Consider the following 115,046-nt stretch of genomic DNA (forward strand, 5'->3'; position numbering starts at 1 on the left):
ATTGGAATTACTGATGAGAGCACTGTTCTTTCACAGAGCCTTACCTTATTTAACTGCTGCAGTTGCAGGAAAGCTTCAGTGCTGCTGCAGATCCCAGAGTCCAGAAGACAAAAGCTACATTCATAAAGCAAAAATATTTGGAGTAGGGGGACTTGTACCACCGTCCTTGGAGAATCTCTGTTTAGTCAAACAAAGCCTATTTGCGATACGGGAAAGGGATAAGGCATTCTTGGAAAGTTCAGTAGTCATTAATTTAATTGCAATAGGTAATAAAATGAATAGATTCAGTGATTGTTACATTCTGTACTTCAAAAGCAAGCACTGATTTGGGTAAGTGTACTGGCACTGAGCAAAATGATGAAAGATAGTCTGAAAAATGGGTAGACTTCCATCATCCATATCAAGCAAAACTGGCAACGGAATTCAGCCCAACCACTCTGTTCTTGCAGCAGAAGAGAACTTGGCAAAGAACACAAAATGCATGCTAACCTTATTATTTCAGAAGCAGAAAAATCTTTGTGAATACTATATAAGGTGCATAGGGCTTCTCATAGGCTGTATGGCAACGCAGGCTGTTGTCTAAGTGGCCCTAAGAGCTTTAGGGACTGAAGATACAAAATGGTTAAATGACACAGCTGGGCATAAAGTTGTGAGAGAAACAATAAGAATCACCAGTCCTCAGGTCCCATGGTGTGTGGGTCTAGTTACGTGTACTCCCTGCTGTGCCGGTCTTGGACAGGAAAGCACTGCATGGAAAACCTAGAAGAGCAGACTGGTTCTAATGGTACATTAAACCACAACCTGAGCAGGCTAAATGATACAGCGATTCCGAGACGGACCTGCATATTGTATTTCCTTACTCACCAGAGCAGAAGGAACTATGAGAAATTCATGAAGATCATGGGAAGAGCAGAAGGGAGGAAGTTTCTTTACAGAAATGAGTTGCAAAAAGCCAAGCTAATGAAATCAAAGTGTGAGCATTCAGGACCCCTATCTACCTTGCTGTTCAGTTGCCACTAAGAATGAAAGAACTTGCAGCAAAGGTCTACACTTCTTGTATCTCTAAAAATTCATGTCCTTTGAACAAGAGGGTGGGGCGAGTCTTCCAATTCACAAAAAAAGAACTTTCTTGTGACTTCTGGGATTCTGTTAACACTAAACATCCCAAATCTCAAACCACTTGTCAGCAAATATCCCGATTCTGCAAAACCCTTTTGTGTGAACACCTGTTAGAAAAAAAAAGTGCTTTAAAACTCATGTTTCCAAGCAACAAACCAAAACATACATAAAGTGAAACATCTCTCAAGCCGCTACCCAAGGGAACTGACAGAGACAGTTGCCTAGTTAGTAAAGTCTGATTTTCAGAGGCAGAGCAATACTATTCCAAGAGTTCAGAGGAGATTTTAAGCTACACGAACACATGATATGCAGGAGTTTTACCCCATCTTAAATAGCCAGAATTTCACTGTGCATGCTTGAATGCTTCAGCTGGTTATAAAAAAAAAAAATTACAAGAGCAAATATCATTGTAAACAGAGGTGAGCATACACTCCAGCCTTACTTCCCATGAGCTGGGCAACTTCAATTACTTAACACTGGATAAAAAGGAACATGCATAGTTTCTCATAAATTTATTTTAAAAATTCATAAAGCAGTAACATAGCTTTCTCATTTCATTCCACCTTTTCCCCAATATCCACAAACTGGCTCGATACAAAATTCTGTGTTGAAATCCATAAAATGTACTTTTGGTTTTTTAGGTGCTGGTTTGTATTTCTTAGGGACATAACTCCCACTGACAACAGTGGAAATAAGACATGGGCTGTATTGTTTTTATATACAATATAGAATTTTCCATACTGTGCATTTCAAATACCATATCTTAGCATCTCCTTGGTGCTAAGAATTGTTTATGAATGTTGTCATTTACTTTAAAGGAAATCTAATTTCAGTTTTCTTCTTATCCATGCTTCCTCTATCTTTATAACTCTTCAGCTCCCTCCAGGGGTGTCAATACATGGCTTGCTATCTTAGTTTGTTATCTTGTTTCAAGAAAAATCCATTTACCGTGTATCCTGCCTGCAGAACAGTCTTGTCGATAGTTCCCCCATATAGCACAAAAGAAATGGGTTATGGCTGCTTCAAGAAGATAGGCTTGAAATTCCAGAGCGGGACTCTATATTTTGAGTTTTATTCTCGGCTTAGCTGTGGAGGCTGATTTTGAATGAATTATTTAGCTCCTTTGCTTTATATGCACCAATAGGGAATGGACACAGTAGTGCACAATGGTATTGCAAAACTTAACCAGTAACGCTTTCAAAGAGATTCTTGCATTGGAAGAGATGAAGAAATTGTAACTATTGTTGCTGCTGTTACCGAATTCTGTTTCGCAGTTCTGGAAATAGATTCAAAATTCATTGGCAGGGATATGGGATGAGAAAAGTTACAATCCTGCTCCTGTATTTTGCAGGATTTGCATGTGGAAATATCTGTGTGTGTTTGAGCCAGTAGGAAGTTTCTCTCTTGGGAAGAATTAACGTTTTAGTAAATAAACAGCAAGCAAAACTGAGTTTTTATACAAAGACAATTACACATAATGGAAAAAAATAAGCCCGTCTACATGTATATTTTTGCTTAGTCAAGCCAAAATATTTATTGAAGAAATAATTTTGATAGGAAATATTTTCATAAACCTTAAAACACAAGCAGATTTAGACTAAGAAGTTCTAAAGGGTCAAGGAACACATTCAAAAAACAGATAGTCAAAGTGACATAAACCACCTACTTTCTGCAATGGTAACAGGTCTCCATGAACAAACACAAAACTAGGAGGAAAACCCATAAAGAAACAGTGTTCTCCAAAACCCTTTAACTTTTAATTAACCAAACAAACTAGTTTCAGAGCTAATAATAAATTCTATTCATAGGTGATTATTGCGTGTTGAGTTTTGATGCTTGATTAAAGACATTTGTACTTGAGAACTGTAACAGCTGGAAACCAGGTTTTATATTATACTGTGAGCAACATGCTGACACATTTCTTACCTACAAAAGCTCAGCAACAGAGCTATAGTATTGCCTATGTGTATTTAGGCTGAGTTAGGCTGTTATAGAATCATTGAGGTTGGAAAAGGCATTCAAGATCAAGTCCAACTGTTAACCTGACACTGCCAAGTCCACCGCTAAACCATGTCCCTAAGCCCCAGATCTACACTTTTAAATACCTCCAGGGATGGTGACTCAACCACCTCTCTGGGCAGCCTGTTCCAATGCTTGACAACCCTTTGGGTGAAGAAATTTTACCTAATTTCCAACCTAAACCTCCCCTGGCGCAGCTCGAGCCCATTTCCTCTCGTCCTATCGCTAACTACGTGGGAGAAGAGACCAACACCCCACTCACTACCCCCTCCTGTCAGGGAGTTGTAGAGAGCGATAAGGTCTCCCCTCAGCCTCCTCTTCTCCAGACTGAACACCCCCAGTTCCCTGAGCTGCTCCCCACCAGCCCTGTGCTCCAGACCCTTCACCACCTTCGTTGCCCTTCTCTGGACACACCCCAGCACCTCAGTGTCTTTCTTGTATTGAGGGGCCCAGAACTGAACACAGCATTTGAGGTGGGGCCTCACCAGCGCTGAGTACAGGGGCACAATCACTTCCCTGCTCCTGCTGGCCACACTATTTCTGATACAAGCCAGGATGCCCTGTATTACTGATGTGTATGATGCTAATCCAATAAAACATAAAGACCATTGTATCTTTTGTGACTTCTACCACACTGGTAGCAGTAGGGACTTGCCTTGGTAATATAACACCAGCAGAACAATCTAGAGAATTGTTGATGCGTCCTATTTTGAGGTTATGGATCCTAGCCTGCAAGTAAGTAAAATTCCCCACTAACTTCAGTGACTCCTGAAAGCTTTAGAACATCCTAGAAAAGATTCATCATTATGAAAGACTGACATATCAATATGCTCTTCAGCACTTAATTAAAAAAAAATACAAAAAAATATGGTGACAATTTCAAATAAGTGAACTTACTGCAGTATTTTGAACAGCTTAGATTATAGTACTTTAAAGAATAGTTTTGTTTCCTTTGAATTTAATATTTAAAAAAAAATAATCAAATGGTTTCATTTCTCCACGATCCTACCTTTTATTTAATTTTTTAGTCCTATGGATTATGGGCTACTGTCATAATGTACCTTGAGATAATTTAGCTTGCAAGGGATTTAAGAAGAACACCTTACAGAAAAAAAACAAACCTTGAAAAACAATTCCTATCATTAACACCTTACAGTATTAGAAATATAAGAAGTGAACGTACTTCTCACTATTTAAAACATGAGTTTCCATTTTGAGTTTCATTTATTTTTACGATCAGATTAGTCAATTTCAATTTTTGTATCTCCCCATAGTTCTATATTGGGATTTAAATCCTCGTAACAAATGTAATACAAATGAAGACGAATGACATTTTCAGTACTTTTAATAAAACCTCTTTCCTATGCCAGAATTAATGTTGGAATCTAAGCTAAAAGCACTATGTGGTTTACTAATATGCACTAGTCAGCAGATATGCATCCAGATACAGCATTACCCTTTGGCATTTGTTATTGACGGTACTGCTATTTATCATTTATTAATCTCTGTTACTTTGAGCATCTGAACATGACTGAAACTCAATGATTCTATTTGTATTCTTTTTTCTTGTACGAATAAGTGGGTGACATGGTATGGATTTTAAACACTCACCACTCACTTCCCAAGGCAAGCAATTGCATTTGGCACTGAGGTAACTCCCCTTTTTATGCTTTCACATTTTGACTTTCAGCCAGCCTTGTGGTAGGCTGCATGTTAATGACACGTGTCTCAAAGTTGTCAGATGTGATTCAAGGGCAGTGTTCTGCTCTATCTGTATGGACTGCGTTAGTTCATTTTCAATGCTGCACTTGCTCAACCTGTGCTACAGCTAAAACCAGACCTGTGTACTAACTTCTGCCAGCATGTGTGGCAGTCAGAGAAGCGAGGGAAGATCTTAGGAACAGAAAGATTCAATCCAGGGCAGGGGGGAAAGGTGGTGCATGGAAGAACTATAGCTCTCTGCTTCTCCTCCTCCTAGTATAACTACTCAGAATAGTCTGCATTCTGGATGGCACGACGAGCGATTAGCTGTTCGGGCCTCTCTCCCCCCGTTCACATTGCAGCTGTACGGATGTCTAATCTAGCTGTGCTGGTGAAAAGGTACTGAAGCAGGTGCTGCTACTGTTCTTTTGCCCAGTATAGCATGTTCTGTTCTGGAGATAGGTTGGTGATGGAATAAACTACGCTTGGTAGAGCTTAGTCATCCACGCTCTGCAAATACAGCATGCTGGTTTTGTTATACCAAGAGAGCATTCTTGTAGAGAATATATACACCGTACACTGAAGCACTAATAGCATAGCCACACGTCCCAGAGGCAGCTCAACAGGCAAACTCCAGAACTGAAAGCATCATAAGCTACATCAGTGTATTGCCATACTTCAATTTAGCCCTGGTGTACAGTGCTTCGTTACCAAGGCTATATTGCTTCTGTGATCCTAGTGAGGATCTTTGCACATATACATATGTACCACAGAGTAGTGCCAGTTCCCACAGACCTAGCCCAGAGGTCTTTAACATTGTGTCACACTCTAAACATTGTCATTTTCCTAGCATAATTAACATGCACTTCCAGAGCTTAGTTATAATGTAGTTTGCATTTTTTTTCTACCTATTCCAGTTTGAGGCTCCAACTAGGCAACTGGACTGGCCCTCAGCCTGGAGTCTAGCAAGTTGTTTTTAAAGGACACTGAAGCCTAGATAAAAAATTAGGAAGTGAAATTAGCCTATGAAAATTAGCAATAGCTTAGGCGTTGTTGACTTGATCCAGGCTTGTTTTTCCATAGTTTTTCTTACTCTGCAGTTGTAGCAAGTTTACATTATGGCTAAATTCCCCACTGTCATCAATAAGAGTTTTGCCTAATTCACTGTGGAAGTGGGACTGAATGTCAGTAAGTCACCTTCATGACCCATTTTGATCATATTTGCTTTAGGGACTAAGCACAGCTTTGTGTGCAGTTACAAAATGCAACTCAACAGTTCAGGGTATTTTTGCGATTCAGTCTTGTCGTTAAGAACCACTGTCTTCTGTGCTGCCCGTCTTGAACACTTCAGCTGAAGGTATTGGGTGTAAATGCAAACTGCTCTACACCCAGCACAGGCAAGGCTTAAATATGTTCCCTGCTATTCTGCATATAAGGAGGTGGAGGAAGGAAATCTGGAGAGGAAGCTGAACTTCCTGTGCCAGAGATTTTATAGGGGAGCCTTCCCTGAATTTGAGACAATGTAGCAACAGCTTAACATATGAATCACTAGAACCGCAGACATGCAGGATTTGAAGAAAGACCCTTCTGCATCCACACCTGTGATGGGGGATTCACGTGTTTCTGTAAATTCATAAAGAACAATATGGCTTATTTTTGGACATAGCAGTTGCCTCTTCCATCCCCCACCCTATCTCCAGACTGATAAGAAACTCCCTCTTTTTTTAGTTTCATTTCTCTGAATGTTGTTTCAGACTTGTGAAGTAACCGATTTGGGCATCTGAATTAATCACGGGTACATGGGTAAATGACTGCGCAAACCGAGATGCAAAAGAAACAGACACCAAATGGCTATCTTAAAGGACTAGGTCTAAGCAGACAAACAAGGGAGGTGAGAAGTAAGAAGGGCTGTATGTAACAGAACTGTCAACTGATTAGACACATGTACACACTTGCAGTTTTATGCTTTATAGTTATAAATGGATGAAGTCACCAAACTAATCCCACAGATGCTCAAGTCATCCTCATTTTTTTTTTCCTGTTGTTTAACTATGTTAATGTGTTACCTAGCATCTTGCACATAGATTAAAGCTTAGAGATTTTGGGGTGTAAGTTTTGTGCCTACAATAGTGGGATATGTTGTGAAATAAAGAGGTAGAAATTGATCAGAAACTTTGATTTTTCTTTATTATTGTGGCATAGCACTGTGCAGTGGGTTTACAGTATCACTAGCTACAATTCACATAAGAAAACAAAGGCAAATACTTTTTGTCAATAACCGATCATTTTGATTGAAACCTGTGGGAGCAAGGGCATGCTCTGATGAAATATGGTTTTCTTTTTGGTGACAATGAGATAAACTAGAGAAAGGAAAGGAAATCTCTTCCTTTTCCGGCCTGGAAGAGCATTCTTCCTTATGTTCTTTTTTTAATCCAGGCAATTTCCTATACTTCTAAAGCATGACCTCTCACAGGAGGGGTATTTACATACCATCTTCCACCCAAAAGCGCCATGCAAACCAGTAGGAAGATTGCATTTATTTTTCCTGCTTTCAAGCAGCTTATCCATTTCCGATTAAACAGTCCATATAGATGCATCTCCTCTGCTCTTTGTCTGATTTCATCTCGCCAATTTTCCTACCATTGGGACACAAATCAGCAGCGTACTGAGCTGACCGCTGTAATCACAAGCTTGTGTTGAACTCTCACTGTATGAGATGATGCAATGTCAGTCTAAGTAGTGCAATAAAAAACCACTGCATAGGTAGCATCAGCAAGGCCTACAGCCTGCCACCACAGTATAAGGAGGTAAAGAGGTATTAGGCATCTGGTTCACGTGGTATTTCCCATGGACTGCTTTATGCAACTGTTTACTCTAGGCCAACATTCAGTAGAAATATACTAAATATCACACTTAAGTTCAGGTGAAATTCCTGAACAATTTAGACAAGTTGGATAACAGATGAGATTCAATATTTTGATGATTAAGGGATTGAAACATCTGACATGAAAAGAGAACAAGCAAGCTGGGATTCCTTGGCCTCAGGAAGAGATGGTGCAGGAGGGATCTTGTCAATGTGTCTAAATACCTAATGAGAACACATAAAGAAGACAGAGACAGTTTTCTCAACAGACACCAACTGACAGGGTGAGAAGCAGTGCCAACAACCCAAAATACAGGAAATTCCACTCAAACATTCAAAATGACTACTTTTACTCTAAGAGTGGTCAGGCACTAGAACAGGTTGCCCAGAGAGGCAGTGGCATCTCCATCCCTGGAGAACTCGAAGCAGAGTGGACAGGGCCCTGAGCAAGCTGCTCTAGCTGACCCCTAGTGAGCAGGAGGGCTGGACCAGGTGACGTCCAAAGGTCCCTTCCAACCTCTGCGGTTCTGTCATTGTTTACTGATGGAAAGTAGAGGCAAAGACATTGGAAGTGGTATGTGTACAGATGCCCAGGATATCTGTGGTAGAGCTGGAGTCTGCCACACTCCAGGATGCTTCTTCATTGAAAGATAGCCCTTCCCGTTATCACAGACTTCTTCTCGAATATTACAGTGAATATAACAACATATGCTTTTTTACTTCCCATATGGCCCAAGTCAGTTGAATTCCAGTATTTTACAGCAGGTGTGGGGGACCTTCTATCAAGATGAAAGGGTCTACGCTATATGTGCAATTTTAAAGGAATAAAAGTGTATAACGTTTTTTTCCTTCAAATAATCTTCCCACAAAATTCAATTGACTTCGTATCGGGTGCCTTCCAGCACCGTGTCTGAAAACCGACGGTCACATAGGCCACTTCGGCTCGCTGATGCCATCTCGTGGAAGAAGGCAGTTCAGCCGGAATGACAGAAGTGGAGGGACAAGTTCCACAAACCCACACTGTGCATTTAGCTAGCTAACTAGGCGGCCACAAAAATAGTCACAATTCTATTGCCTTTAAAAAGAGCTGAAGTGACCTTATGTGCGGTGCAGAACAGCTTCCTTCTACCCTCTTCACAGAACACTGGTGTCCCTGCCTTTTGAGAGGAGATGCAGCCACTTGGCAGGAGCTGTTCAGGGGTAAGAAGGATAGCATTTCTCGCCCCACAGAGCCCGAAGCTTCTTGCCTCGTCTCAGCTGATAAGCGTGGGGAGGGTGGAAAGCAGACTACAGAGACTTCTGAACTAGACCAGAAGATTACAGAACAAAGGCTGAGTTTCAGCAAGGGAGAAATCAGTTATAAAAATTAAGTGCTTGTACAAACTGACAAAGTAGCAGCATTTTTTCGTGTTTACATCTGAGGTGGTATCTCTCAGAACATTTGATCCCTAACAGGTCAGCAATCTTGCAAGATAAGCTGCTCTCACAAGGCTCCTGCCATCAGGCATCCACGAATACACAGGGTGTATTTAGCTAGCTAACTGGCATCTTGCACTGATCCTGGGCCTGTCTTTTAAATTTCTCTCCCCTCTGCCTCTTTCTCTAGTTATGAATGTTGTAATGATGACTGGATTAGGCAACTGAAGTCCAGAGGCTATTTCTAAGTCTCACACTGTTTGTTTTGCCCGAGTTTCTTCTCTAGATTCCCCCCCTTAAGAGGGGGAGGGAGCAGGGAGGTTTTTCTCCTGAGCTTCATGTCCCACACACAGTTCATCATGCTCTGACTGTGCATCTGTATTTCATTATGACAGGGCAGCCCACACTCAATGTATTCATCCTCAAAATTCTTTGCAAGATAAGATAATGCTGTAGTCCCTGTTTTACAGGCCAGGAACAGCGGCCAGCAGAGACTCAGTGACTTTCCCAGTGTCATATGGGAAGTCTGTGGCAGAACAAGTCGCTGAGCTGGGTTTCCCAGGTCAATACTTCGACCTCAGGACTATACTTCCTTACTTGTGGGAAGGAACTGGCTTATGCTGTAAACTGTAAGCATGGAAAGAGAAAAAACAACATCAGGCTTTTATTTTTTGTTTCTTTTTGAGCTACTTGGGAAAGCAGGGTAAAAAAAGTGAGTAGAAATTAAGCACTTTAATGCAGATTCAGGCATTTCTAGATTTGAAACAGAAACTGATTGTCTCCTTTCTCCAAGTGCCCAAAGTGAGCTTTCTTATTCTAAAAAGATGTGAAATATCTTTGAAAATGTGTGTTCTTTTCTACAGCCCCTTTTTTTCCCCCAGTAAGATAAAAAGAGCTCTGGCATTTTATATTCTAAATTTTGACTGACTAGAACAAAACGTTTTCCCAGTGATGTGGTTTTGCACCTAAGCTTTTTTTGTGCATTGAATTTAACCTTAGGATGTAATATTTCATAAAACATTTATTGTCTTCTCCATTTTTATAGAGCACAATTCCCCTATGATACTTTGTTTTCATAGTCTGCTCTGAATATGATTCAAAGGCTTCTCTCACAGTTTCAGTTTTAGTTGTGGGTAAAGGAAAGAACCTCTGCTCTTTGCAGCAAAATTAGTAAATGTCTCCCTAAGCAAAAATAGTTCCAACAGGTAAAGATGATTAGAATCAGAGCCAGGAGACAGCTAAGAGCAAGAACCTGGAAAGTGATTTTGTGAGAGCTATTTTATTCCGCAAGTGCTGAGCATGTGTCTAAGTGTCCCACTCATCAATACCGGCAACAGCAGTGATTCTTTTCCCTCAAAAACTGCATCTGATGAAGTTGAAATGCAGTTAGAAAACAAACAAAACAAACCTAAGCTATTTAGGGGCAGCAAGGCAGACAAAGGCAACTGCAAGGCAGAAAAAGAAATGTTTTTTCTCTGACTCTTACTGTACCCAGACCCTATTGATGCTTCACTCTGGATGCTGCAGGTTTACCACTTAATACTCTCCAAAGATTATAATGCATCGATTATAAAAACCATTATAGATGTACCACTTCACTTATATTGTTAACGAGCTTGGCTATAAAGGGATTTGCGACCTGAATTTCATGACAGAGCCAAGGTATAGTTTGCTCTGGGCTATAAAGCCTATGAATTATTGAGGCAATTTACTTCCAAGTCTGCATTTTCTTTCTGAGCACAAGTGCCCATGAGTGCATGTGTGTGTGAGAGGAGAGAGACAGGACTGCAAGCTGCTGACAGAGATGTAAGCACCAACTTCTCTAGCAGTACATCTCCCCATCATAGGCTCTTTCACACAGCCAGCAAATAAGAGAAAATAACTGGCAAAACAATCATTTTGAACAAATGAGAGAAGAAAAATTGCATGCTGAACAATGCCAAATGAGCATCAAATTCAAGTCACAATTAAAAATGCACTTTGGGTAATTACAGAGAGGGGCTTTTCCCTTAGAAATGTCACAAAGCTTGTGTGGATATAATCAGACTTGAGTGGACCTAGTTATGGCAAAAAATACTAGGCTGACAAATCAGAATTCTTAGATCCTCCATCCAGATGAGCATATAACATGCTGTGGGACCAAGCCTCCCACTTGATGTTCTTTTTAAACCTGGTTTCTTATGGAAGTGAGGCTTTGTAATCACATTGTCAAATCTGTGTCCTGCCTCCCCATCTCCCACTCTCCATGCCCACCTAATAATTTCTGAATCCACTGACCAATTTCAAGCAAGATGATAGAGAGCTGGAGGTTTCAAAGACATGAAGCTTCTAAACATTTCATGAAGGCTGGAGCTGGGTAGAGAAGAAGTGTCTTTTAATACCCCCATTGCAGGAAAGACTCCAGCATGAGCTCACCCTTACTAGGCACTGGAGAATGCACACAAGACAGATCTTATGCACGTCCTAACTATAAGGAAAGCTTCTACCGAAGGTTACATATTCTTAAATGTTAGGGAACTTTGTCATAAGGTTTAGAAATCTAGAAAGCCAGGCTCTGTTACTTCCACTGCTCAAGGTTTTGGGGGGGTCGTCTGTGGTTTTTTCCCCCCTACAACTGTTGGTATTATTTGAATACAGAGAAGATCCTCTATGACCAGATTCCCACTATGGTAGGCGCTGTGGGAGAATTTCCTGCACCAGAGAACATGCATCTTAAACACCAGACTGACAGGCTGGGAAAATAAACAGAGACATAAGAGAGGAAGTGACACAATGGAGGTCACCCAACAGACCTCTCAACAGAGCACATCTCAATAGCACATGCACAGGCAGCTGCAAGCAGATTTCCTCAGCCAGGGAGTAGAAGCCTTCAGCATTATAAAGGGGAATCGCTTCAATAGCAATGTTGACAGGAGTTCACACTTTTCAGTGCCTTCCTACAACAGCTGAGAGCAACCTAATAAAACCAATAGCAAAACGCAAGCACTTGCATCAATATGCTGTCAATGTAGCTTTAGGTAAGAAAGATGCTGCATTTAAAAATCACCAAGTTAACTGTGGTCATCAGCAACCTGTCTAGATTACAGCTTCCAATACTGCTAGGACCATTGGAGCTGATCCAGTGTAAGCAATCCTGAGAAGAGTTTGTAGATTTCTTCAGCATAGACCAGACCAATCTTTGGTATGTTGTTGCAATAGGCCTTTCCTTACCCCTGCAAGCGGTAAAAGTATTTTTTATGCCGGCTGAGTACCCAGGGACAATCAGTATCATCAATGGATTATTTCTTACTACTCAAAAGGATAGAGGAAAGGAAACATCCATAACATTTTCTCTTAATCTTCTTTTCTGAAATTCCAAGCAAGTGCATCTATACTACTTATCTTTTATAATACTTATCTTCTCAAATATGTGGTCTAGGAAGCTGCATCTTTTGGAGATATTAGACACACAGCTTGGCTGTGAGCTCCTGTCTCAAGCAGCTAGTCAGAAGCAAGTCTTCCAAAAATAGGGCTCTTCGTCTCAAGCTCCTGAAGCCATAAAAGGTGTTCAAGAAACCCTGTCCCTAGATGACTAACCGCCTAGCCCTCTTCTGCAATGCGAAAGGGCGAGTTCATTTTCCATTTGGGACCAGCACTTAGCAGTAGATTAGGGAACTTCTAGCTGAGCAGTCTTCAAAGACACTGAGAACATGGCAAGTATATTGCGTTTCTTTGCTGTACCACACTGTAACACCTGCAGCTTCTTTATTTGCCTGTAATATTCTATCTTTTACACATATGGCATGAGACTTGTAAGAGAAGTGTGGTGTGATACACACCTGTCAAAAACAAATGATTTCAGAGGAACCCTGAGCAGATCTAACAGTGAGTGGAGCAGATCTAACAGTGAGTGGAGTCCTGTTTGGTTAATTGCCTAATTTAAAATTATTTAGGCATTCATTTGAAATTATTTAAACATGCCTGAATGACTACCTTATTAGAAAGTAATTGATTTTTTTTTTTTTTTAATCTATCCATTTAAGTTTCACTTCTCTGTTCTGGAAAACTTTTTTTTTAAAGCCTATTTAATTATTAAAGCATTTTTGAGGTGGAAAAATATATAGATTAATTCTTTATGAGTGGAAATATGCTGATCCTGGACCTTCCAGAGAGGCTATTCTATACTACCACCAGGGATAGCACATTCCTTATGAAAGGCTTCTGGTTTAGACATTCACATTTTAGATGACCACAGCACTAATAAATAGTATCAAGTTATAGTGTCTTGTTTTGAAACTTCAGAGTACTTTAAAAACTGGCTATAAGAAATACATCTGTAGAGATCAGTTCATTTCTCACTGATAGATACCCACCTCTGGATGCTATTTGTTGGCTCTTAAAGAGCCTACAGCAACACCATACAAGATTTCTAACAAGAAGTTGAGGCATGTCATACCTGTTTGGAAATACGAGAGGGAAGGTGTATGTGGCTAAGAGGAATAAAACTGAATGTAAGCTGGGCTCTTTTTCTGGAGCAGACTCTCATTTTATTTCCTCTGACTTTAATAGTGCAGAACCCAAATCTAAAGGCAAACTAACTGTTTACATTCCAAATACTTTTACTGGAAAAACCAGGGACCCAGTCATCATACCCAGAAAGAACAAGTAAAGTTTAAGAATAGTCCTGTCCCTCCTTTCCCCTTTAGACACTCAGAAGAATAAACACAGAGGAACACCATGTCTATCTAGGTTGGGAGCCTCATTAAGAGCATCAACAACAAAACAAAGTTTTCTAGGATTATAAAATCAGATCCCACACTGAGAGGTGAACAGAGCTTTTCAGAACACAAAGTAAAAGTCGAAAGAGAAACTTCTATGGAAAAGAGCAGTAGAAACAAAGAGCATTAATCTCCATTCCACATTTTGGATTTGGTTAGGGAGTTTTAAAACACCAGTTAAAACAAAGAAGCTCATTTTAACTTACCATGCAGTAGGGTTAGGAGCTGATAGTATCCTCTTCCGAGTCACACTGCAAAAATGCACACTGAGTGGAAGCTGCCTACTAAACCTATTTTTATAGACATTAACAACAAGAAAGTCTGTCTTTCTCTGACTCGCCCAATTAAATAGAAAAGACCCAGGTGATCCATAGACACTCTTTTCCATTCTACTTCCTGCTATTTAGCATTATGTAAGGCATGTGGGAGCAGTATTTTCAAGCTGTTGCTTGTGTAGACCAGGATTCAGGAGACCGCCCTTTTAATTCTTTTTTCTGACATTAGGTCGTTAAGGGGTCATTTTCTCTCACTGTGTTCCCACATGCTACAGTGATTCTAATTGATGAACTGGACTTTCCACACAAACATAAACTGTTCTCAAGATAGGAAGAGAGCTCTTTGTTTGCTGCAGGAATTTAAACGGCATTTGTAAATTCCCTAGTCGTGATCTTTCTGACTGGAGGGATATAACTTCTGCAATGCTGTTGACCTGCAGAAACCTGTTAAGTGGAGATGTAAATAGTGAACAGTCGTGGGGGTAATCTGTCTCCTCAAAGACAGAGGGCCAGGGACAGCTTGGATTATCAGTTTTCTGTGAGGAGTCAGATGATTTTGATAAAGGGCTGAGACATCACTATTGAAATTGTGAAAAGCAAACTGAGCTGCCTTTGATGTGCAAAGAAAATTCTGTGTTCCTGCAGGCTGATTAGGTCAGTGGTTTATGTTAACAAATAGTCTATGTTTGAATTAATGAACTATGTTTTAAGGCAAGAGCCTGGGCAAAACACAAGACTTTTCCTTAGGTGTTGGAAAGAAAACACCAGATTACGCCCTTCTTCCTAGGAAGTCAGGGAAAAAAACTAAGTGCTTTATTCACTATGCTGTGTCAAACGACACTTGCTTCCTACATACACACCCAGAAACTCAGTTCCTGCAGCGTTACTCACTCTTTGCCTACTCTGTACTTTCGTAAAAAGGCAAGTCCAGTGGTTTTCTTTTAGTCTGGATAATGACTTGTGGATGTATGCAATTAAGTGACAGGTTGCTGCAGGGCAGTTCTAACTAGGCTAGATTGGCAACCGAGTGAGGCAGGTTTTTCTGTTAATCCAGGTGGTAACAGAGTCAGATCTGATTTTTAAGCACTCTGAAGGCATTTAGGGTTTTGATTGGGGTCTTGCAGTTAGAACTATCATCCCCCATAATGAAATGGAAACAAATCTCCTTGCGGTTTGGTAGACAGTCTGTCAGGTACTGCTGAAAACTCACAAGACACAAGCGTTGTGCAAGCAGAAGCATGAAGGGAAGGGAAGTCAAACTGTTGTGATTATTCCCCCGTTCTCCTCAAGCAAGCTCAGTCCTTGCACTGCAGAGTAATCTCTGAAGAACTGAGCAAAACCGAAACTTAGAAGCGCCCTCGCCTCTTTGCAACACCACGAGCTCGTCTCTTAAAAAGCTGTTCGCAGTGGGGATATAATGCAACACGCTGAGAAGTGAAGGACTGCCCTCTTGTGTCAGTCACTATTTTTTCATTTCATTCCTGTTTCTATTAGTGAGTGAGCACTCAGCCATTTCCCTCCAACAGATATTTCTTCTTTGGAAAGGCATAGTATTTGTTTCTGAGTACTATCCTGATGGAAAAGCTTGATAAATAAAAATACAGCTGCTGTATTTGTGACTCGGAGACACCCAGGACTGGGCATATATTGCTTTTCCAGCTAGAGACGTCCAAATAGCTACACTGGGTTATGCCTAGTCTCCATCTTGACACAGAAAAAGAAGGCAGAGGAGAGAATAAAACAGGAGAAGTATAATTAAGAAGGACAGAGAAGAGACAGAAAAGAAGCAGATTTATTAAACCAATCTTTCCCTGCAACGCTCATAGTAAGCTATATGCAAGTTAAATATAGAACCAACACTTCTCTAGGGAGCCAGACTCATGAACAGCTCACACACTATGAATGTGTAGCAGAGATTCTGGTCTCAGTCCTGTTGGCTGGCAGAGAGATCTTCATTTTTAAATCATTAGTGCTCATTTCCAGGGTAGTTCTTGCAGTAATAGTTGTCAGACAGTAGTCTTCTAAAAGCTGTGCAAGATTTTGTGCCCACCACTTCTACCGCTTTTATTTACACCTAAATATTTGCAGAAGGTGGCCCCTTTTCACAGCTACCAAAGCAACTTCAGCAAAAATTAAGACCATCAGTCATATTCTTGTAATTAGAAGGTCTGTCAACGTTAACTCTGATCTAGCACTCCACACTTTATGTTACATTCGTTAATAGCACCTAGTGCTCATGCTTTCATTTCTGCTCTTATCCGGTTGATAATCCCATAGCAGTGAACAATCCTGCAGATTGCTCATGCTCTTAAAGGTAGCCAAATTAGCACCCTGCTAAAATGGATTCAAAGAAAATCACTACTCGGGAGTGGACAAAATTCATACTATTTGGAATATGGGAGGGGCAAGAAAGGGAAAGAGCTGTCATTTAAAAAAAAGGCCTCTCATAGCCCGTATTTTTGTTTGGGCTGAGACCACTGTAATCAACTCCAAGCTCCCAATTTTAAAATGATGCACAGCAGTTATCCTTGCTATCAGTACTTCATGAAGAATCATCCCTAAAGAGTAATTTCTATGGACTATTGCCCAGCCTGTACTATGGTATTTTGTATTTATAACTTATTCTAGATGGCACGGCTAGAGCATGCTTTGTTTCATCCTGCACATTACTGAGCTCATCTACATACTAAACTGGCAAAAGCTGCCAGGAATCGTTGATTTTTTTCTTTTCTGTACTGACTGAGACCCTGACACCTGAGCAGATAACAAAGTATAAAGGCATCTTGGAAATTTTTGATGAATATTTGCAACACATTAGTAGTACTTAACCATGTGTGCAAGTGTGCAAGTGTCTCTTTGAGACTAATTTGTACTTTAACTGGCAAAAATAAGTAGTTAAAGGATCCCACCCACAAATCAGCTCATCTTGAAAACAGAAGTTTAAAGATTTAAAAAACCTCAAAACCAATCTCTTCAGGTCTCAAGACCAACAACAACAACAACGAAGTATCTTTTCTTATCTGTCTCATTCCTTGTCTCTAGTTGTGAAACATAACATAATGCATTTCCCTCCACATACTTTTCCTGTCCTTGCTTGCCATCTTCCTGCAGTTTAAGGAACATGGGCCATTATGTAGCAATCTGCACTCTGGCAATTTGCTGGACAGTTAAGGTTCTCAAAAGAAGAGAAACTACAGGCGCTATTCAGTGTGACCTGCTAGGGTTCCCCTTTCAGCTCCAGTTTGGGAAGCTTCTGTTCCAGAACAACTTGCTGTTGGTAGTGTTCTGACTCTTCATGTGTGTTCCCAGGACGGCGAAAGTTCCCCTAACCTTTTTTATTGCCATATGCTGGACACAAGGAATATTTTTTTTTAATCAGATGAACAAGCATTCATGTCCCACTTTTACAGGCATTTTTAAACTGCTGCCCTTTTACTTCATTTCACATCCTTGAAGAAGCTTTACCAGGGTATTACAGCAGTCACGGAAAACATTTCTTCTAACTGACAGGTCATTACAAGGGCATGAGAGGAAAAATCTTTCCATCATAACTTGCCTACAAAACCAAACTCTTCATGTCTCTTGAACTCTTACAGTCCTTCCCTTCCTTTACTCCCCATCTGAAATGAGTCAGAGCTGTGGCCGTTCTTGTGTTGCATCTTCTGAATTTTCTGAATTTGCCTGTGTTGCTGGATCTCTGTTGGTTGTATCAGGTGAATACTGGGTGGGACTCAGCCCACCTGGTGTCATCTGTCCAGGGATGTCATTGAGTTTCTGGCTTATCTGTGCTACTTCAATGTATTGTTTACCCATTTGGACAGCTTCATCATACGAAGGTGGCAAATCCATTGCACACTGACTGTAGGCTGGAGGGGAAATAATGTTCTTATCCATATCCACAAATATCAAATGAATAGGGACACTTAGAGGGTACTGCAATGAGCTATATGCTGTGAAGAAAAGGAATTTAAAAAAAAAAAATTAAACACTCGCATGGAACAGCGATATATAAAGGGCTAATCCTGCTTTTCTCCAAGAAATGATGGACTCATTTTTGTGGTGTCAGAACATACGCACTACAGACTAAAAGCTATCAGTATAGAATTACCCGTGATAGAATCTATACATTCTCCAAAAGAAAGCAGTCAGAAGAGAAAACGTCTCTGCGTATCACCATCCAGTAATTAATGTGAAATATCTGACATAGTACATGTATGTCGTAACAGAGGTAGTTTCAGTCGGGTTCGTACATGAACAGCTGTGAACAATTCCTCACATTAGAGATAACTTTGTCTGGAATAGCTGGACAGTGAGGTGGGCAGAAAAGTTAAAAAAATAAGGGAATGGCGATAAGAACAGATATGGGAGACGACATGTAAGAGGTTAACCCACCATGGACTTTATTTTAACCTCTACAGCATTAAATCCTACTTGTCTTCTGCACTCACTTACTGTGTTGCCCTGATGACCTTCCCTTACCTCTCTGGCCCACCCTATGGGGCTGAAAGCTGTTCTGGGAGAACGTCAGAAAGTCCCCGTTATTGCAAGGGCTAGACCCAGAATTCTAGGCACACGTTCAATAGCAAAGCACCGTTGAATAGTTGACCCCCAGAGGATACTTACAGGTCACTGTGCTATGGGCAGTGCTGTCACTGTCAACAGCAGTAACTGTCACATCACAAGGGTGCCTAGAGAAGGTCTCAACTGGAGGCCTCTTCTTCCGGCAGCAGAATTTGATGCAGCTTGCTGTGATCCCACAGAGCAGGAGCAGGAACACAGTCAGCAAGATTAACCTTAGAGAAGGAGGGAGAATACCATTATTTCATTGCTTATGTTTTACTTCTTCCAGAGCTGAATATAACTTCACTCTAAATGGGTGAAGACAGGCGAAACCTCATAGGTTTAGTTCTGAATGGGTGCTGGATCCTGAATTAGAAAGTTGGATCACAAACACTTAATCGCAAGCTGAAATACTGCTGACCATGGGTACAATCCCTTCTGGCTCACAGACACCGTAATGTTAATGATCTTTGGTTGTATTTTCAGCTTTTATGCAGTGAGAATGGCTCCATTTTCAACAGTAAGAGCAGGTATATACTTGGAGGGAAATACAAGTACAAACTTTCACAAGTCTAGGACCTATATTTATAAATGAGCACAGAAATTATATTTTGCAGTGTGTCTTGAAAATGCAATTGCATCTCTAGCTATTGTTTACAAAGTGATTGTTTAACAATGCGTAGTGAACCTAGGTCGACATGCTAGTGTTTCAGGTTCCTCTCTCAGTTGAAACTCTCCCTTCCAATTTCTCAAATGAATCCACTCTTCTCATGAGCTAGGTGAGCAGTAAGACACGTCATGAGAAGATGAGGTAATAAGAAATGCTTGAAACTCCTGTAAAGAAGTCGGTCCAAGGACAAAGTTGAAGTACTTAGTGGTTTGACAGGACTTACTGTGTGACAGATCATGCTCCTGAATTTCTCATTAGGATTGGATTCCACCCTAAACATGTATAAAAAAGGCCTCAGTAGCATTCTATTCTTTTTTTCCAAACCAAAGGTGGTACTTGCCCGTAAGAATCATGATTCCAAAATAAGCATTTCTTTAATAACTGTTTTATGTATTTTTAACAAGAGTATATTTCTGTTAGTATCAGTGTCAGATACACACAAAGACTACACTCGGTATAACGGTTGGATTTGAGGGCCTCAAACTTCCATAAATCTCATGCATTTTCTGGCAAATTATTGTTTTAGAAAAACGCTTTCAGGCAACTTAAAACCACATGTGAGAAGAACATGCTGCCCTGCTGGGACTTTGCAGTGACACATGCCTCCAGTGTGAGGAGCATGACCTCATCGCTGGCCAGTGGCTATTTCCTGACACTCCAGGAGCGGCACGCTAGTGTGTTCCGTGAAATCATCGCGCCTTCGTGCGCTGCAGCCCTCTGAGGAAGGCAGAAATCACCTAGGGAAAGGCTTCTCGGCGGTATAAATCTCAGCACTAGCTCATTAGCTTTCATGATTTCAACGCTGCCTAATTACAGAAGCCTTCTTAAAATATTTTATGTAACTATGTATTTTTAAACGGTTCTGTGTATCAGCATGTTCTAAGAAAGCAAAGAATATCAACCAACGTTAGTCCAGACTGAACAACAGCTAAAAGTAACCAACTCACTCTGCGCGCTACCATCAGAGTAGACAGAATGCAAACTATAAAAATAACGTCAGGATACCTATAATGCATGTGTCAGGCAAAAACCGAATCCCCCTGCGCCAAGAGCTTACCCTTTGACTTATCGCTATTTCCCCCCTTTCGGTCACTCGCACAGCCAGTGAACAGGCTTGCAGTCCACTTGAGTTCAGAATGAAAGCGCAACGCTCTGAGCTGACAAGCTCCTGTCCCATGGAAGGGCGAGAGCCGAGGGCTGTGCGTGAGGCAACGCAGTGCCGAGCCCAGCACGTCCATGCTGCGTAGCTGTGCTCCCAGAGTTGTGTGTTCAGGAGGAGCCAACAAGGCCTACGGTCAAACTGCAGCGTACTCGGAAAGGAAAGATGACATATCCCTAGACGAATGCTGTACCCTGCCAGACACCTTATCTCCCCGTGGTCTCATCTCTAATGCGCTCCACTGGCAGCTTTCATAAAAGCAGGAGAAACCCTTTCCTCCATCCTCAGAGGAGAGCGTTTCCATGACCTTACTACAATTACTGCTCATAATCACTTTCAAATTATTCTGGGTTAGTAAGGTTAACAGTAAACTTACCAGACATACCACAGGCTTGTCCAATCAGACATGTTCTAAGGGCATCTGTGAAGGAAGGCAGATGATTCACTGATTTAAATATCTACAGTCAAACAGCGCATGTATGACAGGGAAGAAATTTCACACGACTTCTGAGGTGAAAAAGGGAAAGCAATCGGTAAGAGTACGGAGCAAAACCCCTTTAGATTTCGTTTCAGAGGACTGTTCTTCATAGCTGTAAAATTACTCCAGCTGAGAACATGCAAATAATCCCACTGTGCAAGTCTGGCTTCCAAGTCAATAAATGTTTTTACAAAATGCTACTTTACTGTTGCTTAGGAGAGAGAACTACACGTGCTGGATTCTCGAGAAACGTATCAAAGATTTATTTAAAGTTAACTGAGATGAGGTACCTAATACCATAGGCCTGTCTGAAAATGCCAGCCTAAGACAACTGCCTACTTCCCTCAGTTATTCTTCAATTACTTTTCCACAGCTCCAATACAACCAGAAATGTTTTTTTCAGGTCTACTTACAGAACAAAGAACAAACAGCTTCTATTACATTTCAAGAGTGCAGCTGCAGTATCGTACGTAGCGAACTGCATGCAATGGATTTCACGTAATGAGAACAGAGCTTTTGGCCAGAGAAGGGAATGTGCAAACTGACTTTTCAGAAGATGACGCTTCAGAGTCATTTTGAGAGAAAGGATCATCCACCTCAGCCTACAGAGCAAGGGCAGCCAAGTCAGATTTGTAAGCCGGGAACGATCTTAGAGCTAAATAAAGCAGCAGTAACGGAGGGCCGTCAGTAGGTCACCGTTCTGGTCTGCCAATGTCTCTCGGTCACGCTGGCAGCAGGCTCGCTAACAGACATTTCAAGATTGCTCGTTACTCACCGCTCAGGCTCCTTGCAGGTATTCTCGGGAGAAGAGCGGTGCCTCGGGAAGGCGGAGGGAGCGACTCGGAGAAGCGGGCGGCCGAAAGAGCGGCTGCTCCTCCGCCTCCCGCGCGGGCCGCGCCGCTGCCGGGGCTGCAGCTGTGCCGGGGCGGCCCAGCCGGCGGGAGCGGATCCTGCGCGGCCAGCGGAGAGCGGCCAGCGGCCAGCGGAGAGCGGCGAGCGCGGCCGAGCCTCTGCCCGGGGACAGCGGGGCCCGCGGCCGGCCCCGGCGGAGGCCGCTGAATAAATAACCGCGGTTATCAGGCGGGGCCGTCACCAGGCCAGCGGGGCCGTCGCCCAGCAGCGGCGACGGAGGGAGAGGCGCGCCCGGGCGGGGGCGAGTGACAGGCAGGGCCGCCCCGGGGCCCTGCGCTCGGCTCGGCTCGGCCCGGCCCGGTTCGGCTGGACTCGGCCCTGCTCGGCTGCGCTCCGCTGGGCTGGGCTCGGCTGGGCTCCGCTCGGCTCGGCCCGGCTCCTCCAGCGGTCGTCCCGCCGCTCGGGGGGCCAAGCCGCCATGGCCGTGCGGCACGGCCGGCATCGCCCGGCGCGGGGTGCGGGGCCGGGGGTGCGGGGCCGGGGCGGGGGGTGCCGGCAGTGCCCCCCGCGCCAGGCGCTGCCCCGCCCGCCGGGCAGGGGGCGGGGGGAGGCGGAAGGCAGAGGATTCCCCAGCGGAGAGCTCCTGTGGCACTGCCGCTCCGCGCTCTTCGGGGAGGATAAGCCCATCCTCCGGGTGCCTAGGCAGCGCCAGAGAGATTCTGGAGGAGAAATGACAAGAATGAGAAACTGGGTATGAAAAATATTAGAAGGAAACAGAGGCTTGTTAAAGCAGATCGATTCCCTTTTTAAAAATAGTCTTGCTAAAACACGTGCAACATGACTGAAAAGGTATTGACTGCTCTTGGAAGATCGGTTTGCTCCAAAATGTCCAACACTTCAAATGTAGAAATTCAATTAAAATATTTGCGTGTTGTTTTATGGTTATCGTGCACATCATTATCCTAAACCCCTACTGTTGATGCTCTTTGGTGGAAATTTCACGGAGAAATGTTTCATTGCTGCGATTACGCTGATCATTACAGCGATTTGGCCCACCTATAACGACAGCTTTCCTGCAATTCTCTTCAGGGTGCAGCCTAGCTATTTTCATAGGGTTGGATGTCATCCATAGCATTAAAAAGGTCCCCAAACCCCTTTCGTAGTTTGGACTTGCTACAGGTTACAGAAGTCTTACCATCACCAGGGAAGAACAAAACACGTGCCGAAGGTCAACCGTATCCACCATATGAATGAGCAAGGATTACTTCTGCTTCAAAGTAGAAGGTGACTTAAAGATTGGACACTTTTGAAGCAGTAATACAGCAGAGGTCAGTTACACGGCAAAAAAAGTTGTTAGTTAATATGAGAGATGATCAGAATCAAGGTGATCATGAGACATGGCAGGGTAAGCAACAAAAGGAAAGGCATTTAGAGCTGAAAAGCAGGGGAGCTAATCAATGGATTATAAAGATTTCAGCTGGAGAAGAAAGGGGAAGATCAACTAAAAGAGTGACATTTTGACATATCTGTTGAGGTCCCTGATGTCCTCAGAGGTGTGTGTCTGGGTGCACATATAAAAGATCCTCCAGTAATGAGAATGGGACAAAATACAAGGATTTTTTTTTTTTTTTCTTGGTTTTAACGCAACAGGAGGAGCATATATTTGGACTTGGGTTGCCAGAGGTTGCTTCTATAAGCAGCACGGATAAGCTCCAGTACACTGGGGGCAGTCATGCCATTCGGAGCAACAACGGACACAATAGCTTGGAAGTGCCAGGTTCGACAGACCGTTCTCCAGATGACATTCGCTACTTTTGCTCCATAAGGCTCAAACCCGGTGTTTGAAGGCTCAGTAATAGCATATGGCATACTGACTAAAGTATTTTCCTGCAGGACTGCTCAGGGTCATGGGACCATTGCTCATTTAGGAAAAGCTGCATTTGCAAGTGTGAAGCAACCTCTGAAGTCACTGGCTAAGCAGAACATGTATTAATAAGATGTGTATGACACTAATACTTATTCTGTCACTTCCTTTCTGTTTTATAAATGAGCTAAATGTAGCTTTTAAGGATTATGAAGATCATACACGGATGTGAATTGCTTTCTTATTAAACCAGAACTGCATCAGAGCCAAGAAGTATGCGTTTGCATTCACATTCAAACCTGAAAGCACAAGAGTTTGTGTCCGGTGACCCAAGAGTGTTCACAGTTGCAAAACTGAGTCTGAAAGCATAATGTTCAGAACTGTAGTTACAGGAGCAGAAAACTTAAGCTTCTGGGAAACTTAGATATGTTTCTGACATTATATTTTCTGTATCATGCTCACAATAAGAGCTCCATCCCTATTGGAGTCGTATAATATGGAAACACAAACGTCAGAGTACATGTTTAGAAGCTCCTGGCAATTTTAATACCAAATGTGCTATGATTGCTGATAACCTGCTTTGGAAGCACAGTATTGAACAGGATTTTTTGCTTCTTCAAGAGATTAACTTGCATGAAGGATGGAGCTGCTGTGTTGAGCTGCTTCTGGTAGTTGTGAACTTGGCGTTAAGCCATGCAAGTAGAATGCAACAGCTCTCTCAGCTATGTCCTCAAGGAATTACCTGCAAACCCACTATTTCTAGTTCAGCTTGGTGTGTCTAAATTAGCAGGAGCATTGTTTCCAGTAGTCATCTCAGTCAGTTTTCTGTTTCCTGTATTGGAGAAAGATCAAGAAGCTACTTTCATATACATAAGAATTGTTTAGGTAGGAGCATCCCCGTAGAATTCATAAATTTGTAGTAGACTGACAGCGTGCATCTCAAATCATTGCAAATTTGCATTGTGAAGATTCTAAAGAGGTTCAGCACCAATTAAAAATGTAGCAAAAGTAACTATGTGAATCTAAATTAAGTTCTTTTAGTTATTTCTGGTTTACAAGTCGGTTTTAGTTTTAGATTCTATTACTGAATCCTTGGCTCGCTTGCTCAATATCCTCGCACATCAGCAAGAGGTTTTAGGCGAGTGAAGAGTCCCAGTCATGAAAGAGCATACAGCTGTCACAGGGCTTCAGCACTGACTCTTCCACTTCAGGCAGCTTAGTCAAAGAAACGAGCTCTGTCAGATGTCTAGTAAGGGAAACCTATTTACTCCACTCTTCTGGGGATTGGTAAACTTCATTTAAATGCCAAATCAAGCCCAAGAATTGCAGCAAATATGTCAGAGGATGAGTTGTTTCTTTCTGGAAAGGATCCCACTGTTCTCTGTCCCTCGGTGAAATGTGGTAATTCTCATTTGAATGACAGCGGAACATCCACGGGCTACCTTTTGCAGAAACAGTAACTGCTTTTACTTTTTAAGTTTTAGTAGTGTTCCAGATGAAGCAGCATAGTCTGCATGCCTGTGTTAAGTTTTACAATGGATCTGCTTTCCCTCAGGAGACAATTTGTTTTTCCCTTTGACATCAGCCTGTCTCTCTCACTGCTCCGGTATTGCTTCACGCGAGAGCCGGGCACATTGAACTACGTACGCCAAAAGAATCCCCTAAAACCAATCCCCTAAGAAAGGAAGACTCAGTCCTGCAAGGATCAGCCATTATGCCTCCAAGAAATCAATTATGATTACTTTTGAGGCTCGAGATAAAGTAAGAGGCTTTTCTCTCACGGAAGAAAATAAAAACCGTCCAGATTTCCATAGGTGCTTTACAGAATGTCAGCTGGTGTATCGCAAGCATAGTTTTCCTTATTTCCAGTACTCCAGAAATAGCAACCTATTCTTATTACCACGATTCAACACTCCCCCTGGAGAGAATGAACACGCATTTAGCTTTGACCAGTGAAACCCCGAACCTTATGCTCACTTCAAGTCTGTGAAAATATTCATGTAAGTTTTCAAGATCAGGCCCAAAGAATGCAGTTAAAAATGCCTTACACCCTTTGCTTACCTTTTAAGCTATTCGGTACAGACAAGGACTTAAGCCACCTTCTTATTTTTCAACATTGTTGCAGTCTTTACATGTGTTCTTTAAACATTTTACTTTTTTTTTATTCTATTGGATGCTTTTTCACAGCACCTGTCTTCTATAAAGTGGAAGATTCCTCGGACAGGGGTGCTGTTTCCCAGTAGATAATTTTACAGTTATTTTCAGCACATTATATGGTTATGAGAGGCTGGAGACTAACTTATTCTCAGCCATTACTTTTCCGTTTCCAAGAGTGAAATCCAAAGGATCCTCACATAATGGATGCCCACAAACTAACCGCCTGAAGCAAACCTTCCACCCCGCCACGCTGCGCGCCTTCTGGAAACCGCCCTATGGCTAGGTGCTGTCAGCTGTGCCGTACCGTCTGCAACAGTTTCATTTCATGTAGCGGCATTTCATCTCCCTTTTCGGGCCGCAAGGACGATAAGAGAATCCGCACACAAACTTCATTGTCCTCAACTTCAACCCGACCGCCGCAGCTGTGCCAGCAGAAATACTCAGTGCCTCTCCTCCGAGGGCAGAGCTGTCTCTGGCTGGCACTGCCACCCCCCTCCCAGCTCCTGCCTCCCCCGCGGTCGCTGGCTCTTGCTTCAGCATCCGCGCTGCTTTCCTCTGAAGAGCTAAGTAACTTCGCGGCCACTTGATCCAGTATGAAATGAGAACAGATCTGAATGGATGAAACATACTGTCTTTGGAAAAACAAGGATCCCTCTTCATCAGTTATACAAGCTTCCTCTATAAAAGGAGGAAACTAGTTAAAATATCTCTCGTGACAATTGCTTTACTGCTTTTTCCTGCAGTCCAACTAGCTTGGCACATTTTACCTTAGGGATATTTACAAATAGTTTCTATTTTCTTACTGTCTAATCTAAATAAACAATTTTAACAGCTGCCCAGGGCCAAATGGCAATACGCCTTTGAGGTGGTGGTGAGGGAATTTTGTCACAGACTTACTGTGATTCAAGAAAGAGTGTGACACGATTTAAAAGATGATGTTTCTGGATTTCTGCTAACTTCCCGGTCCCTTCGTTCTCTGTAGTGTAGTGCCTCTGTACTTTTCTCTTCCCTGAACTGGCTACTGCTTCCTGACAGAAATTATACCTGCAGGGCACTCCAGCTTCCCCAGTAACAGGCAGAAATCTACTTGTAGTCAGAATTTAGAGGAAAGCAAATGTAGGAATACAAAGTTCCCGGACAGCCATGATGTAGGGCAAGTGTCTAACCACATCCAGTGATCCAGTGAACAGCTTGGTCACTATTTCTTCCTTGACCACGTGTTGTCAGGAAGGTTTCACAGTGTACTGTAAAAATGACTGCCCGAACGATTTGGAGAAGACTTGAATAAGAAGCTTTATTCTGGTCTTAAGAGGGGAAAAAGCCAAGGATTTTCCAAATCCATTAAAATGCATCTGAGATTGGAAAGAGATACATTGTTTGAAACTCACCCATGTAGATTTAAAAAAGATGCTCTTCCTGAGGGGAACGCCACCTTTGGAAGACACCGTTATTAACAGCAGATGTATCTCCTTGGGCCCCGCCTTAATCCTTTCTTCTACCACAAGATTAGTGTGACAGAGCCAGCTTGAAAATGAAACTGTGAAACCGGAGTTTACATAGAAATTTGGGGGGAAAAAGGCAGAAATATTACATGTCACCTCCCTTCCTGCTTCCCTGCTCCCCTCACATATTTGCAACAAACACAAAATCTCTCCACGTTTCAACCGAGATCCACCGATTTCCCAGTAATATAAGCCTCCATCTTCCTTTCCATTTAGCTTGGGTCCCTCACTTCGCCGGAGCATATGCAGACACAACTTTTGCCATGAAGAGAATTCGGTAAGATTCCTTAATGTCCCCTTTTAAGGTCAGGAGGGCTGTCACAAGCAGAGGGTCATCAGCCTACAAAAAGATCCACACATAAAACCAACCTATTTTTTTTTTTTTTTACATAGAACAGATTAGTTGATCAAGTTCTAAACTATGTATTTTACATCTCAGTTGTAAGATGTACCAGTTATAGCTGTAGGTTACCTCTCTTCCCACTGTGTTGGCCCTTTTGTATTTTCACGCAATGCTCATACTGCAGTAAGTGTGACTAAGCATTCTACCTCCAGAGTGCCACAGATATCGTCACCACGTTACAGCCATGACAACTGGGCACAGCAGCCACAGAGTACGCTGCAGTGAGGGTTGGGAAAGAAATGGATCCTGTTAGCTATCGGTGAGTGTTAAACCTTGTGTAACAACCAGTGGTTACCAAGAGGCACGATGTCAACCTGATACATCATGCCAGGAACTCTCCTGCCTTCTTCCTGCACATGACAGCAGCAATCTTTTAATTTTGGAACAAGCTACTCATTCTGCCATCCCACACACAGCTCACAACAAAAAGCAGAGGAGTAAATTCTTTCAGTTTCCATGAATGCCCAGGAAGATGAATCAGGAAGGACAATCACAGCCCTGTAGAGATGTTTGGACCTCATACCTAGACAGCAATGCAAAAAGGCAGAAACAGCCAGGGAAACAGGGTTCAGGAAGCAGTTCGTAAAGTGGAAAATCAAGAAGTCAGCCCCACTGACTTCCAGGAATATACTAAAGGAAAGGCAGCCCACAGCCAAAAGAAATGTGAACGCTGTAGCAGAATGATCCATGTAAACTTGGCCCTGTGTCAGCAGGACCGCAGGCTTTCTTGCACAGGGGGCACTGAAAAGCTCACTTCAGTCTGATCAAAGCTGTCTTTTAGTTAACAGCAGCCGCATTTTGGCCTTTTGGTGCTGTATAATGCAGTGACCTGTAAGAAGTTATTCTAAGTTCTGTAAGATGCAAGCAACTACTGCTTGTTCTTTTCACCACACAGAGGAACGGTGGGTGGTGAGGTAGCAAGCCTCCAGATCACACATATTGCTCCTGGCTTTTATTCTCGTACCAGTGTTTATACCAGCCTACACTCCTCTTCGGTAACTACACGCGTTCCATCACCCTAATGTGTCAAAGCAGCTTGTAGCGCTGACATCTTCAAGATCAGCTTTTGTATTGCTCCTACAAGTCGGTGAAAGCTGCCGCACACCTCCCGGCTGAGCGGCGCCAGTTCACTTACACGCGAGTCAGCAGGTGGCACCCAAGAAACGCCGATGCATTTCACTTGACCAGGCTCAATCGTTCCCTTCACAGATTCAAGAGTGAATCCCTTCTGCTGCAGGAGGGGCAGGCTGTCAAAACTGAACTCCATGTTCTGCGAGAGACACACACAACACACCCTCGTTGCAGCCGGTTCTGCTCCTTCAAGCACAACGACTCTTTATTAAAGGCTGCGCTGCCCAGATGCTCTGTGCGGGCCTATTGCTCGCCAAATGGCTTCTGCCCTTGAAACTGCAAGTATCCATCTGGTTCATTGTGTCAAGTTGTCACAAAATACTACGCTAAAACAACAGGATCAGACCTGTAATTCGGTTCTCTGCTCAAATGTCTATATTTCAGAACTAGGGAAGCAAACCGCTACAATAATTTTGTTGCTGACTTGATACGATAATGCTGATTCCTCATATTATCGCCTGAAAAATAATCTTTTCTTTTCAAACACTGATGCTTTTATAATGTAACCCTGAAAGCTGTATTTTTAATTTATAGGCTGAATTTTTGACAGAAAGAACTAGTAGCCATTTGTACACCATCAGTATTCCTTACAGTGTCTGGCATAAGACTACACTTTTTATTGTCTTCACCTTCTTAGATGCGAACTTAGCTGTCTGTATAGCTCCAACTTTCAGTTCTGTCATTGCTGGCACTGGAGAACTCTCTCCCTCGATGTACTCCAGAATGAGGAGAATGGACCTCACTGGTTCTTGTAGCTCTAAACAAATACGAATCAAGTAAACTTTGAGACAGTCAAAGCTGAGCAATTATCGGTTTGGAACAAGCATAAATCACACCAGGATGGTTCAAAACAAAGTGATGTTGTGGTAAGTTCATGAGTTGGCATAGATAAGGAGAGCCCTCTTACAGAGTTAGTGAAGAATTAACCAAAGAAGGTTGTGCATAATTTGCAATTGCAAACTGCAATTGGTAGTCATTTATCAAGTTTCGTGCTTGTTTTCTAGCCCCATGGCACATACATTGTGTTTACTGTATTCCTACTTGTATATCGTATGTGCTTAGATTTATTCATAGCTCAGGAGCTAGCTCTGAACACAGATTCTGTCCAAAGAAATTAAGGAAGGATAAATTCAAACCCCTGAAAGTGTCTCTTTCATAACAGTACAATGGGGAGAGTCCAGGGTATGTTTTTATATATGAAATAATTTTATAAACGTTTAATACAAGTCAGAGAAGTGACAGAAAGCAAATACAACTTCATACTTTGTAGTAGTATTAAATTATAATAATTTTTTGCAAGGTAAGTTGCGAAAAGAGAAGATCATCGCTAGGATATAACTGCATTAAAATTAAGAGAAAAATCTTTCCTTAAGAGAAAGTTTCCTGCATTTTTTTGGCGTTACGAATATAGGCTATACCATAATGCTTATTTGCTCTGATTCTGGAAAAGTTGTCTTTAATTTACTTTTTCTTAAAGGATGAGGAACATGCCCATGTCTCGTCGCTCACTGTTTTGTAATGAAGCGTAAGTGGTAGCACGTTACCGCCTTTTAGTGCTTCCTGCGATGACACAGGTGATGTTACAGCCAAGGACTCAACGGGCACGTCTAGGGGAACCCCCCCTTCCACAAACATTGGCTGATCTCTTGCTGCACCCTTTAGGTGGATCACATGGGCTATTTTCTAGATAAGACAAGAACGCTTCAAATGCAGGTTACAGCTTAAGTACCGAGGTAACTGGAACATTGACACAACAGCATCAGTTGCATAGAAATTATTACATCATCTGCCTATATAAATGCCCAGAGGCCCTGTCTAATGCAAGAATCCCGCATCTTTCCCTTGTCCACTCACGCAGATCTGTTTTAAACGGCCTTTCATTCCTGGGCAATGTGCCTCAGGAGCGGCCTGGACAAACTATTCATACTAAAGCCACTACGAAAGGCAAAACTTATCTGCCGCCAAACTTGGCTAAAGTTTGTGAACTGGGACCAGTCCCCATTCATCTTCAGCTTATTCCAGTTTGCATTCTTAACTGCAATTCCAAAGACAATCTGGAGATACAAAACTTGCAAGGAGAGAAACAGTAGTTAGTTGCTCACTACTGGTTTCTGCTCTGTTTGCAGTGCCTGCTGCTGCTCGTTAGTTGGCACTCGTCATTAACATTTGGCCAGTCTCTGTTGGAACACGGCATAAAGCCACCCGCGGTGCTGCCAGCCTCTATGTCCTGACTTGGGCTCCATCTAAGCTCAGCTGCCGCTCTGCAGATGGAAACCTCCTTCCTCTGCAGATGGAAACCTCCTTCCTCACGCTGAGCGACTGCAGAAGCAGCTTTCTGGTACTCGGCGCACCTGCCGGTTTGCGCTGCGCAGGTGTAGCTCCGCTCTCCGCTCCCATTAAACGCTACTTGCGGAGAACCCCCTTGGAGCTGTGTGCTCGCCACTGCGGCAGCAACCTAGCTCCCACCCCCTCATTTACAGAGAGCTGGGCGGGAGACAGGACTGAATCCCAAGTCACTATTGTTATGAGTTAATAACTGAATATTTAAAACCTGAAAAAAAAGTCAGTGGGCCCCAAACCTGCCACCACCTACCTACATCAGTTAATCTAATAAAGACGGTATTTCTGCCTACAAATGCTGCCCGCTAGATATAATTATCTGAAACTCCTAAGACCCCTGCTGATAAAAATCACTGTAGGTCATATTTAGACTTCGATTTCACAAGCCAGGTGTCTTTGATTGTCTCACCTTGCCAAAGAGCACAACCTTGAGACGGTCAGAATAGTACAGGCTTTCATGATCAGGACTGAAAGTAACAATAAAATCCTGACTCTTCCCAGCAACAATTTCTCCTTCTGTTGGAAAGATGCTGAACACACTTAAGCCATTATAGTTCTGTGTTCCTGGTAAATAAAAATGAGGATACAAATAAGAAAGGAGGACAGCTCTGGTTTACTTCTTCATATATTTTAAACCCATTTAATCTTTGTTGGAACAGCAAATAAGTAAGACCTGTTTTGCAGCAAAACAGGGCGTTAGAAATACCAGATAAATCCATCTGTCAGTTTAATGCATTCATCTCTAGAAAAACTGAAGAAGCATCATGAAACTCTTCCTGTATTCTAGCATGTGGTTTTACAGAGATGGACATCCCTAAATATAATCTTTAATATGCAATTACTGTGTGGGTTTATTTCGATTCAAACACGAGTATCTCCTTACTTGTGGATATTTGCTCAGGCTGCATAAATTTACAGCTACCCACATTGAAAGAATTAGTACAGCTCCTACTGGGTAAACAAAATTATGTCTTTAATTTCAGTGATGTGATGCCCCAGGTTTTGACAGCTGTGTAGATCTAACAGGACAAAGTAATGCTGCTTTATCCTTCATGAGTCTTTAACAAAAGAAAAAGAGAAAAGAAAAAAACAAGTTTACCAACAAACTCTGTTCTTTGCAAAGAGGACATAATAAAGGATGGAAGTCTCTGCTGATCTTTGTCCCTTGTTGATGAAAGCGAATCTAGTTGTATGGAGTATCGCAGGGTCAGTGTGGAAGTGTTCTGTATCTGATGACATTAATTCACACAACAGCATTTTCATTAAGAAAACTGATTCTCAAGCCTGTAGGGTCCATAGTTTGTGAACTGGCTGAATTTATTTTGCTGCATTACTGCACTACTGCGTAGCCAGATGCCACTGAAAGCATGCGTTATTGCTACCCAGAACCTGTCATGTCAACCCCGCCTCCCAACAACAGGGACCAGGCTCCTTTTAAGAGTCTTGCAGCAAGTCATATGTTTTGGTTATTGACATACTTTCAAGAGGAACTCCTCTTCCTCCTTACAAAAATTGCCCATGTGCTTTCTGGTTCAGCATAGAGGGATTTACCTTGAACGTGGAAGTCACCTTCTCTCTGGCTATGACGTATCCCATATCGAGTACTTCTTCCACAGAGCAAACAATTGACGGCATCACCCCATGCCCAGTGATGCTTAGGGTTAGATTGGTTTTTGCCATCCGGATGTCCAGCATTTCAAAAAACTGCCAAGAGGATGTCTGTGTTAGCCCATTTGCTGAAGGAAAACGTCCCCTGCCCCTCCAGCTGACCCCCTCCCACAAATGGGCCATTACTACAGATCTTCTGGGTTTAGTGCATAGACAACGGTCCAAATGTTGGGAGGGGCTATGGACAGGCAACAAAGTTTTTCTTATTATTATACAGCCTCATCCCGGTCAGTAATATGTATCTATTACACAGCCCATTAATCTCTCCGTCTCTCCTCTTTTTCCCCATTACTGTTGTATCTCTTACTCACCCATTTATTCTCATTTGGACAAAAAGAGATGATGAGGGGTTTGTTTTCACCTGGCTCAAGCATTCCAACTGGTCTGACCAACAGGAAGGGACCATTGGGATTCAGAACTGAGAATCCTAGCTAAAATAGGGCAACTCAAGGAAAACAGTTTATAAGCAAAGACTGGGGAAAAAGATAATAAGAACAGATTCTAAGTATCATTCAGACCAAAGATGTATAAACTAACCATCTATAAAGCTTTTTCAGAGATCAGTAACTAACTCAAAGACAAACTAATCCAATTACTTTTTTTTTTTCCCCCCACAGAACTCAAATAGCTGCAAGACCCTTTTCCAGTTAGTAAGATCTCCATGTAACCTCAATTTCAGATTTTGCCAGGAATGGGTCATTAACACCCTAAGATCCAGGACATGCCTTCTCCTATATTATCCCATAACAGCTTAACCCAGAGTAGTAGCCTCTTCTTATGAGGTATTCAGAAATTCAGAGAAGCATTATGCAAAAACGGAGTAGCTGGTTCTGTTTCACACGTACGTCATACTGTAGTGAAACTAGCTTAGTCATCAGTACCTTATACTCCTTAGAAAGTGGTTAAGTGCTTCTCAAGTTTGGCTCTATGCAGAATTATTTCCAGTTAAAAGGGGGGAATGGAATTAGCTTTCCAGCGGGTCACCTAGGCTCGTCCAAGATATTCTTCACGTCACCTCCTGCCTCAAAGACGTGTATTAAAGTCTGAAATTGGCTACCTCCTCCTTGCTTTAGTGTCAAACAGTTCCTACAGATAAAGACTCAAATTTAATCTGCCATTCAGCTTCTGTTTACTTACATGTTCCAAACAAGGATACTTCCAGCTTCTCTGGGGAGATATTTTGTATTGTAATTCGCTTAATCATTCTGTGGCCTGACAGGAATGAAAACATTTCAAAAAGTGATGATGCTCACTCATGCACAACCATTCCTCCTTTTCACTCCTGCTTCTACCTGGGCCAAACATCCCTTCATTTCTATGGCTGATACATTAGTCAAAGCTCACCAAAATACTTTCAAATTTGTACAGTCACTTGTAGAGCTCCCAGTTCCACGTTTCGGGATCAAATCTCTCTTGTACGTGCCTCAGCTGGCCAGACAGGCTCCTAATTTTGCACCTAAGTACCTATTACAGGGCCAATTTCTACATTGATGTTTGAAAACCAACCGAACGTAAAAGAAAATGCAAAACTATATCCAGAAGAAATTAACCTCAGACAAAAAGCTCAAAAATTGAATTCAAATTTCATACCTACTGCAACGTCACCAAAATTGACTGTGTTTGTTCCATTATCTGAAGTGACCACAACAGATGGTGCTACAGCTGGGCAGTGCACCTCCAAATACAAAGTGTTGTAAGGGCTAGAGAGATAGGAAAAGGATATTTGCTCTTGGATCATACAGAAATAAAAACTGTTGTCAAAGACTGTTCTTATTCTGATTATATCACAGGATATCATTAAATTGGTATTACAAAACAATACATAATTTTTGGTGGCTGACTTTTTTGTGTATGCCTAAGCAGAAAGATGAACTACATCTAGCTTAAATTTTTCATACAGTTATTCTTTAAGCTGCTTTGATATTCATGTGTTTGATTCTTATCCAACTAGTGGGTTGTAAGCATGAGTTTCTACCACTGACCTATGAAGTAATTAAGATCAGAAAACAAATTTACTCCCCAAATGAATAAATTAACATGCCTACCATTTTCCCCTCAAATTTCTGAACTATCATGAACTACAAATATCTAATTGCAAATACCTGCAGCTCAGGTTTTCAGAGCCTTTCTTTTCATCGATACATCCACTTGCAACAAAGCACGGTATGATGTATTTTTCAAACCTCCCACTGAAATTCCTCATCAAGAAAGCCTGGGCTGCCATATAAGCATCAGAACTAGAAAATCCAGCAATAAGAATCATCTCAGAAAGTGAGAGAGCAAGAAAGAAAAAAAATCAAATAAATATCTACTGAGCTATTTGTGTTTACTGTTTCTTAGTCATACATTCAAAATTGAACATAACAGTGAAACTAAGCGACTGTCTTGATGCACAGTAATGGACCCACCCTATGAAGTGGTTTGCTTCTTTTGCCAGAAGAGAATAAAAATTATAAACCCAGATAATAGATGTTACACTAAAGATTGCAAAATCCTCAATACTATTTCCTTCGATTAAATATTCCAGCATCTTCCAGTATTTCCACATCATTTCAATGATATGTAAACACACGATCACATTTCTGTAATGCAATATGCCAAGCAGTACTTCATAATAGGAGTTTTAAAATACAGATTTTATTTTTATGACCTGTAGTGAAAGTATTTAAAAATTACAATTAATGGATTGCAGTGAAGATGGGATATTAGTCAAAAATGTCTAACATGCAGTACAGCCAAACACCTGGTGTTTAGGCATGTATTTACTTCCAATTACTTCGGAATTCCTCAGATTAGGCAGAAGTATGGTTCTAAAAAGTTGGATTATATGCTAAACAAGTGACCCCAAGTATCAGATTTTGCATGCAAGTATCTAAATTTCCAGATAGCACATGCTACTAATGTTAATTCTCACTGAGGTATACGTATTGTAAAATGACTGTTTCAAATGTACATTTTACAGCATCATTACATTTCCAGGACTGAGGATGACTGTGACTGATATGATGGACTGTGTAAGCTCTCAAAAAAAAATTAACCCATCCCCATGGATATGGTTTCCATCTGGGTTGAATCTATTCAGCTCTGTTAGACCTATTCAGAAAAGGTATATTAGTAGTAGTTTCTTTTGGTAACTAAATTCAGCTTTCTAGTTGCCCTTTAAAATAATACCCTTGTTGGTTCAGCCAAATTTACCCATAGAGCCACATCTCATGCTTTCTGATAGATTCTTTGAAGTCTTCAATCCCTCTGATGCATAAAGGGATTCTTTGCCTTACATGAGAGGGTACAGCTGCATGGCTTAAAAGCAGTACTAATTTTGGAAACAGCCTTTGCAACATAGCTAGAGCTATTTCTTCTGTACAGTTGGCTTTCTTTTCTACCTATAGGTTTTAGTAGATTTATTAACTACTTATAAACAGAACGTTGTCTATGCAGCACAAGATGCTTTTGCCGACTTACTCAGGCTTTAACTCTTCGGACTTTGGTTGTTCAGAACTATATAGAGAGGTCAGGTATTTACTGCCTCCATCCTTTACAAGCTCTCTGGAAGACTGCTGTCTGGTAATGGAAATGCTTGATTTCTTCCCCTCTCTCTTTTCATCTTTCTTCCTTTTCTGCGAATACACACACAGAGACACGATACGCTGAGGGTGATCACTGGTAATCCAATCAAGACATCAATTTACAGATACACAGTCCCTGGCCCGAGGATACAGAACCTAAGAGGTGACAGGGCACATGAAACAAGGTAACAGCGGTAGGATTATGGTAACAAGCCACGGACACAGTAGTTATTACATGAATTTCTAATAATGTAAAATTAAGTTGAAAGGGACATATTTTACCTCATCTTAAAAAAAAAGAGTTCCACTATTGGAGAGAAAAGACTGTCTGTCATGGGAATTTTACCTATTTATCTCATAATTAAAGACAACCAGAGGTGCTCACATAAATTAACTGACCCACAGCATTGCATATACAAGTCCATGTATGCTGTAAATCTGCAAGAAGCGTGGAAACTTTTTTTTTTTAAGAGTACGTGTAGTTAGCATTTGCAAGAAAATCCTCTAGGCATGCTTTTGAAATTGTTAGCATGAAATTAAATTATTGTTCAGTGAACAGACTACACATTAAGTGCAACAGTAGAGTCATACTCTTGTCCTTTGTAGGCAGGTCTTACATGGATCATGAGTTTGGGCTTCATTAATATGCAAAAAATTTTATGATAAAAATACCACCCAGAGAAACAAATATCTGGAATTAACAGACCAACAGCACGTGCTAGTTCTTAGCATTCCTTACTTGTATTTCTGCCCCTGTCGCAGCTGCTCTGCAAAGCCTCCGAATTGCCTCTTCTCTGATTAGCTGATCTGACAGTGCTGGTCTGAAGGACACTTGAATCAAGCTTTTCTGGGAGCGTGAGAGCACACACAAGAATGATAGGCAAAATTCAGCCCTGATACATGTGCTATACCTACAAAGCTCAATAGGAGCATATACATGACAGCAAAAAAGTAACAAATAAAATACAATTTTTTTCCAAGTGAATAAGATGATCCTAAGGATAAGGTCACTTGCAGCTTTTTTGGAAGTCCACTATGTTACAGCGGGCTGGTTTTACATGACCAACATTTTGGATATTTTAACATTCTTCAGATAAATCATAATGACAACACTGGGGAAAGAACATTCAGGGTGAAAACTCCCATAAAGCATTAGCCAGATTTGATGGTTAACCCCTCATGTCTGATTTAAAACATGATTTCAAACAACACAAAATATTCCAGCTATTCTAATAATAATTTACGTGTTGAGCTTCATTTACAAGTGACAGCAGTTGTAGGGGTGTAGATGATCAAAAGACTCGGCAGAACACTTGACGTTTACAGTGAATTTACCTTCCCAGGCAGCACGGTTCCAACAGAAGGTGTGATTGTCACTGGACAGTCTTCTGGCACACAGAATTCAAATGAAGCGGGTCCAGCGGGGGCAACTTCCCCCATGTCAATTCTTGGGACAGCATGAGTAAAGTGGTTGGCACTCACATGGGAATTCATCACATACAGTGTTGCTGTAGACACACCGTTTAAAGCTGTTGCAGCAAACTGAACTAAGGAATGAGACAATTCAAGAGGTGGGTGGACTCCAACTGCTTTGCATGACAGCTTGAATTGTCTAAAAATAAACACACGATAAATGTCTCAGCATAAAATAGTCTCTTAATCAGCCCGGAAAATAGGGAACTAATCCTGTAGTCCCTATTTAAGCAGAATTTCAAGCTTGCAATGGGAATTTTGCCTAAAGATGAACAATAATACTATCTATTTTTAATGCACAATTGGCTAGAGTCCCTACTTGAATTCTTCCTCTGTGAACTTCTGGAAACATATCCAGTCAAATCAAAGTTTATGGCATCATTATTTCAGTAGCATTAGCTTAATGCATGAAGCATTTGTACAAAAAAAAAATCCTTCAGTAATTCTGCTGAAAAAGCAAGCAGAACATTGCAGGTTAAGATGACCTGGGGCAAACCTGCAGCTTGGACATGTGGCAAGGATAAATTTCAGGTGGGATCGGCAAAGGCATCTCCGTAAAGACAGACATGTAGATGAAGGATGAAACCAACAGGCATTGACCATCTCTTGTCAAATGGAGAATTCCCACCCGCCTCACATTTTTATCCTAGCTTTACTTCTTTGAAGTAGGCAGAGATTTAATTTCTGAACTAGCTTGGCAGTGGAAATCCAGTGTGATTTAGACTTCTAGATTACCTCCTACTCAATCAGTTTCTTAACGTACCTATTAATCTCTGACTTGCAGGTTAATTCGAAGCTGTACTCTTTTGCCTTGTTAGCTTTAAAGATTATGTCCAATGTCAGGCTTTCAAGGGGAAGAAGAATTCCAAGTCCATCATTGGGTTGAATTTCAACGAACTTCAAAATGGCAGGATAAGAAATTATTGTTATTAAAATAAGAAATTATTAGTTAAATTACCAAATTATTAAATAAATTAAAATAAGACATTACTGGCAAGATAAGAAAATTTTGTTATTAAATGTACAAATGTCAGGAAAACAGAAACCTTCTAGTGAGAAGCTTTCGTTTGAGTTAGTGACTTGTGTTGGACTGATGTGCAAATTTCTAATCTCAAAGTAACTTGAAAGGCGTTAAATCCATTAACGCAGATTTCAGAACAATCTCTTCCCCAGCTTCTTACCATTTATGGTCATCACCTTTCTCTAATGATGTTTATTTACTCTTCACAGACAACTGAATGATAAGAATCTCAACAGTTCCCCCGTATCTTTGGAGAAAAGCTGATTCCTATATGATGTGCAGATACCATAGTGACAAATACCAGTTTAATATCTACAAATGTATATTGGTTTGTGTCTATGAGTTGACGATGATTCAAGAATCGCTCCCCATCACATTTTAAGCTAATCATGAAACACACACTGTGAAGTAAAGCTTTAATGAAGCTGAGGATTCCAGTTTCTTTTAGCTAACTCCTTGATTTTAATCCCTAAAACAGCAGAGAAAGGGAGAATGCCTAATTAAATGTCAGGTTCCTCTAGCTCCGACTCCAATATGCCAAACCATTTCACACTGTGATCATCATGCTATTATGAAGCTTGAACATCTAACTTTTTGCCAAAAAAAAAAAAATTCAGTAGACCTAGCCCACACGAAACTGGCAGCTCCTGTGATTAATTTAGCTTCCACATCAACTTGCAGTCAGTCAGAAAATACCTAGGCATGGTTCAGGGGACGATTCCCAATAAGCAGTTTGGACACGGCCATCCTGCTTTAAAGACAAAGCGTTTAGGCGTTTGGATGCAAACTGTGGTATTCCTTGGTCTCAAGGCCAAAGCAATGTCCCTAAGCCTGTTTTATTTAGTAGTGTAAGTGACCTGTGAATCTGAAAGAAAAGTGCACCAGGTATTCTGTTAGCAGATTTCTTGGTGTAAAAAATAGGTATTCTAATAGGATAAAGTTATGTTAATGTTACGTGGGCAAGAATAGCAAAATCTCCTCAAAGATGTTTATACTGCTTGGAAAATGCTTAGGGTTATAATGGGATGAAATTTACACAAGCCAGGACCAGAACTAATCCATGTGTTTCCACAGTGCTGCAGGCACAAGTATTTCCATGGGTTTGCAAGAACCAGTCATGATTTATTTACACTCACATTGAAACATGCTTTCATAATAATTAAATATGTTTTGATACAAGAGGTGTGTGTGGGATAACTGCATACCTCTGGAAGTCCCACAAATCCAAACTCTTGTGGCAAGATGGATTTGTTTGTTAGCGTGACGTTTGCCTGCACAGCTTCAGAGATTGTGCAGTATCCAAAATTGATTCGTGCTGGACTGATTTCCAAATCAGAAGTCGTAACAATTGCATGGACAGTAAGATTAACTTTTTTAGCCTGAAACAAATGCAAGAGCACAGGATAAAACCCTTCATTTGTGGCATTGTAAGGACAGGATTTAAGTGAAATGTCATCCAAAAAGAGAACTGCAAAAAAGTTATTTTACTCTATTCCTTGACAATAACATACGTAAATGTAACATATCTATCTTGAACTTCAGCCTCATTGTTCTCCAAAAATAACCAATAGGAAAAGTCTCTGATAAGCAAAAATAAAAAAAAAAAAATCTGTATCTCAAATTCCATATGCTTGAATGGAATCACACCTGCAGCTCCAGGAAATGTAAACTCTTAAGAATATGCTACATCCGCAGTACAGATCAGCATAAAAAGATTGTGCTATGATATCTGAGAACTCTCTGATACAAAATAAACTACTAGGGAATAGATGAGCACTGTCTGGAAAGGATTTAACTTCCTGTAGTGTAAACATGCTGACAAGAAGAAACTATCAAATCTGTATTATCACTTTAAGCACCTTTTACTATTATCATAGGACTTCAACTAGTAAAGAACTAATCTAAGATTAGGTGTCATTAAGCGAACATTCACAAATCGTTTACATCTATTGTCAGTCTGATAACCAGCATAATAAAAATCACTAACCTTATCCACAATCAGTATCGTCACTGGAACTTCCAGAACCCTTGTCTCTTCATTAAAATAGCTCCCTGCATCTTCAGGAAGAGAGTGCCTAAAAATCAAAAAGTACATTCAGTTTCATAAAAATATTTTGACTATTTTCTAGCTAAGGGGAACAATAAACTTTTGATGGGTGTGTTTCTGAACAAAAGGAAAATCTGTTACTTAAGGTCTAAAGGTTTTATAATTCACAGCTTTTAATGTTAACACAGTATTTGTGTTCAGATAGGAGTACACACATATGTAGTTGATTAAGCATCAACTCCAATGCTTCACTGAAGCAAAGTCGAACTAAAATCTTGTGTGTAAGATGTATGCAAGTATTAGGGAAGATTGTGGAGGAATGGTGAAAGAAAATGCCAATCAAAAATTAGTGACCTATGAAGTTCCACCTTCTGACCAAGAAAAAGAAGATGCAGTCAGATCAGAAAGATTATGGACCTGTCACAGATTTCCTGTAGAACGACATACATCCAGGCGACCTGCTCGGAGCAGGTACGCACGCGTTGCAAGGGTACCTAGCAAGGAAGTTAGAATAATTGACCTTGTACGTTAATGTTGGATTTTGTATTTTTTAAAGACGGGATTTTGGACACACAGGAGTTTAAGGGAGTTATTCACAGAGGTCTGCATCCATTTATCCTTTTTTAAAATGCCATCCAGCCATTTAAAATTCTGAAAAACTTAAAGCTTACTTTATAATCAGAACATAAGCCTGCAACCGCAGCACACAACCAACCAACCTAGGCAGTCGTTTCCTTTTGACACTGATGCTACTTCATTACCAGCCAGTTTGAGGCAGAACCAATTGTATCACAAAGCACAGAGACATAACTGAAACAAACTGGAGACCAGTAGTGGCTGATTATATCCCAGATTAGTAATTTATAAGAAATATGCGGGGTTTCTGTAGCTGAAGCCTCTTGCTCTCATGAGCTCCGTTTCAGAGCTCCAAGCCAAGACAATACAAAAGCTCTAGCGTTTTTAGCTCTGCTGGTCTATTTATAGTGCCTGACAGCAGCAGAGTGAATTGCTTCCTGTTCTTAGGTCTCCACAGTGGCAACGTTCCTACTACTACTACTGGAATTACATGCAATTTTTTAACGTATTGTTAAAGAACAGTTAATGAATAAATAGCCCCCACTCAGTCACCATGGCGATCTGAAATCTTGCTGGCTGTTATCTTGCAAGTCTGAAGTGTGACTTCAGAAGGTGATCTTCAAAGGTATTGCTAACTTGTTTAAAGGTAGGGACTGGAGTTAAATACAAGGTAGGAATAAAGTATCAGCTTTCACTTCGTCACAGGGCATTAGAATAGCAGAAGAAATTAATGTATTGCAAAATAATCCAGAGGGGGGAAAAAAAATAGTTGTAACTGTACATACACAGTGATGGACTCTAAATTAGCTGTCATGCCTTAGGGAAAAGATACTGAAATCCTTCCAATAGTTCTCTGAAAATGGCCTCTTCGTGCTTAAAAGCAATTAAGAGAAGTATAAAAGACAAATCAGATTTAGACTGCTAGCATCTGCACTACTAGTTCCAAATGCAGAAAAGCTAAAAGTTGTCATATTTGGGAATTCTGAACGTCAGCAGATTAGAAAACTCGCCTTCAAATAAACAGAAAATGTCTGCTTCAAACACCCAGAAAGTGATGAGTATTGTAATGTCCGACCAAGCATTTCGGTGTGCACAGACTACTCGGGAGAGCTTCCCAAGCCTTCAGCCATCTATCTGTTCACTTAGTATTGCTGAATGAGTGTTTCTTTTTACTTTTGTGTTACTTTTAATATAGCTGTTTGTTCTTCTGAGAAAAGCAAGCTTATGACACTAAGTCAATGAGGAGGCACCTACCGAAATGTGTCACTAGCTCCGTACTTCACATCAGCTTGTAGCAAGCTCATCTTTCTCTGTCATACACACACTCCCCTGTGTGTTAGGTCTTTTAAACTGATCTGTGTACTGAAACCGCCAGATACTGATTTTGTGTGTCAGAAATGCCTTAATCTCATCAAATCTCCTTTCTGAAGCTTCCCCATTTTTCAAAGGAAGATTAACATCCTAAATCCAAGCTATGCCTCTATCCACTCAGTAAGCGTAACAGCGCTTTACAGCATCTGAAGTTTTGGAACTGAAAAATGTCATAATGGTTGCTGTTGCTGTAATCTGATAGGATTTGAGATGTTGGAAGAGCTGTAAATACTTTTAGTCCTTAGAATATTAACCTGTGAAAATTTCAAAATCAGCGATTGGACTCTCAATTTAGAATCTAGAGATGCTGAGCACATCAGTGAAAATCCCGATATACTTACATCCATGGGACGAGATAACCTATATGACAAAAGCAGCAGGTTTGCAGCAGCAATCAATGCAGAAGCCGCTGAAGTATTTGCCTGTACACCAGAATTAAGATCTATATAAATTAATTTATATTCAAAAAGAAACGTCCTGCTAAATTTCTTAGGATGGCAATGATGAGGTAAATAAAGTTAACAGTGGTCAACAAAAGCTCTTGAATTTAAATTTTTCAAAACTGGAATTCTTTGTTTCCTGTAACTGAGTTATTAGCACTTGGCATTATTAGCACCATGTTCTAACCAAGTGAGCTAAGTTATGCTTGTATATGTAGATGTATCATGAAATGGGGAAGAGAAACTTGCTGGGGTAAGGCTTTTAGCATCTTAGAAGATGTTAGATAAAATGCCACATGAAATGCACGATCCATACGTTCGTATTTTGGAGAAAAACGTACATGGGCAGGAGAGAGATGAACAGGAAGCCCAACCATTCTTACCTTAATTAGCAAGCACAGGAATTCTTGTCCAGAAATTATTTAATCACTGATGCATGAAGTAGCCACCTGCCTAGATCAGCACTCTCTAGTATAAGAATAGCTTCCCCACAGAAATGGGCACAGCCTACCAGGAATGCAACTGCTAAGATTTTCACAGTACTGCTGTCACCACAGGAAAAGCATTTCCTCGCAGGTACGTGATCCAAGTTAATTTCCTCCTTGAGCATCTGGCAGCTTTCAAGGGGGAGAGAGGGGGGAGACTAGGCCTGCACTGACACCAGCAGCACGAAGTCCAGCCTGCTGCAGCGCGAAGGAAGAAAAAACTTCGACCTGCTCAGGTTTTCCACTGACAGCCTCCTACAGATTTTGTCTTAAATACCAAAAAGATTAATGCTGTTAGGTTACCTGGGCAGAAACTTCAGTTGCACACTGAAGGATGACTGAGCTTGAACGTAACCTGTTTTCGGAAGCAGCTCCATGTGCTTACTCAATTCTTTGCATACTTCAAACTTCAAACGCAGCGTGACTTTTGCTCTGCAAACAGATCAGACGTGCTTAGGTGGCTTTGAGGCTGCGCATACTGCCACCTCAGCAACATTCGCTCTTGGAGTTTAATCCCCCCGGCCCTCCACCCTTGCATCTCTACTCTACATTACAATTATAACTCTTCCAAGCTTCCTTGGAAAATGATAGGCATGTAAAACTGCTACAGCAAAATCACACGGTTGTATCCTTTTTTTAAGATAAGTATAGAAAACAAGATTTTGGAAGGACTGTAAGTAAACCCAGCTGTATTTCAAGCAATGTACACAGCTGATTGGAACATAATTATCAAAGTGCAGCACAGTGGTAAGTCAGGTCAGGGGAAAGTCAAAGCCAAATTATTGTGAAATATCAGCTAATTATTTGCTCCTAACATACATTCCCTCTATCTGAATCAACAGGAATCACTCACTCAGTGTTTGAGACACCTAACTGGTCCTAGCTGCAGCACAGAGCCCACTCAAGGTGGAAAAGGAGCAGCCGTCTTCTCATGCTGGCTCTAGGTTATGCAACAATTGGTGGTGGGTGGGATGCAACAAATAAAAACCTGTTATTCTGGCTGAGAAACAGAAAACTGAAGACCAGCGACCCCTAAGTGGGGCCAAGGATACCTAGATGCTGCTTAAGTGACTAACAAGCACTTAATGTCCCAGCCTGTAGTCCGACAAATCAAAAGAATGAACCTGAAAGAGCATAACTCACCTAAAACATCAACATGTACCCAGTTTGTGAATTCCGTTCATCTTCATTATCCTCATAATTATCTCAAAACCTTCCATACTAAAAACTAAGCCTGTACAGGCAAGAAAAAAAAACTCAAACACGGAGAGAGAGGCTGTCTTATGCCAGAAACACACTGAGCGTGCTGCTGGTTTGGGGTTTTTTCCCCCAAAACCATGGTGATTCCTTTTAAATAATGTGAATTCACAGATTTCTTGTAACTTCTCCTCTAATGGCAGAGATTCTACAGGGCTAGAAGTCATAGTGTGGCTAAGCTGGTACTGCCAGTTCCTCTGCTAAAACTTGTGATCAGTTTGCCCTATGAATGGCGTATTGGAAGGTAGGAAACATCTCCCTGTTTACTGAATTCTGGCCATACTATAATACAGCGATAGCCACAAACCATACCCTGCTTTGGAATTTTATGCCTATGTGCAAAATTGCCAGGCAATTTACAAATATTTCAGCTTGTCATTTTCCTTTTCTTGGACTGGTTTACAAGCTGTCAGTCCAGATGGTCTGCTCTAAATCAACAGCTATAGCATGTGGTACTGGGAGCCTGGAATGATTTCTGACTGTTGACAATCTAAGAGAACTATATACTACTTCATTAAATCAGTGCAGATTATACCCTGCCAAAGAAATTACTTTTCGAAGTGATTTACATTAGACAGGATTCTGATAAGACACTTTCACCTTTTATGCTGTTTATTTATGCTTCCCGACTACCATATTCTGCATGACCAGAAAAAAAAAAAACCCACAAAACCTAAACCAAAACCAAAAACCAGTATTAACTAATGTTTTGCAATTCTACAGAGCTTGCCGAGGCACTTAAGTGCCAGAGCTCTCTAACTCGAAAACTTGATCTTCTACGTATGCTATAGATTACGGAGTCATAGATTGCAGCAGCAATAAGATAACGAAGTTCTTTCTGCTCTGCTTCTTCTGCTTCAGGTGTTTGTGTGTACTGGCGGTGAACAAAAGGCTATCCCGATACATCATCTCCCTCAGGTCTGGGTCAGATCTTGCCCCAAAAGTCTAAGAATTCTCTTGCTACAAGTTCTAGTGGTTTTTTGTTTGGTTTTTTTTTTTTTCCTCTTTTCTATCACTAGTTTGGCATTGGAGCAGAAATTTGTAAAAATAATCCTGCTATTCAGGAATAGGCAAGTATCCTATTAACGTTTAATTAAGGAATCTGTGTTCTAGAGTTCTGCTAATAAGAGCTCACATCTGCTGTATCTGCACTTCAGTCCTCACTGGCTAAGGCATTTCAGCAGTTGTCAGACAAGCAGCCTTCTCAGCCGGGCTGTGGTAACCTCACCCTTGGTCTCCTTCAGCGAACGGGTGCTACGAGCGTTAGTTCACAGACAGCACTGCAGTAACTCTTGAGCTGATGCTCAGTTCACACACCAAGCCATTGTAACAAACCATTATCTTCGTATGGTGACAGCAGTTCAGAGGCTTCTTTGCTAGCCTGATAGTTGTCCTTGGCTCTGGATCCTTTGTCTGTGCATAGTTCCAGACCACAGACCTTCGCAAGACTACCTTTCCCCGGCTTTTCACTATTGCAATTAAAATACAGCTACTTCCTAGTCTAACCTAAGAAACGACTTATTGTAATTTATAGCTATTTTCAGGAGTTTAAATTAATTCTGTCTGAGAAGTGGTTTGACATGCACCACGTAACAATGAGGAATCCTCTGTCTGATACACGCTACAGCAAAATTTCAATAGCTACTAGAGGAAGAAACTTCTCAGGCACCACATCTAACTGAATGATGAAATCTATCTACTGTTGCAGGATAAAAAGTTGAGACATCATATTCCTGCACATGAAATACTTCGTTATACAGTCATTTTGGCTGAAATTCAAAGACAATTTTTCCTAACTATGAAGAATTGGGTGAGAAATCAAAGACTCGATTTGCCAAGGTACCAAGGACAGTATACTATATATTAAGTGCTCTTAATTTAGTGAAACTTGGCAAAGGATTGGCAGGATTTTTCCCTCAGTTAAGTTGTTTTGCCCTAAGCAATTTGACAGCTTCTATCTTTGGGATCCCCTTGAAATCTTAAGTTTTCATTAGGAGAGTTATTCTGCTTCTATACTTTTCAGTTTTATCCCTGGGTTATCTAGACCAAGTAAAATCACTTACATAACTTGTGCTTGTCATATCTGTAAGCTGAATTTCTGAGATAACAGCTTTACTCATTTCTTTCCAACTGTGAAGAATCTCTGCAGTCTATAATTCTGGTAAGAGGTTTAGAATGGATGCCTTCCACAGAACCAATCTCCCCCACCCTCCCACAAACCCACCCCAATCCTATTTAAATAGAATCTAAGAAATGCAGATTGTTAAAATAAGCATTCAATAGTGACTGCATTGAGTAGAGGGAAGACACCCAGCACCTGAAGACAATTAAGAGAGTAAAAGTTCATGTAACCACTCTCTGATAGCACCAAATCTCTGGGAGCCGATGAGCTGAAATACTATCTTTACATGGCAGTGCAAACAGAACCAGTCTTCAGATATTACTGACTTGGACTACAGAAACACCCAGACATTTTTTCCCCTGTAAATTGGTATTTGGTCACTATCTGTACTTACAAGGTATCTGTCACTCCAGTGCAGTGCTTAATGCCTATATGGGTTAGAAAAAGTTGTTCCCTTCCCATTTCACAGTAAATGCAAAAGGACCGACACGATTTATCCAGCATCATATCCCAAGTCTGGAAAGACCAGTGATTGACCTTCTCAGTAAAGAACAGTTGGCATGAGGCTGGCTTCCAGATCGTAAGTCTCCCATGGACTTTAATTAAAGGTAAAATAACTGAGAAATAACAAAATATTCTTTCATAAAATCGCCTGACTGAATCAATTATACCCAATGTGCACTTCATTTTAGACACATTTATCTCCGTAATGTTTAGGGTGCAAATTCCACATGATGAAATTCTGTGGAGTTGCTATTCCCTAGGGACTTCACAGTTATACCACCGAACAGGTACAGCGTAGGGAATCTTGTAGGGGTGGGAAGGCATGTATCAACCCGGCTACTTCATAGCTACGGCTGGCCTTGGGAATCTGGGATAGGAGGGTACCCAAGTCCCATTTCCGCAGAAGTGTGGAACTCGGAGGGCTTGTAATCAGGATGTCCTCCTGAAATGCCAAGGAAAAAGCCAAACTGTTCTTCAGCTTCCTATGACAAGACGGGTCTGGCACAACGGAACTTCAGGACATCACCTATGACTTGGGATCTCCTTATTTAGCTCTAGAAGGCAGCTGATAATGGAAGAGTAGCTCACCTGCTTTGAATGACAATGCAATCCTGATAAAGTCGGTCATACATACAGATCTTTAAATCAATGTTGGGGTTGGGCACCCAAACTGGCACATCAATAGAAACTCCAATGGCACTGAAGCACAGCTGTTAATACATAAATCAAGAGTGTAATTATTTTTGTTTGTCTCCAATTCTTACTGATCTAGACAGAGCAAGAATTTCTGCTATAAACTACAGCTGAGGAAAGTATTTTATTACTCATATTGCAACAGGTTCTTTAATTAGGCAAAGCTATGAAAATAATTTGTAAAATAAAGCCTAGATGCTATGGTGTTCCAGCAGAAAAAAAGAATTATACTTTAGTTTGGATTCTTTGACAGAGAACAGAAGGAAGAGCATGCTGCCCATGATATTGAAAAGAAATATTTAAAGTGCACCTAGCTTAAGTGAATGTGCGGAAATTCAAGAGACTGCAGCTTGTTTAGCCAGCAAAGAAATGCAGCACAGCGCCATACTTCCTATAATGACCTTAGGCCTGACCTCAGTGACCACATAGCTCAGATTTAGATAAAATGATCCTTGAAGAGAGGGTCCTACCATAGGAGCCTGCAGTATGCACCTGCAGCTCCTCTTGTAGACTACTCCATCTGTAGACTGTGGGGAGAGCCAAGACTGCCCTACTGAGCTTCTTGGAAATTTTTCTTTATTTTTTTGGCAAGCTTCTGTTCCCAGGCAGAATTTGGCTTTCCATAAAGTGTGGAATCAAAATATGCTGAAGTGGTAACTAAAGTTGTCATCTCTTCCAGCTTTCACACATCAGTTTCACTACTGCATGCTAAATAATTCCAATTCTGATACATCAGAAAGAAAATAAACTACGTAGGTTGGGCATAAAGAAGAATACTGTCATGTTTGTTTCCAGGACATTAGATGTTTTCCAGCACGATGTCTGATAAAATGGGAATATCAGAATTATTTGCACAGAAACTTAAGGGAATCAACACGTTTAATAATCATACTGCATCAGAAAGAAGGGCCATGATTTACAAAGTTACCTCCCATCAAACCACATAATATATAATCATGTGATACCTCACTGTTATTTCTTATCATGTTCAGAAACGTATCTTCTCTACCTCCTTCTCCTGTTTCTAATACAGGATTCTGAGCAATTTTAATTATTGGGAAAGCAGAAGTAGGAGGATTTTAAACTCTGTTTCTACAGTGTTTTGAAGCAAGTCTTGCACACAGTCACTTACTGGTTTGCAGTCTGAGTTGTCAAACACGATCACAAATTCTGCCCGCACATCCCCAGGGATAGCTGGGACAAATATAACCTGAAGTTTGACTGAGCTGAAGGGTTCAACTTCACCTTGAGTAACCTAAACAAGAAGTAGCATGTTTTTAATGAAAATCTGACTGTATTATTGTAGTTGGCTATAAATTATATTGAAATAAAGCAGCAGTATATACACATACTATACAAACACTCTATTACACCTAGTTTGTAACTAGACTGAATGCACAATGCAAGGGAAAAATCGGTATCAGTAGCTCCCTAGGAGGTTTAGTGTGGGGAAAAGACTTGACATGACATGTGGTTTCACAACCAGGCGTGGTCAGAATTTTACTGAGAGTCTCCTTTTACTGCAAGACTCTGTCTGACAGCTCGATAACGTGGTTTACCAAAGCGTTTCCATCATATATTGGTGACTATGTGACTAACACACAGAGAAGCTGGCTTGTGCTGCCATTCAAAGATCTCGACTGATTTCAGCATTAAGTCCACCTGCCTTTTGTACGCGTAGGTAGAAGCCACAAATGCTAGTACGAACTAGCATCTGCACTCTCATACCCAGATTTTAATATGGCTCAAGTTTGACATTTCCCAGACATTCTTCCTGCCCCATCTTTTGTGCTGTCACTAGACTTTGTACAACCACACAACATAGCAGAAAAATCAGTCTGACAAAAAAAAAGTTACATTATAGGAAATGTAAATCTCTACAGAATCTTTTGCCTCCAATAGGTCTTTATAAATCAAAAGAAAGGGCAAATATGTGATTTTGTTTTAAGAATTAACTGTGATAAAACAAAGTCCAGCGGGCTTGAAATTGCTCGCGTGCTTAAGCATTTCCCACCAGAGCCAAAGCAATTTATTTGATATAGGCTTAGACTAGTGAAAATCTTGTCTGTATTCTCAGGATGTTCATTACCTTTCCAAGCATAATTTCCACTGGTGTTTCTTCAGGAGAAAGTTTCACTAAGTTACATGCATTGTCTGTATCTAGATCTGATCTGGAATTTAGTACACCTTGACCAAGTTGTTCTGGAGAAAAAAAACCAAACAAAATCCCACAAAATGCTGGATGTGTGCATCTATTCACTGAACAAAAACATCAAACAGAGCAGAAGTACGTTGATTTTGGTCAATACTGCAAATCCAATAATGTAGACCAATGCTGTGGAAATACGAATGTCTAGAAGTAAATTTCTGTTTGGCCATACAACTTTGCTCTAGTCCAGAAGCCTTCCTTAGGCACCTGGGCCTTCTGCTACAGAACAACATCATGAATGTTTCAGAAGGATAAAGTATATATCAGAGATTGGTACATCAAGGAATGCAAACTCAGCTGAAAGTGTGAGCTGGGCTTTAAGAACAATTTCAGTGGGACAAAGCAATGCAGTCAGCAGGACCTGAAAAGCAAGTGAAAGTGCTGCTTCACTTTATTTTCAAAACAACTGCAATAATAAGTACCTTTTAATTAACAGTCTCCCACCAGGGCTCCAGAGTGCCTTAAACTAATGCAGCACGAGAAAGACGAAGCCAACTTGGGACTGTACGGCAGTAATCAACTGGCAGCCACATGCTTCACATTAACCAGGAAAAAGATCAGGGTGTCATGAGATATGTTAATGTGCCAAAGCAGTGGATTTTTTTTTTTTTTTTTTTTTTTAAGGTCTGAGAACATCTTTAAAGGTACGTGTTCTGTGGAGACAGCTATCGCGATTTATGGAATCACTCCATTTCACAATACAGATCCTACATTTAAAAAGAAAAAACACCCACAACCTTTTCATGGAACTTTCAGTTTCCTGCAATTAGAATGATCAACATGCAGAACAGATACAGAAGTTAAGAAAGTCCTCCTTCTACAAGACTGGATTTTATAAAAAAATATAAACCTGTGATGTGGATTTCTATTCTGAGAAGTGGGTATTCAGTTGCTGAGACAATGTGGTGGGTTGACCCCGGCTGGATGCCAGGTGCCCACCAAAGCCACTCTATCGCTCCCCTCCTCAGCGGGACAGGGGAGAGAACACGTAACAAAAAAGCTCGTGGGTCGAGGTAAGGACAGGGAGATCACTCAGCAATTACCGTCATGGGCAAAACAGACTTGACTTGGGGAAATTAGCTTAATTTATTGTAAATCAAATCAGAGTAAGGTAATGAGAAAATAAAAACTAAATCCTAAAACACCTTCCCCCCATGCCTGCCTTCTTCCCAGGCTTAACTTCACTCCCGATTTCTCCACCTCCTCACCCCCAAGCAGCGCAGGGGGACAGGGAACAGGGATTGCAGTCAGTTCATCACACGTCCTCTCTGCCGCTCCTTCCTCCTCAGGGGAGGACTCCTCACCCTCCTCCCCTGCTCCAGCATGGGTCCCTCCCACGGGGTGCAGCCTTCAGGAGGAAGGTGCTCCAGCACCTCCTCCCTCCTGCACTGACCTTGGGGTCTGCAGGGCCGTTCCTCTCACATGTTCTCACTCCTCTCTTCAGCTGCAATTCCTGGTGTTGCACAGGGGTTTTCCCCCCTTCTTAACTATATTATTGCAGAGGTGCTACCACCTTTGCTGACAGACTTGGCCTTCGCTAGTGGTGGATCCATCTCGGAGCCGGCTGGCATTGGCTCTATCGGACACGGGGGAAGCTTCTAGCAGCTTCTCACAGAAGCCACCCCTGTAGCCCCCCCGCTACCAAAACCTTGCCACACAAACCCAATACAGATGAGAATGTTAGCAATTTTGCAGTTTCTGTAACCTAGTTGGTTTCTGTATTCTGAGACTGAATTGTTGATCGCTAATGAGAAGTGAGATTCTCTGCTGCTGTTGATATAATGGTGTCAGCACATTATTTTTAGTCATTTTTTGTGAGGCAGCATACAAAGAAGTATAACATTACTACTAGAATGATGAACTACTTAATTTACTGAGTAACTTTGCAAACTGAATCCCATAGTTCATTACAGGAAACTCTACAAATGGATAATGCTTAACCTGTGAAACTGCACTGCCCGTTTTCTAAACCAGTCATCTCACCTGTGGAACTACTGCCCAGGCTTGTCTCAGTCCTCTGCTGCTCCACCTGGGCTACACAGTAGGTCACTTCTTCACTATGGTCAGGACAAACTTGTTCCCTGTTTTCAACCACAGATGTCACAGGACTATTGCTGACTTTCTTTTCAGGGACACAGTCACTGAAATGTTGAGTAACCTATTAGAAAACACAGAAGAAAAAATTTTCTACTGTGACTGTTCATCTAGCTTGCACCAGCTCCAATTTTATGAAGCAGTTGCAAATCAGACTTGCGTTTTCTTCCAACTGTTCCACGTTATAAATGGAGAAATGTTGCACTTTCTAAAAACTGCACATTCTACTAGACCTTTATCAATGAGCAGATTTAATTTTTGCTGGCTGCCCAGAACAGGTAAATAACATAATGGGAGCAAGACAATATAGTGTTATTTTACAATTAACAGGACTAACAGTTTTCTAGTGGAAACACAGGCAGTTCTATGTCAAAACTAAGTCTGCTAAAACTGGATTTCTCTTTATTACACACCTACAAAATATAGAATACAGAAGGATAACCATGGATACAGGCGGTGTTATTTCACAAATCCTTTGTTTGAGCTACACTTTTAATGTAAGGACAGTATGAGAGTTGAAAACCACAGCAAACAGCTCAGCAATTTCACTGTCCATACTATTTAATGTGGTGTTTCAAAAGAGAGGTCAACCCTTTTCTTAGAACTTAAAGCTGGGTTAGACTATGAAGTAGGGAATTTTGAAAACCATCTGAGCCAATGGCTCTTCAACAATCAAAGAAATTAAAGACTGCACTGATGGAACAAAGATGAAGTACCTGCATTGTGTTTACAAGAGCATGTAGGCACTTCAAAACAAAGATATGCAACCTAGTAGTGATACTCTCTCTCATCAAGGCCCTATGAAATGTGTTTATGGGTACTGCCTATGCAACACTTGAGGAAGAAGGAACATTTATGATAATGATATTCGTCAACACAGGAATTACAAAGCATGAGTTCCTACCACAGTGGGTGGCTGGTTGTTGTTGGCTGGGTTTGGGCTTTTTTTTTTTTTTTTTTTAAAATCTGAAGCTCTCTCCACTTTAAGAATAAAATCCACAGCTTATTTAGAAAAGGAACAAGTACATCTTCAGACTTAAGCTCTTCAGTCTTCTCAAAAATCTGTCCCACAGTGCTGACATGCAAAGATGATTGTATGCATGCTTTCTTCGTAACTGTTCTTCACTTAATTATCTGCTACATGGAGGAGCACAGCTCTTGGGATTCCTCAGTTTTCTGTCAACTTTGAAACTGGTGTGCTGTAGGAGCAATCACCATCAGGTCTAACACCTCACATTTTGTCAGCTCTGCACCAAGTGTCTGAGTTTTCGTACACTTCAACAGTCTCTGCTTCATTCCCACCCAGGACATTCCACAAGACACAACATTACAATCATTTGCATTCATTCCACTACTGATTTGAAAGACCTTCCTTCAAGTCTTTTAACAATGTTTATTATCATAGTTTTTAGGCAACAGCCTCAATGTAATTCTTAGTTGGACTAAGAAGACTTATTGACAAGCTGTTGTTACATGGGAAGAACTGACTGTCCTTCTTTGATAGGAAATTTAAATTAACAGCTCTGAATTTTTCAAGGAAGATCAAGGCTAGTGTTCCCAATTCTCAATACTTTATTGCTAGTTTTGCAACAGTTGGTATTTTCCTGAAGTCCAGGAGCTGGGATTTTAAATGACTGTGTCAGAATCTCTTCTTTTAACTAACGTATTTTTTCCTAGTTTTCATGGATGTGGAAAAAATAGGAATCATGACATAAATGACTAAAATGTAAAAACAATTATCATTGTTGGCTTCCTTGCCTCCTCCCTCCCCCCCAAATAATTGTTTTAAAATTTGTCTTGTGATATTTGGGGGTCTAACAGATTATATTAAGATATACCAACCCAAACATAAACAAACTACTAGAGGCTGGACCAGACGATCTTCCAAAGTCCCTTCCAACCTGAGCTGTTCCATGATTCTGCACGATTCTACCACACTTTGCAAAGCAGAATATTTCTATCAAATTGGGGAAATGCTTTTGAACCTACCATTCCAGGAGAAGATTTTGCTGTTGCCCTGCATGTACTGCTGTCACCTGCTGACATCTGAACTTTGAATCTTGTTCCCAAAGCTCCACTGTTTGTCAGGTTGATGGTCTGTGAAATTGTCTCTCCCACCACATGGCTGCCAAAGTCAATGAGCTCTTTGTCTAGTGCCAGCTGTGAGAAGAGAAACCATTAATTACTACTGTCCTAGATAGTCAGTAATGTCAATTGAATGAGCATCCACCTTTTCAAGAATAGGACTTTGAAGTTCTTATTATCATTTCAAAGACGGTATCAAATAACAACGCAAACTGTGAGTGTCTTTCTGCTTTTTTGTAGAAGTCAACTCATTAAAACAATCAGCCACCAAGCCAGGAAACATGAAATTGCTACTCTCCCCTTAATTGGTTTAGTGGTGGGGCTCGGTAATGTTAGGTTAATGGTTGGACTGGATGATCTTAAAGGTCTTTTCCAACCTAAACGATTCTGATTCTAATGTCCTGTTAAACTGAGCCACTTCCATTTCAGTCCACTATATGACAATGGAAAAAAACAGGTTAAATTCTGTTCATAGTAGCAGCTTGCATAAGTCTTCAGGTAGTTACCCTGGAAGTAGGCAATATTTACGTACTGATTCAACATTGTTGCTCTTGTGTTACAGTAAAATGGTTTTACTAGCATCAAGCTGAGAAGCAAGCAGCATTTAACATCATATAGTGACGACGTATCAGTTTATAACACATCCCATCTTGTTTCTTTTAGCTACCATGGTTCACAGCCAGTTTAAAAAGCAATACACTTCTTCCTATAGAATTTTTAATGACTTTGTAACTGGATATATGATAACAAAAGGCTTGTAATTCAAGTTCAAGCACCAAAAAGACAAAGACAACTTGGTTGCTTGCTAGTATCCTGCTTACAGCTGAACTCTTCCCACTTTCAGAGAATAAAGAACGGGAGTTCCTGCGTGTCATTAGCGCACAACGATGGTAAGAATTCTCTAGGTGAAGAAAACTATTCCTCTGATCAAAGATTAATGTGCTGGCTTTCTACTGCAATGTGCATTCTCATCTTCAAGGTCTTCTACCTGAAAACCATTAGAGTCCTATGCACAGAGTCAGATTTAAGTATGCAATATTGATGTGATATCATTCTAGCTTCCTACAACTGCTTAAAATTAAGCACATCCTTAAATACTTTGCTAGATTGTTAATAAATTACAGTGCACTACCTTTCCGTTACTTCCCCCCTTCTCTTATCCGTGTAACAGATTTTTCTTGATTCATTTCCCTGTGCACAGAAGTTTCAATGAGCAGTCCAGTAAAGAAACTACATGCAATCTTATTCATTCAATTTACTGAAACGTAGTATCACAAACTCCAGGAAGACATTCATATGTCTAAAGCCTTTTTTAAATTATGTTTTATTTATTATTTATTTTTATTATTACGTACGCTCCCAGTATACCCCAAATTTTGCATTTGCCAGTCTTATTCGATACTGGGTGTCCCCTTGCATAATCTTTTTCCTCTGGCATTGTCTATTCTCATCTATAATTTCTTTTGGCCTGTAAAGCCAAAGCTGCTCCTAGGTGTGAAGGAAGTAATTTAGAAATGAAGTTGCTGCTTTTATCAAATACTTTCTGCAAGTGAGCTCATAGGTAATTAAGGTATCTAAAAGAAGTTAGCGCTGCCTGTAGTTTCATCTCTTAACAGTAAGAAAATTATGTTCTTTGCTTAAAATTCGGTATAGAATTCTCAAAAGACTGAAAGAAAGGAGAGATTATATGCTTTCTGTAAATGTCAGAAAAGACAGAAAGATACTGTGATATTTTGATTTTTGTCTACATAGAAAATTAAAGTTAAGAATAAAGTACTGCAGGTCCGAGATGGAATTTCCAGAAATTACAAGGAGAAAGATAGCTCATTTCCAGTCACCATTTCTCTTCCCTCCATTCACAATGTAAGATTGTGTCATCAATTTCTAAACCGGACTACTTCAGTTAATTCCACTCTGAAGTTAAAGTTACAGTTCATGGCTAAGTAAATCCATTAGGATAAGTCTGTATAAATCTCAGTGTAATTTGGGAAGCTTAGGAAACAAGTAATTTTCTGGAAAGAGACTCTCCATTTAAAAGGAAAAGAAAGAAATACAAATACCTCTTGCTAAATATTTCCAATAATGTTTATGCTACCTCACATTTTCTATTACTGTTGTTATACTGACTCTGAACATACTTTTAAAAAGTCACTTACAACACATCTCTTGGCTGTACATTTCAATGGAACAGAAAAATAACCTGTCTGTGCCATAAACATGACTTCTCCTTCCAGAGTTTCATTTATCTAGAAAACAAACAAACAAAACCCAAGTAATTTGCAAAGATTTAGCCTATGTAGTCTGATGAGAAATATTTTCACTCATTCTTTGAGTAACATATTAAAATGTATCCCTACAGATTCTACATTTCTGCTTTAAAACAGTCTTTGGTAACTGCCTGGCTAACTTTAGCTGTGCAATATTATAAATCTTTCCATTTAGAGCAAGTTTCAAAACATACTCCAAGAATACCTAGCAACAGGCAGTTTTCTAAAACGTGCCCTTAGAATATGCCTTATTACCATTTAACAGAGCTTGAACGTGCACACAGCTGTCCACGTACAACGGTACCTTTTCTAGAAGTGTAGTTTGTTCCCTTGTTAACAGTTAAGAAATTAAATGAATGATGTTTTTAATCAGGCTAGTGGATTATACTAGGATTCTCATCATTGTGTCACTTAGCACTCAGGTGCACTTACCATTGGCTTAAATGTTACCACCAATTCACAGGACATTCCAGCAGACATTTTGCCAGGTGGGTCAAAACTATGGAGATAATTAACATAAGACTCTGAATTAAAGCTACGTATGAAACATCCAGCTCCTACTCTAGTAACAATGACAGATTCCCCCCCGCCCTTGGAGTAATTGCTCGGAAAAGTCAGAATGAGTGACAGATTAATGAAAAGCTACAGAAGCCTGCTGCAAATGTAAAACTACAAAGGCTGATTCTTGATTGAGGTTTTACTCGTAAAGTCTTAAAGTGCTTTTAAAAGGCAAGAATTACTGCCTTCATGCTACAGCCAAAGAGGCGAAGCCGAGGCTCAACCATATCATCACGAACGGGGTGGACCGGTCGCCTAGTCTAACAAGCAAGAAGCGGTCTTGCCCCGTTGTCCATTTTGGGTGTCGCTCGGTCACATCTCCCCTGTCCAAACAGGAAACAAAGCGGGGGCGGGGGGAAGGTAGCTGCAAATGATTAGAGAATGTGCTGCTTGCTGCGAACTGTATCGAAATTATCTTGAATCGAAACTGCCACTTATTGCAATGCCTCATTTCATGGTCCCTGTGATGCAAGCAAAATGCCCATCAGAAGACAAGAAATCTCACAGCTGCACTCTAAGGGAATTATTAAGGCACTACTGGAGACCTATTCTGCCTGAGAGAAACAGAAAGGAAGCCAGACAAAACAGGTAACTAAATGTTGTTAGCAATGGGAATACCCAAGCATACTGAAACACAGAACATCCATGCTAATCACAACTTAATAAAAATAAAATTAAAACCAAACAAAAGCAAGATGAAACATTTTCAGACAGAAAAGGGAATCTGTTCAGAAGTCATTATATCAAGAAAAGAGTTAGGCCTTGCAGAAAGGGTTGTTTCATTTTTGGTCACAAATCAGAGGTACTGATTGAAAATATGTAATTGTCCAACGTACTAAATGGAAAAAAAAATTCAATCTTTGAGAGCATGAAAAACACTGTCATTTTGTGATACAATTAGTAGCTTCAGACTTTGTAATAGAAATTAAACATATAAGTGGGTCACAATTAAATCCACCTACATGATTTCAAAACAAGCAAAAAAACTATTCACATTCAGCCGAGCACCAGAGCAAGTTTAAAACCTGAAGTGCTCTGCTGTGTTGTGGTCAATTGTGCATCTCGGTCAGTCTGTGACTGAAGTGCTAAACATCTTCACCAAGATCCGCAGCAGCTGGATTCAGACTCGATAGCTCTCTGGTGACTACCCTCAGTCAAGAACTGTGGTATGTTCACATTCCAGCGTACTCTTACAGGGACGAAGTGGGCAAGGAACAGCTTAACTACGCACCATCATTTTTCTTAGCAAGCTAGCTAGAAATTCCAAGTGCAATCTATCACTACGAAGTGGCAGTGGGTAGTGAGCTGTAAAACTATGTCTGGAGTATGAAATCGGTTACTGCGGTAATACGACTTCTTTATTTCACTGGGGCATGATTAAACAGTCACAGAAATGGTTTCTTCAGGTCAGTCAGCCATAAGAGTTGAAACCTTAACTTTTTACGTAAGTCAAATGAATTCACTCTGATGTCCCCTATTTGTCAATAAGCTCCACTTACACACAAACAAGGGCTTAAGCATTTTTTCACTTTTAGGCTAGACTACAATCACAATTTTTTTTTGTTTCAGAGAGTTCCAAGTAAATATATTATTTTCTTGACTTCATTTTTTAGAGAAAGGCAAGTTGTGCAAAGTAGTATTTTATATTTTTAAAGGCTTGAAATATCTCCAGAGAAAGTGAGTCTCTGAATTATTCTTAAAAAGAAACATTTTGGGGATATTTCCATTTGTTTACAGTCAAATAGAATTATCAATATAGTTAAACTGAGATTAATTTGCAATGTCTCCCAACCGGACAGAATACTTCATTATATAATCTGTCATCAGGATTGTATGAATGGATTGATGGGAAATACCACAGGATTTCAGTTTAAGTGCTCTTTGCTCTGAGATAGATTCCTTTCTTTCATCAGCTTCTTCACATTTAAACTTCAGCAGTAATCTGGAAATGAGTGTGAATACATGCTCTGAAGGATGGCAGCTGGTGAAAGAGGTTTGCTGAGGCTTAAAGGCCTTTGTGGTGGCCTAGAAAGAAGCTTGCGTCCTCTTTTACTTCTTTGTACCTACAAAGAGATTCTTTTCCCCTTTTTAAAAGCGTGTGCCATTTTTGGAAAAAAGCGTTCTACTTGTTCAGGGCTGGCAGTTACCACGGGTCTATATTGCTTTCCACACATTAGAGACTGGTGCCTTGCTCTCACCACTACAGAAACCAATGGCATGCAGCTCGGGCTCAGTAAACCTCTTACTTCTCAGCTCTGAGACACGGTTCCTCTCCTCATCACACAAGAATGGAATATAATAATTAAGACTTATTTACCAAAATCTATTTAATTTGCTACAGAATTTGGTTACATCTCCTGTTGTGGTACAACGGTAAAAACCAGCAACGAGTCTACAGTTAATTTTACTTACTGAATACTGATGAAGTCCTTGAGCCATTCACTGATTCCCACTAGTCTGCAGAAATTAACGCTGTAGGATGCATTTATCAAAACTATCTTCTTTTTGTAGATTTGACCAACGTCAAAATCCTTGGAACACCAAACATATCAGGTGGTGTGAATTACAGGAGGTAGCATTTACGCATATAACGACAAAACCAACTACTTTTACCATAGTTGTGCTCACAGTCCCTACTGGGATCACAGGCCTGTGTGCAAAGTATTGTATAAATCCATCAAGCATTGCCCTGCTCCAAACCAACCCTTTTAAAACATACAGCCCATAAAGCCAGGAACTCCTGCTTCACGGGTGGGGCCACATTATCTGGGTTTGTGCACAGCTCATGCACCAAGCCGCTCGGTCTTCGCCTGCAGTGGACGTCAAAGACATTATGTCACATTCACGGTTTAATAGAGTTGTTAACAACTTAGGCTGCGGGTGGCAAAGACAATACAGATTTTTTTGAACACAGAGCTAGGTGCCACAGTCTTCCAATGGAGGCCTGCTGTTCCTGTGCAAGGCGCAGGCTCCCAGCTCCTATAAAGACCAGACCACCACGCAAGCTGTATACCTGGGCACGGTCATTAACACACAGACAAGAAGGGTCCTGCAGGCTGACTGGCAGCATGTTTCTCCGACACAGTCGGAAGACTTGTCTGACGTGCCACGCTAGCAACCTTTCCGAGTACAGAGATGAAGCAGGCATAGCGTTGTACTTTCTGACAGTACGCTTGTAATTACAATACGGAGATAGAGTGCAGCTCCGTTTCCTCACGACCAGTACAATGTGATGGTCACTTGCAAACTGAAATCAAAGAACTCATGACTACAATCCAGTTAAGGACATTATTTTCTAGCAATAACGAATGTACAAACAATATATAAAGTAACAGTTACGCTGCCTTTTTAAAAGCATGGAACACAGTCTAACTAGATGTTTCATCATTTGCTCACCCTTCTGACAGTATTTAAAATCCCCTAAGTAAAGGAAGTATTTTATAATTTAGACCTAAGCAGTAAAACTAAGTATTTTATATAATCTATATAAACTATAACTTACCTAAGAGATTGCTAGAGAAAAAGGCAAGTACTGTTTCAGGTTTGACTAAACACCTATTAAAGACAACAAGATTTTTTTTTTCTTCCCAGTGCAACAGAATTTGGATCAAGACATCAGTGTATACATACGAGTATATTCATACATCATCTTTATAGATCCTATGCACAATAGCCACTAACCTTGAAATGAATGCAGCTTGGTTTACTATAGAAAGTACCTCCCTTATATTCATGACCAGATGCTATTTGCTTGTGAAAAATTCCAGTTTGGGATTCCTCCATTTTTTTCTCAAAAATATCTTTTTTCTCTACCCTTGTAGCCAGCTGCTTTGGATCTATTTCTTCTTTGGATATCTAATAAGGAATATCAGTAAAAACCACCATGACTGTAAGTGTGATCACAGAATCTGTAGCGCAAAGTAGAAAAGTCCGCAAATGGAATCTTTTAGGATCTGGCCAGCCTTTGTCTGTTTCTCTCCAGATCAGTCTCCTGACTTCCATATGAAGAATTTAATTTATTCTCTGCTGTCTGTTCTGTAGCTTATCATCATCTCACACTGTGACGTAATATTTTTGACAGCAGTATTAGCTCTTCTGCACTTAAAGAGTTTTTTCCCCTCAACTTCTTAAACAAATACTCATTCAGAAAAAAAATCAGCTCACTTCACTGGAACACTTCAGTTGTGGTCCAGTGCTTCTTTCATGCAAGTATATGAATATGTACTGACATTATTTATTTTTGATTGATTATAAAGTCTGCCCTTAAAGGCCTCCTACATCTCAGAAAAGCAGTATATGCAAGTATACCTTAGAATAACATTTAAGATCTTAACGACACAATTCCACTCTATAATAGTGTATTATTTACTTCTGTTTAGAGTATAGAATACTATTTGCTAGAAAATATGCTTTTCTTTGCCTAGTATGGTATGAAAAAAGTTGTTTCCACATAAAGCAATCTGTGTTGCCAACTCAACAGAAAGTCACATTTAGGTTTTTTTTTAAACTCAAACAAGTGAACATGATGTGATGTATGTCTTCACATACCTCTGAACTAAAATTGAGGTATTGTTTTCTCTTTAAGAAAACAAATGCTGCAAGAACAGTGTCAAACAGCAATTACTCTGATGATATTCTCACATCTGAATCTCTATATCTATGAAATAAAGCCTGCATTTTAACTGCAAAATAGATAATTATTGTTTTTAAGCAAGGTTTCTAAAACAGCACTTGCCAGTGTCATTACCTCAGATATATACAACTGCTAGAGAGGCAAATGAAACTTTTCTAATCCATTAAAATACTTTTATGGATGCTGTCAAAATTCTGTAAAGACTGACTTAACAATGAGTCAATTACAAAAGGATCTCATCCATATTTTTTTTCTTTTCTATTTCTAATAAGACATATCACAATATTTACCTTGTGCAAGTCACATTCCTGACTCCAAAGTCCTGGGAACTCTGGTTCTGCTAGGGTCTTGTCCCTCTCATTCTCATCTTCACCACTGTCACAGAGCACATCGTGGGGTATTTTTCCAGAACTCTCTCCTACAGAAGCAGTTCTCTCACCAGCTGAGGAACAAGCTGACGGACAGCACCACGACTATTTGTGAAAGAACATAAGTTTTGAAGATACAGTTAAGACTGGAGGACAATTACTTCAACAGTTAACAGTTTCTGAGGAGATTTTTTAATACAAAAATGACAGGTCTATGAAGCTCAGAGGCCAAAGATGACAACTTAGCTTGATCCCTTCGTAAGACGCTGAATACAGACAAAATCTTCCGTTAAAAGCATCTATATGACATTAACTGTATACTTACAGGAGGCTAGAAACTAGTCCTCAGGCACGACAATACTGACTGTAGGTTTTGAATGTTGTGTATCACATGATGACCAAGGGCTTTGTTGTAGTATGACTGTTTCTACCAGCACCTCTCCCCCACCCTTCTTCTTTTAAATACCTAAAGACTGCATGAAGCCACTAGTTTCAGCAGGGAATTCAATTCACTCCACCTCCATTTTCCAGACCAGTACTCCCTGGAATACTGTGCAGATAAAAAAAGAACCCACCCAGGAAGCTTATGTCTGGAGAGAACCACTGTCTCCTTTCTAATACAGTGGAAAGGCTTCTCTTGTACTGACAAACTGATCTGAATCCTTACTCGGGGATGAGGGTAATTAAACAGGAAGCGAGAGTACTTTGCATGGGTTTTGATGCCTGTTGCGATTCACGTGTCCGAAAGTTCACCTGCTCTTACAAATGTGCTTAAAAAACCACCCCACACCAAACAGGACAATGTCTTTATTCATAGAAGCATCAGCAATCAAGAAAAGCGAGACTAACAGTCATTAAGAGATCTAATGGAGAAATTACTCTGCACTTGTTCTGTACTGTCTGGTATTTGGTCGTAGCCTGTGCTATTCACAGGCAAAAGAATTCACTGCCCTGCACCTTTAACAAAAAGTAAATCTAAAGACAGTTCATTCTTAGACCTTTGTTTACCTGTGATACTGCTCCAGCTGAATGTTTGCAGGTCTTCTCAATATATTGCCATGTTTTCATTCTCCACAGTAAAGAATCCTCAAGTTTACCACCACCCTTAATTGCCTTAGTACAGGATTGCCTTTTTTTCTGCTTGTGAATAGAAGCTTTTTCTTGCAATATCTGAGAGACAATCTCAATTTTTCTTGATTTTTGCTGTTCTCTAAAAGCTCTGTAATCCAATGTTGTAAGAAATATTAAACCAACCATGGTTATTTACTAATAATATTAACTACAGTCCAGTTTCTTTTGAGCCTTTAAGCTAAATAGCAAGTCTTTAAATTGGGTGCAGTGGTAATTTGTGTCAAGACACCAGGCGATTCAGAGGCTATTTATACATTTTTGCGGACTAAATATACTCTATTACAGTGTTTTAGAAGTTGAGGAGTTGACAAAGCATACCAGTCATCGCTACTGAAAATGAAGTTTTAAAATAATTTTCCTAACCTAGTTAGCTATTTAAAGAAAACTGCCTATTTGAAATCCAGTGGATTTTATCAAGGGAGGAAGAATGTTTAAAGGTAAGGACATAAGTACTGAACTTGGAAGGTATGAATTCAAAGCTATGCATGACTACAAATTCCACGATACACTGGGTAGCGTGACAAAAGCGACAGTAGATAATTTCATCTCAGTTTTAAAACACAATTTTCTGCAACAAATATTATCCACACTAGTGATTGCTTTTAACATAGTCTTTCACCAATAATTACTGATTCTAAATAGGAGCAAAGAAAATATCACTTCTCATTTAAATACAGGCTACTGCCTACTGAAGCACTTTAATGTCTGAATTTAGTCTCATGATGCCCCATTGCAGCAGATAAGTGACATTGTATTTATAATCTATTTTTGGAAAATCATGGTACAAAGAAGTTAACCATGGTTACAAAGACATGGGAATGGTATACTGGCTCCCAGTGCTATCTGCCTTAAGTATAAAGCCATCCTTGGTTCCCATGATCAGTTCTTTCTGAACCTTTTAATAGGTGATATACAAATTAATGACATAATGGTTTTAATGACTAAAAAGCTATTTTCTTTGGCATATAATTCAGAAATATATATTCAGGCTGAAATATACTGAGAGAAAACTGAGAATATGCCTTCACAGAAAAGCAGAGAGGCAGTACCCTGGGAGAAATAACTAAGCGGTCTTTCAGCAGATTAGCAGGATGGTAGCTGAAATTAGAAAAGAACTGCTGTGAGAAACATGACACGGCTAACATTAAGACTAACAAACTGTGATCCCCCTTGGCCTGCAAAGGGAAACAGCCACAGGGAGAAAGCAAGCAAGGCAAGAAGGATTAAACTTAGAGTCGGATATTTCCAGCAGATCTCTACCAACTGATACGATTATTTTATTAACATGACTTTTAGAACATATTTAGGGATAGCAGAAGTGGTGTTATGCAGCTGTCAAGACTGAAGCTTTATTTAATCAAAACTTAAGACTTACTGAACCTTTACTTATTAAATCTCTAACATTTGCTACAGGTTTCTGCCTTTGTAGCAGAGCCAGCATGCAGAAACACATACCTCGGCCACCCTCTGTTTGGTATCTTAGCTCACATTCATCTTCATAAGTGGTTAAAAACAATAATTCAGCTTTGCACTGGAGCAGATGAGATACGGGCACATTCCTATCAACTTTACTACAAAGGCAGAGGAGTAATTTAAATAAAAAAAAAAGTACAAAGGAGAGTACGCTGCTTCTGACCTTACTGCAGCGCACTATTGCAGAGATTGTCTCTAAAAGCCTAAGAAAGCTATTTAATTTTTGTAGGGACAGTGTTCAGGAAACGCAGAAGTACAGTTACTTCAGGCATCCAGTTTAGGTTCACTGAATTTCCCTCCTGGAGTAGTTTTATCTTCTTTGCAGTAATCATAGAACACAGACTCCTAGCTTTGGTTCTCCGAATAATACCTAAGCTAGAAGTTCAAGTCACTTAAAACAGACTATACAAATATCACACATACAGAGTATAAGGATGAGTTCACTCCCTTGAGACAGCATCATTGATGTTATGTTTTCAGAATCTGATTAAGAGCTCCAATACATTCCTGCATGAGCATCAGTAAGCAGCTAGGAGTTTGATAGAGCTATGGATACTTACTGTTTCTCTTTTTCATGCTCTAGCAGTCGTTTATGGAGAAAAATTTCCTTGGCAACATTGCCTCCTTCTGCCAGGATAGCTTCCCTCATTTTCATCTCCTGCTTCTTTGCCTCAAAGGCCATTGCTTTATTCCAAACCTGGAGAGTTTGGAGTTTTTCCTATGAAGCCATACAAACCACAGTTACGTAGTTGATTCACGTATTAAAGAATATAAAACAGAGAATCTAGTGTTGGTCCCCTTATCTAAGTATAAATTTGTGGTAGATTTCTCTGAAGGAGAGCTTATTGTTTTTAATATACACGTTAGTCATGGTGCGCTGAGATGCGGAAAGCTCTGACTAGGTCAGGGCTACTTCTTTACCCTTCTAGCCTGCCCTTGAATTACTACTCTATGAAGCAATGTGAAAAGATACAGTTCTAATCAAATTAGTATTAAATTAAGATCATTCCTTCAGATTCTACAGAACATAAGTAGAACAGCAAAGTAGCATAGCTCAGAAATTCTTAATATACATTATTTAAATTCTTAAGTAACTGGTTTTCTTCCATATGTTTTCTCTGTATGAAGTATTTCTGCACTGGGATCCAAATAACTGGAAATGCTTCTGGCTGAGTTTTCGGAGAACTTCTTTGTCACATGCATTATTTTCAAGAGAGCTACCCTACCAGAACAACGGGATTGTTGACAGACTAAACTCCATAAGTAGGTGTCAAAATCTACCTGTGCAAATCTAACACCATTACTCCTATAGTTAAATTCTCCCCAGTTTCAAAAGAGCTTAGGTCGGTGATCTGACAGCATCACACAACAATTCTGCAATGAAAACTGAGACGACGTTCATTAAACCCTAGCAGTCTAAGAGGGCAATTTCTTCATTCCGCATGGAAGCCGCAGCAGCAGTACCCTATTGGAAGTTATGCTGTTTTTCAGGGAAAGCACAGCTTGTATCCTTCTCTCCATATGCTCCTGAGTTTTCACTTCTTCCTTTGCATTTTTTTCATGAATTCTGTAAGCAAAGTAAAATCTTTCAGGCTCATATCCTGGAAAGCTTTTAGTATTAGAATGTTTAACCTGACAAGTAGTAATTTGACAATGTCACCATTCTTCCTGTAAGCCTCTGTGTTTACTATGATACTGGGTATGGGTACAGTGGAACAGTTGGAAGACTCTTCTATATACGTACCGCTCAAGTTACAAGTGCCAACAGGCTTTCAACTAGTTTGCTCAACAACTTTTTTTTAATTTTGAATATGAAGAATGTGTTCCACATTATGACATATGTCTGGTTGCTAAAATAAAGAATTCAGGTGTTGCTCATATAACCAGTATCTAAACAATTATGTAATGAACTTCATACGAGCCAACCACTTGTACCCACACTAAAAATAAACCCTAGAAACTCTAAAAGCCAGAAATATGTGGGCATTAATCAAGTCTGAGAGTATTCCAGCTAATATAATGGCAAACTAGGAAAAAAAAAGTAAGATCAATATATTTGGTACATTACTCAAGGTGGTGGTGGGGGAATCTTATTTGGGTGTTTGTTTTTCTTAATTATTACAAATTTGCACATGCCATCTAATGAAAAATAAACCAACAAAGAAGCAGTACAATTATTTCAATCATTTTTTCAAATAAGTTCTAATATACAAGTAAAAGTAAGTAACAAACGTTCACACTTCTTTTAGTGGCAAAATAATTCAACACCACAGTAATTATATAAACATAAACCTATGAAGAAAACATTTAATTTACCATCAAACAGAAAAGAACAGGAGCACAAAGAAACTGCCGATCAACCAATTTTACCAGACAGCAAGAAAGCTTTTTTTACCACACTTCAGATGGAATACAGAACGGCAGAGTGCAAGTTTCAAACCTGGAATTTAGTTATACTACTTCAAACTACTTCAGTCAATGACACACATATATAAAATGTTTCAAATCATTATTAATGCCTACAAGTAGTCAGACCCCTCTGCATCTCATCAAACAGGCAGTCCCTGCAGCTACAGGGAATTGGAAGATGATACTAGGACAGTAACTGGATTTTCTTCTTTCCAAGTCCTTTTGTGCCATGTAAGATTTGAATGCTTCACAGCACTGGTACTGTGGCAGAAGATTTCCAAGTGTAACAGAACCTAGCAGAAAAATTATTATTTTCCAAAGCCTAAAGGATAAAGTATTGTACAGCAGGGAATGTACAGTGACAGAAAAGAAGCGAACAATAACCTTGCCATGCTTTTTCTCAGGAAGTATACTGCTTTTTCATGGTTCCTTTTGGCATCTTCAAGAATTTTTTTATGCCTTTCTTCATATTCTTTCTGGGCTTCCTCTTCTTTTCTACAAAACACAGGCAAACCAACAGTGGCAGACAGGACTAGGGAAACCTCGATTCCAACACAATGACATCTAAGGGCAGGGTTGGGGAGTTTATTAGTATGTGCTGAAGTGAGGACATCAGTCTTCCCCCCCCCAACATGGTCGCTTGTTTTCACAAAACCTACAGACAAATTGATAAACCAGTGTCATCCTCCTCTCCAAGAAATCTCAATGAACTTGATCGTAAGTTCAGAAGGTGCTGGCAGCCAACAACGATGCAGACATATGCAGTTAGTCTGATCTAATAAACTTCATTTCCTTTGAAAAAAAGCATTCACAGTTTTTGTCTTTAGCAAGTTTATTTTCATAGACCAGAAATCTTTACTTGCATAACTGCAAGACTGTGGGCAATTCTAATTTTAATTCCATTTCCTCATAAAATGTTCCTGAAGCAACACCCAGCTAAGAAACACAATACCACTGGTATTTGAATTAGCTAATCTTCTCAGCTGGCTAAAAATAACACAGAGAAAGGAAGCAGAGTCTGACTTATAGACACTTACTTTTCTCTAGACCGCCGATTTGCTTCTGCTTGCAGTGCTGCTATTTTTTCCTTCCAAATCCGTACTTTGGCTCGTTCTTGGTATTGCATCTCTAGCTCCTCCTCATCTTTTTTAAGTTGTTCATGGAAGATTTTGTATTTTCCCTGCTCAGTTTCTATCTGCCACATCTCAAGCCTTTAAAACAAAGCGTGAGCTGTTTTCACTGAAAGACTGACATTCTTTCACTTACTTAAGGCTATGGAGTAGGTAAGGCTCTACGGTGAAAATGAAAATCTAGCCACACTTTGCTTTTTAAATTATATTGTAAATCATACCCTGTCACTGACACAGGTATTGTACCTTTCAGACTAAGGCTCATATCTAACAGCATATCTCATTTTAAAGACATCAAAAATACCAGTCAAGAAAAAAAAGAAGTAAAAAAATAAAGCTCAATGTTCTGTTTCTCAAATTTACATTTACCCAGAAGAAAATATGAAAACCAAGAAAATGTAGAAAAACAGCCTTTTCTTCAACAGTAAATAACCTCAGGGGTAGGCCATAGCTTTTATTCCTCTATGCTTGCTGAAGGAATTTAGATATGATAGGGATACATATAAACAGATTAATACAGTTATTGCGAATAACACAATAAATAAGTCAAGCATTTTAAAGCTATTACACAACACTGCAGCAGAACATAGCGTATTGTGGTTAATCACATCTATAAGCTGCCTTTGATGTGATGGCATTAATAGTTGTACCTCTGGTGCCAAAATATAAACACACTTGCCTGTTGCCTTCTGCAAAAGACAGTTTTATTCTGTCTTATATAACTAACTAATTTAGTATTGTGAACAATAAGTTACAAGCAGCAATATTAGCTCAGCGTAAAAATACACAGTACCACTACAATGTCTCCCTCATTCTCAATTTCAATCTTTTCCTTTATGCCCTATAAAAAACACTAAGAGGCATAAATTAGAAGTGTTTATGCTCATTCAGAGATCAGTATCACAGACAGGTCTACTTTAGTCCAGCTTATTTTCCATTTAAAATGAGACCTGTTTAGGTCCACAATGTATGCACAACTCCAAATAAAATCAAAACTTCATTTATGTGTGCAAAACTAACTTAGAAGCTGAGTCATAGCAACCAATTTCCTAAGAAATGAACTGTTCAGGCTAAAAGTTGCTCTCAAGATCCTTTGCCTTTCAGTCAACCTCACATGACCTCAAATTATGTAGTTCAGCACTTACAAGCAACTTCTGTAGTGATTAACTTTTGAATCCATTAAACAGCATATGAAGACCATAATAAAGACTGACTCCCATCACGCTATTTTCTCATTCCCTCACTTACATGTTTTCTTTTAGTGTCAAAGCAATTTTCAACTCAAAATCCTTCTCTTTCTCCAGTTCAGTGCACAGTCGTCTGCGCATTGCCTGAAGGCGGGACAAGGCTGCGCTGTTAACATTAAAAAGAAACAATCAGAAAGAAATTGGAACTAATAAAGGTTAAACACACACACACACAAGGTCAGCAACAATATAAAATAGCTTTGAGGCTGAGATTTATGTATTAGAACTTCACTAATTTATGCAGCCTCTTGTTTTGCCTTCTAAGTGTCCATTCTTCATTCAAAGGCATAGCTTGCTTTAAACTGTTACACATTGGTTGAAATTTACAGAGGAGTATTTATTTCAAAGGCACTGACCAGCAGTTTAATGTGACTATTCCTTTCTCAAGCTGATAAAAGTAGCATTATTAATGAAAATAAGTTTAGGCGAACCTAGACTGATTTCGCTTTTAAAATGGCATTACAATATTCCATGTACTTTGCCTACAATGGCAGCATTGCCACACAGTTGTTTATTCTCCTTGGTCTTCTCCACCCAGGAAAACTAGTAGGCAGTACACTACAGAATCAGACAGTAAACTGACTATATTCAGCATAAAACTCCCTTCCTCAACATGAAAATTGGAAATGGATCTTCTACCTGCAGTCACTAATCTAACTTCAACATTTTTGTACTGGGCATCAGTAACGCTAATGGTAGCCAGTATTTTCAGTATTGCTAAAGCATGATGCCTTTGAGCTTCATAAGCCAGAAGTTTATCAAGTCTTATTACTCAACTGTTCACTTGCTAAATATAACAGATTGTGAGAATTGCTATTTTTCTGCATATCTAGACCTCATAATTCAACCCGTCTTAAGAACTTCTACAATGTTTTTCTGTCTTTGTTGGTTTCTGTTACTAAGACTGTCTCTTTGGGATCCTGAACAGGGAGTACTAGCATCCATCGCAGGAGCCTCAGTAGCATTCAACTCACCATTTTCGCTTAGGCAGCTATTCCATTTTGGCAGTTAACCTATCTTTATCATTCATCGATATACTAACTTGAAGATTAACACAGGTCATAAAATGCAGCTGCGAAGTTTGTTCACAATACACTGGTTCCTGGTACACAAGCCACCCACTTCTTTCTATTTAAACCAAATGTGAAGAGTACAGTAAATTGCCTCCCACTTTATAGCAAAAGTGTTTCAGAACAGCTCCTGTATGCAGGACTACTCCTGAAAGGCATTCACACATTTCACAACACAGAACAAACAGAAAAAGAAATGGCGCATATATAGATACAAATCCTGATTGTAATAGTTACCAGAAGCAAACCCATGACCTCTAAAACTGCCATAGCACATTGGTGTTGCTTCATCATACTGAACAGAAGTGATTGTGGCCCTGATAAACATAATTGACAGTAGTGGGCTAGGCTGATTTAATAACCTGTTGTTATATTTTAAAATAAATGCCTCTCTCCTATCCATTGCTAAGTTTCCACCTCTTTCTGCACTGATTTACCCAACAGTATATTACCTCTAGACCAGAAAGCATAGAGATCAACGATTCCCAAGCCAATGCACCATTATTGTTTATTTCAAAAGGAGGAATTATTGCTGAAAATACGTCAACTGCAAAGCGACTGCAAGATTAGCGTTCACCAACACGGGAGTGAACGTGTTGCTCTGCTCGCTAGCTGAAAGAACAATACCCTTGTATCAGAATGGCCTTCCAAGCCAACACAGTTACATCTTAACCCAAGAATGGCAACGGGTGTCATCACTCATCTATTAACCTCTTCAATATACGTGCTTAAAAATTCTATCAGCTGTTCAACAATGTGAAGAGAGGAAAACAGGAAAGTTTCTCTCATTAATTATACACATAAACGTAGTGGATGGCTGTAATCTTTGGTATCCAGAAATACTCTCTACCTACACATTGCCAGCCTCCTCCTCTTTCTCTATTTCAATGTCTACATACTCCAGCTGCTTTGCTAGCATCTTGATCCGCAGCTGACAGGTACTCAGCTTGTCTCTGCAAGAAACAAACAGATTATTTCTCTTTTCTATGTTCTCTACCCTTTTCCATGAAACTCTTCCTTTTGGGGGCAAGATTCACAGCTCGGATTCCTTCAACCCTCCCAGCTCCCCACCACCAGCCCACTTTTTCTTTTAAGATCTTATTATGAAGTTCTTCAGAAGCCCTTGTTAATTTCAAGCAGTTTCTCCAAAAATGCAGAAAAATGTAACAAGAGTTTATTCTGACTTAATCCAACATTCAGATATCAAAAATGACAACAGCATAAACGGCATCTTTTTACATTAGCCTTCTTCAGATATATTTGCTGCTAAAGAACATCTTTGTGACCTTAACATCGCAAACCACTCATAGCAGGTGCTTATCTTAAAATACGTAACTTCACCAGCTCTAGTGTACCATTTCCACCACCGTTAAGAAAGTGTTTACAATGAATTTTCTACTTGATGTTTGTTCAACTGACTGTTGAACCAGCAGGATTGTGCAGACATCACTGAAAGGAATTAGCATCTAATTCTCCCAGACCAAACACCTCTTCTTTAACATTCATTATTATATTTCATTTTTTCAAGTATGTAATTAATTTTTATCCTTAATTCTTCACAAAAGTTTGGGGATCTATTGAATATATTGAACAACTGTGTGCATCATGCAACTTTCATGAAAAAATTCTATAAACTCCAATATTTATAACAGATACAATATCCCAGTATTTGATGGTGATTTATGCTGATGAATTCTGTTCACTTAAACACTGACCTGGCTTTTTGGACCACAAGTTCCTTTTCTTTGGCTATGTCGTCGAGCTCTTTCAGGGTCCTCTGTAAGGTTAATGTGTAAATTCTATCTGTATACTTCATAGCCTGAATGTTATTAATGTCGCCCAAATAGTGTCCCAAGCTTTCCCTTTGAATTGAAACACACAATTAGCAATGAAAACATAATGAGAAATTGAGAAGTGACATGAAGTTTGTACGTCATCCACTTAGGCATTTGTGGGTTAATTGTTTTCTGTTTTATTCTAGCAGAACTGTTACAAATATGACCAGTATAAACAAGAAAAAAAGTTAACATAATCTGTACAAGAAGTTTACATGCATGTACTTAAGGCAGTATTTTTAGACTAGGATATCTAGTGCTGAACATTCATCCCCACGTTTAGTGCATTAATGGTATGTCTTTGTTTTGAAATGTCTGCGGCTCCTCTTGACTATACCTAGGGTTTGCAAATTCTAGTTTTCCTGAACAACAGTTCAAAGCTTTAAAAGGAACATTCTAAACTAGTTGAAAACATATTATATACAGCTGATCAGTTTGTGGGGTGAGCTAATCCCTCTTATCATTTTGGTCTGCTTAAATATAGAGCAAGAAGAGGTCTGAAGGTTTGGGGGGGGGGGGGAGGTTTGTTTGTTTTAAATCATTTAGGTGTATTCTGAGTTTCTCTGTTGATAATGGTAATGCTGGCATAAGCATATGTGCTATGCAACTTCCCACATACATATATTAATAAATGTTATTTGAGCTTTTCATCATGCCTTATAACCCTATGCCAGGTCATTCCAGGGCAGAGATTAACAGTCTTGTCAAAGTAAGCCAAACTGTGCTTTGATCTTTGTGAAAAGAGCAGCAACTACTTAAGGCGACATTCAAACCACCAAATTCCTTTTCAAGCATGACCTCTGTTAACATGTAAATTTATTTCTTCAGGAATAAATCCACTGTACCACCTGCTTGTAAAATCAGTGTAGTACTAATCTATCATTATACCACTTCTGTGCTAATTGACTTTAAACAGTGGTACAAAATTCTGCATCTATTAAGAAAAACTTACAGCCCAACACCGATATTCTTCGGCAGACAAATTTCTCTTTTTCCAACAGCTCCTGATGTTCTACAAGTACAGAGGGATACAAACACAGCACTACATGTTATTACAGAGGGCTGGCTGGGTCGTAGAAGTGTAAATTGGTTAGTGTAACGCTCCTTCCAGGAGAGCCAATTAGCCTACATTAATGTAGTGCAACCATTGTGCTATATGCACACACCTACAACAGCTTCAGATTAAAGTGTCCAGAGTCTGTCTTTATCTTACTCAGCTCATCATTTTAGCAGTAGTAACTAATTTAATTTATTTTTTGTGAAAGGTCTATATTGCCTATGACTCATTTGACAAAAAAATGCATAGTTGGATTAACCAAACCTTCTCTTGAAAAGGTAACACTATAAAGGAAATTACTGTTAGACCTGGTAACAAAGCAAGTTATTTACATGCTAGAATCAGATTTGTCTCGAACTCCTTCAGAAGCATCCTTGTTTCCCATCTTGCCACCACCAGCCAACTCTTCTTCAAGCTTGTATTCTAACAGATATTAAAACAACAGTTTAGTAGAGACTTTGAACTTCAAAATGCAAAGCTCTAGTACACTCGCTGTCAAGCCAAAATGTGGAGAATCAGAGATGACATTTTATAGCATCACTGTAGCATATATAAAAAAAAATTCACATGGCAAAACACATGGGACTACTATTGCAAACCAAACTAGGAAAACACTCTCTGCCTTCATTATGGAAGTGTCACCAGCAATCCAATGTATGTGGAAAAAAACCTGACCAACCAAAAAAAAAACCCCAAACCACCACAGGGCAGGTGGGGAGGCTAACGTATTGACAGGTTTTGGTCAATGGTTTAATTTGTTTATCTTACACTACCTTATCCTACTGTACTGTGAAGATAAATATTTTTGTTAAGTATTTACGTAATTAAGAAAATGACAATGAGAAAAGAACAGCCTAAGAACTCCTTTTAACGTAAAGATCAGTATTCGGCACTACACCATACATGATAATCCATAAAATGGCAGGTATGTTGCCTCACATAATATACTGAAACATGCTTTTGGGCACAATTAGAAAAAATAGCTGCCTATTAAGAGGTATCTGGTGCCAGTTTAGATGTGCTCGGGTATCCCACGTGTTCATAGAGTTGAACCTGCAGAAGACCTATGCCATGGGTTAGCTCAGTTGGTTAGAGCATGGTGCTAACAACGCCAAGTTCACAGGTTCAATCCCTGCTCACTGCAGGGGGGTTGGGCTCGATGATCTCTCAAGGTCCCTTCCAACCCAAAGCATTCTATGATTCTATGATTCTAGAGCCAGATGAGAGAGTCTAGAGCACTTCAAGTGGCACTAGATGCCAATATATGAGTAACTGAATCAAGTCCATACAGTCAAATATTACATTTTTACCATCAATAACTCCGAATCAAAATGCCTTACAGAGGTAAAAAGTAGAGAGTTTACTGCTACAGAAATAAAGGGTCAGATTTGGATTAGTTACAGCTGTGTAGTGTAACGCTAGAGAACACCTGCTGGAATCATTGCATTTACCTGGAATATCGTTCAGCCCTAAAACTGTACTGTTCCCATCTACTGAACTAGAAGACACATTAATGCTAGGTTTTTGTGAGTTACCAAAACAATTCATCCTTTTCACCTTCCCCATGTTCTTCCACATTAAAGAACTGACCAGCTTCATCTTCCTCTTCCAGAAATGGTAGAAGAGATTTTTGCTCTTCTTCCTTACTGTAACTGATCTCATTATCTTCCATACTGATAGTTCTTTCAAAATGACCAGGCTAAGAAAGAGAAGAGCACACATTTTACATAATCGCCAAGAACTTGCAACAGTGCTGACTGTATCTTGAGATGAATTACTCGCATTCAGTCAATACTTAACACATGTGAAATAACTGGATACAATCAAGCACCTTTGTACTAGTCACACATTTTAAGTATCAACTTTAATAAGTTTCTTATAGAAAAGGAAGGACACTGCCATTCTTTTTTTTCTAATAGCCATCAGTTCAGTAGTAAAACAGACCTTCTGAATGTATTTTATCCCCTTAGGCAACCACTTTACCCAGAATGATTAGGAAACAACTCCAGCAAACACTACTTGTTCTTGCATCTCATACAGTTCTCCGATGTTAAGTAAACTGTTCTCAAAAGTTGATACAATTTATTAGAATCCAGTAAATTCTGTATGTCATCTAGAATGAGTTATTATCACGTGGCTGAGCATTTCATCAAGTTCTAACTCATACAGAGACTTGTACATATGATTAATTTTAATGAAGGCAGTGGCTCAGCTTTGAGCGCATGTATGTAAATAGTTTTGCAGAACTCAAAAACATAAACTAGAATAGAGTATCTATTTTCCCTAGCTAAGGAACAGAGAAAATACACCACAGAATTTGAAGTACAGAACAGACTAACTAACTAGACTAACGCTCCTATTACACTAAGGTGACAAGAACCACCTTAAAAGTAAGAATTCCTACGCTGGGCTATAGTTGATTTAGGGCCTTTAGCGGCACTAAAAGGTAAGACAAACGTAAATGGAGCTGCCAGCGCCCCAGCGATAGCGCCAACATGTCGTGCCAAGCCGCTGCGCTGTCAGGCAGCGCGGCTCCAAGGCAGCGGAGCTTTGGGCAGCCTAGGCCGCAAGCCGCAGCACGGCCCAAGGCCCGCAGGCCCTGTGAGGCGATGGCAAGCCGGGCAGCCAAAGCCCCGCCGCTCCCAGGACCCCTCACGTTACAGAGCACCGTGCCACAAGCGCGGGCTCGACGCGGGGGTCACGGTGCAGGGCACGGCCGCCCGCCTCAGGGCCGGCAGCGGGGCCGCGGCCGAAGCGCCCGCACCGGAGCGCCTGCGGCCACCGCCGCCCGAGGGGTCGGCGGGGCAGGGGCCGGCGGGGCAGGGGCCGATCCGGCGGCCCGCTACCGACCGGTCCCCACTCACGGGCGCCACGACACCTCCCTCGGGCAGGGCAGGGCAGGGCAGGGCAGGGCAGGGCAGGGCAGGGCAGGGCAGGGCAGGGCAGGGCAGGGCAGGGCAGGGCAGGGCAGGGCAGGGCAGGGCAGGGCAGGGCAGGGCGGCGGGGCCGTTCCCGCACCCCCGCAGGCCGCGGCCCCCCCCCAGCCTCACCGCCTCCCACCTGCGCGCCTGCGCCCGTTGAATCCGCTGCCACGGCAACGGAGCAAACCACCGCGGTGGCGCGGCAGGGGCGCCGGGGAGAGTCCGGCCTCCCCCCCTCCCCCGGAGCCGCTGAAGGCGGCCGGCGCTGCTCGCGGTGCCCCCCCCCCCCCCCGCGGGGTGGTGCGTGCCGGCGCGAGGGGCGCGCGGCGCGCAGGGCCCCGCAGCTCGGGTGGCGCCGCGGCCTTTGCCCCCGCGCGAGCGCGCAGGGCCGCGAGGCGGGGCGCACGCGCATGGCTTCCTCCGAGCCACTGAATTACAAGGGTCTGAAACAGCTGAGCGCTTGCTCAGGGCTTTTTGGGTTGTTTTTTTTTTTTCTCCCCTGCTTGACGATTATTTTATTTTTAGTAGTGTAGGCTAAAACATGAACTGCTATGGAGCGCAGCGCCTTTCGGCTTTTGACCGGCCAGGGTTTTTTCAGGCGTTTTTGTGAGTTTTTGGCACGTTCTCTAATACATCTCTAATACATGAGAGGGCGGCTGAGATTTCCAAAGGGTGCACCAACGCCTCCGCGGCGCTGCCGCCTTGGGCGCCGGGCTGCGGCGATTTCGGGGGCTGAAACCTTGCCCGTCGGCTTGCAGCTCAGTATGTATTCTCCGTACGTTTAGGCATTTTAAGCAAGTTGGTGGCGTTACGATTAAAGAAGATCTTTTTAGTGAATTCACGTGACTGCCATGCAGAAGTCATCGTAGAATCAACGACTGGCCGAGTCGTTGGGTTTGAGGCTGGAGCACGCGTATTTTAGAACGCTGAAGACTTTTTGAGTTTCAACCCGGAATGAAGCTGCGTTAAATGTCTTTTCAGAAATAAGCCTGTACTACTCTTGACAATAGCTTCTCGCCATTCGTTACTAATTAAAGGTTATTACAGCAAAAAAATCGTGCGCTGGTCATGCTGCCCGTATAGAACGTCACGTTCCCAATGCTTCCTCTAGCTTCGGCAGAAACGGCACGTTTTGAGGTTCCTTGGACCACTTTAATAGTCATTACAAGTATGCACCAAAGCACTAAATGAAAAAGTATTTAGATGACATTTCAGTAATTTGCATAGTAAAGCTGAATGTCTGTACTCAAAATGTGCCTCAGCTGGAATGCTCTGTTCTTCAGAGGAATCTTCGGAACCTGCGTGTTTGCTCCCGTGCGTTCAGTTCCCAGGTTTTAGCTCTTAATTGGTAATTAACAGGGTTTCCTTTCTATTCTGTTCCATGTATTACCTTGACAAAGTTAAGGAACAGTGCAGTCCTATTCACAGAAAAGCAGATCCTTGTCCCCTGTTCTTGGCACTAGGCCTAAATGACATGCTAGAGACATTCAGCTATGCAAAGTGATTCAGTTATTAAAATACTGGGACATCACTCTTCAAGCGGAGCTCTATACCGAAATACTCACTGATCTGTACACAGAGACGGAAGGCATTCTCGGATCTATTTAATTGAAAATGCTCCGCAATTGTAAGCAATATTTCTGTAATTTTTTATAGTTGCTATGAGAAGGAAGGTCTGATTTTTTGATACCGTGCACATAAGCACATGCTGCTAATCTAAGTATTTATTTCCACTGGCACCCACAGTATAGAGTACGTATTTCTCACAGTGACCAATTCATTGCCCTACGCTTGTGCTATAGGTCCTCATTCTTTAGAAATGTATGGGCATTCTTAGCTCTATAGATGGTGAAATCTTGATTTTATGGTATCTATTCATATTACATAAAAAAAATTACATACAGACATTTGCAGGATTAAAGCTACAAGATGTAGGCTAAAAATATGCAGTGATTAACTGTATAGCTCTCCCTGCAGATCTAGAATAGATGTAACTGTTGTTAACTCTGAGCCTGCCAGTTCTCACACCCCTATAGTCAGGATGTGAAAGATCCAAGCATGTTTTTGCCCTCAAGACAACAGTTGTAAGAACACCTGGTAATATCACTGATTTTCAGTTTCTTGTGATATTTTTATTCCGGGTATTTATTCAGTCCCAGTTTACAACTGTTTGGACAATTTTCATAACAACAACAACTGATAACTGGCGTTTTAGCAGTAAATAAATAGGAGCTGAACGTCTCGGTTTCCTACAAACCCAACCAGCACTTGAGTCAAAAAAGAATAGGTGATTTGTAACTTCGCTGTAAACCGTAATGGATTATAACCACTGCTGCCGCCAGAGACACAGCGTTCAGAGCTGATGAGAAACTGAACTGTTGTTCTGTAGGAAATGTCGATGTGATACTCACTCTGAACTGGAACAAAGTTCAAAGTGCTAATCCAGCTTAGTACAGAAATACCAGATGTTTTGTTATTGCAGTTTTACAACAGCCCCCTTCCAATCAGCGCCGGTCACTTCAGAGCGCACACCACCAGTTACACCTGACTGCAGGATTTGCTGGCCACTGGTCGTGATTTTCTGCCAGGCGAATAATTTGTCACTAGGGCAAGGCAATCTATATTCTTATCCTCCATATAGATGCGAGAAGAGAGAAGATACATGCAGTTTCTCTGAAGATGCTGAATTATGGCTCCCCAGCAAAGTTAGTATCTCCCAATCCACAATTTACGTCTATCAACTTAAAGTCAGTGAATCTATTCCAGCTTTAAGCTCCAGGAGATTTACAAAAAGGCATCGGTTGATGCTACTCTTCTAGATTTTGTAGGCACTGACCACCAGCGACACACCTCTGAGAAACTGGGTAACGGAGTGTGCACGTATAAATTAAAATCCTGCTGGTTTCGTACTGTGAGGTTAAATTTAAAGGCTACTTCAGTACCACCTCATGCTCAATTCGAAACTTAGTAGAACTGGACAGTTCAGTTTGCTATATGGCTACATACTGTGCTTCTACAGGCAGTTGGCATTTCTTTTCTGAACGTTTCCAAGGTGACAGTAGCTCATATATGGAGCTTTCTAGCTTTTAGGCAGGAAGGCATGCCAATAATGGAATCTTAATTTTTGCAGTGTGGTTCACATCAGATTACATAAAACAACTTCTCTGCCCCTATTCTATGATACGGATCAACGTTTGACTGTAAACAATGGCAAAACATTGATAAGCATCTTACCAGTGAGTCACCCTTGCAGATGTAGAAAGAACGAACGAGGGGATTTGCTGTCAGAGCGCTCCACAGAGGAATGACCAGGGCTGGCATCAGCCGGGAGCGCACCACTGAGCGCAACACGTCTGGAGTACGACAGTCATCTCCAGTCCCGCAACCAGCCCCGGCTCGGGGGCACAGTGGGGAATTTCATCCCAAATCTGCTGCACAGAGAAGAGAAAAAGAGGGCAAAGTGGCTGGCCGCACTGTGCTTCATGATTAGCAAAAAAAGCTGTGCAGACTGAGGGAGGAACTGGATGTTCTACAGAGCATTTGGAAACAGATAAAAACTAGATTTCTCAGCCGGTGCTTTAGGTGAAAGGAAAATTAGTGTTGTGGTTATACTGATATTTATTATATACAGACAAATTTGTGTTGGGGCCACGGGACATTCATACAGTGCAAATACAGTACAACCTCTGAAAGGAGCTAAGTATTTCCACCATGCAATTGCTGCTGATATTCCCAAATCTCATTTATAAAAATAGGCACATGTGTGTAATTTATATATCTAGAGACATTTGGTGACGTTGCCACAACAGTCTTCCGCGAGCTGTTTATGTGGAATCGTGGGAGAGTGAAACTAATTATCCATGTGGCACATTTTTGCCTCTAAAAATTATATGTGACAATATGACATCTTTACTTTGCTGGCAGTAAACCCACCTGTCCTGTTTAGAAAATGATCCGTTAAGAATATCAGCTAATGCAGTGCAACTGTAAAATAAATTTAAATAATGTCCTTTTGATACGCTCTGAAAATCCTGAGGTAATAAAGGAGTATGAAAACTTGTTATTTGGCCCCAATCACTGAGCATATTCCTCCTCAATCCCATCAAATCATGCTCTCCAATAAATTATTTTACGGTAGCAGTTACAAAAGTATGGATGACTGTGATCAGGAAAAAGTCACACCTGTTACATGTTCCAGAAGAAAAATACTTGACGGCTTTTGAAATGTGGGTTTCTGGTTTTAATTACAGTAAACTACTACTTCAAAGCTGTGACCTTTGCTTACTACTTGAGAAAGGGTAAATACTTCAAAAATTAGTAATTGTTAATATAGTACTAATAACATCTAATGATTTAATAAGTAATAATGTCTAAATGATATTTACTTGTAAAATTGTCCAGATGTGGGTGGAGCCCATCAACTTTTGATAGGCCGACGTGGTCAGATAATATGGAAATACAGCCCTGGGTATCGCGTTGGTCATTACTACGTTGCTTTGCCAGATCTACTATAGCTTTACGTGTACAGCAGCCAGGATGAAAGTTTGTTCCAAACTCTGTAACTCTGACCTGACATCCTGGTCGTGCTAGAGCATGGCTTAATCCCATGCGGTCTCCCGTGATCCATCTGAGCTCCACATGCAAGGTCACATCACGGGATGGGTATTTTCATAAAAGCTAGTGCCTGCAGCCACATGGATCGAGGAGAAGTAGTAATTTAGTCAAGTGACAAAAAGGCTTAAGAAAAATTTAGTATCACGGGCCATCTTTTTAAGAATATTTGACAGTTCCAAGCCAGTAGCTAAAGGAAAGCTGTAATTATTTTCAAGAGGATTAGATGAGAAAGATTTGGGGAGCTTATTTATTTTGTTTTGTTTTGATGTTTTAATAGCAATTTTAATTGTTTTTTAATCTATCTCTTGAGCAATTTTAATCTGTCATTGACTATAAAGAGTTTGAGATATTCTGCTAGAATTGTAGGCAATTAAACATATTGTTGATCATTATTATTTTATGCCCTCTCTTCCCTTTGGCTAATAGGAATTACTAATTTTGAGTAGAAGTGTCTATATATGTGTGTGTGTATATATATGTAACCACCTAGTTTGCTTAAATATGTATTTGTATGCAGAATCAACTAAAACCAAGGCTAAATGACCTAGCATTTGTCCTTCTTCTATAAAATATAGAGGATATAATTAAGGCCCATACACATCAAATGTAGTCTATTTATCTGAGAGAACTTACACATTTATTTTAGGACTTTGTGGGAATGGTTCTTCGAACATCTCTCTTTCTGAAGTACAGACACAAAGCGGTAGCTAAATCAGTCCTGTAAAAATGAGATTTTGTGAAACCCAGACACTTTTATGGTGGTGATGGAAAACTCCCCGTATATATGTCTTCCATTCATGATGACATTATTAATCTAAATCTATAGTATATGACCTTGATCATTCAAGAATATTTCAGCAATTGGATAAATATCCCTATGCAATGCCCAGTGAAATGAATGGGACAGCTAATTTTTTCCAGGGATAATCAGAATCCTAATAATATACCTCGATTACCGGATTTTTTTCAGAAAAATTATTAAAATCCTGAGGCTAAACATTCCTATCACGATTGCGTTGAAGATTTTGTGGGCAGTCACCTTACTGGTTTTGGCCGTAGAGCTGCTGAAGGAGCAGAGTGGTAGAAGAAGCAAGAAAGAACGAGCTTAATGCATTTAGAGCAATATGTAGGTGATACTCTTCCTCTTTTTCTTTTTTGCAATATCAGAACCACTGACAGGAAACAACTTTTTCACAGGATCAAAGTGAGTAAGTAAGTGCTGAAAGTGTAGTTGTTGTAGAAATGCAATTCTTTCGGTAATGATTCTTTTAGAGGCTTGCTGTTGTATTTTTACTTGTTTTAATGGTCAAATTTGTAGCAACATCTATCCCTTTAGAGCATATGTTGCTGTGATGTACTTACACCGACACACAAATACACACACTCACCCACTTATGTATGTTATACACGTGTAAAATACATATATGCACACACACGTTCCAAATATACAGATTGCCTCATCTGATTTTTGCTATTTTTACAGATGTATGCTGAAGATATAGAAAACTGTCCTTTTTTACTAGTAAATTAGATGACAGCTGTCTACCAGAGACAAACAATACCGAGGAATTCTCGGAGTAGGTACATGGCTCATTGGGACGCCATCCTTGAGAGTAGGAAAAATATGAAAAAATGTCAACTGAAAATATCCTGAAAGGTGTAAATCTGTTCTGTTATACGGAGAGACAAAATCATTCTGTTCTGGATGTCATCCTGTAAATTCTGTTAAGAATATTTTGGTTTCCCTCCTCCAAAAAACCAGTTTTCATGCAACAATCCAACTACTTGAGTTTAAATTTAGGTCTTTTCCTCCTTAGCGTGCATTAGCTGCAGGCATGACCATTGAACTGTGCAGAGGAAGGACAAGGTCAGAAAGAAAATAACCCCCCACGTCATTCTTACACGTTTACGACATACGATCTTACAGGTGTGCGTATGCACGTTCGTGTATGTATTGTGTACGTCTGTACATCTGTTCTCCTGGATCCCACGGGGCTGTTACTCCCCTCACCCACCACCCCTTAGCTGCCATTTGAAATGTTGGTATTAAATAATGCAAAATCAAGCATACGAAAAGATAAATGGAACACTTTACCCCAGGTGCATCCTTTCATTTGATTAAGGTATCTGCACGTTCATTTTTGCTTTATGGTATAATTTCTTTAAAATGTCTCCTTCACAGTGTTTCCTTTGTGGGTTGGTTTTAAAATTGCCATTCTAGATTGAACAGCACCAAAAAGCAGAGGAGGCGGAGGATGAGAGAAGAAAAGAGCGAATATGGAGGAGAAAATCGAGTGTGACCTGCAAGTAAGGCTGGAAGCAAACTCCGGAGAGCCGCCGGGCCGGGGGCCGCTGTGACCCTCCCGCGGGGGGTCCCGGGGGGCCCCGTTCCCCAGGAGCACGCAGAGGGCCCGGCAGCTTGCACGGCACGGAAGGCGGGAGCGTGCCCGGCGCTACCGAGCGCTGCCGGTGCCGGCCCCCGAGCAGCCGTGGGATGCGGGGCTCGCAAGCGCCCTGTCACCGCTCCGTGCCTGCTGAAGTAGCCCGAAGCGTTTCACTTCAGGGAAGCCCCTTCGCAATCTGAGCGACGAGGCAGAAGTTTGTAAAACCTTGGCTCTGCCTCTCTCAGCTTTGCACGGGAGGCCGGGACAGCTTTTAGCAAGCGAAGAGGGGGCAGCGTCCCCTCAGCAGAGCCCCCCCCGCTTAGAGCCCCGCTTCGCTGCTCGACGCCGGGCTGCAGCTGCGCTCGCCCCGGAGCTGTGCAGCCGCGATTCGCACGGGGAGGAACGGGGGGCGGGGGCGGGGGGCGGCGGCAGCAGCGCGGGGCCAGCGCCCGGTGCCAGCAGCGCCCGGTGCCAGCCCCCCGCGGCTCCCGGCTCCCGCCGCTCCCCGGCGCTTGTCCTGGGCGGGCAGCCCGGCTCTCCGCGCCCCGGGCTCCCCCGGCTGCACGGCGGGGTCGCCTTTGCCCTCGGCTCGGGCTGCATCGCCCCGCTCCCCGCCGTGCCGCCGCCCAGGACACGCCGCGTACCCCCGCAGCACTTTTAGTTGGCTCCCCGCCGCGCTCGGTGGGACGGATCTATCGCTCGGGAGGGGATTTTCGGCACCCAGCCTTGCACCCGGGAAGCCCGGCCGGAGGAGAGCCGGGCGCTTCTGGGGGCAGCAGAGGAGCCGTGCCGAAGCCGGGCAGCGGAGCCGGGGGGGAGCGAGCCGGAGGAGCGCATCGAGGTGACCCCCGCGGAGGGGGAGAGCTGCCCCCCGCAAAGGAGGAGGGCATCGAGGTGACCCCCGCAAAGGGGGAGAGCTGCCCCCGCAAAGGAGGAGGAGAGCTGCCCCCCGCAGAGGAGGAGGAGAGTTGACCCCGCAAAGCAGGAGGGCATCGAGGTGACCCCCGCGGAGGGGGAGAGCTGCCCCCCGCAGAGGAGGAGGAGAGCTGACCCCGCAAAGGGGGAGGGCATCGAGGTGACCCCCGCAAAGGGGGAGGGCATCGAGGTGACCCCCACAAAGGGGGAGGAGAGCTGACCCCGCAAAGGAGGGGGGCATCGAGGTGACCCCCGCGGTGGGGGAGAGCTGCCCCCGCGGAGGGGGAGAGCTGCCCCCCGCAAAGGAGGAGGAGAGCTGACCCCGCAAAGCAGGAGGGCATCGAGGTGACCCCTGCAAAGGGGGAGAGCTGCCCCCGCAAAGGAGGAGGGCATCGAGGTGACCCCTGCAAAGGAGGAGCGCATCGAGGAGACCCCTGCAACGGGGGAGAGCTGCCCCCGCAAAGGAGGAGGGCATCGAGGTGACCCCCACAGAGGAGGAGGAGAGCTGCCCCCCGCAGAGGAGGAGAGCATCGAGGTGACCCCCACAGAGGAGGAGAGCTGCCCCCGCAAAGGAGGAGGGCATCGAGGTGACCCCCACAGAGGAGGAGAGCTGCCCCCCGCAGAGGAGGAGAGCATCGAGGTGACCCCCACAGAGGAGGAGGGCATCGAGGTGCACCCCTGCAGAGGAGGAGAGCTGCCCCCCGCAGAGGAGGAGAGCTGCCCCACCACCTGCCCCGCGCTGCGGGCCGCCCGCATGGCTCCCGGGCGCTGGAGAGACCGGGGGGGCTGCTGCTGCTGAGCAACACCACGCTGCTTTAAACTCGGCCTCAACTTAGCACGGCGAGCAGGGATGGCAACACTGCCGGAGCTTCGGAGCTGCCAAGAGAGCCGGGGAACCTGGGTTTTGTTTGCCACTGTCTAATAAATGGGAGTAAAATGGAATTTCTTACCTGGGTTTTTCCTGCCTTGGTTCTACTGTGCACCCAACAGCACAGGTGTATCAGGTAAGAGGATGCCTTATCATTCTTTCTTAGACTGGCCTGAGACGGCCGTTCTGTCGGTGTGGCTGGGGTGCCAAATGCCCGCTCTGGCCGTAGCTCCCACTTTTGCCCAGGGATGCTCTCCATTTCAGGGCTACGGCTGCTTTGAGTGAGCACTCAGCAGAAAAAGGGGTCTTGACTGAAGAGTTTCCTCAATATGCCCCATCGTCCCCCCCTTCTTTTTCTAGCAGAGGATGCACTTCTGCCAACTGAGCAGCAGTTTCTCGGGTTTATCAAGGGGGGTGTTTTTAACAGGATGCCTGTGGAAGCCTTTTCCCGAGAGCGCTTACTCTAAATCGGGGGCAATCACTTTTTGTAATGGCACAGCACATCCCAGCGCAGCCTCATCCCCTTAAACAGCTCTGTAGGGGGCCTGCTTGAACGCGAAACTCTTCCATAAAACCCGGCACAAGCAGTGGGGTACTAACTGAACACCTTTGCTTAGGGCCTCCACAGGCACAATTAAAAACCCAAAATACAGACATTCCTTTCTAACCCGTGTGTTAAGTCTCCTGAACTGGAGATACGAGGAGGAGACTGGCAGAGATCTTAGAAAAAATGTTTGAAGAACACCAACCATCTCTCAAAATAATAGCTGGTAAAGATGCATGTTTGCGATCCTCAGTCACATTTATTCAGAAGGTGTTAGCTAGGCAACCAGCTATGTTCTCTATATATTCTCTACAGATCTGGAGGCTGTATGTGGAGAAAGCTTGCCATGATTATGCAATGAAAATAGAAGGGGGAGTAAAAAAGAACTTGCTGCATGTAAAAACATGCCTACATCATCCAGAGCAGAGATGGCTGTGGTATTAAAGGGGTCTTCCTACTTCCAGTTTATAGACATTATTAATAGCGTCAGAGGAGCACAAGAAGCAAAGTGATAACTGCAGTAAGAATAACGTTGCTGTTATAGTTTTTGGAATTAATTAGTGAGATCTGATTTTTTCACTGGGAAGGAAAAGGATCTTGCATTAGAGGAAGTGTCAAGTCAACCGCTCTTATTCAGGACTGATATAATTATTTATCCTATGACCTTGAATCTGTTACCCAGGGTCAGATGCTGACACCCTCATGCTCTGAAGAAATACAGTATTACAGTGAAGGCAGAGAAAATACTGCCTGTGACCTAAGAGCATCAAGATCTTGCCCATAATTTCAATGAGCCTGTTTCTCTATCTGCACTTGGGCTAGCATTAAGTATTTTGGTTGAAAAGTGGTGTTTGAGTATAAAAGAAGGGAAAAAAAAGAATTTTAAGGAAGAGTCAGCCTTCTCAGTGTCTGTCTTCAAGGTCTGTTTCTAGGCACAGCAACTGCCAGGATATGTGCAGCCTCTAATTTGTTGGATAAATTATTTTATATTTGGATTAATTACCTAGTTACTTGACTTTCTTCCTCCAGTTACACCAGAGGGATGAGTTGTTTGTTAGAAATACATATACTCGTGGCAGAGAGTAAGGCAAGGCAAATTCTAGCTTGTGACATTCCAACTGTTCACTTTGTAGTAGTTTTCCAAATATGCCAAAGTGTAAGACATTCAGTGGTCAAAGAAAACTGCTCTGTCTGCGTGGCTATGGCAGAACATTGTTTAATCTTGTAAAAAGTGAGTACCCTTGCTTACATGTGTACTTCTGATGAGTTAAACAGAACTAAACCAAAATTTTATCCTTGCCTCAGTAAAATTACTCACACATAGACGACCTGTGAAATCATTCCCCTTGTAAAGGCCCAAGAAGCACATAACTTCCTTATTCTCTTCCTTGGAGTTCTGTAATGTGATATTAGATACAATTTATGTTTCGTAAGAGATGCTTTTATGAAGAGCAGTGTCTTATTAATACTGTGGTTTTATAATAATGGGCAAAACTACCAACAGCTACATTTTATTGCTCTGATCTTGTTTTCTAAAGGTAACGTGATTGATGGTTATGATGACAGAGGCCATCCAAGCCCACTACGTTAGCTGCTTGTGACCTCTATGGACTGTATATTGACAGGTGTAAGCAAAAACATACTCAAAAAAGGACGAATATTTCAGCAAGTTCTGAACTCAGTGGTATGACATAAGACTTCCCAAAGGCAAAACTACCTATTAAAATAATGTTAAGGTTTGGCAAAGGAGGGAAGTGAGGAATACATGTAGCCTGCTTCCTCTTAGCATTTTTGAATATCCTTTCAGGGTGCTTTAGAGGGCTGTGTTTGAAGCAGTTGCTCTGTCATGTGTGCTATTTGACTGAAGTGAATGAGTCAAATTCCACCTAAGTCAGCACATCCCACTTATGCCAGTGCTGTTTGCAGGTAAACATTTTTTAAATGTAGTATTTTGTGGTCTGCTTGAGACAGTGACTAGTGGCAAGAAATTTATCATTTATACGACTGACAGCTCTTTGGGGCAAAGACTGTGGCTTCCACTATTTTATCAGAGTTTGATATGCTGTGGATGCTGCAACAATAAATGTGTCATAGTGAATGAGATCATCTGCTGAAACACACTTAGTGAAGTATTTCTTCATTTGTGCAGGGAAAGAGTACTATTGATAGGAGTTTTGGGACGTCTGTACTTTGTAATTCTTTACTGAAAGAGGTTTTAATTCGCTAATTAAAAATAGGTGCGTCTTTTATATTTAAGATAGATTTGCATAGAATTGTCCTCCTGTTGTGTGTCTCCCTCAGCCTTTTACTTCTATTCATGGAAACAGAGCAGCTTTAACACATGAATATATGTGGAGTGGTCCATTTTCTTTTCCAACCTAAACAATTCTATGATTTTCTGTAACTTAAAACTCACAGAGAGGAAGTAAGGGCTTTGATGTTCAAAAGGTTGCCATAAATTAAGCCTAATGCTTTTTCAATTACATTTCAAAATACAAAACATATTTACAGTGAGCTTCACTTAGAGTCAGGAATGGCAGATGGGAAGGATACGCATGCTGCTCTGGATAATCCTGGAGTTTGACAGAGGCCAGATTGTTTGCTGACCTTGCAGGATATTCCTTGTCTTTTTCCCAAGAAAAAGTTTTCCTGAGTGGCAATCACATCTGGGACATTTGCCCCCAAAAGATTATCTCAAAGAAAATGAAATGTACTCCATCCCAGTCCTCAGTATCGGTCAAACTGGTATTTCCACGTACCAGGTTAAAAGATTCGTATAACAGCTATGTCACAGTCCCCGAAAGAATCAGGTTAACAGATTTAAAGAAGGAACAGGAGATGGTAAAAGTGATTTTCCACATCTTACTGCTATACATGTTTGTCAAAAGGTTAGCGCACCCTCCTTACAAGTGTGACCTAAAATCAGTATCTCATTGGCCACTGACTTAGAGATGCTGCCGAGCTTTTGGCACTGCTTTGCAAAAATAATATTGCTAATGTTATCTCTTGTTCAGCTGCTGTAGTGCACTCATTCACACAGAACACATAGATTGCCTCTTTCCTTGGTGTAATTTAAATACCAGTTTTTTTCTAATAATATTGATAAATTTCTAGCAACCATTTTCAAGCAGTGTTCTGGAAGATAATGAAGACAGGCTAATACCTCACTTACCTGACGAGCCCTTTAATGATGTGCTGTCCAAGCTGATTGATGCTTCTCCTCCCCATCACCCCCCGTTAGGAGAATGCAATGGTCCTGCAGCAGCTGGGAGAAAGATGTCAGCTCGGATAGAAAGGATTTTGGGATATATGTACTTTTTATTCCAGAGCTGATAGTACTTAGCTCTGAAAGAGATGCATTTCTTTGTCATTTGAGATTCATTGCCTGGAGTTGCTTTCCCTAACCTGTGTCAAGGACAGTTTTGTTAGGCAAAGAACTTCATAGTTTTGCCAGGTTTATCGATGGTGATTTCCTCTCCCCTTTATCTAGCATGCAAGAGAACTATTCTTTTCATAGTTTGAGCAGCAGTAATCTGTTTTCTACTGCTAACAACGAGCTCTGCTGAAGTTCTCAAAATGCGTAAACTCCAGATACGGACAGACGCAAATATATTCTCCAGAATATCTGCTTGAAATGAGATGTGTACAGAGTCAGAGTGTGGATGAAAAACCATCTTCTTCAGCTTTAGATTTGGGAATGACTTCTAGAGTGATATTAGTACACACGACTGCTGCCATTCAGTCAGCTAGGCACCCCACTCTGGCCTGGTGCAAAACCAAGATAAGCTTTCTGATGAGCTGTTATGCCCCTTGAGTTTTACAAATCAATAGCTTAGTTTTACAAAGTCCCTTTCTTACTAAAACAAGCTTTACAGCAGCTTACATCAGGAAGTGAAGTTGCTGAATCAACTAATAGTAGTTTCCTTTCTTTTCATCTTTACTGCTTACACTATGAAAAGTTAATCCCTTCCAATGCGTCTTTTCTCTGCTGGTCTTCCTTTTTCAGGTACAATAAATGGATAATGTTTTAGGGCATATATATATTCCCAACTGCTTATCAAGGATGAATGAAATTCTCCCACCATCCTTCATGTAACTTGAAAGCACTGGATCTGATGTACAGAAGTCTAGAGGAATGGCTCAAAGGAGTTATCACAAACTGACCTGTAAACTGCCATGAAAATACAGGTCTGCTTTCCAAAGTCATCATTTTTGACTGAGGACTGCTATACTGTCTGCTAAAATTCACACTTTTGTCTTCACCAGATAAAAAAGAAACGAAAATATTATAGGCAGAATAATATTCTTGAGTTTGTTATTTCTCCTCTCCCTCAATATTCTTGAGGGACCAAAAAGAGGGGAATGGGAGATTTGTACTATGCTGGAGGACCTGGGATGACTTTAGACCTAAAAAGCACGTTTCAGACTGATGCAAGCAGAACTTGGACTCATTTACACCATGCTGAATCATACACCCAAGCATACAGCCCCTGCTACGTTAGTTCTTATGTCTGCATTATTTCCCTTGCTCCATCAGCTTCCACGTCAGCCTGACAAAATGTAATTTGAAGAATATGGCTGTTTAAAGTGGTCACTGGGTAGTTTAAAGGTAAAATATAGGTTCACAGAATCATGCAATGGTGGAGGTTGGAAAGGACCTCTGGAGGTCATCTGGGCCAACCCCCTGCTCAAGCAGGGCCCCCCAGAGCCGGTTGCCCAGGACTACGTTCAGACGGCATTTAAATATCCCCAAGGAGGGAGACCACAACCTCTCTCAGCAACATATCCCGTCATTCAGTCACCCGCACAGTGGAAAAGTGCTTCCTGATGGCCAAGCAGAACCTCCTGTGTGTCAGTTTGCGCCCGTTGCCTCTGGTCCTGTCACTGGGCACCAGTGCAAAGAGCCTGGCTCTGCCCTCTTCACACCCTCCCTTCAGATATTTAAATACATATATACTCCAGGCTAAACAATCCCAGCTCTCTCAGCTGTTCCTCATATGAGAGATGCTCCAGTCCCTTAACTGTCTGCATGAAGAAAGCCTAATATTAGCAAAAGCTTTTGGTAACTCACTGATAACTGTTTGTAAATGAAAGTGTAGGTTATTCTGATTCACGTATTCTCTTTGAGTATCTAGCAGCCATTCTGTGAGCACCATGCTAGTGTGTGAGAACGGCAGTAACTGAGTAAGGGTAATTTTGTTGCCCATTTCAAAGAAGTTTAAAAATGAACCAGTAGTATAAACATCAACAAAGTAAATCTAGCCATAAAATTATTTCAGCTGTAATACTTTAATAACCCCCACTGGTGTTAAGTGCATATAGCTCCACTAACTTCAACACATTTGTTACACTGATGATCTGACCCTAGGGCTTTATTAATAATAGAAACAAGATTCATTTTAATTGTGTCATGGATATTTAAGTAAAACTCCCTCTAGATTGTAATCTGCTTAAAACACATGGCAAGCTACAGCCCAGAGTTTTTAAACCAACTCTCATAATTTTAACTTCCTTTCAGCTCTATGGCTCTCCTTAACGCCATTAAAATAGAATACTGACACAGGATTACTGACACTGTAAATGCTTTTTCAAAAAAGATGAGGCTCCTGGCAGTTCTTATGGTGACAGTACTTCTTTTATAGCAAGTGACCAATTATAAGTCAGTTATCTGGGGATGAGTTCTCGATGCACATAAGTACCAATACCTAGTGTGAAAGGGGAGCAGCAGAATTTGTTTTTATTTTTTTTCTCAGGTTGAGTACTCATAAATATACATGGTATTCTAATTTTACAATGACTTGTACCTAGCACTTTCGCACTATTGCGTATGTAGGAAGCGTAAGCTACATTATCCTATCCTCCCAGATCAGGCACGCAAGATAGGTCACTGCTGTGCAGTCACCTTCTGACTTCAGTAGTGTTTTCAAAACACTTCACAGAACTTGGCTGCAGTTTTAGCAGCAGAGTTGAAAAGCACCATCTTCTACTGAAAAGGCAAAGAGATTTTAGGCAGATCTATACATTCAAGCGTATTCTAGTTATTTACTCTAATTACGAAAAGACTTAAAGTATCATTCTTTACCTATAAAAGGAGCTCAGATATTTTACTGATTAGCAATACCATTACATATCTGTGGCTGAGCCTTGAAAGTTACAAATAAATACATTTTTAAACAAAATTCTTTCAACGTAGTCTCATATTCTCTAATCTGCCAAGGCCTTAATTTAAAAAATTATTTGTTTTCTGTATTAACTGATAGCCGTAGTATTTCCAGAAATAGGGTAGTGAATGTAAAAGAAAATAAATGCAAGAATTTCTGAATTGCAATGTTTGGTGGTAATGCAGAAGAAAGCCAGACCTTAGCACCTGGATCTTGCCAAGTATTATGAAACTATAATTTCATTTAATTAAATACTGACAGTTGGATGATTGAAAGACCAGCACATAGGAAACAGCAGTCTGATAAAAAGAAGTGTTTATATAGTTGATGAGTCCCAATAAAGAAGGAAAAAACTCTGTCGACATCTTCAAAGCCCTTGTCTCAATCCATTATGTTATTCCAATTTATGTAGCTGAAAAGATGGCTCTGGGTCTTCCAAGATCCTTACTCAAAAGAGATACAGGAACCTGAGAAATATCTGAGATAGTCATTTGAGATTAACATACAGCAGTGTGCTCATCGCAAGGAAACATTAGAAGTGCCATTTAATATACATCCCCAATTTTAACATTTTGCTGTGAACGAATGAAGTTTCACTTTGGAGCAGCATCCCTATGCTTTAAGGTCGCTTAAGCTTTGACACCTCTGTTAATGGAAGTTTTCAGTGTCTCTGCTGCTCAGAACTTGCATTTATACATCGTAATCGCAGAATCCTTACATGTGGGGCAAGAATTTTATGACAAGGGCAATCAAAGATTTTTCTTTCAGTCCCCTGGGAGAAGAAGAGTTGGTTGTTGTAGGATACTCTGCGACTGTGCTAGCAGTAACTGCATGTGCTGAACTGAATGCCCAGACTGGCGTATTTTGGAGAGAAAAAACATGTGCTTTATGTGGGTCAATGTCGCATGAACACTCTGAGGAAGTTATGTAAGTACCAAGGCAGAATATGCTTATGGTATTTTACTCTGCAGACTTTCGTCGATGTTTAATGAGTTTCTCTTCTGTTACGAGTGATATATATCTCTCAAATGCCATATTTATTGCTGGACTCGGTGGAAGAAGCTAAAACAGTGCTCAGACAGTTTTGCTGTACTACTTGCATTCAGATACAGGCCCTCTCAAACCACTGGCGAATTTTCTCTTTGCAAATAGTTGTGGTAGACGTTGTCACAGTCCTTCATTTATCTATTCCTGTCATGTCAATCACAGTGCTGGCAAGAGGAATTGTGTGAGCAGGCACAGATCTGCTTCAAATGAAGTCTGCCAGCTCAGTTTAAACAGTTAATGAAGACAAAATAAGCTTGCTTTTGTTTATAAGAGGTTATGGAATATCCACATAACTGCTTGCACCAGGAGGGTTGAGGAACTGGCATCTGCCAGGTGGTGGAAAATGGCAATAAGAAACTGATAATGTCTTCAAGGATCAGAAAGAAGCATATGCCTAGCACCTGAGAGGTGGAGCCTTATTTCTGGGAGGGGGACTGTGGCATGCTGCACAAATCTGACAGCAACACATTACCTCCCAAACAAAACCTACTGCCTGTTTGGTGGCTCACTCAGGTCCCAGGAGTGAGTACCAAAGGATGCGTGCATTGTGGCATCCCACACTCCTGACCTGAGGACAGATGGCCAAACCCACGCTGCCTGATGCTGGCAAGTGCAAACCAGCATGAGCAGGTGAGCGGGGCCCTCCCAGCGTGATGGAACCATCCCTACATGCCCAAAACTCTGGGGCACCTGTGGGAAGGTGGAGCAGGACAGAGACATTTCAGTGCTATGGATACCTCACCTACCGCTCAAGAACATGGACAGGAATGGCCCCAAATCCAGGACCGTAGTCAGGGCGCTTGCCCTTGCATTTCTAGGATCGTGGAGCACACCTCGGGCTCCAGGACAATGGTCAAATCCCTCAGGCTCACCACTATGGGCAGCTCCTCGCACTGCAGAACCATGGGCCCCTCTCGAGGTTTCTGGAGGCTCCTGAGTTGCCTGGACCGTAGACAGCCACCTCTTTGGCTCAGAAAGAGGAGAACTACCGGGGCTTTCAGGTGCCATGGACAGCACCTCCCGAGTTCCAGCGCCACAGCCCGCTCCTGCCGAGGTTCAGGTCCGGCCCACAGGCAGCTCCGTGCCGGGTCGGGGCCGTGGGGATGCCCCCTTCCATGGTCCCGTGCTTTCAGCTGTTCCCTTTTTAAGCGAGATCTCCTTTTTGACCGTATCTTTGCAGTTTTCAGGTGTTTGTACGCCTTCTATTAGCATTGCTTTTCATATTTCTGAGGCGCAATGGTACTTTTCACCGTGTCAAAGACATTAAATCCAAATTCCATCTGTGTAATTTCCACCGTTTTCCCATCACGTTTGACTATACACCAGCCTTCTTGATCTCAGCTGTTCTATAGTGGTACTAGGAGCTGTCACAGCTGCTGTGTCCTGCTACCCAGAGAGCTGCATTTCAGCACCCACAGATGCATTTTACGCAGTATACAAAGTATCTTGGTTTCCCTCATGCTTTCTTTATGTTTCTAAATCTTTTTTTTCCTACTTTTTTTTTTTAAAGAAAAAAACCTTAAAAAAGTATGTGATTGTATTTCAGAAAGAGGCCATAGTCTTGCCTGAAATATGTTTTCATTTAAACAGAAATATCTGAAATGGTTTTCCTATCTATATGCAGTATTTTTCCACTAAATTACCAATATAGCTGATTATACTGTAGGTGGTCTCTGGGGTAAAAGAAGTAAATGTCTTCCATTTCCTGTTATTTTTCTGTTTGTAAACGTGGCCAAGTTTTAAAAGGTACTTATTCTCTTTACCTAGAGCTATGAATGACATCGGCGATTACATAGGTTCCAACATCGAAATATCCTGGTTACCCAACCTGGATGATTTAATGAAAGGGTATGCACGTAATTTCAGGCCTGGGATCGGAGGTGAGACTTTGAGAGTAATGTCTCTTTTGTTTCTTACAATCCTTCTACCCTCTGATGTTTATGTGAACTTCATCCTCTACATGATGAAAAGGTTGTGGTTGTCTATTACTTGGATGCTGGAAATAATAACGATCAACAGTTTGCTTGATCTTGAAAAAAGACAGACTGTACAACAGAATTAGCAACACAGTGTTCTTACTGGTACAGTTCTTAAATCACTGATTTCTAAGTTGAAGGAATTTTGGATTACATTAAGTGGCGATAATTTCTGCATTTGCTTGAAGTCATGCTGTCTGAAACTAGATGATGTGGTTTGCAGAAGGGATTCCCTAATTTTCAGTAACTGTGTTTGTATCTCATGTCCTTTATCACTGAAGCAAGGTATTCTGTTGGAAATTGAGGATGCAATCTGTAAAAGATTTAAATCTCTTCCTCTAAGGTAGATTTTACTTGGAAAGTGTACTTTCTCACGGAAAACACTTTTATGAATTTACTCTGTATGAAAGAATTAACAGTCTTGGGTCATCTGTATTTTTGTAGGTACTATGATGATGTAAATCACCCCATTCAAACATTTTTTTCTCAGGTCCTCCTGTTAATGTTGCTCTTGCAATTGAAGTAGCCAGCATTGACCACATCTCAGAAGTGAACATGGTATGTTATCAGTTAAACCTACCAAGTTGTGAACATATGCACTGCAACGACAGAAAGTGTAGAAAACTAACTAGAGAGATAGATGATCTCCAACATGCGTGGAGTGGAGAAATTATCACAAGAAGATACTGCAAAGAACAAACATTGTATTTTAAGACGCAGGCAGAGTCTCTTCTGGCAGACATTGGCAATTACAAGAATCTAGCCATGTATAAGTCACTGAGATTTCTTACTACAGTTAGCAAGGTTGGATCTGTGCAGCACTTACTAAGAGAAGCCTGATTTTAAGCATTAATTCCAACTTCTGTTCAAATTCCTTTTCACCACAGATACTTCCAAAAAGAAGCTACAGGAATGATTGGTTGTGAGATGCTCCTCATTTTTGTGTAAAGACCTTTCAATAAAGCAGTGGAGTATAACAACTTGCAAGTCACATAAACAAGCATAGGCATGAATTAACTGCATTTCTGAAACACAATAGATTTGATTTTAAAACCAAAACTTTGACTTTCCTTCCATCCTTTGCCTTCATTACAGATGCATAACTTCACCTGATTTTTTAGTTTTACTTTAAAAAAACCTTCAAAAACAGAAGTTGTACTTGTGGAGATAAACTGATTTTCTTCATTAAGTCATATGCAACTCTTGCAACATGTTATATATAATGCTGACATTGAATAACTTTTTGATATCTTGGTTTTATCCATGGTAGAAGCATATGACAGAAATTAAAATGCTTGGGCAGCTCTATGGCTGATGAGTATAAAACCACTTATTTGCACAGGGAACAGTCCATACATTTCTAGGCTAATACAATGATTTTTGACCAAGTCCCAGGGCATTATCATTGTGTTTGTTTAGCATAACTTTTTAATTGGGACTTCTCTTCTCATAGGAATATACAATGACGGTATTTTTGCACCAGAGCTGGCGAGATGAACGTCTGTCTTACAACCACACCAATGAAACTTTGGGCTTAGACAGCCGGTTTGTGGACAAGCTCTGGTTGCCAGATACTTTCATAGTAAATGCCAAGTCTGCCTGGTTCCATGATGTGACTGTGGAAAACAAACTTATCAGGCTCCAGCCAGACGGAGTCATTTTATACAGCATCAGGTGAGTGAGAAAGAGTGCAAGTGTACTCTATCCTGTATTTTTGAACAGACTATAAAGTAATCACTCGGTTTTCCTAGGATGATTTCCTAAAGTAATTATTCATTTAAAATGGAAGAAAGTACTGGCGACTCCTACCAGAGATCCCTTTGCTTTACAAGGATTACACTGCCAGGAAGGTATCTTTGGCAACACTAACACATTTTCCACTGCATAACTGCATAACTGATCACTTTCAGAATGTCCTTAATGGGAGGTAAGCATCTCATAACTATTTGGTCACAGGGCAAGGAGATGCTGAATACAGAGCAAAGATTCTGTTCTCCACTCTCTCACTATTTTCTAAGGGAACTATGAGCCTGATTTACGTTCAACTTCCCCATCTTTCAAACAGAGAAAGTAGTACTTCCTCACTTGGGAAGTGTCCTTGCTAGAACTCGTTAACTATACTTAAAGTTAATTGTGTAATCTAAAAATTAGTGAGTGTGCACCTTTGAAATTGTAAGTCCAAAGTCACGCTTAAGGTATTGGTAATGATCTTGGGGACAGTGAAAGGGAGTAGACTTGACTCAGAAAAGTCTTTTTTATCATCAGAAGTAGCTGAAGCGTCCCCTGACATTAGACAAATCATACGACCTTTCTTCAATTTCCCCCCACCTTTGGGTTTCCCACAGACTTAGTAAAGACAATAGCGATACGGATTTTGAAAATAGTTTCCTGTATTAGTATTAAGGTTTCAAAGTTTTCCATTTGAGTTCTGAGGAAAAGGCTCTATCTGAATGCAACTAACTGGTGTTCATGTTGCTTGGAACAGGATTACCTCGACGGTGGCCTGCGACATGGACCTTTCCAAGTATCCAATGGATGAGCAAGAATGCATGTTGGATTTGGAGAGCTGTAAGGGCTGAGTACAGTGTTTCATACAATCTGTATTTTGTTTAAAGCCTGCATATATGGTACTTAGCTTGCTGGAGTTTGCTGGAATGATTCTGCTTTAGTCAATGATGTAAGGGGTGCCTCAGGATTTAGAAATAAAGGGTACAAACATGAATCCCTTTGTTCTCTGTGCTGGGCATTAGACTATGGACTTTTCAATACCAGTTCAGCTCTGATCCAATTGAAAACTATAGGATTTAATTTAGTGAAGATGAACAACGTACAGTCCTGCTGACAAATGTCTGAAACTTTGTGCTTCATATAAAACCTAGTGCAATTGTGACAGCCACTAGCATTACTGAGGTTTGCATCAAATCCAGTGAGAATAAGTAGAGAAGCCCACAGGCAAAATTTGATGTGCTATTTTTTCTTTATGAGAAAACAGGAAAAAGAAAGATTTCCCTGCTTTTAATGAATGCCATTGTGACTAACCCTTACAAAGCTGTTTAGCTTGCCTAGGCATTCCTGTATATGCTACACAGAAATCAATCAGAATACTCCATGGATTGGCTTAAAGTCATTTCTACTCACAAGGAAGGGTGAAGAATGAATTTATATTTTGTCCAACCTGTATTTGATCTATGACCAGCATGTAATTCCCATGAACATTAATACTTTTGCATGAAATTCACCACTGACGCAAGCAAGGGCCACCCAATCAATGGCAATGAATCCGGCCTTTTGTGGTTTTTATATCAAGGAGTTTACAGGTCCTGAGGGTTCCAGAGGTTTGTGAATAGCAGTTTCTGAGCAGATTCACTGGCCTATTGATGCAAGTTTCTCTTTTTCTTTTTTAGCACTGACTTTGTTTTCTAGGCAATTAACCACAATACCATTTTATCCTGTCAAAAATAGCAATCTACAGTTTTACTTATGTAATCACCAAATGCAGAGGCAGCAGACAGTGAACCAGCAATCAGTTCTCTCTCCCAGCAAGTTCTGCAGGCAGTTTTGGTGGTGGTTGAATTTTTTAATTGAATTTGAGGGTTTCGATTTCAGTGAAACAAACATGTAGAAATAAAGCCTCTTTAAACAAATGAATGGTTCAGTAGCAAGTTGTCCATTAACAGTAAGACTAGCAAAAGTCGATTTCCTATGGATTTGCATATTACGTAAATCCCCTCATACATATTCCCCCCCTTCTCTCGCATCCCTGGTGCCCTGCACCTCTCCCTAGCAGTTATCTTCAGCTGCCACCCATGCCAAACTGCAGTCACTAATGGGCTGATACACGTGGGGATTGTCAAGCTAGCGGGTGCATCTCAGAATGGACATGGCTCTGAGTTACACTGCTGTTCTCTAACCAGATGCACCAATTTGGTTTTCTGTTCTCTACACACCATTTCTTACAAAACTTTCAAGAATCTAGCATCTTTGAAGCCTTTACCTTTTTGTCATTTTGGTTTGAAAATATTGAGGAAGTTCAAAAGGTGTTAGGAGGAGAACTGACAGGAAAAGACTGCACAGGCAGTTTGCCTCGGCATTGTTTTCTGATTAAACTACTTGAAGCCTGGGGGAGGCCCGAACAGTTGTTTCCAAGAGCGGGGATTCATATGAACAATGTGGCTGTGTACTGCACTTGCATGCAGTGTCCATTTGTAAGGCGCTGGAGGGCTTGCAAGGGGAGACAGAGAGCCAACTGGACGCATATTTTCTGAGGGCACTGGGGGAACCCCTGACAAAGGAAATCTGTTTCCCCAACACTGCCTGACTGGTACAGAGTACCTATCTCATAAAATCAATGTGTGAACTTGGAGATAGACTTGCAGTACAGAATTACACTCTGATCTGTCTTCAGTAGGATAGGCACAGATAGATTAGATTTAGTAGTTATTTTCTTTTACAAAGAGAAATTTCTGTGACTCTGAGATCCAAGCACAGTGCAGGGGTAAGTAGGCTAGTTCGAGTGCTACAGTAACAGTTACTCTACTTTAAGTGAGTATGCAAATGTGCTTTTTGAAAGAGAATTTGAATATTTCTCATGACACTGAAGTGCATTGTTCCATACCACATATTGCTAGTCAGCGTGAATCAACTTGGGTTATTCTTCCTGTAGGAAAGCCACCCCAGTGTGACACTGGCAGCACTGAGGTTGCCAGGACAGTGCATTATCCAGACTGAATCACAGCATGTTTGCAATGGGAGCGATGAAAATCAGCATAGCAGAGGAATTAGAGGACTTCCATGATGAGTCCTCTAAGTTCTTAATTTCTTCCTCAAACTTTGTGTTTATTCAGCTTTCTTTTGGCAGATGGCTACTCTTCAGAGGACATCGTCTACCACTGGTCAGAAAACCAGGAGGAGATCCATGGGCTGGATAAGCTGCAGCTTGCTCAATTCACAATTACCAATTACCAGTTCACAACAGAAATGATGAACTTCAAATCTGGTAACAGGATCTGTCTTCAATTCAGGAACAGTATCTGACTTTTCCTGCATAGGGAAACTTCCTGTATCTACAACAGAAAATCCTTCTTATTAAGGAACTAATTCAAGAATCTGTCAGGTTTCTGATAAGAGTTTTCTTTAGCTTACACTTGCAAAAAATGCCAACCTTTGCTGAGCCTTCAGGTAGCCACTGTAGCAAATTGTGCCCTTTAGCTCTGTATATTTGACAAAATACTGCATGGTGGAGTAGCCAGACAGCACTCGATAAAAAACACTTGAGGTATAGCTCACATTTTCTTGACCTAATTTGCAACTTCAGATAAAGAAAAATTTCCATTAGCCCTGGTGTTATGAGGCTTTTGATGTACAGTCAGATCATTCTAATTCTATCCAGTAGAAGTCAGTGGTGTGTATGCGTATCACTGGGTTTATCGCAATGTTTGTAAAAGATTGGAGTCTTTTCTTTCCTGCTGATTTTTCATCCTCTTTCATGTATTCAGATTCTCATTTATGCTGCACATCTCCTCTAAGCTCTTTTCTGAGTTTGAAATTAACTTGGCCTTTTAAAAAATCTAAATTTAGTATCTGGAGGACTTTCTACAGCAGATGATAAGACAGTACACATTTTGAAGCAATACTGCTATTTGAGAAGACTCATGATTTTATTTTCAGATCTGGCATTGATATGACCCGAGATAAATCATTTGACCTATTCTTAGCTAACGGTGTTGATGAGAACTGCAGTACCTCGTGCAGGGTTTATGAAGACTAATTGAACAACATTCAAAAAAGCTTTTTGTGATCCTTGTCCAAAAGATGTTTAAGAATGTAGATCTGTGTCATTATAGGAAATGTTATTTTGAATATCAGTTTAACCGTACTTCACACAGTCAGAATCTTTCTTTGTCGGCATTTTTTTTCCAGCAGGTCAGTTTCCCAGGCTCAGTCTCCACTTCCACCTTCGGCGAAATCGAGGAGTTTACATCATTCAGTCTTACGTTCCTTCTATCTTACTAGTGGCCATGTCGTGGGTATCCTTCTGGATCAGTCAGTCAGCTGTGCCTGCCAGAGTGTCATTAGGTAAAACAGATAGCTTGGGGAACTAACAGGGAAGGGTATGCTGAAGTTGTAATTACGCTCTCTAATAATCCTCATTTTCCATGAAGGTGCATTTGTGAATACTATGTTTACATCTGCAGAAGAGAAGGTCCTTTAAAAGATTTCCTTCGTGTTTTAATTTCCATCATGCTATCAGAGCAGCTGCCTCAGTAAAGAACAGAAAATAACCATCTAAAGATGGTTAAAAGCAATAGTGAATGTGAGGCAGATGTATGAAATAATTGATTTGAAGGAACTGGGACAGTGACAAAAAAAATATTCCTAGAGCTTGTGGATCTGTTTGCTTGAGTAAGGGTTGCAAGTCCAGATGCAAAAGTTTTTGAGGGTTAAGCCTTCTGGTTTTGTTTGTCCTGACGTAGAACAAAACCAAGGGTAACATGTCCAAAGCTGCCTTAGCCATACAAATGCACAGTTTTTTACAAGCTCCCCTGTTTTGAAAATCAGAAGCCAGACTATTAAGGGGCTTCTACTGTGAAAATATTCCTCAGCTTCAGATTAGTAAATACACTTATTATAGTGTATACTATGAAACCTGAAGTAAATTTTCTCACACTACACTGCAGGTATAACTACTGTTCTTACTATGACTACACTGATGGTCAGTGCCCGATCTTCGCTTCCACGAGCATCTGCCATCAAGGCACTTGACGTTTACTTCTGGATTTGCTATGTGTTTGTCTTCGCTGCACTGGTAGAATATGCATTCGCACATTTCAATGCTGACTACATGAAAAAGCAAAAGAACAAGATAAAGGCAAGAAGGCAGAGTGGAGAGGTCAGTAAGTGTAATACTGTGAATAACTTTGCAAAAGCAATCACCCTGCATTATGACATTTTTCTACTTTGGAAGCAAATTCTTCTACCCCTTTTGGAAAAAAAAAAATTCCTGGTTAATTCTTTTGTCATGTTAATATAACAAGCAACCAAATGCAACTAATTGCAGCATGGTTAGCACTAAAGACAACATATTCTTACATGGTTTGCTGCTGTATTTAAGGTAGGAAATGGAGAACAAGAGAGAGAGGCAAAGTATGTCTTGAGCCAGATTTTGTACATCTTACACTTTGAGAATACCCTGTGATATTTGTCCAGTCCTCAGTGGAGGTTACGGTAACCTTGAGTTGCTCCTGTAGGGTCACGGCAAAGTCATTATGACAGTATTACATGGGATGGGGAAGAAAGGCCCTTTCTCAGAAGGTGTTCTTTAGTAGCTGCTTCTGCTAAGACTCTTTTAGTTCTGCTACACCATAATAAAATGCTGTCAGCAAAACAAAAACTACGCCTGTAGTCTTGAATGTTGTCCCCTGGAGATTACATTTTTTACACCTAAACTGCATGAGGTAAATACAAATATAATTAGCATGGATATAAGTTATGTAGATATGAAGCCCAGTGAAACTGAACAAAGGAGTCCGTAGATGAAACTTCTTCCAGGAACTCCAGATGGCTTTGCTGCTTTCTTCATTTGCATACATGCATGTTAGTGATGAAGCAGAATGAATTAATTGATTAAGGAACTTTTTTTTTTTTTGGACAATTCACAATTTTGTAGTCCAGGCCTACATATTTTTGAATTCTCTGGCTGCTTGGGTATTATTTATGATTATTATTACTTCATTTTATTAAGCTGTAGCAGATACAACTGATCCATATTCATTTCCTGTCCCACCTCCACGTTCTCTCAGCTTTGACAAGAGCCTGAGAACTGCCTATTGGCTTTGGCCACGGAACAGGATGTCTCCTTAAATCAGTCAGCTATTTTCAGTCAGGAGTCCCTAAGCATGCTGCCTCAATGGAGCCTCAGTAATTCAGAGCATGTAAAATTATAAACAGAATTTAGATGTGGCAGCATAGTCTTCTTTCAGTGGTCCTTCTGCCAAAGCAAGTGATAAATACCATTCAGCACTTGTGGATCTCGTAGGTATTTCACCATGTCAGTATCATGGCTAGCTTGGATGAAGTTCGCTACTTCTGCCCTACAAGTCGCTATTATAGGTTCTCCTCTTTCCTTTGCAGGTAAATGTGAAGAACGCCATTGTTCTGTTTTCCCTTTCCATAGCTGGTGTGAACCAGGAACTGGCCATTTCCAATAGGCAGCACCGAATTCCCAGAAGCCTGCCTGGATCATATGGCACAATAGAAATCGAAACTGGAGAGACAAAACAGCGACAAATAATGAAACTGGATAAAAAGAGTGGTCTGAAGTCCCTCTTTAAGCCCATTGATGCTGATACCATTGATATATATGCCAGAGCCGTGTTCCCAGCAGCCTTTGCAGCAGTCAATGTTATATACTGGGTTGCATACACAATGTAAAAAAAAAAAAAAAAAGAAAGAAAATCCATTTGAAGAGCTACAAATTGAACAATACCTACAGACTAAAAAGCCCTTGCTGAGACTGTATTGATCATCTCTTCTCAAAATATTTTCCAATGAGCTCGAGACATTTCTAAGGTCAAGAAAGTCCTGTGATCAATTCCTACTAAAAGCAGCAATTTATTACCAATCTGATTTGGTACAGTAATAACTGCACTCTGCCAAACAATCCCAGCTCCTTATTTTCTGTATTACCATGAGACGATTTTTCATATGTACATATTTGCAGCAAAAGTTTAAATCTTAAATTACCGTTGTTTTCCTCCACTTTAAGGGTTGATCAGTGATGAAGATTTGGCTTTTCACAGTCAGATCATTTCCTTTTTTTGTGACAGAAGAGCTAATTCCTCACTTCCACACATGCGTGATTTTCTGCATCTGGCCTTCTGTGGGATGGTCTAAGTTTAACAGTAGTGGTAAAGTTGGAGTTTTGGATCATAAAAATCTCACAAACAAAGTAAATGGGAACAGAAGGGAGTGGAGGCTGTTTCTTAAATTATTATTTGTCTTGGATAAAGTATTGAAAACATTTCAATGCTCTTAGTCACAGCATGAAATAAAATATACGACACAAAATTCTACTGAATTGTTAATAATGACTGTATTACATTTCAGACCTAAGCTAATGAAAGTTTAAACACTTAAATACAGTAATGTTTATTAGTTTAATAGGCCCAAAAATAGACAAAAGTGATTTAGAAACACAGAGAAAGCTCAGGCTTTCTATGTTGAATTGGGAAAAATTTTAAAGGTGCTTGATAACGAAGGAACTCAGACTCCATTTTCAGGAAGGACTTTAGAATTCATTCTGTTAATTTTCAGTGAGAGTCTACCATGTGTGCCTCTGAAAATAACTATTTTGCATCTGTCCCTAAATAGCTGAGTGAAGTAAAGAAATGTCATAAATGGCTTTAAGTTACTCAGTTGCTTTGGATATTTTTGCCATTTTTATTCAGAGGCTGACCTAGTACATTAGGCCTCTTCAATTCCATTATTTGACAATGAAATTTGTGGGTACTCATACACGCTCCTTAATTCAGGACTAGATCCTCTCACCCAACTCGTGCAAAATAACACTTTGTTCTGTAAATAATTCCAGTGAACTCAGCAAATGAATGCAGCATTCACGACAAATACAAGTTTCATAATTAATCTCTAAAAAACTCCTCAGCAAATATATTGGGATATGGATTAAAACAACTGAAATATTGTTAGTTTAGGAAACTAACATAAGACACTTTAAAAGGGAATTTTTTTTGAGGATTTTGTTGCCTTGAAAGTGAGAGGTTTTTTCAAATATAGACACTGACACAAAAGGAAATATGAAATGAGAGAGGGAGAGAAGGAGGGAAGCAAAGCAAGTGGCTGAAAGCCACGATAGGAGGGAGCATGGGGAGGTGCGGGATTAAACAAGCCAAAAGATGTAGATAAGAGTTGTGCTGGGCTTTGAAGACGGGGATCTTGAACGTAGTGGCTGATGATTAATAGTTGCAATTACAATAAGGATGAAACAAGCATTTAATCACAGTGGAGTGTACGCACATTCCTCCTGCCTTACTTATCTGTGGCATAGGGTTTGATTTCGTATGACCAGCACTGAAATACAGAGCATTTTAGCACAGATTTATAACTTAAAATAAGATTTGTTCAATATCACTGAAGTAAGAGAACGCTCTGAAGAAAAAATAATAATCCTGAATTGAGCTATAATAGAAAATATGCTCCTATCATAAGTCAGGCTTAGGTTCACCTTAGTCTATAGTTTCTGTTATAATGGAAAAACTATTTGCCAAGTGTGCTGGAAAGCGCAAACTGACATCAAGCTATAATTGTTCCATGAAGTTCTCACCAGTCTAGCCCTGGACTGAGACACACGGATTCTGCTCCAAGATCTTGCCACTGACTTGCTGGGCAATCTTAGTTAAGTCATTTCACTGCATCATCTGCAAAGTTGATATAATTATACTGATTTATTTCCTATATCTTTGAGTTTTACAGAAGAAAAACCCTTCAAGAGAGACAGAAACTCTCATCCTCCAACTAGGTAAGTGCGTCCAACTAGTACTTATGTGGTGCTATTTACCATAGTTTCTGAGACTCTCACATACTGAATTAAAGCAAAGTATCACTCAATTTTCACCTTTTGCAAAAAGCTAATGAAATTCTGTAACTCCTTCAATACATGCAGGTAATCAGGCTTCCTTTTTCCCTTCTGTTTCTCTTTCTGTTTTGTTTTTCTTGGTGTTTGTTCCTGATGTTGATGAAATGCTACATTACAGAAATACACCGGGTTTTTTTTCAAAGTGTGTTTTTGGTCATAATCACTTTCTCCCAAAGGAAGTTCAACCCCTCCTGCTCTCTTCTGAATCATTCTTACTGTTTTATATAATGATGAAGTGCAGGGTGGAACAAAAACAGCAGAAGCATGACTTTACAATGCTTTTTGCTTACTAAGTTGTTTTTTCCATGATCCTGTGTCTACCTCTCCTTTCAGCTTAAAACTGAGCTTTTTCAATTTATACCTGACCTAATTCTTGTCTGGCCTCAGAAGCATCAGAAGTTTAAATGTAACTCTTGGATGATGCACTTTCATAGGCAAGGCAAGACGGTAGACAAGTCTTAAATATTCTGCTCAGCACTTTGAACAGTGCTACGCCCTTTAGAAAGGCCATAGTACCTTATTCTTCTCTGTTACACTTGCATAAATCAGAAATAATCTTTGATAGATTAACTACTGCTGTGAAAGCAGAGTCTAACCTTTTTGTATCCTCCTGGTTTCTCTAGCTGTTAGTTTATTATATTGCCTGTCAGGGTCAGTATCTACTGCTAAGAGTTAAACTATTGACTAAATCCAGCTGAAGAAATACTTGCAGCAAGTTCCTGTGGAGTGTAAATCATAAGAAAATAATCCATGATTTTGGAATTAAAGTTATTAAAGAGCAGAGAAAAAAGCACTGACCTAGTCCCTCTAGTGTGCAGTGGCTGGTTATTTAGAGTAATTAGCAAGAAGGCGGCTGCAGATATTATAAAGGCAGTGTCTAATCTAATTACTTCAGCAGTAATAGTTTGTAATTGTGCACCTGACATAACTCCTTACACTGAAGCCAACTGAGTAATCACATGGGGTTATTGGACAAAATTAGTTGCTTCTCCATCTGGGAGACAGTCATAGGCTGCATGCCCTGCTGACTTCTTCAAAAGATTTATTCAATTAATTTTTCTGTAGTTTGACTGCAGATCTTCAAGGTGCACAGCTCAGTTCTGATTGACCAAAGTAAAAGGTGGCAGCAATCTTTTCCTCAGAAAAAAAAAAAAAACAACCAAAAAAACCCCCCAAAGCCAGAATGCTAGACTATCACAATGTTGCAGACAGAAGCATAAATAAAGGGGGGGGGGAAATCCTCTCAAAACATTGCAGGCAGTCAGAAATGTGCACTGTGAGCAAACATATGGCAATTGTGTCCATTCCAGGAATGAGGTGACTCAGAAGAGAGAACAGGTGTTTCAGCTACTGTTGCTGCACTTGCATGAGTAGCACAAGACAAAACACCTCCATCATGAAGAGTGGGATTTTCTTAAATCTGTTTCCAGAGCCAGAAATAGAAAAGTCAGATGCCATTCAAACTCTTTTAAGGAGAAACTTCAGTACCGGAGTATGGTGTAATGATTGGAGTTTTGCATAAATTTGAATATTCTGTACTTTTGGATGTGCTTTACTTTCTTTTTCCATTTAAAATCATCATACTTAAAAACCATCAGACATTAATACTTTAGACATATTAACATCTAAAGACAATACCCTATTCAACTCTAATTTCACGGTGCCCTTAATAAACAGAAATAAACTAAATTTGATCTTAGTTGAATGCTGACTTTGGATGGCACTTTTTCTGTGCTGTACCTGAAAGCATTTGTATTCCTTTCAGCAGTTTAGCGTACTGCTCTATGGACTGGCGTGTCCATGATAAAAAGAGTAGGATATGTGTTAATGTAATCATTCTAAATGTGAAGTGTTACTAAAATGTAGATATACAGAAATTGGAGCTTCTATAAATGGACAAAATAGACATTCCAACTATTGAACTGGAAGATAAAATGCATTAGAAGGAAAATCAACATACACTCAGAGATTTCATCCCATAATGAAATCCTGCCTATTCAGTGCCCAAGGACTTGTAAAACTCTACTTTGGCTTTGACAACAGAAGAGAAAGTACCATTCCGTATTCATGAGTGCTTTCTGTGGGGCACTTATGCAGACTACTGTATTTATGTTAAAAAATAGCTGTTGCAGCCTCAAGAGGTTGAAAAGAATCAGCACAAGATGAAGAACAGCAAGATACTGCATGATTTGTTTGAAAGTAATGCTGGCAGTGACAGCACTATTAAGAGGTTAATATACAGAAATATCTGTCCTGTTTCTGGGTAAAAATGAAAGCATTTGTCCAAGTTAAAGTAAAAGCTCTCACATCAGTTCTTAACCAGTTTGCTAATCTAATAGATAATGTAGCGAAACCAATTTAACTCAATGAGGCTTCTACTGTTGGTACAACAAAACACTTAAAACGATTGCTCTGATTTTAAATACTCAGTCATTAACCTAAGAAAGCACTTCACATTAGGAGGAAAACAGCACCCCTGCACATTTGTCTGTGAAGCAGACTAGATTAAAAAAAAAACTTATTGGAAGTTACTGAGAATATTTTCATTAAAAAAAAATCTGAAGCAATTCCCTCATGCCTTCTTTATTATAACAGCTTAAAACACTTGCAATGGTTGCAAGCTTGTTTGATGTTATGCTAATACTGTGTGCAATATATGTTACAAACATATATAGCTAATGCCACTTAATGAAAACTGAATAAAAATTTGGCAATGAACATGTCTATTTGGATGGATTTGGTGGCCGAAATGAGAAAGGCACTGTCTTTTTTGCCTTTATAGCTTGTGTCTTAAATGAGATGAATTTGAGGATCTAAGCCCATCGTTACACAATGCATTAGGGATCTGTTCTCTCCTTATACCAGCTTTATGTCATGGTTATTCCTTTTACTAAGTCCTGCACAGGAAAAACAAATCTGAGAAGACAGTCAAGCCCAGGCTGTCAGAAAATATAGCACCAACAGAACTAATCAGATGTTATTGGGAGTTCACTGTTCCGCAAAAAGACTGGTCCAAAAAAAGAAATCCAAACAGCCCTCATTTCTGAGGCATCTGAAACGTCTGGATTCACTCTAGGTTTAAGACCAATCAATACACAGGACTCATTCCACTGAATGAAAGATCCTTCTAGCCCAGTGTCCAATCTCCACCTTTTGGCATAAAGCCTGTCGTGGAGTTGCTGAGTATGTGCATCTTTTACTGAGATCAGTAATGCTCAGTACTTAAAAGTATCGTTCTTTGTGTTCTCAAGTGGAGCAAAGACAGACAACATTACAAACCAAAGAACAGTGCTTTTATACTTGTGGGCCTCATCTACACAAAAAAGTTGTACTGATTTAACCAAATTAGTTTCACAAGCTCCTTTTGCCAGTAGCGTCATTTCAGCTCACACAGAAAAGAGCACCCAAACTAATGGTAGAAATTCCTTGTGTAGACAAAGCCTATGAAATTTCCATGAAGGGATTTACCAAAAATATTTTAACTTATCTTTTCGGAACTGTTTAAATGTTTAATCGGAATACTTTAAGATAGTAAGGAGAAAGGTGCTCAGAAAGGTAAAGAATATTTGAAATAGGTAACAAATATTTTTCAGGCTTTGAAACTAAGTTGTTCAATGATAATTAGCCCTGCAACTAGTCCACATTTCACCTGCCAGGAAGAGGATTTCTGATAGTGTCCTACAGATGCATTAAGGGACAGGGATGTAAACAAATATTTGTATTATAAAAATGACTGTGTATTCTTTATTTCCTGATAGCTTTTAAACAAGTTTTTATATCCTGTAGTAGCCACAAAACATTAACCAGTAGAGAACAATTATCTTCTGGTTAAGGTAGGAAGATTCATCATACAGTTTGTGCACCTTTGGAACTTTCATAAACAAAATATTGCCTTCTATGCCTCCTTTGCATTAGGATGCAGTGTTTTATCGAATAGAAACTTAACTCCACAGTTACATTCCTCAATTTGCTGGCTCAGTTTACTTTATTGCAAATAGATGGGCAGGTTGGTGTTTGGTTTTGTTTTTTTTTTAACTACTCAATGTAAGAAGAAATAAAAGTAAGGAAAACCAGTCTCTCAAGACCTGAGAGTCACAAGCTCAGATGTTCATGTTCACAGGATCCATAATGACTTCAGCAGAAAGCCTGGCATAAAGAGCCAGTGAGATCAGGTTCCTACCATGTAACTAATAATACATAATACAATTATTTATTACAAAAGGTCCCAACTAATATTACAGTTCCTAGCTTACTGGGATTTTAAAGATATGTTTGAGAGAAAATACTTATCCCAACAACTTTAAAAACTCAACTGGCAAAGGAATAGCAGAAATAAATTGTATATCCCTGCTGTGTAAGCAAGGAGGAGACACTGTAGCAAGTTGGTCAGATAGAGTTGAATCCAGAGTAGCATTGGAAATTTAACAGCTGTGAAAGGAATCCAACCTCTGGAAATGCATTTCTTTCTTTAACTCTTGCAATACTTCTATTTCACTTGATACTCACTTATCTTTCCCTTTTTTTCGCTTGAAAAGTATTTCACACTTTGGAAGAAAGAGGAAATTTTCTTTCTCTTTGGCACTAGAATGTATTATGCAAAACTAATATAATCTCATCACACAGTTATGAAAAACAGTGAGACTAAAAGTCTTGGTTTACAAACCTTTGTACCTTCCAATGGGTATTACATAAAAGGAAAGAAACTCAACCCTGTGATCATTTAATAAGTTAACCAGCACACTCCCACACAAACACACTCTTTCTCCCCCCTGTTTCATTCTCTTGTACCACACACTGGTAACCCCATATATGCAACAGAGGGAAAAAGTTAAAGGCATTCCTCACATTCTCCACGTTCTTAAACGGACTCTTTTGAAGATCATAATTTTGTCCCAAACACCTTTAACATAGTCACTGGGTAACATAAGTTACTAACAAATACAGGTTTGCATCAGCTGCTTATTGTGTAAGTAATCTGAACAAAAGCAGCACTGGGAATTACCTTTGTTAGCACAAATATCACAAAACTCTCAATTTTTATGCATTGGGTTACCAGATGGGGTAAGGAGGACATTTTTCTTTACATAGCAATAAATAATTGACCAGCTTTAAGGGGTAGGTATGTGGAACAGGCATATCTGGAAGTAGCAAAATAATATATAGGCCATTGAGCTATTCCAGTATTACAATTACTACAGTCTTAAGATTAAATAAAGATTGAGTGATGAAATACAGAGTAATCTGTAAAACATCTGGTGTAATAGTCTATGCAGACTGTTCTTCCTTTATTGCTACGTTTCTTTCAGAGTTAGACAAACACAAAAGATCTATTTCTGTACATCTTAAACTTACCATGTTTTTATAGATATATCTAGAATTATCCTACCCTCATCTTTCCAGGTTGTGTGTGCAACTTTTACATATACAAGTTCATATTATATAAAAGACAGGAGGATTCTAGATACTGTTTATAAACTCTAGTGTATATAGTATTTTAAAATTGAATCTGTACTTTATAAAGAAGAAATATTTAATACGTTAGCCATGATTATTTTCAGATTGCCTACAACAGTGTTTCTGTGCATGCTTATTGAAGGATCCATCAGGCACTTCTCGGATTTGCAATATTTTGAACAAAGAATACCTGTCTTTCACTCAAACTGAATGCTGACTGGACAAATAATGAGAATTTAGGACAGCACAATTAAGTCTGGTCTAGGGAAAGCAATAAAAAGAGGATTCTTGAGAAACCAAGGTGAAAACTTGATCCTCAGGGTTAAGTTTTTTTGTTTAAATTTTTCACCATTTTCTTCCATCCCCTGAAATGACAATTGCATGTCTTCAATGGTAGAAGCATCCATTTTCTTTCTTCCATAGTTTCTTTCACTGTTATCTTTCAGAAGAGGGATCATTGCTTTCTAAAGGATTAGGATGAGGTTATGCAGCAAGAAAAAAAGAGCCCCTATGATTTACAGTGTATTGTGTGCTGGTGAACACATACAAAAGGAAAGCAGGCAAAAATTGTGTTTCTACAGAGACAGGTTGTTTAAATATGCTGAAAAAAATAAATACAGAAGCACAGAGGTTTGGTTTTATTTGCTTTTAAACACATGGAGCTTGGGCTACCCATAGAATTCTTTATCTTGCTGGCTAATGTGGTGTCAACAAAAGTGAGTTAGCTTCTGGGTGCTTCTATCTTATATAAGAGAGACAAGTAAGGGAGGTGTTGACTCAAAATAGTCTTGAAACATTATTCATTTTTGTCTATTTTAACATGGGCTAGAAAAACACTAATATTCAATACGGCAAGAAAATCTGCAGAGAATTACCATGGTGATTTCTGATGTTATGTAGGATATATGCTTTACTCCAGTTTATGTTCAAATATTATTAATGCTTTGCCTTACAATTTGGATCCAAACTTAGTGGCATTTGGCCCAAATTCATTCCCACTGGATTCAATGATTTCACTGCCAATGATTTCAGTAGAAACAATAGTTTGTCTCTTGCTTGGCAAAAAAAAAAGAGTAAGTAGGCTGAAGAGCAGCCTGCATGTCTGTACATTTTGCTGGTTTGATCTGCTAAAGAAGACATTCTATGGGGATGCATTTTCATTCTAGGGCAACACAGAACTGGTTGCTCACATTTCACATGTATTTGAAGATAGTAGCCATCTCTCTCCATTTATCTGCTGTTTATTCCATAGTCTCAAATCATCACTCTAATCCCTTCTAAATCTTTAAAACCTTGAAAAGTTGACAGCTCCTAATATAGCTGAAGATCTCAAGTCACTAATTCAGGTAATAACAGGATACCTGTCTTCTCCTTCTACTGAGGTAAAACTAGTACTGATTGCTCTTTTTTTTCAACAATTGTCTTTAAGAACTAGTTGTCATAATGATGTCTTAATTGAAGCAGTTAGGAGGGAGAAAAGGAGAAGGAGGTTTTTTTTGGTCAACCTTGTCAGAAATATACAAGTACTTTGTGGATAGAGCAGTTAAAAAAATAAAAAGTAATTTCAGCAAAGAAAAGGTAGAAAAATCTGCAAGTCCTGCCACACAGTCATCAGGTTTAAAAACTTACAACTCTATCTCTTTCTGTCTAAAGTCGTAAGAATAACTTTGTACATAATCTGTTCTGTGAGGAGTATGTATAGTGCAATGATGCTTCAACAACCTTCAGTAGTAGGAACATTCCCAATAGTTTTAGTCACTTAAGCAACGAAGGTCCTAGCTGAGCCACTTGCTAATTAATTACACAACTTTATGTGTTCATTGAACTATCAAAATTAAAACAGAGAGCTTTTCCTCCCTGTTACACCAGTGGAAAGAAAGGGGAGATCTAAACATCAATATAGCAGCAATAGTTCCCAAACTACAAGGACAGAGTCCTCATGTCTGCTGAATTCCTCACCTGTGAAATAAAATGAACCGTAACAAATATGTATTCTTTGATCTTTGTTTCTAAAGAGATCTATTTCTTTCAAAGGAAAGCCTTTTATAAGCCAGAGAGAGTGCTCTGGAGATGAGACCGATCAACTGGCAGTGACAGTGAGCTAAGAGCATCCTAGCTACAATTGATAATTCAAGTTATGCTTTCAGTCCAATAGTACCTTTGCCTCCCACTCGCATCTTAACCAGCAGACCTGGCGTGTTTCTCTCAGTAATCTGCGATTCTCCTACTCCTGGAATGAGCGCTAAGCAATAGCACCTTAAACATTAAACTCAGTAGCCCTCACTGAGTTAAAGGGCAGAGCTTTTTCCCTTTAGGATCTGGGATACATGATGATAACGGTTGTCAGACAGACTTTCTAACCTAATGTATAATTCTTAAAGGTGAAGACAAAGCACTTCAACATGAAAACCTCAAAACAATGAGCAATCTATGAGCATGCCTGTTTTAGTCAAACAGTGATAATCTGATGGTACGTTGGCAAAACTAACTTTGAACTAACTTGAGACATTCTAGCAGATTTTTACGTGTATCAATAAGTTTCCTTGAAAAACTCTCTCTTATTGCCGTAACAGTTCTTCAGTGAGTGTGAGTATCCCTTTTGGTAAAGATCCTTTAGTTCCTCAAACCTTGGGATTCAAGAGTATCAGTCAAAACCAATTTTGTGATCTGAGCTACAGAAAAAATAAACCTTGCTAGTCAATAAATCTTCTTTTCTGTGATGATTCTCAATTATTTTTTATGTAATATCTCGTTTCAGACCATTCTTCATCTGATTTTATAATGCTTTCTCCAATAAGTGAACATTTTAATATGGTAAATATCCCGATGCCGATGTTGCATAAGTGTTTCATAAATTTTTAAAGAGTTGCCCCACTTGTGACTTAACTTGTTTTAACCAAAAGTACTGCTCACAAGAATAAGCCGCCATATTGGTTTACTAACCCGACTGCATGGACTTCATATGCTGAAATACAAAACATGGCTTACTGCATTCTACTAAGCAAAACCATTCTTTTTAATGGCTATAAATTGGCTAAGCTGTCTTTTATGCAACCAAAACACCCAGCACCATCTTTAAATCTCTCTCCCATTGTTTGTAGCCTGGATTCACAGACTCACTTTTTTTGGATCTGTACTTCTCTTTACAATACCAACTTGTACAAGTGGAAGCGCGTAGTATGAATGGGTAAGCGTTAGGATAATCCTTTTTTTCTTTCTTTCTGCAGCAGCTGTTGCTGGCAGAATAACAATAGGTTAATATAAAGCACAAGCACTCAAACAGATCTGTACATCAAAATGTGAAAAAAGAACGGCTGAGATTATTTGCAAAGGGAGGTTGGAGCTATCTGGAAAACTTAAAATGCTTTTCCATCAGACAAATGCATCTCTCAGTAGATCAGAAAGAGGCAATTGCACAGTGGAAACAATAGGCACAAGAGTTAAAATATAATAAAA

At 40.6% G+C, this 115,046-nt stretch overlaps 3 protein-coding genes across 3 annotated transcripts; 1 reads left to right on the forward strand and 2 right to left on the reverse strand.

The window, feature by feature from the left end:
• Window positions 1-17,780: 17,780 nt before the first annotated feature.
• Window positions 17,781-20,947, reverse strand: TMEM52 (transmembrane protein 52). Its single transcript, XM_009483612.1, has 3 exons — window positions 20,916-20,947; window positions 18,774-18,943; window positions 17,781-18,100 (listed from the first exon to the last, which is right to left on the reverse strand). Exons 1-3 carry the CDS (start codon window positions 20,945-20,947, stop codon window positions 17,781-17,783), a joined length of 522 nt encoding a protein of 173 aa, XP_009481887.1.
• A 6,671-nt stretch (window positions 20,948-27,618) lies between these two features.
• On the reverse strand, window positions 27,619-75,727 carry CFAP74 (cilia and flagella associated protein 74). The gene is made up of 38 exons (XM_075721598.1): window positions 75,613-75,727; window positions 74,388-74,478; window positions 72,879-73,025; window positions 72,018-72,116; window positions 70,095-70,199; window positions 68,754-68,927; window positions 68,101-68,211; window positions 66,772-66,874; window positions 65,868-66,025; window positions 63,712-63,922; window positions 62,626-62,808; window positions 61,384-61,557; window positions 60,115-60,233; window positions 57,577-57,643; window positions 57,034-57,123; window positions 54,782-54,952; window positions 52,682-52,856; window positions 50,579-50,691; window positions 49,622-49,744; window positions 48,385-48,506; window positions 44,217-44,345; window positions 40,982-41,069; window positions 40,200-40,373; window positions 38,737-38,870; window positions 37,836-38,112; window positions 37,240-37,347; window positions 36,397-36,551; window positions 35,037-35,171; window positions 34,525-34,634; window positions 34,091-34,146; window positions 33,246-33,365; window positions 32,818-32,970; window positions 32,366-32,495; window positions 31,676-31,830; window positions 30,471-30,609; window positions 29,556-29,683; window positions 28,931-29,065; window positions 27,619-27,732 (listed from the first exon to the last, which is right to left on the reverse strand). Exons 1-38 carry the CDS (start codon window positions 75,725-75,727, stop codon window positions 27,619-27,621), a joined length of 5,091 nt encoding a protein of 1,696 aa, XP_075577713.1.
• A 10,098-nt stretch (window positions 75,728-85,825) lies between these two features.
• On the forward strand, window positions 85,826-103,915 carry GABRD (gamma-aminobutyric acid type A receptor subunit delta). The gene is made up of 9 exons (XM_009489056.2): window positions 85,826-85,893; window positions 95,277-95,389; window positions 95,976-96,043; window positions 96,939-97,159; window positions 97,971-98,053; window positions 100,344-100,481; window positions 101,405-101,560; window positions 102,163-102,374; window positions 103,616-103,915. Exons 1-9 carry the CDS (start codon window positions 85,826-85,828, stop codon window positions 103,913-103,915), a joined length of 1,359 nt encoding a protein of 452 aa, XP_009487331.1.
• Window positions 103,916-115,046: the final 11,131 nt, after the last annotated feature.

This window comes from Pelecanus crispus, chromosome 15, assembly GCF_030463565.1.
Source record: "Pelecanus crispus isolate bPelCri1 chromosome 15, bPelCri1.pri, whole genome shotgun sequence".
In the NCBI taxonomy this organism is placed as follows: domain Eukaryota; kingdom Metazoa; phylum Chordata; class Aves; order Pelecaniformes; family Pelecanidae; genus Pelecanus; species Pelecanus crispus.

What these genes read in the sequence shown, in the direction of transcription:
- TMEM52 (XM_009483612.1), bottom strand. Translation starts at nt 20,947, where the DNA reads ATGTCTGATTGGACAAGCCTGTGGTATGTCTG. An exon ending in ACAAGCCTGTGGTATGTCTG is followed by an intron (nt 18,944 to 20,915) that starts GTAAGTTTACTG and finishes TCCTTCTCTAAG; the next exon opens with GTTAATCTTGCTGACTGTGT. An exon ending in TGCCCATAGCACAGTGACCT is followed by an intron (nt 18,101 to 18,773) that starts GTAAGTATCCTC and finishes TTTTCTTCACAG; the next exon opens with CATATAGCTCATTGCAGTAC.
- CFAP74 (XM_075721598.1), bottom strand. Translation starts at nt 75,727, where the DNA reads ATGGAAGATAATGAGATCAGTTACAGTAAGGAAGAAGAGCAAAAATCT. An exon ending in ACAACTCAGACTGCAAACCA is followed by an intron (nt 48,507 to 49,621) that starts GTAAGTGACTGT and finishes ATGTATTAACAG; the next exon opens with CTGTGCTTCAGTGCCATTGG. An exon ending in GATTTGTGGGACTTCCAGAG is followed by an intron (nt 38,871 to 40,199) that starts GTATGCAGTTAT and finishes GCCATTTTGAAG; the next exon opens with TTCGTTGAAATTCAACCCAA.
- GABRD (XM_009489056.2), top strand. Translation starts at nt 85,826, where the DNA reads ATGGAATTTCTTACCTGGGTTTTTCCTGCCTTGGTTCTACTGTGCACC. An exon ending in ACATCTCAGAAGTGAACATG is followed by an intron (nt 96,044 to 96,938) that starts GTATGTTATCAG and finishes CTCTTCTCATAG; the next exon opens with GAATATACAATGACGGTATT. An exon ending in GCCTGCCAGAGTGTCATTAG is followed by an intron (nt 101,561 to 102,162) that starts GTAAAACAGATA and finishes ACTACACTGCAG; the next exon opens with GTATAACTACTGTTCTTACT.